This window comes from Cryptomeria japonica, chromosome 6, assembly GCF_030272615.1.
Source record: "Cryptomeria japonica chromosome 6, Sugi_1.0, whole genome shotgun sequence".
Lineage (NCBI taxonomy): Eukaryota > Viridiplantae > Streptophyta > Pinopsida > Cupressales > Cupressaceae > Cryptomeria > Cryptomeria japonica.
Genome location: NC_081410.1, coordinates 625,555,253 through 625,677,826, shown reverse-complemented (window position 1 = coordinate 625,677,826; position 122,574 = coordinate 625,555,253). Strand labels below are relative to the sequence as shown.

The following is a 122,574-nucleotide window of genomic DNA, read 5'->3' as shown; positions in this document are numbered from 1 at the left end:
AATAATTGTTGGAACATAGAGGAATGCACAATCTACAAAAAGTTAGATTGATTATGGATGGATTGATGGATTCAAATGGAGAAAGGTAATGAATATGTTTAGAAGGAATCTTAAAATATACAGAAATTGATACAATTCGACACAATTGAATTTTTATTCAATCAGATTGATTACAAACACTTCTTGATCATATGATCAAGGATCAACTAATCTCAGGAGATCAGAGACAAAGAATTCATTACATAATGATTCTTTATATAGAGGTCTTAGACATAGCAAAACACTTTTTGCAACTCCATGCAAATAACAATCTCATACAAAATCTATATTTAGAACATTTTGTTTAACTCAGATAGAGAACTGCAGTTTTTTCCATGTGGTTGGGAGAAATTATAGTTCCAGTATTCTCTCCTTTAATTTTGACCACTAATTGCTTCAACAAAAAACAATTATATCGGTGACCATGAGATCTTCTCTCAACAACATCTATGGCTTCAACAAGATCTATTATCTTCAACTTCCTACAACTTACTCTTACAAATCAAGGGCTTCATCTTTCTTAAAGGTGGCTTCAATTAAACTCTATGACTTATTCATTTTAGAATCTTCAATCTCCTACTTTGAGGGTCAGCTTCACTTGCTATTATGAAGACTGCAAATTCCCTTCTTTCTACAATAATAACAATTTTCTAAATTCTTCAAGCTTCTTGTAATGCTTGAATCCTTTTTTTAATAGCGGTCGTGATCTCCTTTATTATTAGTCCACACAACCTTTCAAATTAATCAAGCTTTTTGTAATGCTTGAATCCTTTTTTTAATAGTGGTCATGATCTCCTTTATCATTATTTCACACAACCTTTCAATGGCTTTGAAAATGCTTCTCCCTTTCAACTTGGGTAATTTCTCTTTGCAATTTTTTTATTGTAACTGGACTATAAACTCTTCTTCTAGAAATGCAATCCAATAACTAGGCAGTGCTTTCTACATGAAGTGGCTCTTAACATATGCCACAACTCACACTTACCATAAATATAGATTTTGCATGTTTTTCCTTTGGTGCTCTAAATCCTCTCCAATATACTCTCCCCTTGTATCTTTACAGACCTCTTTTAAAAACAATCAACACCATTTTAAATATTAATTTACCTTCTTCGACGGCTTCCTTTGACCTTCTTCTATGATGGTTTATCTAAGCTAACAAGGTCTTCTCTTTATTTGAATTTTTCTTTAGCTAATTTAGGTGACCTTCACCTTTCTTTGTCTGCAGTCTCCTTTGCAGGTAAGAATTTTAATGGTCTAGGCCTTCATTTAAACATATTTAATTGCAATTAGTGTATTGATTAATGTAACCTTTCGTATTTCAACTCCAGAGGATCTAGAGGGTGTTCAACATGTTGAGGTTGAGGCTAGACAAAATGACTTTGAAGATGAACTGGCCCCATCAGGTAAAGAGCGTCACGGTTATGTTCTTTAAATTAATAAAATACTTGTAACAAAAATAAAAAATGATTTGAATTTAACCCATTTCTTTGTTATTGCAAAGGACCCCCCTTTGCATTGGTGTCCTCATCCTCAGAAGAGGACTAGGCATACATAGAGATCACGAGCAGATGGCAGAACAACTGAAGAGGGGGGAAGTGATGAAGAAAATGATGGTCCACTTAGACTTTTCATAGCTTCAAAAAATAAAAAAAATAAAAAAATTATTGTAATCTACATTATTTGATAATGATTGATTTTTATGTGTTAATGAATGTAATTATGTGCTAATGAATGTTCATGAATGATATGTGCTAATTAATATTGATGAATGTTGCGTGTTAATGAGTGTTAATGAGTGTTATGTGTTATTGAACGTTATGTGATAATGAATGAATGTTATATTTTATTAAAGGATCAAACAATGAATGGATGTTAAATGTTAATGAGGAATTTAGAGTGATGTTAGGGGGGGTGAGGGGCCAAATGAGCTTCCACCTTCACATGGTTGGCCCTGTTAAGTAGAGAATATTAAACTATTCTCGAAACAAAGCGAAGCTCAATAAGATATCACAATTTTCACTATTTCATTATGTTGCACAGTTAATCTTATTGAATAATGTATATTGAATCTTAATTGTAGGGTCCAACAGAGCCAACACGAACAACGACACCACAAGTAAGTGGTTTGTTTCTTAAGTTTTTTTTTCATGATAATCTAGGAAGGTTCATCTATAGTGCTATGTGTAACTGTGAAGGTGAGAAATTTATATTTTTTGTGATTATGACATTTATTTTTTGTTCCAGGTGGATGACTTGGAAGAGGTCAGTGATTACTATCAAAACAGGGGTCACTTTGATGAACTCATATCCATGTTTATGATGAGCAACAACACTGGAAGGAACTTACATATTTATATATTCAAGATGATGAATATGATAAAGTTGTCACTACTATCATGAACCATTCTCCAAAGACATGGGATCATATGCAATTGAAAGATGTTGTAGTTAAAGTGGCCAAGGTTGAATTTTACTACAAAGCTATACACTTTTATTTGCAAGAACACCCAGATCATATTAATGACCTCTTGAATGTCCTTGCCCTTAGGTTAGACCACACACTAGTGGTTGACATCATGTGTAAGGTATGGCTCTAAACTCTCTTTTTTTGTTACTGTTTTTAGGATTATCGAGATGTCTTTCACTTGGGTATTAAGTTTTTTTAGATGTTCTCTTTAGCAGCTATTTGGTTTGGAAAAATTTCATGACTAACTTTTATTCTGTTGTATTTGTTATCCACACTAGACATCTATGTCTTGTGAAGTCATACATGGTTGCAGTACATAGCAACAATGTAGTTTTTGGTTTTTTTTTATAAAAGTGGACAAGCCACTAAACTTATATTAATTATAAATATGTTTATTTACATCGGGTTCAAAAAGACATATCGGCAAGAAAGAACCCACAAGAAAACCTTTGGTTGTAGCCTTTAAAAAATAAAAAATAAACACTAGCCTTACATCATTTGTTACTATCTAGTAAGAACACCCAACCCCCTACCTCTGACATTACAAGGTCCCATAGGACATTTACAAAAAAACCAATATGCTACCAAATAAAGGGCTGAACAAAATTCCATCAAAATATCATGACAGGCCCCCAAGGAGATAATAGAGATGTAGTAACTATCAATTCCACATTGAAACCGAATAAACCTCCTCGAAGAAAAGATAGTGCTAGAAACACTCTAGCATAACAACAGCCAAAAAGCCTCTGAATCTGCATCCAAAAAAACCATACCACCAACTCCAAAAAACAGTCAGATATACAAAAACCAGGAACTAGTGCTCTCCTCCAGAGGCTCATGGGCTGAAACCGGAGGAGGAATAACCCTCAGTGGAAGTGTCAAACGAGAAGGAGCAGAGAACAAAAAACCTAATGTGATCAATGAGTGCAAGGCCTCAAAAATGACCCAAGATTTATCCACATACTGATCAAGAACCAGATACAACAGAAAATCCATAGAAGCCCATGTATCTTCCATAGTGTCACATATCAATCCCATTCTTAATTCATACAATAATTGACCAAACCAACCATTAACCATGAGCTCATGGCGAGGAAGAAAACCACCATAATAAAAGGACCCCACATCAAAATGATAATCAACCAACGCAGAAGAAACCAAGTCCCAATTATATACTGACAAAAAAATAAACGTGGAAACCAAGAGGTAGACCAAATCAACATCAAGTAAAACATCATAACAGATTGTAACAAACTGAGACAAAAGCTCAACATAAGAAATATGAGGGCAAATTTCCAGCCATTGACACCCCAGTAGTTTGCAGAATTCAAAAGCCACCACAGGAGAAAATAAATTAAAGACCTTACCAAGCTTGTCGCAAATATCCACATTCTCATCCTTTGGTATCCCAGTTTCTAGAACCACTCTGCATATCCCAGAAGCTAGAGAAGATGACATTTGCAGGAAGAAGAAAACTCCAGAAAACCACAGAAGCATAAAACGTAAAATGTTGCTTATCTCATAATAAAACAAGATAACACATGAAAATAATAAAACCGCCATCAACTTACCATAATGACAAGAACAAATATGGAAAATATTCATTGTAAAATTCCATGACTAAAACATTTCACATGAGTTAACAACCCTGAAAAATGACAATCATAAATGAAAATCAAGAAGGAGAGGATGCCACTCCCAAACAATGATCATTGCATAATACCAAATATGCCATGGCGAAAAACTCACACAAGGCGAAACAGTGATGCAGTACCAATCCTTAATGAATAAAAATAGCCCAAGATCGTACCGTATATTTAAAAAATCACACACATGCCACAAGCCTATGAAGGACCGAAATCAAAAGACATACAAACACACATTTCGCCACCCTTGAATATATCATGATCAGCCACGTCCTCACCCTATAAATGGCATTATATGTGACTTGATACATATCCGATATAAGGCACATATAGAGTCATCCATAAAGTGAAAAAGAAGATGAACCTGACCAATCAAGGAAGGTGGGCAACCAATTAATCAAAAAAACAAAGAACTTTGAACACTTTCCCAAACTGTCGAAGGAATTTCAGATAAATCAACCAACTGGGAATGAGCTTTACTGTCAATGGCAAGATTTGCCAAGAAATCAGCATTTCAGTCCTTACTCCCAAAACCAAACATAAAACAACATGCAACCCAATGAATATCACCGTATCAAGACATAAGACATAAATACACCTCAATCATATGCACATGCATTGCCAATCTCACACATTCCCTGCCAACCTTACCTCCTCAAGGGATAATACAAGCAGGAACAAAGCATAACAAACACTTAAAAACCTTCAAATTAATCAGAGACAAGACATCCCATTTCCTTCCATGAAACCGTGAGGAATATCCCTTACCTCAATAATTTTAAATTAATCGCCAAAATAATTTGCCACAATCAAAAAAAATCTACATTTTCCTACTAACCTTACCTCATGGGATATGTACACCATCATCTAGTCCAAAAGCATATGCTAAGAGCACACCATATGTAAATAAGAAGATAATAGTGGCTACCATCCTCCCATCTACACATGTTGTGCAAATTAAATCTGATCAGAGTAAAGGATAACATGAATACCTCAAGAGATAATGGAAGCAGATAACAAAGACAAAAACACATACTATAATACCTTAGATTAGATCAAATACTCTTGAAGAATATCTTGAGGAATGTCACTTACCTCCACAATCTTAAATTGAGCACCAGAGTCAATTGCAACATTAGCCAAAAATCTGCAAGCTTATTAAGTTCTTTGTACCAATGTGATAACGAGAATGTATCAAAGAATGACAACTTCTCTAAAATATGATCCAATATATACTTCAAATGCCAACAATTGCTCTTATTGTTCAAAATACTCTAAATAATTACGATCGAATCCCCTTGAATTGATAGGTTTTTAATCCCTAAGGAGAAAGCCAAATCAATCCCTAGAGATAAAGCTTAGCACTCAGAAAATTGTTTGACCGGAACCAAGGGCATGACACTGGGCTGCTATCAAAACTGCCTTATGATAAAAAAAAATAGCCACACCAGCCCCAGCCAGCCCAAGATTTCCCCTTGAAGCTCCATCAAAATGAAGCTTGAAATGTCCCAAAGGAGGAGGATCCCATCTAGCAGCAAGTCTTTTATTAACAATGATAAGACTTTTTGCAACAGACCCATGAGAAGGAATAGTAGAGAGAGATTTCCAGGTCCTTGTAATCCTACCATCCCAATGAGAAAAGGATGTCAAATTCTCCAAGTTTTTATATATGTATGACAAAGCCACCTCCGAGATAGAAGCCTCAATCTTAGTTAAAATATCAGAGAGCGAAGATGATTACTTTCTAAAAATCCTATTATTTCACTCTAACCATATGTTCCAAATGATAATCGAAGGAGAGATGAGCCAAAGACAAGCATAAAAGGATGAAAAAAACAAGATAGGCCAAGCTCTAAAATGAGAGAGAAGATCATATCCAATAACAAAGTACAGGCCTAGTTTCTCAAATAACCATTGCCAACACCCAAAAGCAAATTCACAATGAAGGAACAGATGAGATAAAGATTCCAAATTCTTATTGCACAAAACACAAGGGAAAACAACAGTCAACCCCATTCTGTCCAATCTCATTCCTGTAAGAACCTTGTCTTGTATAGCAAGCCAAGCAAATGCACCTACCTTAGGAAGGCAAGCCGAATGCCAGAACAATTTATAGGGCCAGGAAGACAAATCCTTAGTAGGCATAAGGGAATTATACCCATCTTTCATAGAGTATTTGCCTGAAACACTCTTAGTCCAAATAAGCTCATCTTCACTCTCAGATAAGATGACAACTCTGTTCTTAAGGATATTACAAAATTCTTCTTTCAAACTTAAGTCAACATTTAGATAATCAATTGATTTCCATTTAGCCAACTCCACATGACCACATTGTTCAATATCAAAATAGTCAGCCAAAAAAACTCCCCACGTGACAGAAAGAATTGACTTCAATTGGGACCAATCCCTAATGGAGTCCAAAGGACAATGCCCATTCCAAGCATCATCCAAAAATCTAACTTTGCTACCATTATGCACAACCCAAGAAAGGTGAGGTAACAAGACACTTCTATATTTAACCAAAAAGTTCCAAATAGCCGACCCATGGGGCAAACTCGAAGCACAAAAAACACTCTCTCATGCCCCATTGTTTAAATACTTAGCAAACATAATCTTAGCCCAGAGGGAATCTGGCTTATCATACATATTCCAAACTAACTTAGCCCCCCAAGGCCAGATTTTGATTCTCCAAGCTCCTAATCCCTGACCCACCAAGCTCTTTTGGAAGGCAAACTTTATCCCAAGCTAGTAAGGGAATCCTACTTTTCCCATCCTTACTATTATTCCAAAGAAATGATCTTAGAGCATCCTTCAAACTAACAAGAACAGACTTCGGAGCTTTGAGAATTGACATTAAGTAAATTGGCACCGCATTCAACACAGACTTCATCAGAACAATTTTCCCTGCCATATTAAGCCATTTGTGGTTCCAGGACAGAATTTTCTTTGATATCCCTGAAATTACTTTATCCCAAAAACCCACCTTATCCTTTTTAACAAAAAAGGGGACCCCAAGGTAGCTACAAGGGAGATCCCCAAGTTGGAAACCCCAAAAATTCTAAAGCCTACCTTGAATCAAAGGATGAGTATTTAAGAAGAAAATCTTTGACTTATCCTTATTGACCTTCTAACTAGAAAATGAAGCATAATTCTTGATCACTTTATTAATAATTTTAGCCTCATTCAAAGATGCACTACCAACAATAGGGTGTCATCAGCAAAAAGGCAATGAGAAATCCTCTGATCAAAATTATGAATTTTAATCCCCCTCCATAAACCACTTAATCAAACTTCTCTAATTGCCCAACTCAAGGTTTCAGCTAGTAATATAAACAAAAAAGGGGATAGGGGATCCCCTTGCCTCAAACCCCTAGAAGAAAGAAAAAACCCACAACGAGACCCATTAACAAGAATTAAGAATCTAGTCGAGGAGATGCATGACATGATCCATTTAATCCAAGCCATCGAGAAACCGAACCTAGACAACACAACATTTAATGCATTCCATTCGACCCTATCATATGCCTTCATCATATCTAACTTTAGAATCATGGCAAGACATTTTTGAACTGAAATTGAATGAACAACCTCATGTGCAACTATTGCCCCCTTCGTTGTTTCCCTTTTGGGTACAAAACCCCCTTGCTCTAAAGAAATAACTTTCGGTAAAAGTTTAGCCAATCTCATAGAAATCACTTTCGTGAAGATTTTGTAGAGGGTATTACATAAAGCTATAGGACGAAAATCTACAAAAGTTTTAGGGTCCTCCTTCTTAGGTATAATGACTATCAAGGTAGTATTCATTTCCTTAAGAACCAACCTATTTCGTATTGCTTCCTCAAGGGCCAAAAGAACATCTGGTCCCACAAACTCCCAACATTACTGGAAGAATAATGGAGTGAACCCATTAGGCCCAAGTGCCTTGTCCGGATTCATAGCAAAAACAGCCCCTTGAACCTCCTCTAATGAAAAAGGAGACATTAACATTTTGTTTTCATCTAAAGAGATTAAAGAGGGAATATGAGATGTAATATTATTAGTAACATCATTATTTTCTGAGGAAAGTAAATTCTTAAAGAACTTAACTGCTTCATTAGCAATATCATTTGAATCAGAAAGAATATTCCCATGACAGTCTTGAATACAAGTAATCCTACTCCTATCCCTTTTAAATTTAGTGGAAGAATGGAAAAACTTTGTATTTTTATCCCCATTAGATAACCATAACTCCCTAGATTTTTGTCTCCAATATACTTCCTCTCTCGCCAAAATTTCTTCTAACTCACCCTTAAGAGACTTAATTTCCTCAAACACCCTAGGACCCATTCCATGCTAGATCACATGACTGTTCAAGACTTCAATCATATCCAAAATCCTTCTCTTTTCCACAAAGATATTCTTAAAATGCACAGAATTCCACTCCCTAATTTTTTTCTTTAAAAATTTGAGCTTATTAACAATCTGAAACATTCGAGAACCTCTTAAGAATGGTGCCTCACCCCCACCATTTCTGAAGCAGGGACAAGAAAGAAGGGTCCCTAAACCACATGGGTTTAAACTTAAAAGGTAACTTATGAGAAGATCTGTCTTCTATAATAGAGAGGGAGACAGGAAAGTGATCTGACCCCAAGATTGGAAGGATAGAAGAAAAAAAATCAATATCTGAATCAAACCAATTGTTAGAAAGTAAAAACCTATCCAATCTCTCCGCAATTTGAGAGAAATCCTTCCTCATATTTGTCCAAGTAAAAAGACCATTATTTGTCTTACAGTAAAAAAGAGTCATATCAGAGATAAAAGCATTAAAGTCATCCATAGATTTCTTATTAGGGAAAATACCCCCTGTCTTTTCTCCTGAATCCAAAATTGCATTAAAGTCCCCCCCAAAAAAATAACAAAAGAATGATCCCTTAGGGGGGAAGACACCCTTATAAGTTTTTTCCATAAACTACATTTAGCCAAGAACCCTGAGGGGGCATAAATATTGAAAAGCTAGAATTTGAACATGGAAGTTTTATTAGACACTAATGATAGCATCCAATTAGGAGCAGAAGCAAGCAGTTCTACATCTACCACAAAATCATTCCATAACAAAGCCAAACCCCCCGAAGCCCCAGAAGCTGGACAGGAAAAAAATTTCCACTTCTTCCAGGAGGAAAAAACAAAATCAAAATTCTCCAAAGAGAGCTTAGTCTCTTGAAGCATACCTATATCCCACTTAACCAAGTCCAACTGAGACCTGATCAAGCATCTCTTGTTAGGGGCATTTAAGCCCCTAACATTCTAGGAAATAATCCTCATTGCCCTTGATGGGAGGTCGACACTCCCCTCTTTCCATCCTTAGGGGAAGAAATATTCTCCCCAAAACTGTTATGTAAACTCCTCTTAACAACCACGGATCTAGTAACCAAAGGACTATTTAAGCATTTCTTTAATGGAACTCGAAAGATGCCTAATGTTTTTCCCCTTATCCAAAGACAAGGTTTTACCCTTCTCAACCCCAGGAGAAGCAGACAACACTTACTGAATACCTGTATCAATTTCTAATTGAGTTTTATGGTTTTTAGGAGGTCTACCCCTACCCGGTGAAACAATTGGGATAGGGAATTTCATCTCTTCTTGGGCAATAGGGGGACCTATAGGAGAGGATGGCATTTTACCTGAAGTAAATAGAGGGGAAGACACCATTCCCTGAGGTTTCACCTTATTTAAAACATCCTGAGAAACATCATTATTGAGAACCTCGAAAGGGTTAAAGGAAGGACAAATAGGAAAGCTCTTATTAACAAAATTCAAATCATTCTCAATAGAACCCACAACCCTATCCATAACCTCCTCATCTAACTGATCCTTACTACTATTGAGCAGATTCTCAGCTTGCTGCACAATATGTTCATCTGGAGAAATAATTGGAATCTCCTGAGATGTGCCATTACCCAGATTAGGCTTACTATTTGCTAATTCTTTAACCCTCTGAATTAAGAGAGCATCATCATGACTTAAAGAAATAGACTTAACAGGTAAATTATTCCCTTCAACCCCATTTTGCTCTCTAATGTTCACCTGAGCATCTGGCCCTTCTAAAGAAACAGAAACCTTTTCAACCACCTTACCATCTAGCCCACCCCCCTATAAAAAATTAAAAGTAATGGGAACCTAGGAGGAGGAAGGATTGACACCCTGACCCTGACTAACAGGATTAGAAATATTAGCCCCCTAAGAACCTGCCTGATTTAAGTTGTTCAAAACAACATCCACCTTATCAGAGGAAGTGTTAAGGATAAACTGGCCTGCATTGTTCCCATCAGGACCCCCCCTTGGTTGATAAAAAGAAACATGGAGAGAAAGCAGAAACAGGATTAAAAGGAACATAAATACCACCCTTATCTTTAGTAACAGTCTTGGAATCAATATGAAAATCCAAAAAAAAAGGGGCATCCACAACAATCGGATTATGAAGAAGATCATTATCTAACTTTCCAATAGATTGTCTCTAAATACCCTCATTTGACTTAATATTACATGAATTCGAGCACACAAAAGTAGGGTTAACCAACACACAGATGTTTACCAGAAACTTCCCTTCCACAAAATCAGATTTAGATGTCAAAAATGTCCCAAAATTATCTCCTATCGATTTCAAAACTTCTGGATCCATGAATTCAAAGGGACTTTTAGGCAACCCAAACCAAACCAGAATATTTTTAGATTTGGACCATTATGGGACAAAAGGGCTTCCAAGCAAATAACATAAGTAAATTATTGCCAAATCAATGAAATGGATTAGTAAGAACTTCATCCCTAAAATGTGGGGAGTTGAAAACAATTACAAGGGCATTTACAGATAATAACTGAAAATAAACCAATGCAGACCAACGTTTCCTCAATTTAGAATGCAACTTAGACAAATTAGTTTGAGGACCCCAGAACTCACCCAAGAGTGCAACAGAATGTAACCTAGAAGCTTTCTCGGCCACAAAAGATCCGCTAAAATCAAAACATGGAACAAGAACCCATACCTTTTTCTCCAGGGCTCCATCAACCCCCTTACCTTTTTCCAAACTTGAAACAGATTGAGTCAAATTACCATCATTCATCTTGACCTTGCCAAAGCTAGAAGCGTTCGAGTTCAGAATCTTCAATGCGCCCTCCGGGTTCAAAGAAACAGAAGCCCTAGTTGTTTTCATGCTTCCAGGGCCCACTACTTTAGCAAACGATCTCTTATCACCTCTGTAATTAGCCCACTGATTCTTGGATTTCAAATGATGATTATATTTTCCCAAACCATTACCACCATGATCTCGCAGATTAAACCTCCCAATGGGACGTTGTTGCTTGTGATGAAACATGAACTTCTTGAATTCTGGTTAAAGGCTTTTCTATAGCGAATTTTTGAGGAGGCAAATGATTCTTGAATTCTGTCTGGTTATATTTATTGCTTGCTGAAAATTATGAAATGCTTACTGTTGGTTAATAGATTTGCCTTTTCTTTGATATTTATGTTTTTAAAATAATGACTCGTGCATACCCTCCATGAAAAATAAAATACACCAATAGTTGGGTGAACCGAGTTTAGGTTTACCCTCTGCATAAGAGTGCAGCTCCTCATAAGATGTTCAATATTTTTTTATGTAGATTAATCAAAAAACAAACACACTTTTCACCAGAAAGAGAGAAAGGCTTTCACATTCATTTGTCAACACAAAAGGACGCTACAAAATATTTATTAATAAGTGTAAAGCTCACAGAATTTACTACTGCACATATCCATTAAATATAAAAATTATTCCACCCGAAATACTCAAAGTAGTGTAAATGCTGATCGATTCTCACTCATGCCTCACAGAACAAGGGGGATCATAGCCATTTAAATGACAATGAAGTGCCTTTTAAACAAAAGAAAATCAATGAATTCACAAACTAAGAAAGAATTGGTGATGAAATAGCATATTCCGCATATAAGCATACATCCCAGTAAAGATTGCTAATCTTTCAAACACAGAGATTTGAAGATCGTATCAACATATCATTTCATTCAAGTACCAGAAATATCTATACTGAAAATCCAAAGAAAATTAAGTCTATTCCTTTCAATCAAAATTGTTCGGACCTTTAAAAAGACTTTTAGAACCATATAAATAGCCACCAGGCTATGATAGTCTATTACAAATAAAACTAGATTTAAATGATTAACTCTATCCCAAAGTTAAAGAAGTTTAATTTCTTAAAACTAAAAAGCAATAACTAAACTAGAAAAGCAGCATGAGCCGCGAGCAACAGAGGCATGATCAGACTCCAGCAGATGATGTGGCTTCAACTTGTTTGTCTTGTGATGTGGGATTACTTCAAATGTTCTGCCATTTTAGGTGAGCTGAAGAGAAGTTTAGAATGAGTTGGTAATGTGGGAGACCTATATGTAGGATGTGTTGCTTCCATACTGATGGGGAGGTTACTCAAAGAGAGCTAATACCTTCTTTAAGGGAAGTCAGATTTTTTCCTAGTGGGCTTTATGCTTTATTCATATTTTTTTCTAATCAATTTGGACACCTAAGCTCCCTAGGAGTGCTCCCAATCCAGATGTGCTCACTGATTGCTCAAGCATGGTTGAGATTCACCAGGGTAAATCCAACCTTACACTCTAAAACTCCTAACAAGTGCTTGTAGAGGTTGTAGAAGATATTTGTGATGTTTTCCAAAGTCAATCAATTCATTTTTGAGTGAGGTTTTCATTCTTTTTCCCATCGCTCCTTCATTTTACTACTTTCTAGGCCTAGTAGCCCTAGAGCCCCAATTAGCCCTACCTAGCCATTTTTGTCGATTTTCTCCCAACTTATCTAAAGACCCACACAAAATCTTTGCTGATCAGGATACCCTTTTGGAAGTACTTTTCAACTTCTAAATTTAGGAATCTCGGTCTGACCGTATAGGTACGGAACTCTAGAAATACTTGTTTTAGGTGATTTTAGGCTTGTTTTGGTCTTTTTCCAAGGTTTAGGTGTCTTCCTTGATCTTCCACCCCTCCAAATTCACACATATTTTCTTCCACACATAACTTAATCATCTCAAATACTCTTCAACTCCAAACCTACTCATTCGTGCAAACACTTGCATAATCTCATTCATTTCCTAACTAGCTTATAACTGAGCTTGCCTAGGAAATGATGTTCATTGGCCTTTCAATGACCTCCAAAGTAAAATAAAAGTTATAAAAACTATACAAAGGTTCCATGGCTCGAGTCCCAAGGTTTATTGAGAAGAACTCCAAGGACTTCAAGCTGGAATCATGTCTGGGCCTCTCAAACCCTTACTCAGGCCGAGAGATTACAAAAATGAGAAACTCAGCTCAAACCTGCAAATAAACTAATCAAATTGGTTCCTGAGCACTAAAAGAACATGTACAAAACAATAAGCCAGTTACAACAATACAATCAATCCATTAAGTATGGATTGTTGCTCTAATTCTTGACAAAATGCAATGTAAAACTTCAAAATTGGTCTCAAAATGTATTCCAATCTATTCCAAGTGTTGAACCACCTCATTAAATTGATTCTCCAAGATTTTATATGTCATTTATGGCCTAACTAACTCTTCATCGGTTCCCTAACCAGCCTTTTGCACAAAAATGCAAAAAGTTGCTCAACGTTGTTAAGCAACTTTGACATTTTTTGCCAAAAAGTGCATTTTTTCTTTACATGCTTAATTTTCTCCTCCAAACCATCTAATATGACTAAAAACCATTACATTGACATGTCCTAATGCCAAACAAGTCTATTCAAGGAATTTTTCATCAAAATGCAAGATTTTGCCATTTCAGGCGTACAAGGGCTTACAAGCCAAAATTGAGAAAATGCATTGCCCTAAGAATATTCAACCTACAAAAGCACTAAAAAACCATAAATATACCTAAGAGAAGACTCTTATTCACCACTCCAAACCAAACTATGAACAAACACACCTAAATGTAGAAACTAGACTGAAAACTAGGTGCTCCTGCACCATACTCCTCCAAAGAAAAGAAGTCAAGTGACTCCTTGAGGCAGCAAAGAAAATGGAACTCCATTCTTAGAGAATTTTTCCTTAGGTATCCAAGTAGCCTCTGAGGCTGGAAGGTACTACCACTTGACCAAGTGCTCCATGTAGGTGGTATGCCTTGTTTTCTTCAAAATTCTTGAATCTAACACCTTCTCATCTTGTGGAATGGGTGTAGCTAGTAAGGGAAGGTCTGAGATTGCTTGAGAGACTTCTAAAACTCTACCATCTTTTGTTGGTAGTGTGCCCTTATACTACACCAAATCTGCTACATTGAAGATTGGTGACAAAGCCATATCAACGGGTAAGTCTACCTTGTATGCATTGTTGCCATACTTGGCCAAAACTTTGCAAGGACTACTCTCCTCATCTGAAGCTTACTAGGGAAACCTTTCTAAAGTCTTACCTTGTTCAAATAAACCATCACCATATCACCAACAACAAAATGGATATCTTTCCTTTTCTCAACCACCTTGCCTTTGATCTTTTGAGTAGTGTCCAATAGGTCTGTCCTAACCTGCTCATGAACCTCTTGCACTAATTGGGCCATGTCCAAGGCATGTCCACTCTGTTGTCCCATCTTTCCCACATCTCTGAGCTCCAAAACTCCTCTTGGATAAATGCCATATACCACCTCAAAAAGACTTTTACCGGTGGACCTATACACACTATCATTATAAGCAAATTTTGCTTGATGGATGATCTGATCCCAAGCTTGACCATACTCTTTTGTTAGGCATCTAAGTAGATTCTCAAGTGTTCTATTGACCACCTCAGTTTGATCATCCGTTTGGGGATGATAGGTTGAACGAAAGACAAATTAGTACCTAATCTTTGCCACAAAGTCTTCCAAAAATGACCAATAAACTTTGCATCCCTATCTGACACAATGCTGATAGGTAAAACATGAATCCTAATAACTTCTTTGAAAGACAAGTGAACAATGTGGCTGGCATCATGAGTGACCTTGCATGGAATAAAATGTGTCATCTTACTAAACCTACCTACCACAACATAAAGGCTATCAAAACCTGATTTGGTTTTTGGCAAACCAACCACAAAGTCCATACTTACACACTCCCATGGCCAGTTGGGAATAGGTAAAGGTTGATAAAGACCAGCATTGGAAGATGTACCCTTAGATCTTTGACAAACCACACATCACTCCATATATCTTTTGATATCTCTTTGCATCTTAGGCCAAAAGTAAAATCGTTGGACAAGTTCCAAAGTCTTGTTCAAACCAAAATGTCCACTCAAGCATACATTATGCTTTTCTTGCATCAAGTGTTCCCTCATAGACCCTCTAGGCACACATAGCTACCCTCCTTTGAATAAAAGACCATCTTGCAAGGTGTAATCTGCATACTCACTATGGAAATGGTTTCCAAATCCTCGACAAACCTTGTAGGCAGTAGCAAAATCCTCATCTTCTTCATACAAATTCTTGAAGCTATCCACTCCAATGCTTTTGAGTTGCACTTCTTGCACTGTTAGTAACCTCCTACTCAATGCATCAGCTACCTTATTACATTGTCCTTTCTTGTGCTTGATGGTAAAGGTATATGACTGCAAATACTCTACCCATTTAATGTGCCTATGGTTTAACTTTTCTTGTGAATTAAGAAAACTAAGAGCTTGATTATCAGTGTAAACCACAAATTCCTTAGGTAGCAAATAATTCCTCCACTTCCCAAGTGATTGGACAAGTGCATACAATTCCAAATCATAGGAGGAATACCTTTTCTTTGCATCATTGAGTTTCTCACTAAAGAAGGCAACCAGTATATTGTCTTGACTCAAAACTTCTCCAACTGCTATGTTTCTTGCATCACATTCAATTGTGAAGAGTTTGTCAAAACTTGGTAGGATAAGTACCAGTTGAGTAGCCACCTTTGTCTTCAAGAGATCAAAACCTCTTTGTGCTTCCTTTGTCCATACAAACTTGGTTCTTACACCTCCCTTGATCATCTCAAGCATGGGTGCACATATTTCACTAAACCCTCTGATGAACTTTCTATAAAATTGAGCCAAGTCATGGAAACTTCTCACTTCACTTGCTGTCCTAGGTGTAGGCCAATTGATTATGGCTTCCACCTTAGAGGTATCCATCTTCAAATCACCTCTTGAGACTACAAACCCAAGATACACCAATTCCTATTTTATAAACTCACATTTCTCCAGATTGATGGTTAGTTGTTCATCACAAAGTTTACTCAAGATAATTTCTATATGCGTAAGATGCTCATCTTTAAACCTGCTAAAAATTAAGATGTCATCTAAGTAAACAACAACAAATTTACCAATGTAGTCCTTGAGTACTTCATTCATGAGTCTCATGAATGTGCTAGGGGCATTTGTGAGTCCAAATGGCATAACAAGCCATCCATAGAGTCCTTTTGTAGTCTTGAAGGTTGTCTTCCATTCATCGCCCTCCTTTATTCTAATTTGGTGGCAACTACTCTTAAGATCTATCTTAGTGAAGTATTCAGCACCTCCCAAACAAGTCATCAAGTCTTCAATTCTTGGGATGGGAAATCTATATTTGATAGTAATCTGATTTATAACTCTAGAGTTAGTGCAAAGTTTCCAAGTACCTCCTTTTTTTGGAGTCAAAACGGTGGGTATTTCACATGGGCTGATGTTCTTCCTGATTAGACCATTATCTAGGAGTTCTTGTATTGATCCGGTGTCATCTTATAAGCTGCCTCATTGGGTAAAGAAGCTCTGGGTATAGTCTATTTGATGACTTATGACACGTTGAAGAGGCAATGTGGTTGGTGTTCCATCACTAATGATGTCTTCAAATTGGTCTAGAACCTGTTGCACTTCTTTAGGAATGCTCACCTTCTTCTCCTTGATGTCCTCTTTTGGCTTCATAACAATGGCAAACCCCACTCCTTCTCCCTCCTTGAGGGTGTTGATGAATTCCTTCTCACCAACCAATAACACATTAGGACTTTTGGATCTGCTCTCTACTTGGTGTCCTATGGACTGGATTTTGTAGGTGGTTCCATCTTTTTGGAAGGTATAGGAATTCTTCTCTCCATGGTGTATTGCCTTTCTGTCAAATTGCAATGGCCTACCTAGGAGTAGGTGGCAAGCATCCATGGGTAAGATATCACATAAAATTATTTGTAACCTCCAATGGTGAACTCAACCCAAGTTTGTTCATTTACAAGAACATGTTGCCCCTTGTTGAGCCATGTAACTCTATAGGGATCACTATGTGGGATTCTTGGCAAATTAAGCTTACTCACCGCTTCCTCTGACCTATGTTGTTTGTGGATCCTGAATCCACTACCACTCTGCATACCTTTCTCATGATCTTACATTTTATTCTTAACAAGGATCTCCTTTGGCTAGGTTCCTCCTTAACCGATTATTTGATCAAGACTCTCCTTATCATGAGGTTCTCTCCAACCTTTGAATCCAAACTTACTTCTGATGCTTTCATGTTTGCTGCATCCTATTGAGCATAATTTACTCTCCTCTCACCTCCTTGGTATGAAGAAGACTTCTCAAGGAATCTATAGGCTGGGTGTCCAAGTTGATGGCAGTTGTAGCACTTCACGGTGGCAAAATAGGACCCTCTTCCTGGTCCACTAGACCTTCCTCTACTAGAGTTGCTAGATCCCCTTCCTCTATAGCTACTCTTGCTATTGGAATCCCCACTTTTCTCAACCAACTTGGATTCCCCTTGGGATCTTTGATCTACACTTCTTCCACAAAAACTACCTCTTTGACCTTTTTCATCTCTTCCCCTTCCTCTTCCTCTGTTGCTTTGTTCTTGTTTCTTCTTTCTCTTTTCCTCCACTTTTAGTACCAACTGATATCACTTGTGTGCGGTGTTGGGCCATAGAAAGCTTAATTCCTCTTGAATATTCCATCTCAAGCCATTCGCGTATCTTGCTACAGTGATGTTCTCATCCTCTACTACCTTGGATCTCAGACACAACTTCTGAAATTTCTCAGTATAGCTACTCATGTCTAAGCCTCTTTGCCTCAAACTTTGTCTCCTCTTGTGCAACTAGATTTCATAATCTTCAGGGATGTATGCCTCTTTCACCTTGGCTAACATGCCCTTCCAAGTAGCTATGGAGTTCTTGCCCTCTTTTTGCCTCTCTTCTTGAATAAATTTCCACCCAGTCAATGTTGCCCCTCTCAATCTAGACTTGGCCACCTTCACCTTTTGTAAGTCATTGATTCCATCACATTCAAAGTGATTCTCCAATCCCTCTATCCATTCCAGGACTACCTCTGGCTCCATCTTTCCACAAAAAAGTGGCACTCCTTCTAAGGATTTTCCTCCTAAGGCTTTAATTGCTTTAAGAAAAGGTTCTTCAGGTAGAGTAGGGTCCGATTCAAGAGTCCTATCCTCTTCTACAACTTCTTTTCCCTTCCCTTCATTGACCTTGATTGTCACTTTCTCAATTTTATCTTCAACTACATCTAGTTTGCTCTCCAACTGTAGTAATATTTCTCTGAGGAGCCTATTTTCTTCTTCTTGGTCTTCTACCTTCTTTGCTAGCTCTGCATTGGTCACCATCCTTGAACTATTCTCTCCTACTGATTCAGTGTTTGTCATATGTTGGCTTCTTCCCAAATCTTGGTTGCTCTGATACCACTATGATGGGGAGGTTACTCAAAGAGAGTTAATACCTTGTTTAAGGGCAGCCAGATGTTGTCCTAGTGGGCTTCATGCTTTATTCATATTGTCTTCTAATCAATTTGGACACCTAAGCTCCCTAGGAGTGCTCCCAATCCAGATGTGCTCACTGATTGCTCGAGCATGGTTGAGATTCACCGGGGTAAATCCAACCTTACACTCTAAAACTCCCAAAAAGTGCTTCCAGAGGTTGTAGCAGGTGTTTGTGATGTTTTCCAAAGTCAATCAATTAGTTTTGAGTGAGGTTTTCATTCTTTTTCTCATCGCTCCTTCATTTTCCTACTTTCTAGGCCTAGTAGCCCTAGAGCCCCAATTAGCCCTACCTAACCGGTTTTTGTGGGTTTCTCCCAACTTCTCCAAAGACCCACACAAAATCTTTGCTGATCAGGATATCCTTTTGGAAGTAATTTCCAACTTTTGAATTTAGGAATCTCAGTCTGATCGTACAGGTACGAAACCCAAGAAATGCTTGTTTTAGGTGATTTTAGGCTTGTTTTGGTCTTTTTCCAAGGCTTAGGTATCTTCCTTGATCTGCCACACCTCCAAATTCACACATATGTTTTGCCACACATCACTTAATCATCTCAAACACTCTGCAACTCAAACCCTGCTCATTTCTGCAAACACTTGCATAATCTCATTGATTTCCTAATCGGGCTATGACTGAGCTCACCTAGGAAATGATGCTCATTGGCCTTTCAATGACCTCCAAAGAAAAATAAAAGTTATATAAACTGTACAAAGGTTCTATGGCTCGGGTCCCAAGGGTTATTGAGAAGAACTCCAAGGACTTCAAGTTGGAACCATGTCTGGGCCTCTCAAACCCTTACTCAGGCCGAGAGATTACAAAAATAAGAAACTCAATTCAAACCTACAAATAAACTAATCAAATTGTTTCCTGAGCACTAAAAGAATATGTACAAAAAAATAATACAGTTACAACAATGCAATCAATCCATTAAGTACGGATTGTTGCTCTAATTCTTGACAAAATGCAATGTAAAACTTCAAAATTGGTCTCAAAATGTATTCCAATCTATTTCAGGCATTGAACCACCTCATTAAATTGATTCTCCAAGATTTTATATGCATTTGTGGCCTAACTAACTCTTCATCAGTTCCCTAACCAACCCTTTGCACAAAAATGCAAAAAGTTGCTCAACGTTTTAAAAAGTTGTCAAGCAACTTTGACAATTTTTGCCAAAAAGTGCATTTTTGCCTTACATGCTTAATTTTATCCTCCAAACCATCTAAGATGACTAAAAACCATTACATTGACATGTCCCAATGCTAAAAAAGTCTATTCAAGGCATTTTTCATCAAAATGCAAGATTTTGCCATTTCAGGCTTACAAGGGCTTACAATCCAAAATTGAGAAAATGCATTGCCCTAAGGATATTCAACCTACCAAAGCACTACAAAAACATAAATATACCTAAGAGAATACTCTTATTCACCAATACAAACCAAACTATGAACAAACACACCAAAATGTAGAAACTGGACTAAAAACTAGGTGCTCCTGCACCACATACCTCTTTCTTTTTTCTTACCTGTAGGACCTTACCCTTATGCATTTCCAGATGATCGAAGCAGACAAACAACATAGGTTAAATTATTTCAACCTATTGGAAATCTTCAATTGTCAAGGACTTTGCTTCTTGAATCTATTGTATTCAATCTTTGAAAACTTGAATAATCTCTGATGAATCCTCAAGTGTTTTCTTATCCTCTTTTAGAAGTTGAAGGTCTATGCATTTCATGTATTTTTGCATAGTGTCAGTCAATTCCTTCAATTATTTGAGAAGTTTGAGGAATTCCTCATGTCCCTGCTGAATGATTGAGTTTCTCCACTCAATATTTTCTTTGCAAACGAAGAGTACATTATCATCAAGACCATGCATTGACTTCTTAGCGAGGAAGTTCATCACTCCATATCTCTGTGTATCTCTCATCTGCCTCAACAAAACCAAACATTTACTTTTCTCTTTCTCCCAAGCAACTATTTCTATTTCTAACTCTTTCCCAACAGACTCTGCATTCTTGAACACTTTGACCAAATTAGAAATATAGCTAGTTCCCTATTGTGCGACTGGTTCAAGCCATTCGCTAAAGACATATGTAATCATTCGGCTCCTTTGAACTTGATCAAGTAACTTCTAGTTCATGGGCGATTTCAGATTGAATGATAAAGAAACTTGGGAAAGAGGCTGGGGATTTGGATTATGGATAGCATTGATATATTGAGCCATCTGTATTATAATTTGCTTCATCTCATTCTTGTCTTTTTTATCCTTCCAAGTCCTAGTGAGGATCCTTTTGGTTGAAGACTCCAAATGTTTAACATCACCAACCCGAGAAGTTGCCCCTAGATCAATCTTTTCAATGATAAAATCTTTCTCAATGATATTCTCGACCTCCTTATTTGTCGGGGTTCTAGCCACTTCTGCAACCCAGTGTCTCGTTTGCTCATCCACATCGATCATGGTTTTTGTTTTGAGTCTTTTGGACTTTGAAGTCCTTCCCAGACATTTGCTAACCATATCCTCCATTGGGATTGAAATAGGAATTACATTCCTCTTTTTAGTAAGTGAGAAACTCAGCCACTTAGGAGTGGTGGATGTTTCCTTTGGTAATGGTGATTGTTGGTTAATGGTATAACAACCATGGTATTCTTGGAATCTTCAAGTTGCAGGATTTCCTTTCCTTTATCTGCAGCATCTGTGATGGGCTGGTCCTGCATCTAAGTATCCATTGCTTCTTGATTTTCTTCCTCAAAATCTAAGTCCACTACCAGTGAACTTGCCAGGATTTTCTGGTTACTTTTCCTACTATGTGATCCGGTAACACGAGCAGAGGCGGAACCCATAGAAGACTCTCATAGACTTGCAATTTTGGCCTTCTCCGTCCTCGGTTTCCTTTCACCTACAATATCAACAACAATGTTAGAAGAAGTAAGAGATGTTTGGGAAGCCACACAAGTTCAACCAACTTTCTTATCCTTAGGTGCAGGTATAAACTTTTGTCTGAAGCAATAATCTTTCAACTATTTTTATGTTCTTCTAATCACAGTAAAGGTTTTGGCCCGAATGCTATTGTCCCCTTTCCTATTCCAATCAATTTTTGGGATAGGTTGTCCCTGTATCCTTTCATCAAATTCAGGGTCAACTACTTCCTCATCTCCATCTTCTTGCACCCCATAAATATTCATAGATAAGCCCATTACGACAATTTGCTGAACCGTGAACCTTGACCACAACCTTCTTCTAACTTTGAACTCATCAACACAGTTCTCCCAATAATCCTCTAACTAAAGTTCATGTCGGAAATCACTATCAACCTCTAAATTCTCTATAGAAAATGCCTGACTATCGAATTTGTATTTGGAAACATACAATTACAACTTGAACTTTTTGAATTCAAGTTCAAGGTTCAATGCGTTTGAAATAGATGCACAACTATAGTGACCAATTTCTACAGGAAATACCACCTCGGACTTCCCTCCACTCTTTTTGTCAATGTATGCTAGTTGAAGATAGACTCCAATTAAAACATAACTATCCAAAACAAACTGGGATAACCTGAAAGGTTCACCTTGAAAACCGCCAACTCGAATATAAGTGAATTGAGGGAATTGGATAAAGTAACTACCATAAATGCCGATGAATTCCATGGCCTCCATTGTCAACCTCTTATTTGTGTTTCCCTGCAATTCGTAAACCAATCTTCCTACAAAAATGTCATTCCATCTCATAAAATTCTCTGCATATCTATGTTCATGCAAGTGAGGGTAATATTCGTATACCTTTATTCCATCAATCCAGGGTTCATGATACAGTCCATTCCAATCGTGGGTACATGCAAGCATATAAAACAAATATGAAGACATAAAGAAATCATTCATTCCTGCAAACCTGTTCAACATAATGACAATGTCCCGCACCTCTATTATGAAGTGTTCTCTAGTAAGCGGCCTTGGCAACCTGGACCCCCCCTTTTGAATCTTTCGTAACCAATTCTTGGCAATCACACTTTTATAAGTACTCTTATTCTTATAAAAGAATGAGTATGATGTGCCAATAGTCCAGTCCTCATATGGCTCCTTATGAGGTATACCCATGGCTACCATCACGGTCTCCCTGTCAATTTTTAACAACACTTCTCCATTGATGTTCTCGATACACCTGTGCTCTGCATCATACCTGTAGTCACATAAATCTGTCCACTTAATTAAATGAATACTTAGTATTTATTTGATTATTTAACCATCAATTAATGAATTAATTAAATTAATATTTAATTAATTCATCTTAACCCTCTTCTCCTATTAATTAAATAAATTATTCAATTTATTTGATTTAATTCACTTAACCAAATTCAAACCATTAATTAAATAAATAAATCATATTTGTTTAATTAAATCTTCTCTCACATTTAAATAAATTAATATTTATTTAAATCCCCCAAAATCCCACCTCTCACATTTAAATAAATTAACATTTATTTAAATCACCTTTATCCTCCACCCACTTGTATTTTCCTACCAAAGCAAGTTGCACAACTATTTTAAATAAATAATTTATTTAAATCACCTTTATCCTCCACCCACTTGTATTTTCCTACAAAAGCAAGTTGCACAACTATTTTAAATAAATTATTTATTTAAAATCCTATTTATCCTCACCCACTTGAAACCTTTAATGGTTTCCCTTAAAGTATTCAAACTTGATGGCTTTAAAGTCTTCAAACTTGATGGCTTCCTTCTATAGTCTTCTTAAGACTTTAATGGTTTTCCTTAAAGTCTTCAAGCCTTTAATGGTTTCCCTCAAAGTCTTCAAGCATTTTAATGCTTTATCTTCATTTTTCTCATTTAAATAAATTAATATTTATTTGAATATTTATCCAAATGCAAATTACACCATTTAATTGAAATAAATGATTTTATTTTAATTGAAAATACCAAAATTTCTCCCACTTGCATTTTCCTACAAAATCCACTTGCATGCCTAAACCCCTTCTAGAATTTTCTAATCACTTCTAAATAACCTAACCCCTTCTCTAAACTTTGTCACATTCCTAAGCAAAAGGGAAGTCACTTCTCAAACCCTCAAAGTCTTTGATAACCATTAAAGGCTTTCAACCTTCAACCACTAAATGGCTCAAAGTCTTTGATAACCATTGAAGGCTTTCAACCTTCAACCACTTAATCCCCAAAGTCTCCAATAACCATTAATGGTTACCTCAAACCCTCCCACATGGTTAAAACATTTGTTTTGACTCAACCTCTACCCAACCCAAAGGTCTCATCAGGCCATTAATGCTTTGACCATGATTATCTCTTAAACATTTGCACAAAGGTTTATCCTTGGATTAACTCTTAATCTAGTGGGTAATCTTAATTTGGACTTGACCCTTAGCCTCTAGATAACCATGAGGTCTTCTCAGGCCTTTAATGCCTCCAACCTCTTCTCTCAACCCAATCCTATGTTGACACTTGTCACCATTTTATTGGTGCCAATTGTGCACATGGATCCCCAACTTTCAAACTTGGCCCTTGATTAAACCATTCAATCTTAACCCTTCATTTCCCCATTTCTTCTATAAATAGAACCCTTCTCCTCAAGCAAAAAGAGAAGCATTAGAGTATTGTTGTTATACTGGCATTAGCATAGAGCTTTCTCATAAGCATCACTATCTACACTTGCATAGGATTTGCTTATCATATTCAACCATCTTGAATCTCCATATGGCATCCATGGCTAGTGCTAAAAGCTGAGAGCTACACTCATTTGGGACTTGGAGAGGAGAGGAACAAGGGAGGAGCAACTATGAGCATCTTGATTAGCTATTTTATTCTATGTTTATATGCTTTCTATTTCATGCTTAATATCTCTCTTGATATGCCTGTTTAGGATAATCTTTTGTTGCTAACACGAACGTTTGTTTCTTGTGCTCTTGTGTGTGTTGCCATCAAACAGATTTTCTAATCCTTTTTGCAGAGCATCAATACCTATTCATACATTCCAATACTAACTCCGGGCATGGTACAACAATGGGAAATGTGGCAGTCTCAATCAAACCACTCTTCACTATTCTCTCCATCATTGAATTCTAAACTGGGTTTTTGGCTCTCTCAAGAAAATCAGAGAGATCCGCCAAGGCTAATGAGGTATCTCCCATCTCTAGGAGTGAACTAACTAGGCAAGAAGTGCGGCCTAGTTTCGGTAGAGTGGGCCTCATAATGACCCCTCTTATTTTAAACAAACAATTACAGGAACGCAATGAATTTTATACACAACAAATGGGAACGAACAACAACTAGCTTCCAGAATAAGAAAATACATCAGAAGAGAGAATGACTGAAACTAACTTGATCTCAATAGAAAATTGTTAGAAAACTTTTGCGTGCAGATAAAATACCTCCAATTTTCCCCGCTTGCATTGCTACTAAGAAAATTCTAGAAACAATTGCTAGTTTTCGCAACAAAGATAGACAAAATCACACTCAAGACTTAGCTGGTTGTACTTAATTAAGTTCGTTCATGTGAGCTAACGCCTGATTTGACGTATAGCTGACATGCATTTAATTTCATATCAGTCCATCACATGACTCACAAATTATCATGATTGTTTGTCATAATTTTTTAATAACATTTTGAATCCCCTGGAATATTCTCTATGCGACAAGACAAATAACAATTAACGAGCAAAGACAAAACTGACGCATGACTAACTTTGAACCTTGAACCTTGAAACAAAAAAGGTTCAATAGTTCAAGTTCTATACAAATTGCAACAAAGCACTCGCCTTACTATAAAAAAAAGTCATGAAGAAAATTCTTTAAAGCGCGTTTTGAATTTTGAACCTTGAACTTTTAAAAGGTTCTGTAGCGTCCTAAAATTGCGACACTTGCAATTTCGACCGCATTTGGGTCTTCACGATGGTGGCGCAACACTGAACCTGAATGGAGACCCCGAAACTTGTTCATGACACCAAAAACTGCATTTTTCAGCACCCTGGCCTGATCCTCCTTGCACCCCGCTGTCCCTGGAGGTGGGACCATGGCGCCTAGTACCCTGGTCCTTCAAGACTAGGGTGCCTAGTGCCCTGGGCCCCCAGGACCATGGCGCCCAGTGCCCTGGTCCCTGGCCCTATTTTGGGCCCGGTCTCTTTTGGGGCTTCGGGTCTTTAAGTTTGCAAATTGGAAAATAATATTTCCTGGTCGGCCTAAGGTCGGGAAAATCAGTCTTTCAACCCTAATTGACAAGTATAAAAACTGCATTTCCTCTCTCATTTTGAGGAAGATGGATGAAAAAAAGGCGGAAACGATATTCAAACATTCAAGCATTCAAGCATTCAAGCATTCCTTCAAGTAATTAATCATTCTAAGTCTCCATTCAAGGCTAAGTGTTACATTGAAGACAAGGATTCAACCATTGAAGAGGAGATCACATACAACATACAACATACTACATACTTTACACCTTCGCATGTAAGAATACAAACATTCTTACAACAAGGTATCAGTACTTGTTTACATTACAAACATTTACATTTACAGCATTCTCATTTCTTGGTTAATTCAAAAACCGGGGTTTGACCTAAAGGCAAACCCCTCATCCCTAACCCCCCAATCGTCCTCTCTTTTCTGTGTGTAGGTTGCAGGTACGCGGCTGTAATTGAAGATCTGGAATCCTTGTGCAGAGACGAACAGATCCCCCTTCGTTTCGCGGATTTTTCGGAGGACCGTGTGCACGCCGGGCGCCATCGTCCCGTCAACTTTCGCTCAAATTTGCAGAACAGCACCGTCTCGACATTTTACTGCTAATTCCAGGTCCGCAGCTTCATCCCATATCCCTATCTCTGTTTATAAGTGAATCTTTCCTACTTTACATGCATTCCTAGTTCAATCTTTCTATCCACATTTCTTTACAAAAGAGGGTATCCTTGATGTCCTAACCCTTGAAACTCATTTAGAATCCAATCTTGCATTGCGTGGGATTGGATCTTGTGGGTTTCAACCCCTCTTTTGAATGTAAAGTCTCTCCTAAGTGAAAACCATCAACCCTAGTGACTCTCCCTTCTCTCTCCTTGGAGTTGGGGAGGGGAGAACAACTAGGGTTCGATTTTTCCGCTTTACATTTTGGTGAACCCGACGTGAACATCCTCATTCTGCTTATTCATGGTTAGATCTAAAATTTTGCTTTCCTAATTATATTTCCATGTTTGATCTTTTGCAAATTTTAGAGGTTGATTGCATAAAAACCCTAAAATTTTCTTTTTAGTAATTAAACTTGTGAAACATTTAATTGTTAATGCTTGTTTCAGATCTACCCTTCTATTGCAAATTGTCAATTCATATTTGTGCTTTAATTTTGAAAATTAAGTGGTTAAATGTCAAAACCCTAATTTTTAAGACCTTCTTGATTCAACCTTTGACTGATAATTTCACTGATCAAAACACTTCCAAATCGGCTGTAACTTTGGATTCCGCAATAAAATCACAATATCTTTCATCCTTGAAAATTTGGAAAAAAGTTGCGAGGACCGTGTACACCCCGAGCGCCATCGTCCCCGACATTTTTTCTGAAATTTCGGGAGCTAGATCTTATTGTATTTTTCTACTAGAATCCAGAATTGTGGCTGATTTTATCAATTTTAACACTTTAAAAATTAAAGTCAAAGTTGGTCTAGCGATTGCTTGGATTGAGGCTTCTAATCATTCAAAAAATTGTTGAAATTGAAATTTGTATCAAAATTGTGTTCCTTACTGTCCTAAATCTGAAAAGTGTGTTAGCATTCATTCGAAATTTCAGTGCTTTATTCAAATCTTTACAATTTGTGACTTTTGAAATTAAATGTTTAATTGGAACAACCTTGATTTCCACTTTCAAATTTGAATTTTGCATGAAATCGAGTCAACTTTTAAATTTCAAAGCCTGCATTGCTTTCAGTATTCCCTCTAAAATCATAAAATTCAAAATTTCAGTTTCCCCCTCTTTTTCAAAATTCAAATTTTACATTTTTCAACAATCTTGGTAGGGTTCAATTTTGAGATTGCAACTTTAATTTGGCCTATCTACAGATCGTAAAATCACTCAATTTTTTCAGATTAGCTTTAAAATCATCATAACTTTCATCCCTGAAAATTTCGAAAAAAGTTGCGAGGACCGTGTGCACTCCGTTCACCACGGTCCCGGACATTTTTTCCGAAATTTTGGGAGATTGTCCTGATTGCATTTAACAGCTTAAATCTAGGAGATTGGCTGATTTTATTGAAATTTGCTACCTCTAAAATTCAAAATCTTCTCTCTTTCTTTAGTGCATGAGTTTTACAACAATAAGCCCTACTTATACTATTCCCGTTAGACGAAGCCTTAGAATTAAGTCTTTCCAAGGTGTAATTACCGAGGAGATGGAACCTAATTTGAATGGCCTTTTTAACGAGGACATGGGTAATTCCTCTAATCCTCTTAATGATGAAGAAGCTCTCCATGAGGTTTCTGTAGAACAACTTTCAAAATTGGATAACCAATTTGATGATTTTCGACAATGGATGTCTCAAGAATACCCCGATAGTCAAGCTCTTTCATTAATTGAGGGTCTAAAACGTATGGTTCAAAGTGATAAGAATGGAATTGATATTTTGCGTGGTATTGCACACATTGTGGATTCGAATGTGATGCCTATGAAGAGTTGTACCAAAACTTTAAGTTATACACAACCTCCTACTCAAGTTAATCATTCTATTCCTTTGACAACTCCTATTGCTAATATACCTACTTTTACATCAAACATAATGACTACTTCAATACAAGACATTCCTCCTATGATCACTAGTCATGGGGGCAATCCTTCTTCTTCAATCAACCCTCTTCCTTCATTCAATCCGACTTCTTCATTCATTCCTTCTTCTTCATTCATTCCTTCAATGAGTGTCCCTATTATATCACCACAAATGAACATGACGCAAGGGGGCAATTCATTTAACTCTTCCATTCCTCCTTGTAGTGTTCCTCCTTTCCAATCATCTCCTATGACTAACTATCATAGTGTCCCACCACCTTACTCTTTACCTTCTTTCAATAACATAACACCTCCATCACAATCTAACACGTCTAATATGAACTCTTCGACTGAAGCGACCATTAACAATCTTGCACAAACTGTCTCTTCTTTACAGCAACAAATTGCCTCTATGAATCAATCTAAGTTTAGTGTGCCCACATTTGATGTTGCGAGCCCACTTTCTCTTGACATTGTTTGAGTTATCCCCCCTAAACATGTTGAAATCCCGCATTTGGAGCTTTATAATGGTAAGGGTGATCCTCTAACACATGTTAAGACCTTTCAAACAATATGCACTGATTTTGCTTATGACCAAAGGTTGCTTGCAAAACTGTTTACTAGAACATTAAGAGATAAAGCCCTACAATGGTATTGCTTGTTGCCTTCCTATTCTATTACTTCTTTCGAACAACTGGCAAATGCTTTTATTCAACAATTTCAAAACAATATAAGTCCTAAGGTTACTTTGATTGATTTAATGCATTGTAAACAAGGTGTTAAAGAAAAAGTGATTGATTTCATTGGTAGATATAAGCATTTGTATGCTCAAATTTCTTTTCCAGTGCCTGACAATGATATTCAAAGAATCTTTATTTCTAATTTACAAAAAGATATTAGAGAAAAACTCCTGTTTTCTGAGTTTACTTCTTTCCAATAGTTGTGCGCAACTCTTCACAATTATCAACTGACTGTGAGTCAAATGGAACAAGCAAATCCTATGGCTCCGAGTGATAAGGGTGATAGTAGTCAACAACCATTTGGGAAGTTTAAACCGAACAGAGAGTCCATTAAATTCAATGAAAACATCATCAACAACAATGTGAATGCGGCATCAGGTGTGCCTCCCATTTCTAAGTTTTTCAAGAAAGAAAGAAAGTTTACTCCTTTGAATGAATCATTGCATAGTATTATGAATAAGTTATTGGAACAAAATGTGCTTACTCTTCCTCCTATAAGGCAAATAGATCCTTCAAAGATTAATTCACCCTATTTTGATAACAAATCTTTTTGTCAATTTCATCGTCATCCTGGGCATGATACTGAAAAATGTTTTGCTTTAAGGGGTAAAATTCAAGATTTGATTGATAATAATACTATCTTTGTTTCTGGTGTGAATGATAAAGGCAATACATCTGTAGCTCCTCCTAACCAAAATCTTAAGATTTTTACTGATCCATTGCCTTCTCATACCTCTAATGCGATTGATACTACTGATTCCTCTGTCTCACCTGATGATCTTGTGTCCATGACTCCGAATGTGATTAACTTTGTAGAGCAGCAAAAAATCCCTAAAGAACCTTCCATCACCTTTGATTCTAGTGAAACTATCAAGGCACCTGATGGTCCTTTATATATAGTTGCAAAAGTCAAGAATACACCTTGTCGTGGAGTGCTTATTGATCCTTCTTGTATGGTTAATGTCATTACTGAAGAATTTCTTTTTACTTTGCAATTGAATCAAGTGATCTATGACGAAACAAATGTGGTTGTGGAATTATTTGATGCATTTTCTTCTCCTGCAATTGGTTCTATTACATTACCTATTGAGGTCCATAACAAATTCCTTGATGTGGACTTTGCTATTATTCCATCATCCGAACAATTTCGTGTGAAGCTAGGCTATCCTTGGCTATCTTCCATAAAAGCTATTGCTTCTCCTATTCACAAGTGTTTGAAATTTCCCCATAATGGTGAATTTGTTACTGTCAATCATAGTCTCTTTAAACCAGCTGAAAGAACTTCTAGCGTTCCTATTGATTACTTTTGGCCTAAACAATTCCAATCTCTTCCTCCGTGAAGTGATCATCTTTTTAAATCTTATCAAAAGTGGAAGAAAGATATGATCCTATCTCTAAGTGAACCTAGAACACCCAAACTTGACATTCCTATCGTTCTTGAGAAGGAAGTTCTTCCTTTGAAAGATAAAACTAATGTCTTTCCTCAAGAAGATTCCCAATCCATCCCTATGAATGTGACTATGCCTATATCTAATAAACTTCCTAAAAGTAGACCTATACCTCCTCGTCATGATGGACTTGGTCTCCTTCCTAAACCGAATATTCCTCCTTTGTATGGAGCAGTTCCTCCTCCTTCCTCTTATGGAGAGAAGAGACCTTCCTCTTCTCCTATTATTCAACCTAAGAGACCACAACCTAAACACCCAAGTGATAAGGATGAGAACATTCCTCCTCCTCAATCTTCTCAACTTCCTTCTAAGACTAGACGGAATCGTTCTGCACGAGAACGCCGACGAAAGCGTCGTCTTAGAGCTCAGGCAGCTACTTCTCAAACTTTGCAATCCCCAAAAACACCTTCAGCTAGCATTATTCCATTTTCTCCTCAGCCAGAAAATGAGCCAAAATCTCCTAAACATAAGATGCATGATGGTCTTGATCCTGTGCAAGTTAAAGATCCTATTTTTATAAATCTTGATGATGATATAGATGAAAATGTTATTCATGATGAAAATGCTACTCCTGTACATTCTGATAGTGAATATGAATATGTTGATGTTGATAACCATCTATCTAACGAATTTTCTAAAGCACTTATCCTAGCTCCTAGACAAGAACACCGTGGCTTGGGACATGAACATAGCCCTTGTTTGGATCTTGTGATAGCTCCATCTGCTGTGTTGGATGTTCCTCCTCTAGCATGTTTCCTACCTTCCCGAAATATTGATCAGCAAGATCGGGGGGTAGATGACGTGCTAGACTAGTTCATTAGCATAGCAGACTCTCTCCTCCTCTCTTTTGTTACTTCTTCTATGTGTTATTCTCATTCTTCTATTCGTTGTCCTTAGTGTTGTCTACTTGAGGATGATGCAAAACATTGAGATCTCTTTTGGTCTCTCTCATGTTGACTCAAAAGACACATGTGTTCCCTTCTTCTAGGTGACATTCCTTGATTGGGGAATGAAGAACAATTATGCATACATACATATGATATACATGAATTATCATACAGCATATTGACCCCGAGGAAAGCGAAGTCACCTTGTGCTTTGTGTTTTGTGTCTATTATCCTTGGGCTTATCTCACACTTGGGGGCTAAATCCTTGTGATAACGTGCTCCTTTCTCATTTCTTATATGTATCACTACCTTAAAGCAATCACCCCCGGTGAGGCATGTGCGATCGCTTTAACGTAGGGGGGCATACATCCCGTTCATATCTTTTCAAGATACTTGAAAATTTCTTGACAAATTTAGCTTTGCCTTGAAAATTTTTGATATCTTTCTTGCATGACTCATAGTGAGGGAACCTTACTACTGATAGTCATGGTTCTCCCTCGTGATCTTCCCTTTTACTTTGTCAATCGAAGTCGTAAGATCCTTAGTCCACTGGGGGCTTGGCGTATCTTGCCTCCTTGACGTGGTGAAAGTTTTTCAATGTTGTTTCCTTGTACTTTACCGAAAGTATGAGCATACACTTATACTCCCGCTAAAGTGGGGGCTAAATGTAGCGTCCTAAAATTGCGACACTTGCAATTTCGACTGCATTTGGGTCTTCACGATGGCGGCGCAACACTGAACCTGAATGGAGACCCCGAAACTTGTTCATGACACCAAAAACTGCATTTTTCAGCACCCTGGCCTGATCCTCCTTGCACCCCGCTGTCCCTGGAGGTGGGACCATGGCGCCCGGCGCCCTGGTCCCTGGCCCTATTTTGGGCCCGGTCTCTTTTGGGGCTTTGGGTCTTTAAGTTTGCAAATTGGAAAATAATATTTCCTGGTCGGCCTAAGGTCGGGAAAATCAGTCTTCCAACCCTAATTGACAAGTATAAAAACTGCATTTCCTCTCTCATTTTGAGGAAGATGGATGAAAAAAAGGCGGAAACGATATTCAAACATTCAAGCATTCAAGCATTCAAGCATTCCTTCAAGCAATTAATCATTCTAAGTCTCCATTCAAGGCTAAGTGTTGCATTGAAGACAAGGATTCAACCATTGAAGAGGAGATCACATACAACATACAACATACTACATACATTACACCTTCGCATGTAAGAATACAAACATTCTTACAACAAGGTATCAGTACTTGTTTACATTACAAACATTTACATTTACAGCATTCTCATTTCTTGGTTAATTCCAAAACCGGGGTTTGACCTAAAGGCAAACCCCTCATCCCTAACCCCCCAATCGTCCTCTCTTTTCTGTGTGTAGGTTGCAGGTACGTGGTTGTAATTGAAGATCTGGAATCCTTGTGCAGAGACGAACAGATCCCCCTTCATTTCGCGGATTTTTCGGAGGACTGTGTGCACGCCGAGCGCCATCGTCCCGTCAACTTTCGCTCAAATTTGCAGAACAGCACCGTCTCGACATTTTACTGCTAATTCCAGGTCCGCAGCTTCATCCCATATCCCTATCTCTGTTTATAAGCGAATCTTTCCTACTTTACATGCATTCCTAGTTCAATCTTTCTATCCACATTTCTTTACAAAAGAGGGTATCCTTGATGTCCTAACCCTTGAAACTCATTTAGAATCCAATCTTGCATTGCGTGGGATTGGATCTTGTGGGTTTCAACCCCTCTTTTGAATGTAAAGTCTCTCCTAAGTGAAAACCATCAACCCTAGTGACTCTCCCTTCTCTCTCCTTGGAGTTGGGGAGGGGAGAACAACTAGGGTTCGATTTTTCGGCTTTACAGGTTCAACACCTCGGGTTCAAAGAAAGGAAATATATGACCGAAAGAGGTAAGAAACACCAAAAGCCGACCTCCGAGTTTGAATTTTGTATGAAAATTGGGGAGGGGGGACTAACACTTACTTATAAAAGTTTATGTAGTTGTGCCCATATAAATTAAAAGTATGATTCCTTGATGACAATTGCTTCTTAAAATCCCTGATTTGATTATATCAGATCAACAACAGACCAGTGCCTTCATCCTGTACTGATTTCATACTATTTCAAATTGAAAGATCCTACGTATAACCATGGAGACAATTTTAATAACTTGTTTTCAAAACACGACCATCACATCAAAAGCATTTATATGGATTGTAACTGAAATATAAAATGTAGTTAGTCTTATTGAATTTTAACTCTGCTCTGAAAGACCAATAAGACAATTTGAAACTTGCCAACCAACCTTTCAAACTGATGCTCAAACTAGAAATTAGTCTCAATCACAATAGCATAAGATAGCACATTGACTCAATCTAATAAAATATATTTATCACATGTAATTAATCAATCAAATGAAAAGCATATACAATTCAGAATGAAGAACACTTGAAATTTATATTGAAAATAGATAATCAAACCAATTGATTTAAATATGTATCATCCATCAACTTTGATATTTCCAGAAAACAAACTGCATAAGTGTTGTATAAATTTGTCTTGATAAGATCATAAAACTTGAGGTTTCTCCCCCACTTGTTCTAAAAGATCCTCCATTTATAGATGATGATTCAGTTTGAAAGTGAAAGGGCATACCCTTTCATTAAAACTAACTAAAAACTAACTTCCTAAAAACTGTCTTTACAATATGAACATATTATAAAAACATAGAAAAACATGACTCTGGGCTCCAACTTAGACATCAGGTTTGGTCTCCCAACGTCTTGCTGCAATTTTGGATATGCTCCAAGTACTTCTCTGACTTATATGTGTCTACATCATGGATGATATCCCTTACAATGACTTCTAGCGTGACAAAGTTTTCCATCTGTTTCATAGTCTCTTTCAATTCAATTCCATCAATTTTGGCAATATCAAGGGCGACATTGAGCAGACTACGACATTCTGAGATCCATACATCTTTATCCTTTATCTCACCCTTCTGATCAGTTAACTGTGGGAAACCATGTTGAACAATCTCTTTGCATTCATCATATTCAAATTGTAATTGTTCATCAAATTTATTGTGTTTAGCCAGCAACCTCTTTATTTTTTTAATTTATTTTGTTTCCGTTTTGCCCATTGTTTTATCATGCAACCTTGTTCCTAATCTGTTTGAAATTTTGTTGTGTGAAACAGCATTGTCCATGTTCTTTTGAAACACTGTCTAGAATTATTTAAGAAAGCCTTGTAAAACCTCAAATCTTTTAGTTAGCAATACACCAGCAGTATCTACCCTCACACTTTACATCTGCTTTAATATCCTTTTATTTTCTTGCTTCAACTCCTCACATTTTTCTTCCATTGAGAGCTATCTGGAGTAAGAACCATTGGCACCTGTTGCCCACTTCTCCTTAGTATGTCTTCAAACAACACCTTGTACTGGTTCCTCTCCCTCACTACTCTAACCATCTGTGCTTTATTGAATTTTGAAATATCCACTTTGATATCAGCAAAAACAATTTGATCAATTTCACCAACTTTTAGTTTCATCATATGGCCAAAGGCCTTGTCAACATCAATGATCTTTGGTCTCTTGTGGGGAGGGTACAGAGCCCATAACCTCAAAGATTCCTCATCCTGATCAAATCTTGAACCAATAAATACATCATTTACACCTTGTATATCCAATTTGAATTCCTTGTTTTCTGAATGCAATAAACTATTAAAGATAAAAGAAGCATTGAGGTCCCATCTGGGAAACAAAATCACCCCAGCCTCTGTAAGCAGTTTTGTCCCCTTTTGAGGGGTCATTGCGGTTATCTCTACATCAATTTCCTATTTTAATTTCTTTATCAAATCAACCTCATTATCAGGCGTTATGTTGGGAATAGAGTCCCTCAATTTCTTCCCTTTAAAATTGTACAAGAATGTTTTAAATTCATTGGAATGAATAAAAACATCATCAACAACAAAAGCAAAAAACTTCTCTAACTGAGAGTCAACATGAACTTCTAATGTTGTCTCTATTTGGCCCTACATGTCTGGCTCTTCTTCCTTCTCTGGCACTTTCAATCTAGAGACAACTGCATTCTCATCAGATTCACTTTCTGCCTCCTCCTCGGTTTCAATTTCATCGAGTCTTCGTCTCTTTTCTGCCAGTTCATTATTCAGTTGATTAATTACCTCTTTGGCTCTGCATCCTCCATGTTCCTGAAGATATCTTTAGCCTCAATGGTGACATGCAAATAACCTCCCAAGTTATGGTTCTTCTTGCAAGACTGAATGTATCCTCCAGAATCATAGTTTTTCCTAGCATAATGCTCATACAAATTGTATTTTTCTATCGGCTTCTTATCAATTATTTCATAAGCTTTGGTTGACACTATGGTGAAATCACCAAAACTCGGTATCCTAGGCAGGAAGGCTTGCTTACGCATATTTGCATAATGTTTAGCATTGGACACACTCAATTTCCTCACAATCTCTAGATAATCTAATATGTTTGGTACTAGTTTTGGCAGCATGTAGGGGCTCCCCTCAAATCCATATACTATAAAACATGTAAAATCCTTATTCACAAACCAGTCCCCCTAGTTATGATCAACAATGTGTCTTTCATCATAATCCCTGGGTCTTAGGAACCTCTTGATCTTTTCAGAGATAGACCCTTCACATGAAATCATATACATTTGGTAAAATGGCATCACGATAAGTTATTCAAACTTAATATAGTTGGATCTCATATATCGCGAATCCCAAAGAGATGTCCACAATTGGACGGGCTGCTTCTCACCTTCCCTATTCTTGGCATTTAATTTTAGGCCCTCAAGCCAAAAACCCTTTACATATCCATAAAATAACACTAGATGCATCAATAGTGAATAAAATTTGAAATTGGGATGAGTATCATCCCTAAGGTTTAAAAAACTTTTGTGCAACCTCTCCACCAGATATGCTGCATATTCAAAAAGCCTAGGTTCATACATTTGTATATCAGAGGCTAACACGAGCGGCCCAGTGCTTTCCAGATCAGGCACCTCCACCCCTCCTACTTGCCCACGCAACATATATGTGTACTGCAAGTAGTGTCTGAACAAATCAGTGCTAAATGGTGGCCTGTCTTCCTCTGTTAATTTTCTTGCCTACCTCTTGTGAATGGAAAATTTCCAGTCGATATATGTAGTGTCCATTATGAGGCATTCTTCCTCCAACTCCCCAAAGGGCAAGGGCTTATCAGGATTGGGGTCTAAATTGAAAACCTCATTTATGGTACCTGCAAAAAATCTAATAAATGCTTCCCCATTTGGGAGTTGAATGCACCTCTTCACCGAATTATAATTCCTCACCAAAACCTCTAGCAATCTTATGTTTACAAAAACATTGGGGACTGTTAGCTTACCTAAATTTATCATCCAAGGATTGTAGAGAGACATCTCCTTGCTCCTTCTCAAATAGTGGAACATAAACAGTTCATGTCCCCTTACCTTAGTCTACACATCTGTAACCTTTATGTACTTGTCTTCTAATTGGTCTCTCCTCGGCAGGTGCAGCTTCGACCTTTTGGATTTTGGATCGGGTACCTGCATTTGATCTATCATTTCTTGGTTTAACTTCCTAACTGGAGGCACCTCTTGAGTTTTTCCTTTCTTCACCTTAGAGTTGGGGCTCTTAGTTTCCCTCTTCTTTCCTGTTGAACTCGAAGCTTCCATTTCTGCAATTACAATCCTTTGCTCTATTTTTCAAAGGCCCAATGTGTTCTATCTATGTATTCTTCTTTCACCAATACAATATTTAGACAAGGCAATTTCTAGTTCTATTGCATTCGTTTGCAATAATGAACTTCTCATAAAATTTTCCTCGTGCGAACCATCAATGCATATCTACTACAAGTATTAAATAGAAGACTTTTAAAAATTTTGGTTTTGAATTCTGATATGACAACGGCTCGTCAACATATGCATCCCCGATGAATATTTCCCTTTTGGCGCACTCTAAAGAGCCCTTTATCTGCTTTGACATCTTACTTTCTCTTATCGAGATACCTTAACCTGATGACTACTTTTCCTCATCGGTATATCTCAAACCGATATTCTCATCGGGCGTCGAGTGAGCTCATTTAGCGTTATCGCGACAGGCATTGTTTCCCCGATGGGATTCACCATCAACATAGATCTTCCCGATGCAACCGGCTTCATCGCCATGAGTCTTCTCGATAGTGTCTTCGCTCTGCTCAATCAGTCCACTCCTTCATCGGGTATTGGGGTAATCCGAAATGAAACATACCGATAAGCAAAGTCTTGCAAATAAAGTATGTTCCATCAGTATATGTTTCACGGATGATTTCTTCGAGCATTGGGGTGGCTCAAAGTAACACATACCGATCGCTTTGGCTATACCGATGCAACCAGATTCATCGCCATGAGTCTTCCCGATAGTGTCTTCGCTCCACTTAATTAGTCTGCTCCTTCATCGGGTATCGGGGTAATCCAAAATGAAACATACTAATAAGCAAAGTCTTCCCAATAGAGTATGTTCCATCGGTATATGTTTCACCGATGATTTCCTTGGACGTTGGGGTGGCTCAAAGTAACACATACTGATTGCTTTGGCCATACCGATGCAACCAACTTCATCGCCATGAGTCTTCCTGATAGTGTCTTCTCTCTACTCCTTCATCGGGTATCGGGGTAATCCAAAATGAAACATACCAATAAGCAAAGTCTTCCCGATAGAGTATGTTCCATCGGTATATCTTTCACCGATGATTTCTTCGGGCATCGAGGTGGCTCAAAGTAACACATACCAATCGCTTTAGCTATACCGATGCAACCAGCTTCATCACCATGAGTCTTCCTGATAGTGTCTTCACTCCACTCAATCAGTCTTCTTCTTCATTGAGTATTGGGGTAATCTGAAATGAAACATACCGATAAGCAAAGTCTTCCCGATAGAGTATGTTCCATTGGTATATGTTTCACTGATGATTTCTTCGGGCGTCGGGTTGGCTTAAATTAACACATACCAATCGCTTTAGCTATACCGATGGACTCTTCTTTTTGTCACTCTTATCGGTATAAGTCTTACCGATACCCTCATCGTCTATCGACAAGACAATTCTCCACTGCTGCCACTAGTGTTTACTATGTTGATGGGTCATATTGGTATAGTTTTTGCCGATGCATCAATTCTCCTCAACTTTGCTCCTTGATCGGTATAACTTATGTTGATGAGTACAACTCTGACTTGCTACAATCTCTCATCGGTATATGGTATCCCGATGCCTCCTCACCTCAATCGGGTGATCGTGAACTTGCAGAGGAATTGGTGGTGTATTTTGTGGAACAAGTATACAATTGGTAAAACATAAAGTTGGTTGTTCTCTCTCACAAGGTAAAGTATATTTTAAATTTCCATTTTGGATTGGGCCATTGAAATGGGGCTTACTTTTGCAATTTGGAACTGCAGGGCAAGAAAGAATGCTTTACTTCATGCTTATTCATATGCTATGACTTGATTAGATCAGATGTGCCTTTGGAACTTGTCTAGATGAATAATATGGTTGACTTTGTGTTTCCATACCTACTTCAGGTTCTTGATATACTCTGAGGGTTCTATGAATATTTTAAGTTTCTCTTTAATAAACATTTTAAATGTTCTACACAATTAAATAGCTAATATTCAAAGAATTTCTTTTTCAAAGTTCATTCGAGAATACATAACAAAAGTTGATGAGCTTGTTAAGGACAAGTTAGAGGTAGTCCAAGAAGAGAAATCCAAGGAGAAAGAAGAGAAGGATCTTGTTGTACAACAGGTATGCATTTTGCTTAATTGAGCCTCAAGGAGCACTTGTTCTACTTTACTGACGGTTTTTAAAAATTCAAATAAATATGCGCCTATTTTGTTTACAGAATATAGCATTTTAAGAGCATAATTAAGAAAATTATAGAAAATAGCATGCACATTTTTAAGAGCATAATTAAGGAAATTATAGAAAAATAGCATTTTTAAGGAAATTATAGAAAATTTATGTGCTAACATAGTGCATTGTCTAAAAAGGATAATCTTTACAAGGATGCAATGGAAACTAGTTCTCAATCGAGTGATCATGAACTTGCAGAGGAATTGCTGGTGTATTTTGTGGAACAAGTATTTTGTGGAACGAGTTAGAGGTTGTCCAAGAAGAGAAATCCAAGGAGAAAGAAGAGAAAGATATTGTTGCTCAACAAGTATGCATTTTACTTAATTGAGCCTCAAGGACGGTTTTTTAAAATTCAAATAAATGTGTGCCTATTTTGTTTACATAATATAGCATTTTAAGAGCATAATTAAGGAAGTTATAGAAAATAGCATGCGCATTTTTAAGAGCATAATTATGGAAATTGTAGACAAATAGCATTTTTAAGGAAATTATAGAAAAATTATGTGCTAAAATATTTCACCGTCTAAAAAGGATAATCTTTACAAGGATGCAATGGAAACTAGTTCTCAATCGGGTAATCATGAACTTGTAGAGGAATTGTTGGTGTATTTTATGGAACGGGTATTTTGTGGAATGAGTTAGAGGCTATCCAAGAAGAGATATCCAAGGAGAAATAAGAGAAAGATCTTGTTGCTCAACATGTATGCATTTTTCTTAATTGAGCCTCAAGAAACACTTGTTCAACTCTACTGATGGTTTTTAAAAATTCAAATAAATATGTGCCTATTTTGTTTATAGAATATAGCATTTTAAGAGCATAATTAAGGAAATTATAGAAAATAGCATGCACATTTTTAAGAGCATAATTAAGGAAATTATAGAAAAATAGCATTTTAAAGGAAATTATAGAAAAATTATGTGCTAACATATTGCACTATCTAAAAAGGATAATCTTTACAAGGATGCAATGGAAACTAGTCGGGTGATTGTGAACTTGCAGAGGAATTGTTGGTGTATTTTGTGGAACGAGTTAGAGGTTGTCCAAGAAGAGAAATCCAAGGAGAAAGAAGAGAAAGATCTTGTTGCTCAATAGGTATGCATTTTTCTTAATTGAGCCTCAAGGAGCACTTGTTCTACTCTACTAACGGTTTTTAAAAATTCAAATAAATAAGGATAATCTTTACAAGGATACAATGGAAACTAGTTCTCAATCGAGTGATCATGAACTTGTAGAGGAATTGTTGGTGTATTTTGTCAAACGAGTTAGAGGTTGTCCAAGAAGAGAAATCCAAGGAGAAAGAAGAGAAAGATCTTGTTGCTCAACAGGTATGCATTTTACTTAAGTGAGCCTGAAGGAGCACTTGTTCTACTCTACTGACGGTTTTTAAAATTTCAAATAAATATGTGCCTATTTTGTTTACAAAATATTGCATTTTAAGAGCATAATTAAGGAAATTATAGAAAATAGCATGCACATTTTTAAGAGCATAATTAAGGAAATTATAGAAAAATAGCATTTTTAAGGAAATTATAGAAAAATTATGTGCTAACATATTGCACTATCTAAAAAGGATAATCTTTACAAGGATGCAATGGAAACTAGTTCTCAATCGAGTGATAGTGAACTAAGAACTTGCAGAGGAATTGCTGGTGTATTTTGTGGAACGAGTTAGAGGTTGTCCAAGAAGAGAAATCCAAGAAGAAAGAAGAGAAAGATCTTGTTGCTCAACAAGTATGCATTTTGCTTAATTGAGCCTCAAGGATCACTTGTTCTACTCTACTGACGGTTTTTAAAAATTCAAATAAATATGTGCCTATATTGTTTACAAAATATAGCATTTTAAGAGCATAATTAAGGAAATTATAGAAAATAGCATGCACATTTTTAAGAGCATAATTAAGGAAATTATAGAAAAATAACATTTTTTTATGAAATTATAGAAAAATTATGTGCTAACATATTGCACTGTCTGAAAAGGATAATCTTTAGAAGGATGCAATGGAAACTAGTTCTCAATCGGGTGATTGTGAACTTGCAGAGGAATTGCTGATGTATTTTGTGGAACGAGTATTTTGTGGAACGAGTTAGAGGTTGTCCAAGAAGAGAAATCCAAGGAGAAAGAATAGAAATATCTTGTTGTTCAACATGTATGCATTTTGCTTAAGTGAGGCTCAAGGAGCACTTGTTCTACTCTACTGGCGGTTTTTAAAAATTCAAATAAATATGTGCCTATTTTGTTTACAGAATATTGCATTTTAAGAGCATTATTAAGGAAATTATAGAAAATAGCATGCGCATTTTTAAGAGCATAATTAAGCAAATTATAGAAAAATTATGTGCTAACATATTACACTGTCTAAAAAGGATAATCTTTACAAGGATGCAATGGAAACTAGTTCTCAATCAGGTGATCATGAACTTGCAGAGGAATTGCTGGTGTATTTTGTGGAACGAGTTAGAGGCTGTCCAAGAAGAGAAATCCAAGGAGAAAGAAGAGAAAGATCTTGTTGCTTAACAGGTATGCATTTTTCTTAATTTAGCGTCAAGGAGCACTTGTTCTACTCTACTGACGGTTTCTAAAAATTCAAATAAATATTTGCCTATTTTGCTTACAAAATATAGCATTTTAAGAGCATAATTAAGGAAATTATAGAAAATAGCATGCACATTTTTAAGAGCATAATTAAGGAAATTATAGAAAAAGAGCATTTTTTTCAGGAAATTATAGAAAAATTATGTTCTAGCATATTGCAATGTCTAAAAAGGATAATCTTTACAAGGATGCAATGGAAGCTAGCTCTCAATCGGGTGATCGTGAACTTGCAGAGGAATTGCTAGTGTATTTTGTGGAACAAATTAGAGGCTGTCCAAGAAGAGAAATCCAAGGAGAAAGAAGAGAAAGATCTTGTTGCTCAACAGGTATGCATTTTGTTGGCATATGGACACTCCAATGAGACATTGTGTGTGATTGAAGGTTTTGTCATTGATGGCAACCTTGCAATCCTATGGCACCGGCAAGACATCATACCGACAAAGCATTATTCAAGCAAGACAGTGCACTAGCATCAACAAGATCACTCTACACCGACACTGGCACTGACACATAAGAAAAGATGTATACCGGCATAGAGGCTGACATGATTTTTGATATGTAATATTTTGATCATTATTGCAAGCCGACTTGGCAAATTGTAAAATGACTCTTGTATATAAAAGAGATCATTGTAGACATTTGTAAGGGTAAGGAAGCGAACATAAGGAAAATTATTAGGCAAACCTAATGTGCGAATTATAGTTCAAGGGTATATGTAAAGAACAGAGTTAGAACTGGTACTAAATCTGGCATTAGAGATGCTATTATAAAGCAGTACATATCATTGGATTAGTATAGTCCTCATTTTAAGTCAGTGTGACTTCTCATTGAGCAGTGAGCTCTAGGCAATTGGCCTTCATGCATGTGTAGGCCCCTATTGTAAGTAATATTCTCTTATTGGCTAGTAAGTGAATATTGTGGGTCACAAATCCCACCAAGGTTTTTCCCACACTGGGTTTCCTCGTTAAACATCTTGTGTTATGGTGTTCTTTTCATGTGGATGTTTTTTATTATGTTTATTACATTAATTCTTGCATACCGGTACACTGCTACTTTATGTTCTGCATGTTTTAACTTAAGAAAATTTGAATACCGGTTAGATACTGATTCACCCCCCCCCCACCCCCCCCCCCCTCTCAGTATTTGTGGGAACTCTAACAATTGGTATCAAAGCCTGGTCCTCTATTTTCAGAAGCCTAACAACTTGAGGAAGATCTTGACACTGGTAAAGATGGAAAATCTGATGAAGCAACTTGAAGGAGCTCTTACTGACTATGATGCAGAGAAGTTGAAAAATATCAAATTAGAAGATGATTTAAGAGCAACTCAGGATATCATTCAGGCACTTCAAGAAAATCTTACTATTACAAGAAATAAGAGAAGAGAACTTTGTGAAAAAATGCAAAATGAGAATGATCAAAAGGAATCACTTAATAATATGATAAGCAAGTTGAAACAAGAGATCATGACAACAAAAAATGAAATACATGATATGACTATGAAATTTTGCAAAGAGATTGAGGACAGAAAGAAGAATGAAGAAGAATTGACCAGAAGACTAAGTGATGCAGCAAATGAGAACACAAGACTTAGCTATGAAAATGACATGTTGAAGACAGATCTGATGCATACTCAGAATGACTCAAATGAGCTAATGAGACAAAAAGAAATCTTGGAAAGGGAATTGGAAACTGCAAATCAACATAAAGAAAAATTCAAGAAAAGCTCAGAAGAACTTGGTACCTTATTGAAGAATCAAAAACCCAAAGGTGACACTTCTAGAATTGGATTTGAAGTTGGAGAAAGCTCTGGTACTGCAAATACTCAGGATCACAGCAAACCGGTAAGACCACTTAATACTTATAAATTCAATGGAAAATCCTTTAACTGTAATAAATATGGTCATAGGGCAAATGAATGTAGATCTAGGAACTATCAGGATATCAATCCACCCACCGGTCAATGCTCCAAATGCAACAAAGCTGGTCATAACTCTGAAAACTGCAAAATGAATGTAAGATGTTATGTTTGTGGAAGATTTGGACATCTATCAAACCAATGCAGAACACAAACTGGCATAGGTTATGGGAAAGTTATTCAGAAAAATAATGTAACTTGTTATGCATGTAACAAGATTGGGCATATTGCTAAATTTTGTAGAAGTAAAGGTACACCGGTAGACAACAAAAGTGCTATCTTGAAAGGTAAAGAAAAAGTTGAAGAGGTTAAGCAAGAATTCTCAAAGCAATGGATTAGAAAAGCTGATCTAAATATTGGGAATACTCCTCCACCGGTAGAACCAACAAATGCTCCACCAGCAGAACAGAGCAGTGCTTCACCGGCAGGAAGTTCTTCATCTAATTGAAGAAAATTGTCTTGAGGGTTTGGCAATCTAATGACACATGTGCTATTACTCCCTCTGTAAGAGAAAAGAAGTTGAAAATCACTTATTACCGGCAAATAAAGTTAAGTGAATACATAACCGACATGCAATTAATGTGGTAGGTAGCGAGAAGGACTTTATAAAATAAGGTTTTGGCTCCATTTCATTTCACCGTGATTTCAAACTTTCAGAGAGCGTGAAGATTTCTGAGCTAAGGCATTTCAAGCAAGAAGCAAGCACACTCCAAGCAATCATCCATCCAAGATAGAAAAAGGTATTTTATAATGGCATCCACCTCTGCAATTGAATACATAGCGAACCCTACTGTTGTGGAAGTAATTAAAAGACCTAGGCCCGTATTTCAGTTGGTCCCCGAAATAGCAAAGAAGGATGATACCTTAGGTGCATTTTCTCAAATCCCTAAAGGTGTTGTATATGCTGAAGACCCTAGAATGTATATTCACTGCAATATTGAAGAGTTAAGAGATGAGGAAATCAAAACCATGTACAAAACCGAGATATGTGATGATACCGGCAATGTCAAAGCTAAACACAAAATCATTGAAACCCTAGGATTCACATAAATCCTTAGCATTCCTGAATTTCCTAAGGATGTGATTAGGATAGTGTTAAGCAGAGTTCATGGATAATTTTTCTGGTTAGATGCAATTCATAAGATCACCAAGCAAGCGGTAAAGGCTGTCACAGGGTTACCGGCCACCGGTAAAAGACCAGACAAAAACAAGAAAGTTTCAAATGATTTAGTCATAGACCTAACAGGTGCAACATTTGATAAAAAATCTTTAAGGGTTAATGATGTAAATGATACAAATGTAAGATTCATAAGCATGATATTAGGTTACAAAGCCACTCATGCCAATAGACTTAACTCAGTTTCAAGTTTATGCATTAAGAGTGCTTATGACATGATAACAGACAATGCAAAAATTGACATCTGTGAATGGTTAAAGGATGAACTGATAGACGACCTTGGAAAGATAAAGAAGGATAAGAAAGGAACCTTCAGATTTGGAAATCTGTTAGTGTGTCTAATGCTTCATATAACAAAACAAGTTCCCGGTATAGGATATAAAGAACTTGGATATGACATACCGGTAGGAAAGCAACTGACAGAACTGTTCAATACCATGGGTTAGAATAAGGAAAACAACATTCATGACTTTTTCCAAGCACTAAAGACAAAAATGAAGAAAAGGACAAGGTTATCTCAGGAAATTGTAGATAAATACAAAGATGATATATGCTTTGTTATCAAAAAGGATGAAATATGGATGGAAGCAGTTATCCCAAGGACAATCTGGGTAACAAAAATGGGCTATGAGACAGATGACCACATAGTTGAAACTTATGCCAAAGCACTTCTGGAAGCCCCCAATGAACCTAAGGAGGAAGCATTTGGTAGTGTTGAAACAATAAAAAAAAAAAATACAGTCCAAGAAAAGAGTGAAGAAGGTAGAAGCATTTGTGAGAAAAGGATCCAGACAAGCAAAAGCCATTAAGGAAGATGTATTAAAGAAAACCGGCATAACTGAAGATGAGTTAGCAGCCCCACAACCTGAAGCTCATCTATCACTGGTAGGTACTTCTTCAGAAGGAGACAAGCCAGCAACCTTTAAAAGAGTTGTTAGGAAAAGAGACCCCTCATCGGCAACCACTCCTTCACCTAGAAGGACAAGGCAGAAGCAACAAGCTGTGAGATCTCCGGTCAGAAAGGTCACACCTAAAAAGGAGCTGACCCCTAAGAAAAAGAAAAAGGCAAAAACTGACTTGGCACCTCTAGACATTTTGTTAAATGAGATAACAGAGGAAGGAAAACTGAAGAACATAGGGAAAATTTATGACACCCTATCGACTGATGAGAGAGGGCAAGTTGAGGAGAGTGTAATATTACACATGGACATGTTCAAAAAGTTTTTGATGGAAGTCATAAATGAAATTCCTGATGACTTATACAAAAGACTTGAGGCCAGAAGGCAAGGAGTAATTGAACTGGACAATAAAATAAAAATAGAAAAACTACTTGTTGTATATCCGATAAACTCCCCAAAAGAAATTGATGATCTGATAGCTCAAGCTAACCGGACAGTTTTTTCCACTACACACCGACATATTTCACTGATGGCACGTAGAGTTACAGAAGTTTCAGAAGAAACAGAAGATGGTTGGGACATATTTCTGGTTGAAAAAGAGAAACAAGAAGAATATAGGAATCCCAAGCCTATTAAGGTATATCAAAAGGATAAGGACAAAGGGAAAGGGAAAATTGGTGGACCTCCAAGCATAAAGGTTAGAGATAACCTACCTCCATCTGTAAAAATTACAATTCCTGAAAACCAACCGGCAGCTGAAAGCATGGATGCAGAGGATAGCAATACAAATCCTGAAGTCCTATTCACTATAAATATTGATACCCAAAAGATCAACATAACAGTTGATAAAGACACGAGTGAAAAATCAGATATGGCTAAAGAGCCTCCAGTAACAGGAAATATAGAGCAACCGGCGGAGGATACAGGGAAAAAGATGGAATCTGAGGCACAAACAGAGAAACTGACAGAGCTAAAGGCTCCAGAATAGATGCCACCGGTAAGCAATTAAGAGGAAAACCAGTGCTAAAGGAAATGCAGACACAAATTGACCTGCCAGAGGTCAATACAAGCATGGTCACTTCCACCGGTACTCAGTTTGTTAGGTCACCATCAAAGTCAATAAATGTGACTGAGGTATTACTTGAATCCATCAAGAAAATAACTGACTATAGTTCACAAGCTTACAAAGCAATAGATGATTCAATACCAATTTTGAAAATAATTGCTCCTAATTGTAATATAGATAATAAAGATTCTTTAGGACAGTTGGATACATTATGTAAATACATTTCTGGAAATATTGAGAAAATAAAGGAAGAATCTGTAAAGGACATTGTAGAAAAGGAGAAACAGAAATTCTTTGAGGAAGAAATTAAGAAGTGTAATAGAGACTTTGACACACTTCTACTGGAACTGTGTAGTTTGTTAAAAGAGTATAAAAATCTGTATAAAGACACATGCAAAACAAACTTCCTGACTATAGATATTGACAAGAAAATAAGCAAGACACAGGAAGAGATAAACAAGCTTGCAGACCATTTTGTCAACTCACTGGATTTACTATCTGTTTTTGAAGATAAGTTAGCAAATTTTGAGGCAGAATTACTTAAATAGGAGAAAGAGAAAGAGACAATAATAAATAAGGCAAAACACTTGAGATCTAAACTGAGTCCAAGATTGGACTATCTAGCATCTCTACGAAAGGAAATCTCAAAGGCATTAACACCGAGAAGTAAAACACCGGCAGAACAATTGCAACATCTCACCGGTATTGTGAAGAGGACTGAAACAACAAAAAAGATAGCAAAAAGTTTATGGATAGTATAAACTTAATTTTGGGCGATCTTTTTCAGATAATAACTACCCAACTACAAGGTTGAGGATATGGACCGGTATAACTACAAACTCTACTAACATCTTGACAACCTTTGTCATTGATGCCAAAGGGGTAGTAGTAGGATGAGAAAGTTCAAAGACAGGAATCATATGCTCAGGGGGAGCCCTTCATATTTTTGGTAAATTTTTGGTCTACACATTTTGGACACCTTTTTGAAATTTCTCATGAGTGTTGCCATCAATGCCAAAGGGGGAGATTGTTGGCATATGGACACTCCAATGAGACATTGTGTGTGATTGAAGGTTTTGTCATTGATGGCAACCTTGCAATCCTATGGCATCGGCAATACATCATACCGACAAAGCATTATTCAAGCAAGATAGTGCACCGGCATCAACAAGATCACTCTACACCGACACCGACACCGGTACCGGCACAGAAGAAAAGATGTATACCGACACAGAGGCCAACAAGATTTTTGATATGTAATATTTTGATTATTATTGCAAGCCGACTTGGCGAATTGTAAAATGACTCTTGTATATAAAAGAGATTATTGTAGACATTTGTAAGGGTAAGGAAGCAAACATAAGGAAAATTATTAGGCAGACCTAATGTGCGAATTATAGGTCAAGCGTATATGTAAAGAACAGAGTTAGAACCGGTACTGAATCTGGCATTGGAGATGCTATTATAAAGCAGTATAGATCATTGGATTAGTATAATCCTCATTGTAAGTCAGTGTGACTTCTCATTGAGCAGTGAGCTCTAGGCAATTGGCCTTCCTGCATGTGCAGGCCCCTATTGTAAGTAATATTCTCTTATTGGCCAGTAAGTGAATATTGTGGGTCACAAATCCCACCGAGGTTTTTCCCACACCGGGTTTCCTCATTAAACATCTTGTGCTATGGTGTTCTTTTCATGTGGATGTTTTTGATTCTATTTATTACATTAATTCTTGCATACCGGTACACTGCTACTTTATGTTCTGCATGTTTTAACTTAAGAAAATTTGAATACCGGTTAGATACTGATTCACCCCCCCCTCTTAGTATCTGTGGGAACCCTAACACATTTTGCTTAATTGAGCCTCAAGGAGCACTTGTTCTACTCTACTAAGGGTTTTTAAAAATTCAAATAAATATGTGCCTATTTTGTTTACAAAATATAGCATTTTAAGAGCATAATTAAGAAAAATATAGAAAATAGCATGCGCATTTTTAAGAGCATAATTAAGGAAATTATAGACAAATAGCATTTTTTCAGGAAATTATGGAAAAATTATGTGCTAACATATTGCACTGTCTAAAAAGGATAATCTTTATAAGGATGCAATGGAAACTAGTTCTCAATCGAGTGATCGTGAACTTGTAGAGGAATTGCTGGTATATTTTGTGGAACAGGTATACAATTGGTAAAATATATAGTTGGTTGTTCTCTCTCACAGGCTAAAGTATATTTTGAATTTTCATTTTGGATTGGGGCATTGAAATGGGGCTTACTTTTGCATTTGGAACTGCAAGGCAAGAAAGTATGCTTTGCTTCATGCTTGTTCATATGCTATGACTTGATCAAACTAGATGTGGTTTTGGAACTTGCCTGGATGAATAATATGATTGACTTTTTGTTTCCATACCTACTTTAGGTTCTTGATATACTCTGATGATTCTGTGATTATTTTAAGTTTCTCTTTAATAAACATTTTAAATCTTTTGTAGAAATAAATGTGTCTATTTTGTTTACAGAATATGTATGCTCAACTTCTTCCCCTTTGCTTTGCCAACACCTCCAATGCCTGGCATGGGAGGTTGCTTTCAGCCAGGTATGAGTGGAATGGGAATGCCTCCCATGCCAGCTTATGGTATGCCACCTATGGGTGGCTATTGATGGGATTGAAGAACTTAACGTGGGACACAATTCTTCAATCATACATGGTTTTTTGAGGTTGATCTTCGAGTCGAAATATTAGATTGTCAAATTGTTTTTATTATCATTTGGTTGGTTGATACAAAATAATGAATCTTTAGTGTTATCGTATCGGTCAATCAGTTCAAATCTTTCCATCCACCAAGCATTAATTCGACGCCCGAACCGTTGCATGATTAGATTATCAAATTCTCGTTTGGTTGGCTGATACAAAATAATGAATCTTTAGTATTATCGTATTGGTTAATAAGTGCAAACCTTTCCATCCACCAAGCATCCGATGAGGATGTTGTATGTCCGACAACATCCTTGTCGGATAAGCAGTGAGAGGGCGTCAGAATTCTGACACCCACCCAATTTATTCTGACAACTATCGAGTTTTTCCAACGACTAAGTAGTGAGGGGGCGTCAGAATTTCGACGCCCACCCAATTTATTCCGACGACTATCAAGTTTTGTCGACGGCTAAGTAGTGAGGGGGCATTAGAATTACCCAATTTATTTTGACGACTTATCGAGTTTTGCCGACGCCCAGACCATCACACATACAACATCCTTGTTGGTGCGGATGCCCTCGTAGCCATTGGACGTCCAATGACTAAACCCTGATGGGGTGGATCGTCTGAATTCAGACGCTCGAACCATCACACATACAACATCCTCGTCGGTGCAAATGCCCCCGTTGCCATCAAAATTTTGACGGCTACATAGTGACGGGGCCGTCTAAATTCAAATGCCTGAACCATCACACATACAACATCCTCATCAATGTGGATGCCCTGGTTGCTATTGGAATTCTGATGACTTATAGAGTTTTATTGACGGCTAAGCAGTGAGGGGGCCGTCGGAATTCCAATTTATTCTGACACCTTAGCCGTCGGAACATTACTTGCAAGGCATTGGAATTCCAACGACTTATCGAGTTTTATCAACGGCTAAGCGCAGTCATGGCCGTCATTGGAAGAATCTTCGAATCCATCAAAATTCTGATGGTCTTGAGCACCATCAGAATGTCCAACTACAAGTTTTCAATGACATTGCTCATCGACAGTCCGATGAATTATAGTTGGAATAACGACGAATTACCATCGGAATTTGAGGCCAAATGTACTAGTGTACGTGGGACATATATACAACATCCTTGTTGCTTATTTTAATTAAATGTTGTGGATTTCCTTGCATACAATGCTTTGCTTGGTTATCCTTGATTCTTGTTTTGGATTTCCTTTCATACAACGCTTTTCTTGGTTATCCTTTTTCCAATTTATGATGTGGTTTTCCTTACATACAATGCTTTGTTTGGTTATCCTTATTACATTGTCCTAGTAAAACCTTTACAATTGCTCATCTTGTGATAAGAAAACTTCGCTTGGCAAAATATTTCCTTTCAAATTACACTGACCAATCATTTTACAATAAGAAAGCTTCATTTGGAATCCTCATTTTTAGGATGAGTTTACTAGCATAAAACAACCTGCTAGACTATTTGAATCTCCTTGCACCATACCCCAAGATGAGTGAAACAAGCATAACATAGCTTGCTAGACTATTTTGACTCTTCCTTTCTCTTTTCAAATGGATCACACAACATAACAGAACTTGTTGTCCGATGAGAATTGGTGCTTCCATGGATCATCTAGCATAATACAACTTGTTGTCCCATGGAATCCATGTTCCTTCCCTCTCTCTTCCATGGATCACCTAGGATAATGAAACTTGCTAGCTCATGAAATCCATGTTTCCTTTTTCCTTCCCTATGAACCCATAAGCATAACATACTTTGCTAGTTGTTGGATCACAGTTTATCATTTTATGCATTCTCTCACTCTTTCCATGTGACCACTTGTGCTCTTGCAATAACATTCTGAAAATGATATTAGGGGTTGAGACATTTTGATTATCGAGGTCTCTTCAACTTGTTGACTTGGAGCCTTTGTTTTTAGTACTAACCCATGTTGTGTGTCTTTTGTCTTTGTATTCTTTTCCTTTTATTTATTCTTGTCTTGCTTTGTGTGTCCTTGTATGTGATTGTGTTTGTTAAGATCCTAAGGTTGGGGGTTTGTTCCCTCAAATTCAGTGATGTATTATCTCCTCTCTCTCTCTCTCTCTCTCTCTCTCTCTCTCTCTCTCTCTCTCTCTCTCTCTCTCTCTCTGTGTGTGTGTGTGTGTGTGTGTGTGTGTGTGTGTGCATAAGATCATACTCATGGTAAAGTGGGAGCTAAATGTAGCATCAAAAATTGTAACCCTATACAATTTACACCAATGTTTTGTACCCCTACCTTTGTGTGACCCATTTTAGCTCTTGTCCAAGCCTATATATGACCTTTCACCTTGAAATTGATGTCATATGTTTACATGGTGGTCTGCACCTCTATTTTGGGCTATATGCACCCTATCTCTAGCCCATTCGTTGTATTTTGGGTGTGGACAATGGCACATGGGTCGTCATTGTCCTAGGACAGTGGCACTCAAAGTGCCCTTGTCCTTTTAATTCAGGCCCAATTTTGAATATCTCAGTGCTCGTTCCCCACCCATTAGTTTTGGATCACAATGTCTCAATTTTCCCGTTGGAGGCCAACCTAATTGGGGAAATACCTTAAGAACCCTACATAAGATCATTGTTGTAATTCATTTTCATATCCATCCACTATCATCCACAATTCATCACAATCAATCACATCGAGCATTTATTGAGCATCAAGATGACATGTTATCCCAACATATTCTTCAAGATCAAGACACCATGGAGCAACAAATTACTTCAATCATCATGCAAGAAAGTTTTTATGATTAGTTCATTCATGTTTTATCATGTTATTACATCAACATTTATGATCACATTCAAAGAGCATTGCATCATCAACCTAAAACCATCTACAATAGATATGAGGTATAACATTTAGCATTTACTTCAGTATTTCAATTCATTCCAAGGGTTAATTCCAAACCCGAGGTTTGACTTAGGAAAACCCCTATTCCCAACATCTTTCTCTCTTTTGCAGGTGTTGGTAACAAGTTCAAGAGCTATAAATATGAAAATAGGTAGAGTAGACATAGACAATTAGATATAGCTTTTATAGGTGCAAAAAGCGGAGGACACTCCATACTCTTTTGTCTAACGAATTTCCCGCAAAGCTTATGGGGTAGATTTTGAGAAACATTCTAATTTCAAAAAGATAAATTTCATCCACATCTGACATTATGAGGACAAGGTTGTTCATAGCTCTATTGACCTACTTTTTTAGGCTTAGATTCCAGTCACGGGTTCCATTCATCTTCCTCATCTCAAATCTATGATTACAACTTCATATCAAATCTACAACTACCTATTTATGTTCATTTATGTCAATTTTCTATCTTTAGCCCTAAATCTAGCTTTCAAATTTCATGTTTTCAATATAAAATTCAACCCTCACAAAGAGAGTCATCTAAGTCAAATAGCATCAACCCCTTGAAGGTGAATCTAATAACTTTCATTTCCCTTTAAATGCATGAAATAGGTTTATTCCTTGTTTACATAGATAAACTAGTGAATGCCTTATTTTACCACCTTACACAATGTATGTTGTTGAACCATTCTAGTATCAACAAGTTGATACAAATCACAATTTTCGATACCAACAATAATGGTTTTCTTAGATTCCTTGTAAACAATATAGAATTTGTGTTTGCTAAATATGACATTCAAATTGGGGTAATGGAACATATTTTGTCTTATTGAGAGAAAATTGAACCCCATTCCTAGCACATAATACACTAAGAAAAATGACATTTTGCACTCATGAAGTGATTTGCACGTTTCCTTTGTCAACAACTATGTACTCCTCATCACCATCAAAGATCATTGAATCTATGCAAGTCGTGTACTCCTTGGACCAATCTTTCTTGTGGGCAAAGTGTTGAGATGCTCCATGATCAATGTACCATTGAGAAGACTTTGATTGATCTAATGATCATTTGGCCATGAAAGCATAAAAGGTTTGCTCTGCTCAAAATGCTCTACAACATGAGCCTTTCATGGAGGCCCTCCCTAGTTGGATTTTTGTATAGCCAACCCTTTTTGCAATTCTTCATCATTTTGCCTAAGATTTTTGGAATTCATTTATTCCTCTCAAGAGTAGCTTTTTTGAGATTCAAGGCATTTCATGTAACGGGTTTGTATGGTCCTAGAATATGGGTATCTAATCCTTATGGACTAACTAGAAAAATACAACCTGTATATCCGACATGGGGAGTTGAAGGTTTTGATCCTTTTCTTCTAGAAGGAATAGCTTCTCATCATATTGCAACAAGTATACTGGGTATATTAGCAAGTCTATTCCATCCCATTGTTTGTCCTCCCAAAAAATTATACAAATGATTACATATCTAAGGAATATTGAAATTGTCCTCTCCAGTAGTATTGTTGTTATGTTTTTTGCAACTTTCATTATGTTTGAAACAATATGGTATGTTTCTGCAACCACTTTGATTGAATTATTTGGTCCTACATTCATTCATGAAGGTACCCCTAATGAATTTAATACCATGTCCACTAGTGTTTCATTTTGTAAATAAGGCATATCTTGCCTAGGCAATTTTTTTGAAATAACACCTTTATTACCAAGCCTTCCAGCTACTTTATCACCCATTTGAATTTTACGTTTTTGTAAAAAATATCACACGAAATTTTTCTACAATATTGTTGAGATAATCATCTTCCTTGAACCGCTAAAAGAATCTCACATCAATAACTCAACCTTTTACACCTTTAGGGATTGTAAAAAAATTTATTTTCCAGTAGGTGCCTTAATATCAAATAAAGCTTGTAATAATTTTCCTTTTGGAGTATTTAATAGTGAGTATTCTTATACTTCCAATATCAACTTACCTACTAATACATCACATGTTTCTATCCGAGATCCTATCATTACAAGGTTGGATGATCAAGTTTACCACAATAATGACATGCGATACTTTTTATATTCTTATAAATATCTTAATTATTCTTGATCTTTCTTTTGAGACCACTTTCCTTTGCCCTTGTCCTTAGCTACAAAGGCTTGTTCCATAATCGATGTAACATTATTACTACTACCAATTGTCCTACTACAAGATTATGCTGAGAAGAGTGGTGAATCAGTATAATAACAAAATTCTACTTTTTGAAACATAATTAGTCACAATAGCAATATTTCAAAGCTTAACCACAAATGCAATATCTATCAAGTAGGAACACATGATTTACATGGAAACCCTTGTGGGAGAAAACCATGACACAATATTGCTTTGTATTAGAAACTTCTAATACAACATTTGTAGGCACTAACCTACAAGAGACACCAATCCCCTTTAAACAATTCATAGGCACCAACCCACTAGAGACACCAATCACCACAATTGAGCACCAACTTAGTAGGAGACACCAATCCCCACAACTAAGCACCGAGTCAGCAGGATCTCCAAAAGCCTAAAGTAATAAATGTTTGATCTTCCTTTGGAATTATATCTAACCCTCCTCCACAAATTTTCTAGAAAATATTATTGAAATCTACTTATAAACTTCAATAAGTTCTGCATATAGGTTTGCAATAATTCACCTCAGAATCTACCCATATTATTCAGTAATTTATGCTTATAGAGCCTAAAAAAATCTGCTCATAAGGTCTTCTTAAATCTGCTTTGAATATGAATGATATTCAATAAATTGCTTAATAGAATGATTTCCAAATTACCTCTTATTTATACCAACTGTTGCTCCCCTTCACCAACCAATACACCTCTTCTTTTTAGGTGTTGTAATTCTTGCCAAAAACGTTGACTGTCTTCCAACATGGTGTTGGGCAACAAAAAAATCCCTCTCACAAGTTGTATTCAAGTCAAATAAAGAAACCCAAGTTTCTAAATACATAGAAAAATCCTACTAACAAAATATGAAAAAAAAAAATCACAATAAAACCCTTAGCCAACAAATAGAAATTCCTTTCCCTAGCCATTGCAAACCCTAGGCAATGAAAAATAGCAGAAAACTGCACAATTTGATGAAAAATCATCAAAACACAAGTTTGAAATATGTTAGAAACATATTTCAAACTACTCAAAAAATTTAATGATTTTGTCCAAAACATCATAGAAGACTCATAATTTTTCAAAAAACATGCAAAACCCATTCACATGTCAAAAACCCTAGGCATCATGATCTTCAAGTCAAAAAAATAAAGTTTAAAAAATAATTGTAGATTCATTCAAAATAAAAATAAAATGATGCATAAAAAATTGCCAAAAATGACACAATTTTTCTCTTATAAAAATTTGGCCACAACTCACAAATTTCAAAAACTAGCCACGATTTTGACCATTAGTAAACTACAATTTTTAGATGAAAAAGGTCATTAATTTTGGGGGAAAAAAAAATGATACAATTTTCAAACAAAAATAATCCATAATTTTGAACAAAAAAAACCCAATGTGATTTTTAGCTAAAAGATTCATGATTTTGCATGCAAACCCTACAACTTGTATGAATTTGTTCAAGTTCATACAACACTCCTTTGGCACTTTTGTGTCACGAGAGTGAGTAGTCATTGCTGACAATAGTTTGTAGAACTCCACCATTCTCAAATTTCAAAAGTTGACTTGGGCTATGATACCATAGACCAAAAAGTTGGAACGCACAATGATTACCATATTACGAAAAGTTGAAACACATAATGATTACCAAGATATCATTTTAATATGTCCACTAGGAAAATTGGAGACATGCCCCTTCTTTAAATTAATATGTGTACTCATTTTTTTTTTAAGTGCTTGGGGGACCCACACACCTTCTCACACCCCTTATGCAACCCTAAACACACCCTATATGGAACCCAGATTGCCACTCACAATTACCACATTCATTTTTGCACTCACAACTACGAACTTGACGAGGATATAAATAAGAGGAGTATGCATAGTTTGTGATTAGTCATCCATGAATATTCACATTGCTCATGCAAATGAAACTTGTGACTTGAAAACATGAAATTTAAAACACACCTTACTCTATGCCAAATGAGATCACATTCTACAAAATATTTTAAGTGCCCCCCTAAGGTAATTTACGCTTGATACATTTTGATGCTCTCCAAAACAATTTCCTATTGTGATCACATTATGAAAAGATAAAAACAATCACACTGAAATGAAAAATCATTTAATAGTTGATAAGAAGTCTTAACTGTTATATCAAAAGTCTTTTTTTTTAGAAATTATTTTTCTCCAGTATAATTGGCTAAAAAATGGATCCACTACCTAAAAAAGGCAAAGTTTTAGGTGCAAAATTTTTAGTACGTTTAAATTTTTATGTTTGAGAAGTATAAATTCTTACAATTTGCAGAAAAGAGACAACCTCTTCTTTCTTCAATATAATTAATAATAGTTATGTTAATAAAATATAGTTTGTGGTGTTTAAAAACCAACACATTGGATATATATACTTTCTATATTTTCATTCTAATAGTATAATTTTTTCATTAATAACACTATATTAATTATTATTATTACTATTTTGAATTTACCTAACCCTAATAACATGAAGTTAATAGTATTAACATTATTGTTGGATACAATTATATATATATTTTTGTTTTCTTTAATATGACTACATCAATTCACTATTCAACAAACAAAATCTATCATCTTTTAACCTTAAATACCTTAGAGATACCAACCTTATTACTCACATTTTAATAGTTTTTTTTAATCATTTTAATTGTGACAATATCCTTAACTTTTTTGGTTGCTAATGCAGCAGTTAAATTTTAACCCTAATTGGTAGAAACAATTAAGTCAGATATAAAATCAAAAAAATGAAAAACAACATAACAAAAAAAAAAATCGGCAGCATTTTCTAGCACAAATGAATAGGAAATATTCTACATACAATGACACAAGGGAACTATATTCGTCAAACAGAAACGTTTGCCAATCTGTGCTAGGAATTATTCGACTTTCAAGCCTCAACGATTGAAGGCTTTTTCACAACTGCATTTGCATCCTGTTCCTAGATCTGATCTAACAGGTATGTAAACGTAGTATGAAGGATGAACAAGCACTCTTCTTTTGGACGTTGTCACTATCTGAATTCCCTTCGCTTAAAATTTTATCAATATACTTGTCTTGGCCATCATATGTAAACGTTACATTATATCACAGTGAAGAAAGGCTTTGCTAACTTACATTGGCCCCGTTTTCTCTATTTAATATTTTCATTCCTTCTTATTTGTTACATGAATCATCGACTGCTTTGTAGCAGGGAAGTTCATCAACTGAAGAAATCCGAACCTCCATCTGAGGAGGGAGAGGCGGGCAATCTTTAGTATGCTTATTATGTTTCGTTGTAAAGAAGTTCACAGTAAGATTTAAACTGCAAAATATTAAATACAATGTGTAAGTGGTCTTCTGGAGTTAATTCTGGCATTCTCATATTCACCAAGGAAAATGTCATCTAAATTCTTCAAGGAAGATAAGTACCAGCAAAGATGATCCTTCCACTATTTAAAATGTCATTAGCATATTTTATAACTGCAAAGTAATTCATATAATAAAGTTTACAAACCCTTACCTATTCCATTTTTTAAGAGTTAACATGGTATAAAGGAGTTTTATTTTCCTCCTAATTCCTTGTGATGGCTTTATGCTTGCAGCTGCATTCTTCAATACCACAGACCGTGTTGGATGCTGCCAGGCCCACTCAAACTGCAGCCAAGGAAAAGTAGGATTTGATCATTCTTGTGAATATTACCAATTATACATTGATTTTTTCTCTTTTTTGGGTGAAGGCATATCCTCATATTAATTTTTAAGAAAAGCATATTTGCTATTTGTATACACAGAATTGAAGTAAACTTTGCACAAATAGACTATATAGTGGAAAACTTTGAAGATCTCAAAATCAAAATTCGTGCTTAAGGAATTAGACTGCATGGAAAATAACAAATTAACCATTCTTATTTTCTAATGTATGAAACCATAATTAAACATGCAATGAAATTATTCAGTCGATAGAATGAAATTTTTTAATCAAGATTCACATATCCACATGCACACTTTTACATCAACAAGACAAATAAATACATTGCAATTTTTCACAAATAATGAGCTTATTTGTATGGCTTTCTCATACAATCTTGATAGCAATTCAATATCCTAGCGAGAGAGAGAGAGGGAGGGAGGGAGAGAGAGAGAGAATGTCATTAAACATCTTTCAGGCCAAATTGTTCTGCAAGACATTGAAATGTATATCCTTGTTTAGAAAATTGTTTCTGTGTCCAAACTTATCTTTTTAAAAACCAAGATTTCTAAATCAAAATCAAACTTTTCAACTAATTCATAACCAGTTCAGAATACATGCATAATGCATGCGAATACCAAAGTATACAACATGAAAAGAAAGGAGGATCCGAATAACAAAATGATATGAGACTTCTCAAACAAGATTAAAACATAAATCATTAGCTTCCAAATGATATTTAGAGAAATAAGTCTACTAGAGCTAGTGTTAGAAACCATATACTTGTTTGATCCTTAATTACTCAAATCCACTAGGTAGAAATAGTAGAACATGAATAATACTGCTTTGTTACTCGTTTGAATTTTTAAACAAATGAGAGCACTTGAGGAATGAAATATTGCTCAAAACAGAGAAAATTAATTCCTGGAAATGAAAAAAGTCACCAACTCAAAATTTATCTTGGAAAACCCCCAAAGAGGGAAAACCGGCTTGTAGAAGCAATTGCATGTCTATCTTAATGTTATTGATCACCAACAACTAGTATAAAAAGTGGATACAACTGAAGATTGCTCCTAAGCTCACTTTCAAGCTCAAGAATGACAGCAATCAACTCAATTTCTACTATTTTCATCACTACAATGCTCACACAAGCCTGCAATGATAAAATCCGTACTCTCCATTCCCCTAAATAGATGTTGGAAGTTCGAACAACCACCTTATGCACTAGAAGGATCCAGGAATAGAATTGAAAGTGAAAGAGTCAAACTATTGGCTTCAAATTCTGGATTCCACTAATCATGAAAAGACCACCAGTTGTCATCAAACAATAGTTTCATTTGCAACATGGTGGTTTTGCTTCTACTGTGGCAGCTTCAGTTTTGCCTCAACAGTTTTGTAACCACCTTGTGTCATAAAGCAACAGCTTTGTCATGTAGACAAAACTGAGATTTCTGCTCCTAGTAGATTTTGGAAAATTTCATATCGATGATCTTAAACCTTTTCCAAATCCTTGGATCAAAACTCCCTTCTCAAAGAGGCGTTTTGTCCCACAACATCCAAATGAGACAACAAGTGAGGGAAAATTTCTCCCACTTTCTCCTAGGACTAACACTTTACTTGCCTTACCATTTCCCTTGAGTTCCAGTTTGCAAGACTCAATTCAAGTCTCACTTGTCTTCCTTGTCGCACTACATCCTCTGCAAGTATTGATTGTTTATCAACACCCAATCCCCCCAAAGGTGGTCATGCTTGTTTCCTCCTTCTTCATCCAACATGGAAAGTTCATAAAGATGTAGGTATTCACATTTGCCTTATCCACTCAACAAATTTTAAAGCTTTAGTGACCTCCAAGTCTTGCCCTTGCTCTTTTTGTCACTCCAATGGTGGTAGATCAAGTCTGAAAAATTCTCGCCAATAGCCTCCAAGATATAAAATGGCCAATATCTAAGAGCTTTGATCTTCTTTGCTTGTTCATGAAGAGACAGCCACACCTTATCTCCCATCTAGAGTTTGTGCTCCTCTTATGATGCTCATGTCTTATCTTTGCACATAGTTTGTCTTCTCTAGCTGTTTCTTCACTTTGAGCAGAATTTGCCTTATCCACTCAACAAATTTTAAAGCTTTAGTGACTTCCAAGTCTTTCCCTTGCTCTTTTTGTCACTCTAATGCAACACCAACTGGATTTGGGTGTTAGTACTCTATTGTACCCATACAAAAAAATTCATATGGTGTCATCTTTCAAGTTAAATGTTATAACTCCTAGTGACTCATTGCCAAATTCTTACCTCCTATGTTCATGAAGGTCATGTTTCTGATCTCTAATTAGGTCCCTTATGAATCCAATACAGGAAGCTTTCCAACGCATCAAACAAGGCAAAGTATAGAGCTTGGATGTGAGGGAAAGGGTAAAAAGTGTTCAAGGCATGAAAACGGACATCTCAGTGCATTAAAGTGTGTCAATGCATTAAGAGGGTTCAAAGTTTCAAAAGTTTCAAAATGGAGATACCTAGTCCACAGGAGTGCATCATGATGAAAGCAGGCCAAAATTGATGAAAATTCAAAAGTGGCAAACATTCTTATGGAGTGTGCCAACAGACTAGAAGGGATATTTTTTGAAACATAAAAAGTGTTTCTTTTCTCTTCCAAGTGCAGGAGTTGTTCAAATTTTGAAAAAGTAATAACAGACCCAGAAAAGCAGGCCACAATGAATAGAGTTTTCAAAATGTGAAAAGTGGGATCAGATGGGTCAGGCACGTGCTATAAAAAGGTTTGGGCAGAGGACTAAAAACATGAAAAACAAAAATAATGCCAAAAGACTCCAAGAGCGCACTTGTATGAGGATAGGAAAAGTTGTTTTAAATATCAAAAGTGGTAGAGGACTGCTGAGAGCACACCATGATAAAGAGCAGTCAAAGGTTTTCAAAATGCATAAAACAGGATCAGTTACAGAAAGCATGCACCATAATACTGGTTGTCCAAAAAGTGAAAAAAAGGAAGAAGATACAAGATCAGAAGGAAGCTCCATGACATCAGCAGACTAGAAAATGTCAAAAGTAAAGAGGTGGCAAAGGAAGCTCCATGACATCAGCAGACTAGAGAATTTCAAAAGTCAAGAGGTGGCAGGAGACTGTAAGGGGTGCACCATGATGAAGAACCTCTTTGTTTCTGCAAATTCAAAACACTGTTGCAGGTTTACAGACATTAGTGATCTCAGTTGGTTTCTTCACATTCAAAAGAGGTTGGAGGGTTGTACTCTGTCATTAGCTATGTTCCACAGCATTTAGGGGACAGGGACGCATTTCAGGGACAGCAGTCCAAGGGGCAGTTATTCGGGATAGCGGGGGGACGACACAACACACACACACACACATATAGATAAGAGAGTGAGAGAGAGTCAAATTTCCTACAAGTCGATGAACAACAATATAACAGTAGTAATATAATATTAAAATGTTAAAATGATGTTGAACAATGTCTACAGAAGTCTGCAAACCAACCACATTCTGAAAAGAAATTGTTTGTTTGTACTTCTCACTAAACACCACACTATACCAGAGTATGGCAAATACACCCATAATATCATATCAAGAATTTTGAAGTTTGCAGTTTTTTTGAACAATGAATTTAGAAATCGAAATTATTGCCGTTAGTGTTAACTATTATATAACTTAGATCATCAACTATGACTTTGAATCGTGATATGTGTATTGCTGTTAGACTACAATTGTTGTTGTCACTGCTGTAATGATTAATTTAATTTTTGTTATAATGCTGTCTTGATATTTTTATTGCTGCTGTGATAAATGCTATCGTGTTATACTGCTGTTATAATGTTGTCATAATATATTTAACAGTCTTTTTAATTGTATGAACTATTTTTTTAAAACATTATAAAATAATTCTTCTTTGTAGGGGATGCCTAGCCATCCCCAGGATGGTCCAGGGACAACTGAGATGTCCCCAACTGCCTCAGGGACAGCTAGGAATTCCCTACATGTTTCTTGCTGTCTCCAATTTTGGGAACATGTTTCGACACGTTTTTTAATTTTCTCATATTGGGCAGAATTGTTGAACCCAAGGTAGGACTGAGAGGTGGGGGAGAGGGGGTGAATAAGTCCAAACAAACAATTACAACAACATATAAACAATTTATGAACAACACATAGCCAACACAACAACACTAAGATTTATATGTGGAAAACCCAAACAGGGAAAAACCATGGTGAGCACCTGCCCACAAGAACATATCCACTATATATGAAATGATTACAAAGATAGAGCTAACTGCTCCGAACTTGTACACCAAGGCTAACTGCTCATGGGACCAGATACAAAGAAGACTTGCAAAACCTGAAGCTAACTGCAGTCAGGGCAAGATACATAAAAACGATCTGAAAAGAAGGATATCCTAATCATGAAGCTGTCCTTGAACGCTGCATTAAGCGACCAACATCAACACACACAACTCTCCTCTCAACTGCCAACACTCTATATCAACTCTATGTCACAGTCACGGCGCAACTTGCGTATCATTCGAATACAACTCTTCTTTGCTGCTCACACTTCCTCTGATCTTTGCACTTCACCACATCATCTACACTCTCATTTCGATTTCTCTAACTCAAACATCCAAATGCCTTATATACAAGATAGATCATCCAAGCTTAAAACAAGTTGGCTTGAATCAAAATATACTTTTGAACCAAAAAAACACATGCCAATCCACTCTACGAGAAAGAGAGGACCAAAACACATCTTCCAAAGATTAATTCACCGATCCGCAATCACCGGAACCTAACCAACAACATATCCACACGCTACACAACCATATAAGCAATTACTAATCAAAACATACTCTCCAAAGCAAATAACTCAAATCTGGATCTCAACACGCTACAGTGAGACTGTCATGTCCCCTAAGTAAATAATAAATATTTGTCAACGCATAAAGATATTAATTTCTTTATATTAAGTCCTCATTCGCTTATATAAAATAATTAATATTCACAATAGTTAATTTTAACTATTACTAACTATTACGAGAATTCTTATGGGAATTCTCAAACCGATTAATGTCAATAAAATATGGACATCCGGAAGGAAGCGGGCATCAGGAAATAGAACTTGTTTTGGAGGAAGCATTTGATAGTTTGCGAGACATCAAATATATAAAACTATTCCTTTCGTCAACCTACGATTGGCCTATTGGAATTTTGAGACATTGTGACTCGGGTTGAAACATTACGGAGAAGCTTGTAGCAAGTCTGGTGCGCTCTTCAGATTTTCGGCGAGAAGGATCACGACATAGGTGCAGTGCTGCCATTATTAGGAACCCGAACGTAAGAGCATCATGCTACGCGAAACTCCCATTGAGGATATTGGGCACAAGCAACTAATAAGTAAGTTTGTCATCAAACAATACCAGTGAGGTGGATGATGGAGGAGGGACACGCAGGGAGATCACCAACATTTTTCCTTCCTTCATGTGCGGATGCCGAAGACGGTGTAAGGTTTCGTTCATTTCCGGGAGACCCGATATCGGGTGTGACGTATTCAACAACCCCCCCCTCTATTCGCATGGAATCAATAATCCTGGTCGAATCCTTTTGGAACTAATAAACCTTCGGAAGCATTGTGTATATGGAGCGAACACAATTCACTGGAAATGTTTAGCGGAAGCCATAATAGAGAGATAATGTGTAGAAGGTATGCCATGGAGCATATTGCATATTGTATTCGTCAGAGAGTCATCTACAGTTACAGAGAGTTCACAGGGAATATATGGAGGTTGTCCAAGTAGTCAGTAGTCACAGGAGTAGCGCAAACAGCCACAACAATTAGCAGGCGCACCCTAAAATTCTCAATTGTATGTTATTTATTGACAGTCAGAAAATATTATAAACGTTCATTCTGGAATGTCAGAAGCTATTTAATTCCTAGACAATCTGTTAACTCGATGAGGGTTAATTCTGGAAAGAGAAGTGATGCATTCAAGTCTTAGGCAATTTGTTAAATTGAATGAAACACCTTAGGCAATCTGGGCAATACATATATACAGGATCAATCCTATTAGGGAATTTTACAGAGACCCATAAAACATCAAATACGCATCCACAAATCATATTCGAACTAAAAGATAGGTCAAACATAGAATCTCACAATCAGCAACGAACAATGCCACAACACTTAGAGAACACAAAGATGTTTCCAGACCTCAAAACCAACATAACCATGATACCGAAACTATATCCAATGAAGATAACAATAATATTCAACACCAACAACAAATTCTGGACCCAAGCACTTCTGGAACAACCAACACAACAACTACCCCAACAACACAACAAGATAACTCTACACCACAAACATTCCAAACCAAACCGGAACAACAAGTTTGACATAAATGACAACCACAACAACACATCAACTCAAATTTCCAACAAGAATGACTAGGGAACATCCCCTAACATCCCCCTGTCCCCGAAATGCCTTAGGGGATTTTGTGCCTACCACTGCCTTCTAGAGACTTGAAACGGCATCACTTTGGTCCTTTTGTGCTGTGATTGTATTTTTCATCTAGTCGAATGGCACGTCCTTTGTTGGCTCTGCAAGCCGCTAAGATGTCCTCCTTTACCATCACTTAATTATCTGCGCTCTAGACTTGAAAAGACAAAGAAAACTCTTTGATTATCATCATGAGTTGATCTTAGACATATGAATGTTAATAAAATCAGATTTTCTCTTTATTGATCTAGAAATGTTCTTTGGGGTCCAGAAAGGCGAAATCTAGTATTATCATCGAGAATGATAGGAGGTTCAAAACACATTGATTTCGCCCTTTTTGATCCTTACGATATAAGAAAAGGCCCAAATTGTTAATTTTAAGATCAGACAGATAAGCAGAAAATAACAAAGGAAACACACATAACACAACAGTACCCTGGGAAAACCTCCCTCTTGGAGGTGAAAAAACCCAGCAACAAGTCTCAGATCTTTATTAGGCAATAATCAGAAGTGATTTTACAATATGCTTCAGCACTTGAAGCTGTCAGCACATAATGGACAGTAATAGCTTCAACCTAGGGAGTGAACTTATCTGCAACTCGGATGCTGCTGTCCCAAAGATGAAGTTCGCTGCCCTTTAAATGGAATTCGCTGACCTCCCAAGGTGATAGCAGTGCTTCAGATAAGGTTCGCCGTGCTTCCAATAATAGTCGCTGTCTTCTAATAGTGTTTGCTGTCTCCTGATTGTGTTCGCTGTGCACTCATTGATGATCGCTGCCTTTAGATGATGTTTGCTGATCTCTGATCATAATATGCTGATCACTGAAGTAATTCGCTTATGACATATAGGAATGTATTTTCTGAATGTATATGTGATGCTTGTAAATGACTTTGTATATATATGTGACAAACTAACCTAGAAGCCTTAGGTCGGCCTTGCTAATTGAATTCATAATAATCTAAGGTTGGTGTCCAATATAGGGTCAGACCAATATTCATTTACAAGTTACATTTATATATAGGTCTTGTCCTATCCCCAAGTTACATTATATATAGGTCTTGCCCAATATTCATAGCAAGATATGATTACAAGTTACATGTAATCCAAACTTAGCTATTATTTCATCATGAGTTGATCTTAGACATATGAATGTTAATAAAATCAGATTTTCTCTTTATTGATCTAGAAATGTTCTTTGAGGTCCAAAAAGGCGAAATGGTAAAAGTTATTCATCATTGTGAGCCCGAACTTTACATCTTTGCTTAGACTTTTCGCAGATCCAAATTTTATGTTGCTAAACAGATTTTGACAGCTTTCAATGTTTTCTATGGGTTGGGAGGAGGTTTTAAAAAAAATGATTTCATTTTGCAGCCTTTTCCTTTATCACTTTGAAGAATATCGAATTTGAGATCCCTCACGATACTTTCATTGGCATTGCAAGAAGCAATAGCAAAAGCATTGTTTGAACATTTCATTTTGTTCTTACTTTGCCTTGGCATCTTAATAATTGCTTTGAGCCTCTCATTGGCCTTTTCATCAGCGAACTAACAAAAGCATTTATTTGAAGGATTCCACCCCTTTTTTGTAATGTTCCCTTCTGAGATTTATCATGTTTTATTTGTGAGACAACAATTCTACCTTAGATGAGAGTTGTAATATATTGATAAATATAATATTATCAAAATTGAATACATTCATTATAACATTTAACTGAAAATTCTAAGAATAGCTTGGAAGATAGAACTTATCTTGATAGCTTCCTCTGACTTATGCTGACCATAAACCTCCCATAAATGGATTACCATTCTTTACAAATCTACTATAGAACTTCTTACAACCTCTTCATCAGTCTGTCATAAAATTCTTCATTGTCTTTTATATAATCTATTCATACAATCCTCCATAGATCTACAATAGTCTTCTCAGTTCTGTACACTTATCTTCATTGGATCTGCAATCTTACTTTTCATCCATGTCCTTGGTGCCTATGTATCCACAACTTGCGATCTCCCTTAAGTATCCACAATGAGAGAAGATGTGAAAAGTTGTGTCTTACTTTCCCATCCTTTAAATAATTAACTGATTCGTGCCTCTTCATTATGATTTAGTTTCTTATTAGTTACTTAACAAATACAAATCATGCTTCTTATTTGAACAGCAATAATGATAATCGACTTATAGCAATTCCTTGTCATGCGATTATGTAGGAGACTCCTTTACTGGTTCATGTGATCTGTATTGTCCCTTCTGTTTTTTTTGACAGCAGTTATGGTGTGAGATGATCCACGCCTGGAGTTAATTGGTTTGTTTCCTTGATAGCATTTTATGTCCTGTTTGCTGATTACAATGAAAGTGGCCTAGGCCTGCCACCCCTGGACCATACAAAATTCTCTATGCTTGTTTTGTGTTAGAACTTGGACAGGGATATTCCAGGTCAGATCTCCAACTGTTTCAGAGCTTCCCACAATGACTATTGCTACCTGTGTAATTTGCAGCAAATCTATGCAAGTCACAACAATCCCATCTTTCCCAACTATGTGTTGGTGTGAAAGCTTCCCTTCGTGCACTATGCAAAACATCAACTCTCATTATATCAATCCTTATTGATAACCTCTCAGTATCTACATTACCTCGTTAATAATATAGAATTTGTCTTCTTATCACTATAGATAATCTAGTCATGGTGAATTCTATCTGCTGCTCATAATGGAGTCCATGCATTATCTTAATCTTCTTTCCAATTCCTTCATAATTGTATTTTGTGTCTCTTAATCTGGCAGATATTTTTTTCATGTCTACAATGCTTCATTGTTGCCTAATGAATTGTAAGCTATCCTCAAAGATAATACAAGGAGCTTTCTTAATATTAACAATACATGACGGAGCCTTATTTGGAGACATCACATTTTTAGGTCATAGCATATAAATACGTTTTAGCTTTTCGGTCTAAATTTCGGTATTGTGAGGGGCGATCTATCAAAGCATTTTACTCTTTAAAAACATTCGAACTTGATTTTAGTTGGCTCTATTTCTTGTTATTTCGCCTGTGTCTTTACCATTTCGGGGTTTGATTCAGGATAATCTTCGGTGTTTGCAGGACCTCCTTTCACTTTAATGCCTAAGGATTATTTCATGCATTCCTACTTAGTAGCTTTGGCGATTTCGATATTTTGTTCAGCGTTTGGAGGCATGATGATAAAAGTGCTCTTTAAGACATACAAATCTCATTTAATCAACCCCCCTTTTATTACTTTGTTTGTGTTTTGGGGATTTAGGTGTATTTCTCGGGGTTTATTTCGGGAAAATAAAAAGGTCCTTTTCACTTTACATCTAAGTGCATTTTATGCACTTCTGCTGACTAGTGGCCTTTCATCAGTATTTTTCTCTGTGATTTTGAAAGGTGATGTTAATAAAAATGTCTTGGCTTTAATCTCAAGGCACACAAACTTTACTTCAAGTGCTTTGATCTTAGATTTGACCTTTCAGTTTAAACTTCGGTGTCTTTTTCGGTTGTTTGGGAAGACAAAACAATGGAACACATTCTTAGCTCACGCGGGCAAGCTACAGGCAAAGGGGTGTCCCCATCAAAGAATACGAGGAGGCGATGTGCAACGCACAACAGTATGCATGTGGATGTGCTTAATATGTATGCTTAATATATGACGCCTGATAATATTCTTATGCAGAATGTAATAGCAATATTAATATAGACTGCAATGTGTATGATCCTGTAATAATGCTTTTCTATCACTAATTGTTCATATGACAATTAAGTAAATTATATGATGGAGTCTGTAATACCTTTCAATCTCACCATCCAATTATGGAGGGAGAATACAAGGAAGCAAGAGCACTAGGCTCTAGTAGGTACGCCAACCCCGAGTGTGGCCAAAAGGCCAAGTTGATGAGGTCCTTGGTGCTCTTGGGCTTGTTGGAGAGGGATAGACTCGAGGCACCTTGTGTGATTCTCCTTGAGCTCCATATGAGGACAAGTGTAGGGAGAGAAAGGGTTGTTGAATCCTTCATATACACTTTGCAATATATTAAGAATGATGGCTGTATGTTCAATCATGACATAATGGAAATGTTGTCTAATTTGTTGTCCAGGTTCCAAACCAAGCTTTAGTTGACATTAGTGTCCTTCTATTGTTCTCTCTATGCACTAAAGTTGTGAATCTAGGACAGAATACAAGAGGGTCCCATTAGGGGACATTACACCAGCAGCACCTATTGTTAGTAGTGTTTGGGTATTATTTTAAGTAGAGTTTGGGTGCTATTTTTAACAGATTTTTGTGGCACCTCTTTTGTTTATCTTTAGGAACTTTTGTTTTATATTTAGGGCACATAGTTTAGATAGGTTTTAGGCATATGCTTTAGATAAAGTTATTTATTAATTTATTTATTCTGGGTAGTATTTTGGACAGCCAATATTATTATTAGGGCAGATATTTTTGTGAATAAAAAATCTAAAGATAAGCCACCTTTTGAGAGCACCTAATTTTTTGGTTTAATTATTAACCCTTAGTGTGACTATTTTTTGTAGACTCAGAATAATATAAAAAAAAAATCAGAATTGCAAACTCAATTCTAATTTCAATTTATTGTTTTAGGTTTTCATACTTCCAATTTTCTATGTATACAGGTTAAGGCACTACAACTGCAAGTTTGTTTAAAGGCTGAGACAATTTAATTTTATTCAGACTAGAGTGTTGAATTTGCATACGATGTGTTAAATTTTAACTTAGGAACAAACCGTTGCCATTGAAATTTTTTAGATTAGTGAATGAAATTTGCTGCGACTTGTGATAAAAAGTTGCAAGTAGTTTGGTGAATGGAACTTTCTGCTGCTTGTGATAGAAAGTTGCAAGAAGATTCGATGCCTTCAGTGATTTAAAATTTAAGTACACATGACCTATGAAAGTGTGAGGTCCCCTTCTAGTTGACATCACTTGTCAGAGGAGATTAGCCTATTATTTTGACCCTCGTAGGCTAATGAGGATGGTTAGAGGGTCTTTTGAGGCTTGTATCATCTCCACTGTTCAATGACTAGCAGTTTTGGCTTTCGTTTGAGGTCGCCAGGACTCCGTATGCATTAATTACTATTTATAGTAAGTCAGAGTTACATAGAAGGGTACCCTTACTATTTTTAGTAAGGCGTATGGTCATATGCAGATACCTCAACTTAGCACCCAGTTCAGACGACATTCAGAGATATTGAGTATTTATGGAGTTATTAATTATGCCGAGAGGCATCTACAATGACATCAAAATGTCCATAAACAAAAATCCATTTTTGAAACAATTTGACATGCAAATGACAGGTAAATGCATGAAATATGCCATGTTTCAGCTTTTGTGGAGGTGTTATTTTATTACTCTAAATAAAATAGAACCCTCGCCACTTGTCTCCAAAGCTTTTTGCATGATTTTTATTTTTGGTGTTTACTATTTTAGAAGAACATTTATTTTACAAATGATTCTCTTCTATTATAAGATATCTCTCGGCATATTTTACATATATTTTTTAAATATAGATATACTAGTGTTTATTTGGCTCAAATTAACATAAATTAATTAGAAGGGATATTATATTAAGTTATAACTTAACTTAATATTGAGGGTCTAGACTCTAGGCATCATGAGAGAGGAGCTACTTATCTAATTAATACTTGGGTGTTCACTTTAATGAATTAAATGAAATATTAAAAGTGAATGCAAGTTATACATTTAATTCATGTAATGGAGCTTTTTGGAGAAATCGACCCCTCAAGTAGAGCTGTATATATATTACATTGGAGTTTGTGTTATTCATTCTATTGATCATTTTTGACTTCATGTTTTCTCTGAGAGTGAAGCCAAGGGTTTCGGTTTTCAATCAGCATTGGAGAACGATACTTCTTCATTGTTGCAGCTATCTGAGGTAGTGAGATACCTACTGAAGTTGGCAATCTGAGAACTTCATCCAGAAGTTCCATTTGGGCATATTGAGGTGTTTATTCAGAGGGTTTCAGTGCCTCGGTCATTCAGAGGAATTCAGAGATAAGTGCAGATCATTCTCAGATGGTTTTAATAATTGTTTGCACACTTTCGTGAGGGGGATGACTTGCTTTATTAGCAGCCATAACAGCAGCCAAGGCGGCCAGCACTTTTAGGGGCAATTCTTGTCAAGGAGGCATTCAGAAATTTCTAGAATATTCTAGAAGGGACGCCCAACTTTGGAGAAGCCAGCCATCCTTTTATTTCCGTTAAATCTTCAACAATCTTGCTGGTTTGAACTGTTCATTGGATGCTTTTTAGCCAAGATTTCAAGCAGCCATTGTTATCTTTATTTCCAGGTATGGTAGTAATATCTTTACCTATGTAATTAGCCAATAAAATAAAGGAAATTAAGAGCTGCTATTTCCAATAGCTATTTGTATTATTTGCATTCAATTTCATGTATTTCACATTGTTCTTCATAATAACCAAAAAAAGCATAAAACCTCAAAACACAAAAAAAATAAAAATTGCAAGAATACAAAACAAAACAAACCTTCAGCAGTTGGACAGATAAGGGGATCTTATAGAAAGTCTGTAGAGTGAGATTCCCTAGTTTCTCTAGCGATTGAAGTGTTGATATGCACCTATGATAGGTTGTTGTCTGATTTGATCAGTTTCAGAATCTTAGAACAGCTGCAATCATGACTAGTCTTGGTCTTGGAGAATGTGACCATCCAGAGGGTGCTTCAAAACTTCAAATTTTACTATTTGGAATTGTCAGTTCCAATGTTGTTGGAAGAAGCTGATCTTTGTGTCTTTGAAGAAACCATGTTGATACTTCCAACCTAAGTCACAGAATACTGCGATTTTCATGGATGAGGTTTGAATTTAATCGAATTTCAAACTTTTTTTAAATAAACGTTCAAATTCGGCCATAAAAAAACTCTGCTAAAAAGTGGGCAAACGGCAGAATAATTTTTACAAAAACTACAAATGTGAAATAAAGTAATCCAATACAATGACACTTTTGTATATAAAAGAAATGGCAAGTTCCTAGAATAAGAGGGTGGTTTCCTGCATGCTAAGATTCAATTCACCATGGTCTCCGGCTGTGGCTATATAAAGGCCAGACAGAAAATGATAACTTGCAAACCCATATTGAATTATCACCTAGTAAAAATTTTCTTAGAGAAATGCAGGTGTCAAGTGCACTTCCTTCTACAGGTTCAAAAGGGATTCCGCTGTACATTGTATTAGGCATATCATATATGATCACTAGCATTACTGAAATTCCTATGTTTCTTATGGTTTATATTTTATAAATGTGCCTTCTTTTTATAATGACTTCAAATCTATTTAGCAATGTTAAGCTATTTTGATAATTTATTAGAAGTATACATATATTTAAAAATAAACAAAATTATATAAGGCGAATTTTATCTGATTTTTTTTTTTTTCAAAATTTTCCTTTGTCAAATTTCATCCGAATTTCATGACTGTCGAATTTGAACTCGAATTCGAACTTTGTGACTTAGCTTCCAACTCATCTTGCTTAGTTGACTAAGCATAGCAAGAAGATGGCCAAGGCAAAAGCATATCATCTTAGATTTTGTGAAGAACCATTTTATTTCTCACATCACTGAGGAAAAAGCAACAAAGGAAATTTATGATGCCTTAACCACTCTTTATCAAGTGTGAACATCCCGTATACGATGCCAATAAAGAACAAACTTGGTGCCACACAAGAGTAACACAAACACAATAGCAACCTACTTGATGAAGATCACAGAACTTCATGATCAACTTGCAGCAATTCAGGTTAAGAATAAGGATAAAGAGATGGTCACCAAAATCTTAAATGGGTTCTCTCCATCCTGGGAACAATTTGTTTGCGGTGTTTATGGTCATGAGAAGCTTACCACCTTTAGGAAGCTTTGAGATGATTTTATTCAAGAGGAAACCAAACTTGAAGCTACCTTACTCAAGTTGAGAGATAGTCAAAACCAAGCTCTCATCAGGAAGATGAAAAAAATGGCTAGGACTTGCAAAGGATCACAAAGAAAAGCACTGATATACAACTTATTTTTAGCAAGGGAACAAAAATATAAGCCATATCAAGCCCTTTAAGTGCCAAAAGTTTGGCCACTATGCTTCTTAGTGTCTTGAGAAGAAAGGGAGGAGCAAGAAGTAGAAGCAAATTGTAGGGAGTGCAGAAGCTACAACAATGGATGAGCTTTCATCCAAGCTTGAGACTACCTTTTCCATGGTTTCATATTTATCCACTGGCATCATTTCTAATGTAGGATGGTATGTGGTTTGCGAAGCATCTAGACACATGCCCTTCAATAAGAAGGCTTTCAAAAAACTTCAAGAATAAAAAATTGGCATACAAATTGAACTTACTGATGATGCTACTTAACCTGTTGCAGAAACTGGAACTATGTCTTTCCACATGCCTTCTAGTGATATTCTCAACCTTCACGATATTCATTAAATTCTAAAACTGACAAAGAATTTACTTTCAGTTTCAGCTATGAAAAACTTAAGTTGTGTGTCTAAATTTGATGATCAATAAGTTATCATTGGAAATTGCAGCCAAGATTTGAGTCAAATATTGGTCAAAGGTGTTCATGAAGAAGGCCTTTTCAGGCTGATTGCTGATTCAATTAAGCAAGTTGCCTTGATAAATGACAGTGACAAATTGTATGAGCTTTGGCACGAGTATGGAGCTCTACCTCTTTTGAAGAATGTGATGTATGGATTGTCTAATTTTAAGGTAGGAAAGACCATATATGCAAGGGATGTGTATTTGGAAAGCACATAAAGATTGTTTTTCCTAGCACATCAAGAAAGTTTTTCTGAGCACTAAAAATAGAAAACTGAACATTTTTTTTTAATTTAAATCCGCTATGTTAAGGCATGAATGAAGTGCACCCAACAGCGCGCCTATTGTTAGTAGAGTTTGGCTGCTATTTTTAGCAATTTTTGTAGTGCCTCTTTTGCTTATCTTTAGGCACTTTTGTATTATTTTTAGGCCATAGAATTTAGATAGGTTTAAGTGCAGACTTTAGATAAAGTTATTGTGTGCATGTGTGTGTCCTAGGCAGTATTTTGGGTGGCCGGTATTATTTTTAGGAACAGAATTTTTTGTGATTAAAAATCTAAAAATAAGCCAGCCTTTTGTGAGCGCTTAGTTATTGAGTTATTTATTAAGCATCACTATTTTTTGTACAGTTATATTTTTAAAATAGTTTAAAAAATTCTAGAATTGCAATCTTATTCTAATTTTATGTTATTGTTTTCATTTTTCATATTTTCAGTTTTTTGTGTATGCAGGTCAAGGCACTCCTGCTACAGATTTGATTGAAACCTAACACAGTTCAATTTTGTTTAAACCCTAGTGTGCAGAACCTACATGGAGGCTAAATGAGGAATGGCACTTTGCACGGTTTAGTACCCCCAACTAGCTGGGTAGATTATCAATATACGTTTTATCTTATTTTTCTGGCCAAAAAACAAAGCAATGTTGGATTATTGTCATTGATATCAAAGGCAAGTCAAGGTGAATTATTGATATATAGAGTGTGCCAAATCTATGGCACCATTTTCGAGATATCATTTGACAAAGATAGGAAGAAAATTCTATATTTTAAGGAGACAAATTTAAATGTAAAAAATGCAAAAATAGCATACAAAAAGGGACGACCTCCTAATGAAGCCGCCCTATTTTTTAGGGGAATTAAAATGCATTTAAATATTTGTTTTTAAAAGATGGATGACCCTCTTGAGAGGTGCGCTCTACCTTGGGGTTGCAAATAAAATAAATAAAATAATTTATCTGTGCCTTGGTCAACTTGGTTTGGAGGGTTGCATCGGTTGGATAAAGAGATGTTTTAGCATGTATAAATAGAAGATCATTTGAGATTTATTTTGCAAGCAATTAACGTGTATCTTTCCTATTCATAGCAGATTTAAGAGCAGATGTAAAAGAGTTTATACGCAGATCCTTGAAGCATATTAGAGCAGATCTTTGAAGCACATTATAGCAACCTTTAAGCATATTTAAGACCAGAATGACATCAGACTTTATGAGCAGACATATAGGAAATTTGTGAGCAGATTTAAGGAGATTTACAGTAGAACTTTTGAGGAAACTTATAGCAGACTTAGAGAAGTTATAGAGGCAAATCATACCAGCATATAGAGGCAATATATATCTGTCTATTGAGGTGATTCATATCAGCATTTCAGCAGAGATACGAGGCATTCTCAGAGTAGTCATTATTGCAGATTTATAGCAGATTTAGAGCAAAGATTAAGGCAGAATTCGGATCAGAAATTGCATCATTTTGGAGCAGACTTTATTGCAGACCTTGAGCAGAGCTATAAGGCAGATTTGGAGTACAGATGTAAGGTGAACTTAAGCAGAGGTATAAGGCAGATTTGGAGTACAGATGTAAGGTGAACTTAAGCAGAGGTATAAGGCAGATTTAGAGCAAAGATTAAGGTAGAATTGGAGCAGAAATAATTGAAGTTTTGGAGCAGATATTGGAAAGGTTGGTGCCTTATAATTTATAAGAGATTGGTGTCTCTTGCTGAGTCGGTGCTCAATTGTGGGGGTTGGTTCCTCCAGTAGGTTGGTGCCTATGAATTGTGGGAATTGGTGTCTCTAGTAGGTAGGTGCCTACAAATTGAGGGGATTGGTGTCTCCTGTGGGTTGGTGCCTACAAAGTTTGTAAAAGATTTTATATAGTAAATATTTGCCCCAGTTTTCTCCCCCAAGGGTTTCCATGTAAATTGTGTGTTTGTCTTGTGTTCCTTATTGCTAGATCTTGCATGTGTGTTATAGTTGTGGATGATTAAGTTTTTAAATATTATTGTCGTGGTTAATTAAGTTTTGAAAAAGTAAAAGATTGTTGTTTTGATGTCTAATGTGGTTTGTTGTCTGCAAAGTTCGTTAAAAAATTCATTTAGTAATATTTTGTTGTGGTTTTGTCCCCGAAGGGTTTCCACGTAAATCATGTGTTTGTCTTGTGTTCCTTATTGCTAGATCTTGCATGTGTGTCATTTTTGTGGAGGACTAAGTTTTGAAATATTATTGTTGTGGTTAATTAAGTTTTGAGAAAGTAAAAGATTGTTGTTATACTAATTCACCTCTCCCCCCAAACACCTGCACCCCCACCCCACCTCTGAGTATAGCTGAGCTCTCTTCAAACAAATACTAACATAAAAGGTTGAATGGAGAAAATTATAAATGTATGCATACTAAATCCAAATTACCTGAAGTGCAGAAACTTCAGATGGGAAACCATAAACAAAAAGAATCATTTCCCAAGGCCGTTTCTTTTTGGTTCGATCTGCTCCACGCTTTATTTCACCATTGTGCTGTCTTAATCGGCGCTGTGGATCAGATGTATACCTATTTCCATACAAGAAAAGCATATAAGATGGCAATATTTGTTTTAAATATTAAAAAAGTATATTCATTTTTGTAAAATGATAGAACATAATTACAACTTTATTGACATAAAAAAAATGATATTTTAATGGGGAACAACATGATTTATGTGATGTCCCCATCCTAGGAGCGCATGAGCAACTTCGTGATGTCTCTAGGAAGAGATGAAGTTGTGACAGAAACAGCACCCATATTTGCATTACTCTGATAATGTCTTGTTCACCGTAGGCATGATCACCATTGATCAGTTCAGATCAGAACTGTTATTAAGTTACAGGTGGTAACATCCTTGATCATGGTAGAAGGACACAGAGGGTGTCATATCTTCGATCAGAACCGGAAGACACTGAGAGCTAATAAATCACCACCAAAGATTCATCCGATGAAAACCGTCACATACACGACTGGAGGAAGTCTGCTAAGCGTCAATTGTCATACATATGTGAAGATCCAGATATCAGGTCAGCATTTATAAGGGACAGTGATCTTGGACGGATACATTGTAATCGCCCGAAGATCAATCAACATGGCACGATAGAAGGTTAACAACAATCCTAGCAACCCGTATACACTATCTAACCGACAAATAAACTCACCAATATAATGCAGCGTAATTATTGCTAAACATAAACTTGTTATGAAGAAACATGAGGTTAATGAAGGAAATGCGATTACCAAAGGACATGTCACATTCCAGTCAATGATTGCAACAGTCCGACAACAACTATATATAATGAGAACCGATTAGGGAGGGGAGGATATATGCAAAAGAAAGAAGAAAAACAAGACCCAGATTATTCCCAAGCAGAAGAAGAAGTCAGATTTAGGAAGATCAATAGCAGAATAACACCCATTCTTTGTTTACGTATTCTATGTTTCAAGGACATAATTCAGTCTCAGGACATACTGTATATATCAGAGAACTAGCCTATCCTCTGTATTAGCATACTGTGGATTAAGGATATATTCGCAATCCTAGACATAAATATATATAAATATCAAGAGATTAACCTACCCCTGCATAAATATCCTGTGTGAGAGAGATACAATGTCTGACTCAGAATAGTAATATATCTCAAAGAATTATCCTCTTTATTGAACATACATTCGATATATCAGAGATTCATTTTTAGTTTTGGGACATTAATGTGTAACAGGGGACTGCCTGATTCATTTGTATACCTACATTAAGTATATTTATTCTCTGAAATTCTCATAAATAACTCATACTAGGATCCATAACATTCCATTCTGGAACTCTTTCCTTCTCCATTTAACTGTCATTAATCAATCAAGGAAGGGAGTTTCTACTAGGGACATTACAATTTAGCTCTGTCTATGAATGACATTACCAAAGTATGTATCCTTGTGAACCTTCAAACTATGTAGGACACTATTGGCAAGCATGGAACTAAAAAACAAAATGGGACAAGCCGTAGTTATCACAGGTCTCAAGAAGTACATGTGGTAGCATCTAGCAATATGCAATAGCTTTTGACAGTGTATAAGGTGCAAAGACAAACAAAGGGACATGTTCCCACATCTTTATAAGCTATATTAGTATCCAGCTCTACAACACAAAGATAGGAAGATAATAAAAGGTAGATAAAGATGAGAATATATTGTAGGGATAAAATATATGTCACTTAAACATATGTGATGGAAATATCTATCCTTGTGTATGAATGCACACTGTATGCAAGAAGTTTACGATATGAATATATGAATGGAGCAATCTTTTGATATGTGAACATGTATGATCTTTCTTCTACGTATACATTATGTTGCTGCAACTATTCTAGTTTCATGCTTATTGTATCAACCTAGGATTAATTTTCAGGCATAATTTATCAAGACCTTGGATCTTTATTTATTATCAATATTTGGTTCCGTTGGTGGGACCCTAGTTTGTTGGTGCATATGAAGAAAACTGTGAAAATGAGAGAAGTTTGCAATAAGGAATATTGTAAGATAAAGAAGTATTATTGGCAAATATGATTGTAAGAGTGTGGGTAGTACATACTAGATGCTAACCCTTGGTGAGGGGTTAGACACTTGGGGATTGATGATGGAATGGGAGGAGATTTGAACAGATGTGACCATTATGACAAATTGATGTAGGAGCATCCAGATCCATGAGAAATCCTACATCAACCAAAACTATTTCCTTGCTTTCCCTTTTGTCAGTCTTCTTTGTTTTTGCTTGCAGGAGTTGATGATCAATTTCCGGAGAATTCCCATTGATTAATGTCTTGAAAGGGGAGAGAGAGCACCCCTGAATGACCTCTGAGAATCAATATGCACTATCAGTTTACTATGTTTCTTTAAATCAAATGTTCAACAACTTGATATTAGCACATACTACTATGCCTTAATGCAGAAATAGACAGATGATTTCCCATTACATTAACACTTCAAAGTATGAAAGAAGAAACAGACAGAAAAAAGAAACACCAATATAGGTGGGGAAAACCCTTTCAAGTGAAAAACCCCACACTCCAAAGCATCAAACCAATCTATTAATCTACAAAAAACAAGTTGCAATACACTTGCAGGATCACAGCCTTAACATGGAGATTTACATCTTGCTCTTCTTTGGAGGAAATTTGGCAGCATAACCCCTCTAATGAACAACTCTCCTCACAACTCAAGAAAACTCCTTGTATTTATAGAGCTTACAATGCATAATCAGAATTTTCTAAATTCAATGCCCAAGCATAAATATGCAACATGGAAGGCACCAAAAACACCAAACATGCAAAATGGTAACTTTCCAAATGTCATCACATGCAAACATGCAACTGCCAATTATTACCAAACTTACATATGCAACCTATACCTACCAAAAGGTAACTGCACTTCCAAAGATGCCCACATTCTATGCAATCTTAACTTGAAATAGAGACAGCCTTTATGCACAACTCCAACAACTTCCAAACTTGACTCCTCATCTGAAATAGAATTTTCCAATAGTAACTGACAATCCACTATGACTCCAATTAACTCATAAAAGTGGGATGCCTACCTCCTAAAAAATAGGAGCCATGTCACCCATGTCACTCCACACGTATGAAGACAATCAAGTTGCCACAGCTACAAATGACATCAACGAATGCACATAAATTAATTACATAGGCACATTATCAACATAATATCAACCTTAATAATAAATTATGCTGGAATTGATCCCTCAACCCCACACCTCCTCAAGATCACCTACAATCAAACACTTGTCACGAAACAAGAGAGAAGCAAAGATCTATGGAGGCCAAAAGGCAATCGATTCAGGAAGATGAATCATATTGATTATCTAATCACTAAATAATAATAATGTTACAAAGAATGCTTATAAAGAAAACCTATAAGATAAATAAAGCAACTTGTTGATGTGTTTTTTAGGCAAATGCAAACACAGAATAAAATACCCAAAAGTATCCTATCCTCTCTTGAATAAAGTCTCTCAAATGCTGAAGATTAGCTTAAGGATCACTTGAGAAGACTCCAAGGTTCATGAATGTAGGGTCAGTACGTGTGAATAAGCTTTGTTGGTCGTTGTGAATGCTGTTTCATCAAGGGGCATTTTTGGTTACGAAAGATTTCATGAAGTACTCTGTGAATTATATGCGGTGAAGTTCCTTCCTAGCACTATTGAATGTTTGTTAAAAAATGGCAAAGGATAAGGGTTTAGAGAGGTTCTAAGCTATCCTAATAATGAATGGATGAAGAACGACACAAATGAAACTCTACTAGTCTTAGCATCACCATACAAGAACAACTCCACTAGAACTAGTGCAATCTTCTAAGGATTTTTGGAGGTTTTCAAGTCATTACTAAGCATAGACACCATTACTTGAATGCATATCAATGGTTGAGCAATAATCGAACTTAAGCAATTTCAAAGATTCCAGTTGACCACACAAGGTGCACTTACAATCAGCAAGAGACTAGTGGTATGGATAATGAGTTTCACAATACATCAAGTACAACATTCCAGCATTCAGTCTAAATACTTAACTAAAATCAAAGATTGACTTGAGAAGATAAAGAACCATGTAATAGGCTTCAAAGATTGAATAGAAACACCATAACTTCAATGTTTTATTAATCCAATAGCTAAACAACAACAATTCTTCAAGTCCTTCTCTTATCACTCTTGACTTCTAATCAAAATCTCTATTTCTCTATTCACTATTCTAGCACAACTATTAACCTTTACAAATGAAATGAGTGGAGTTTATATAGGACTCCCAAATACAATGAAGGGCCAAGATCGAATGAAGATCAAGGGCCAAGATTTTGCCGCCTAAACCCTAATTAGGGTTTGATACAAATGAAACCCTATCTAGATAATCATTATCATGAAACAACCAATGAGAAAATAGCATGTGCTGACATGAAAATCAAGGAAGCATCCTCCAATGAGAAAATAACATGTGTCGACACGGAAATCAAGGAAGCATCCTCCAATGAGAAAATGAACTGCCAAGTAGGATCATAACAAACTGTCTTCTAGAATCTTGTTTCCTTTCTCACATTCCTTTTTGGCATATTTAATGAATCTGGTCACTATACCATCTATCTTTGTCATCGGGATCTCAGGTAGAGACTTCAGCTGCTCTTCCATGTGCATGACTTCTTTGAAAGCTTTGACGATGGCATTATCCCATTCAGGTTCGAGTTCTTGAGTTTTACTTGCTAAAACCTCAAACTCAAGCATATCATTCAACTGTTCCCTGGTGATCATTCTATCAGTCCCATGGAAGAGGACACTTATCCTTTCCTCTAACTCTCTAGCTTCTATGATCGTTCCTGGATCAATCTTTCTGTCTAAAACAATTTGTGCTACTTCCACTATCTTATCATGAATTTGATGCATATCATCTTCAACTTGACTGCATCCTTTTCCAATTTCCTCAAAAATGACTCTCTTTGTTCGAAGTAGACTGCTCCATCGTAGAAAGCTAGGTGTAGATCCCTCTCTTGTTATCTTCTCTCTTGTCAAAACTTCTCGAGATGTTTTCCTTATTACTTGAAGCACTGGAATGATGGCATCTCTAGCATGAGCAAATGCTCCAAAGGCTTCTATGAGGACATGAGTTCTCCTAAGAACCTTTATGACTATATCTAGCGTCTTCATTGTGTCCTTCATGAACTTGCTAACTGTGGTGTATGCGTCCTCTATCCATGTATCTATCAACTATGCTGAATTTCTCATCTTCTCCTTATGATCAATTGGTTCTAGAGGAAGCAAAGGTGGCAGTGTGGCTGCTGGACTTTGATGTATCAATGGTTGCTGAAATTATTGGACATAATTTCTCCATGCACTTATCTCCTTTTCTAATCTTCTATTCTTTTCTATTTCAGCTCTCAACATATCATTAATTGCTTTCAATGAATCAATTGCATCACCTATAGCTTGCTCGGAGGTGAGTGGGCCCAAATCAATAGTCTCCATATCATACTCATCTGTTGTGATCTCTGTAAATGTATTTCAATTTTCAATTCAAGGTGCAAGTTATATTCAAGGTTATTTTTCTTTTCAAGTATATGTTAATTCACAATATAATAAATCTGATTATTATCTGGTATGTTGCAGATGGAGAAGGAGCATTTATCAATTTCGCTATTCTTCTCACAATCACCGATCGATATATATATATATATATATATATATATATGCCAATTGGTAATGCATTAGTAGCTTCTGCAAGATAAGATTTTCCTAACTAGTTAATCTCCTCTATTCTGTTTTGGTTTACTCATCTATACTATTAGATTATCTGATTTATGCTTTCCGAACTGAATATGTTTATCAGACTGTAACCTTTGATCTTGATTATGATATTGATATTGGATAAAAATAGATTAGATCGACGACCTGCTTAACACAGTTAAGCGTCGATCTAAATGCTATCGGGATAGTAACCCGATAGCATATTAATGTCGATTCATTTATGAATCGGCATTAATATACTATTGGGGTATTAACCCGATAGCATATAATGCTATTAGTTATTGTTATTTGCCTTGACACCGATTCATTATCGGGTGTGGTTATAATCAATTGTCATTTGCTTTGACACCGATTCATTATCAGGTGTGTTTATATTGATCTGTTAACATATACAAATGGCACCGATTAGTTATCATAAACACCGAAGTAAATCGGTAGAGAGTCACGACCAAGTGACATCTTGGTCGGACATGTCTAAAAGACATGTCCGATCAAGTTGCCACTTGATCGTGGCTGCCTTGCTATATATACATCATTCAAAAGAAAAGGAAGACATTGAAATTGATACATGTTCATCCTTCAAACCTGCAGAAAAGAAAGACGATAATATTATTGTCATAATAATAATACCAAAATTAGAAATACACTATCTAGCATATAACTTGTTTATTAAATTGGAAATTGCAATAACTTTTACACCAATAAGGAGGATCAAGCAATACCTTGATTGGTCATGTCTATTAGACATGACCGATCAAGATATTAATTGATCGCACCTCTTCAACCATAATCGCGTTTAACCGATACCAATCCGTGTGCAGATAATTAACAAGTTTAACTGATACCAATCGGTGTGCATATAATTAACAAGTAAAACCGATACCAATCGGTATTCTGTGCTTTACGATTTGCAACCGATATTAATCAGTAGTTAGGCATTGGTTAAGAACCCAATGTTGATCGGAATTTGCATGCAAGGTTATATATATATAAATCGAAGAATAATCATCAAATAAAGGAATGATAACTGAAGTCTTATCATAGTCTATCGATGAGAGACTTCATTTATCTCTCATTCAATCATTTATCTTACCGAGGCTATCATGTATCAACAATCTCAGCAACCCTTGGAGTAGCTATTTGCAACTTCCTTGATCCCGAATCATCTCTAATCACCTTAGACATTTTCGTAGCTTTCCTCTTCTCAGTGACTTCTCAAGTTTGGCTTAGAAGATTCGCTATATCATATGTTTTCTCTTCCTCAACTGCTATCACTTCTTGAGCTAGTCTTTCTTTTAGCCATTCCGGAATAGAGGATCTTCCTTCTTGAATTTGTGCTTCTTCATGCATCTGCTGATCTCTAGGTGGTGAGGTAGTCTCATCATTATCCTCTTCTTCGCCTCAAATCCTCTTCTTTGCCTCCTTCAATCTCTTGAATGAGATGGGTGAGATCTTCTTGTCCTTGAGACAATTTCTCCTTGCCTTTATCATTGTGAACTGTAGGTTCCGCTGATTCATTAGCTCCTTGACTCAACTCTTTTTCTATCATTTGTTCTTCATGTCTGGAGGAAGGTTGACTTGTACTTAATTTATGCTTCTTTCTTGAGGGCTCCTTTTCTCCACGATCATCCTTTCTCTTAGAACCTCTTGAGTGAGATGGTTGAGGAGCACTCCCACTTGCGCTCGTCTCATTTTCATCATCTGCTCTTTCTTCTGAGTGGAATGTTAGTGCTATATTTTGTTCTTTCAACTTCTGGTGCTGTATGTCTATCCATATGCGGATGTATTCTAAAATTGGTTTCATCAATTCTTTCAAGTCATCAACCTCTATGTCGACCCACTTGATTTTAATCTCTTTGTCTTCTTTGGCGTAGGCTGCTTGGAGATATTTGCCACTATCTTGAACTTGATCGGCAACATGAAACAACTTGCATTTCCTGATGAGAAGTCTAGAGATAGCCTAGAATACATCTTCTTCTTCACTTCCACATCATTTTTAACGTTCATCCAATAGTCCTCAAGCTGCCACTGGTGTCCATATTTCTTTCCCAGAACTGCTTTTACATTATCATATGGGTCGAAACAATCTCTAGGCGTAAATAGCTTGAGTGAATGGAATACCAATTCTCTCTCGACATCTTCTACTGCATGAATGGATGGGCATACTTTAATAGAATCTCCAAGTGTGATAGGGAAAGAAACACGGGCTCCACGCTTATGCCTATATGCTTTGACATAAGCTATCAATTGTCTCACCACCTCAAGTAACACCACTCTATTTGTTGGGTAGCGCAGCAACATGTAGGGAGGAGAAGGACATCCTTGAACTCTGATATGTGAATCTCGGAAACTGGATGAACCATGCACCATGTTCTTCTACCAATGCTTGTGCTTCTAGAGAGAGTCTTCATTGCAATCCACCTCGAAGTGTCCTCGTGATATGCATAGTGAATGCATCATTCACCCTCCTCTAGTGTTGTTTTGGTGGATGCTTAAGCTGTGGATAACAATCATATACCTTAATCTCTCTAGGTCTCCTTCCAACTACACCTGTGTACATAAGTCCTGGATATTCATAATTTCTTGCAATGGAGTATATGACGTAGGAGCTCATATTAAATGTTCTGGTGCGTATCAGCCTCCTTAACTGTAGATCAATTGATGAGCCTCGCCCAATTGATTGCATTCTTTCCATGAGTAACAGTCTCAATGAAGTAGAACATCCAGTCCTCAAGGTATGAAGCCTCAGGTGCACCAACTAATTGATGGAGTAAGGTGATGAAGTTTCTGAATTCATCATTGAAGTCTATCCTATGTAGTCTATCAAGCCATGTGCTCCTACCACCTCTACTCTTCTTCAACCAAAACTTGTCAATGATCTTCGCACAAGCATCTGGATCATCATCATAGGCGGACTTAGCTCCTTCCATGCTTATGTAGACCATGTCCTTAGGCTTGGGTAGGTGAAATGTTTCGTTGATTGCTGTCTCCGAGAGATATGCGAGCACTGTTCCATCCTTCGCCACAATTCTTCTTGAGGTAGAGTCATGGTGTTAAGCACATTCCACAATCAGCTCGTAGCATTGCACTACGGGAGGAAAACCAGCTGCATTTATGATCCTACTTTCAATCATCTTCTTGGCTGTAGCAGTAGGTTCACTTGCGTATGATGGGTGTCGGAACTTCTTGGTGTCGAACTTCCTGAGATTGGTGTCTCCTACTTTGCTCCAATGCAAAGTGATCTTTCTTTCGAATGCACCACTCTTTGAGTCTTCTTTAATGATCACCTGGCAGGAGAGGGTCGTGTTTGGTTTATGAGCCGCCATCTTTCACCTATGAGAGATATGCAAGTTAGAGTAGTGGTCAAATATTGATGTACTAAAGCCTATTTACTCAAGTATGAAATGAATCATGCATCTAAATAAATGTGAGATCAGTTGCTAAATAAGACTGATTTGCTTCTTTAGATGAATTAGGGAGGGTCTAATTCGCCTTAACTAAATCACTATTAGACCCAAATCAGACATGTTCCTGACTTTATATCAGTCCAAATGATGCACTTACTTCTGATTTCTGAAATTTAACTTCAAAATCTAATCAATGATATGAATGTTGATGTTCAAAGATTCATTCTCTTTCAAATTCGCCTTGATTCCTTGCTATTGGAGAATTAAATTTGCTCTTCAATTCTGCTAAAATTCGCCCTTGTAATGATGAAATCACTGTTCTCTCTAGGGTGAATTCGCTGTAGAAGATGATTAATTCGCCCTCTTACTGCTAAAATTCGCCAATCTGTTCTTAAAGTTTGCTAATTAGAGAGATAAACTTGTTTTGATTGATGTTGAAATGATTGTTTTGACCTTTCTCATATAGGCGACTTAGGGTAAAGGATATGTCTTTTAGGTGCAAGGCCGACTTGTTCTAATTAAATTAAACAATAAATTTCAAAGCAGGCCAACTTATCCTTTTGGATTCAAATTTTGACACTTGCTGATGTTTGGTTAGTGTATTAAGAAAATTCGCTCATCTCCCTTGAAACATGAAGTTCGCTCATTTAGCGGAGTTCATGAAGTTCACTCATCTAAGTCAGTATGTGAAGATCGCTCATCCTTTTGAGATCATGAAGTTCGCTCATGTGCATCAATTTCTGAAGTTCGCTCATCTCCCTTGGTTTGTAAAGTTGAAATTAGCTCTTGAAGCTCCCTACATGAAGTTCGCTCATCTCATTGAGTCCATAAAGTTCGCTCATGTAGACTTGATCATGAAGATTGCTGATGTAGCTTTGAAGATGAAGATTGCTCTAAGTGGTGTGCACATGAAGTTTAACATGAAATTCGCTCCTCTTGTCTAATTCATGAAGTTCACTTTTGATCTCTAACTCATGAAGTTCACTTGTCTTCCTTAACTCATGAAGTTCGCTTGTCTTCCTTAACTCATGAAATTCACTCTTGATCTCTAACTCATGAAGTTCGCTCCATATCTCCAAGTCATGAAGTTCACTCCATATCTCCAAGTCATGAAGTTCGCTCCATTTTTTCAAGTCATGAAGTTTGCTCCATATCTCCAAGTCATGAAGTTCACTTCCCTTGTTGAGTTCATGAAAATCGTTTCAAATTGAATCCGTTCAAGGAAAATGCTATCAAACATCCTTCGTTCCTCTTCTTCCAATTTTGCTCATGAAGGCTTGAAGGTGAAATTCTCTCATGTGTGCTCATCCTTGAAGTTCGCTCCACTTCCTCAAGTCATGAAGTTCGCTCCATTTTCTCAACTCATGAAGTTCGCTCCACATGCTCAACTCATGAAGTTCGCTCCATTTGCTCAATTCATGAAATTCGCTCCATTTGCTCAACTCATGAAGTTCGCTCCATTCCCCTTGAAGGTGAAGTTAAGGTTTTGGGAGCTTGGAGAATGAGGTGAATTGAAATTGAATATTGCCTTCTTGTACATCACCTTGATTCATTTTCTCCCTTCAAACTTGCGAGATGAGGTCTCTTGGAAACAACTTTCGACCAAGGGTATTTAAAGTGAGTTTTGCTTCTTCTGAGAAGCAATTTGAGTTTTACCTTGAACTCGAACTCTTGGAGTGTCACTAACTAGCAACTTCTTTAGACTCTTTAGCTGAGCTCCTGATTGACTCACATGACATCTAGAAAACTTACTCATTTCACTTGCGAAAAGGGGAGAGACTAGACTAAGAGGCTAGGACTTGAAAAAAAAGGGAGGTCCCCATCTTGATGAGGCGATGTGAGAAGTAGTCACAACACAACCCTAGAGAAACCTTGGCTGAGGATAACACTAGATCATGACACGTGTCCTCATCACATGACTCAACACTAGGAAATCAAAGATTGAACAACTTATTCCTAACACACCATAAAGAAGAACCAAATCGGTGCTCACATTTCAAATTTGGGGAAGGTATGAGCAAAATTGAGGAAGTTATGCAATTGCAAAACTTTTGCTTCTTATTAAATATTGCAAAACTTTCCTAGTGTCCAGAATCACATTTTGGATTTGGGAAAGATCCAAGCAAAATTGAGGAAGTTATGTAATTGCTAAACTTTTGCCAATTATTGGATATTGCGAGACTTTCCTAGTGTCTAGGATGTCACATTTCAAATTTGAGGAAGATCCAAGCAAAATTGAAGAAGTTATGCAATTGAAAACATTTTGCCTGTTATTAGATATTGCAAAACTTTCCTAATGACCTGGATGTCACATTTCAAATTTAGTGAAGATTTGAGAAAACTTGAAAAGGTTATGTAATTGTGGAACTTTTGCTTGTACCAGATATTGGGAAATTTCTTATGCATTATGATATATGTAATGTCCCTAGATTGAAATAGAAAATAAGTGTAAATAATAATAATAAAATTAAAATTCAAAAGAATAAAAATAAAATTTAAGTTAAAATGTAAAAGAATATAATTAAATTTAATTAAGTTAATGAATAGTCAAAAGACATGGAATGAAAAGTTGTGACTCCCTCAAACATGAGATATAAAAGGGAGAAGAAAACCTCATTTGGGAGGGGGATAATTTGGGAATCAGAAGTGCAGATCTGATTTAAGTAAGAAGTGCAGATCTGACTGTGAAAGGTTGTGTGCCTTTCAAAGGGCAGAAATAATGAAGAGTTGCACTCTTTCAAAGGGTGTGTCTCTTGCCAAAGGGCACACATGATGAAGAGATGTGACCTCTCCCTCACATTGCGAGATATAAAGGAAAGGAAAATAAGAAGCATACACAAAAGAGATTATCGAATCAGAATATCATCAAGCATTCAATCAGACAAAAGGATCAAAAGAGGGGAAAATTCTGAGAAAGGGAAAATAACGAGGAAACTCCAATCTGAAAACAGTTTGAACCATAAAAAGATTTTAGTTTGAATCATAGCAGAAAGCAGAAAGCAATCTACAGCAGATCAAAGGCCACACTTATACCGGCAACCAAGTATCAACATGAATTATATTAGTTAAGTCTGCAGAAGCAAGGACTAAGGTATAAACTAACCTCATGTGACAAGGTGTTTAAAACAAATCTGCAAATAAATATATATCTGGATATGTTTGTAAATATAGTAGCAATATTTATATAGAATTAGTCCATGTAAGATGGATGCACTTGAAGAAGTGGTCCAATCTGTTTGTTGCATCTTGTGGGAAGAGGATAGAAGTGTAATCCAGTGGTGACGAGGGGCTCACAAGTAGTCATAAGAACCCTTGGAGTAAAGGAACCAGTTAGACTCTCTACGCCAGACTCACAAGATGATGTGTGTATAGGTAATGGGCTTGAAGGGACAGCAACATGGGCTGCCAAGTCTAGCGAGGAGGTTGGAAGCAAACATCCTTGGACTTGGTAGACAACGGACCCAAGCAACCCTTTCATGTTTCATATACCCACTCTTTCTGTTGTTACATTAGAGTACTTTATACTCTTTCTGTTCTTACATTAGAGTAGATTATAATAGATTAAGAATAAGGGAATAGTATGCCAACCCCGAGTGTGGGCCAAGAGGCCAAGTTGACGAGGTCCTTGGTGCTCCTGGGCTTGTTGGAGAGAGAGACTCAAGGCACCTTGTATGATTCTCTTTGAGCTCCATAATGGGAACTGGTGTAGGGAGGAAAAGGGTTGTTGGATCCTTCATATAACTGTGCAATATATAAGAATGTTGAATATATAATCTATTAAAGCATAGTGGAAATGTTGACTAAACTGTTGTGCAGATCCCAGACCAAGCTTAGTTGACAATAGTATCCCTCTATTGTGTTTATTATGCACTAAAATTGTGATTCTAGGTCAGAATATAAGAGGGTCCCATTAGGGGACATTACAATATATCCTGTTTACCCCTGATTTTCCACCAAAATGACAAAAGGAGGAAAAACCAACAATATGATGGTTATAATGGCCTAAAAAGTGGGTCAAGAACGCGAGTAAGTGCCCAACACATGTCCTATCATGCCAGAATGTGGGGTGGTTGTGCCATATCCCCCGTGCTTTCTATTTAAGTGAAGTTCTCTTCATTTTTTGAGTCTTTTGGAGAGAGCTGTCAAAATTGAATGTTTAAATGTTGTACAGCTTGAGAGCCAAGACATTTATGAAGGCATGTCAGAATAGGGAGCTTTAATATCATTGTATCATTCTTTAACTCTTGTTGTAACAAGTTTATTGCATGCTAACAAGAGAATACTTCATCATTATGTTTTTTTAGTTCAATTTTGTTGCATGCTTCAGTAGTCAGTCAAACTTCCTAGACTTGAACGTGCATTAAGTGGTATCAGAGCAGGTTGAATTTTGAAGAATATGGAAGGTTGAGTTAAAACTCCTAAAGAGATTGTAGGGAATGTGAAGAGTGAACTTGAACTGTAGAGGATCTTAGGAAACATGGCACAGATTGGAAGAGGTAGAAGGGCATCCCCACGATCTAGAGACATGGCACTTGTGGAATGTTGAGGGGAATCACAACAAGATTGGATGCTATGGAAAGTACACAACGTAGAAGAGTACCTATAGAATGCAGAAGAAGAAAAAGGAGGAGATGATCAAGAACGAAGGTTTTTAAGCACAAAGTCTAGAATTGCTAGCAAACCCTGTGTAGTTCCACCACTTCACAGTGATAATTTGAATCTAGAGGAGTTGATAGACTAGGTTTTAAAAATCGATAAGTATTTCGATTGGAATCCATTAAGGACCTTAAAAGGGTAAGCTTGCAGCTACAAGGTTGAAGGGACATGCATCTCTATGCTGGGGTCATGTGCAAGTTGAAAGATAGAGAAAAGGAAAGGAGAAAATTAAAACCTAGGAGAGGATAGTAATTAAGTTGAAGGCAAAGTTCTTACCAACAAGCCATCAAAACACCATATTTAAGAAGTTGTAGAACCTCAAACAGAAGGAGAAGAGTGTGCAAGAGTATATAGAGGAATTTTACAAACTGAACATAAAACTTGGACACATTAAGGATGACATTGAGAAGGTGGACTTATATCTTTTAATATCTTTAATTCAAAAACTTTTCTCACTTGCAAACTGAAAGAGATGCAACCACAAAAGCACTCAACACAAGATGTTTACGTGGAAACCCAATGTGGGAAAACCACGGTGAGAAATGCCGCTAGGATCTACCGTCCTAATCCGACCTCACAATTTAAATGCTTTACAAAATTTAAGGGCTCCAACCCTAAGGAGTCACCAAACCCGTCCCTTTCTCTGAGCACCAACTCATACAATATTCAGGGCACCAACCCTATCAACTTTCAAGAATTTAAACTTCTTCAAGAAAGAATACAATGAAATGATAATCAATTTTGAAATACTAAATCACCAAGTTCATATGTTCATTTATAGAACAATCAGACAGATCAAGATTATATGATATTATTCAAATGACCCAATTCTATCAACAAAAAACTTCTGTATATCTTCCAGAATACCAGCAATGTCTGTGTGTCAGAATGAATCTGCAATCATCTTCACATGAATTTTCTGAACAATATCAGCAAAACTCATAATACTGTAGATTACGTATCTGAGAATATTTATTTTGTGTCTGAAAGTAATATAACTTCTGATAATGACTATTACTTTGTTCCAAAATCTGAAATTTCAAAAATACAATGAAGCGTGCATCTATATCTGAAAGTATAAATGTTTCTGAAAACACTTATTAAGGAATAAACTTCTAAAACAAAGATACTGTTACTGACTTTCAAAACACAGATTTCTGAAAAAGATTTTTACCCAATATCATCCTTGTCACATGATGATATAATACTTGTTCTGACAAAACCTTGTAGGAAGTCTACATCGCCATTTTCTGCACTGATCTTCCTGACATTTCACGTCCTTACATTTCAATCTTCACACTGAAACCTTTTTAGTTCATACGTATATTTTCTCCTTCTCGCCATATGTTAAAAAAACAGTAATGTCCCTTTTTAGCAGACATGGATTTTTGGAGGATTAGCCTATTATATGACCCTCGTAGGCTAATGAGGTTGGTTAGAGGGTCTCCTGAGGATTGCTTCATCTCCAACATTCAGAGATTTATGGATTTGGCCTTCGTTCAATATCATTTCGACTCCGTTTGCCATACTTATAGTAAGTCAGAAGTAATAGAGATATTTTTAGACTATTTTTAGAAAGTGTATTTGGTCACATGGGGAATTATGAGGAGAGAGTACTACTTCAGACGGCACATTAATATGTTGTGTATTTAGGGAGATATTATTAGTATTGTGACCAAATTAATATTAATTCATTAAATGGTTAATTATAAAGTTATAAATTAACTTTATAAAAAAATCACTTAAGTTGAGGGTCTAATCATCATAAAGAGGGGGCCAAATTATATAATTAATTCATGAGCACATTTTCCTAAGTTGGGGGCGGATTATTAAATAAAGTGAAAGATATAATATTTTTAAGAGTATTAAATGTGCTTTATGAAGAAAATCGAACTTTCTTGAAGAAGTATTTATTTGGCATTGGAGTTCGAACTTGGCATTCGATTGGCATTTGTTAAACAACTTGAACTCAATTTGGAAAGCACAGAGACAAGGGTTTCTGAGTTTCAGCAAGATAGGGCATTGGAGAACGAACAAATCTTCAGTGTTACAGCCTTATGAATTGGTGGAATACCCAGTGAGTTTGGCTAAAAGGGTAAGCTTCATCCAAAGGTTTCAATTGTGCATATTGAAGGCCATATTTTCCAGAATTTCAATCAGGTTTGAATCAGTTTAGTGAAGAAGAAGAACAGCAAGGAATTAATATACATTGCCAGTCAAGGGGTTCCTGTATGTCAGCTGCAAATTAGCTCCAGCCTGCTGTAAGTGGTGCCATTCCCTAGGTGGGGCGATTTTGGATTTAGAGCCCACAATAAATTCTGTAAAAAAATCATTGAAAGGGTACTGGGGTGTTTAAAGGACAGACACATCATTAGAGTGCAGTAAGCTCTCCTTCCCAGGCAATTGCAACACTCCCTTTGCTGGCCGTACAGTTGCATTTTGCTGCTGCAACATATCAAGGGCTTCAAGCAACAAAGATATCAATTATCCGGGTATGATTGTAATGTGCGAATATTTTGTAAGGATTAATAAATTTATAATTCTATTACAGCTGTCTTAAGCTGGGAGTTTCAAATCAGCATTCTGATCATTAGTGTTCTTGGTATGCGTGTCAATTGTTCGACAAAATGTCCATTGGCTGTAGGAGTGCATTTTGCTTGTAAAACTCATCTATATGCTGTTGGAAAGTCTAAGGAAAGTACCCCTTGCATTCAGCTTGTTGCTCAGTCATTATAGGGTTAATTTCAAGCATTCAAATTGAATTCCATTTCCATTTAAGCATACAAATCAGACTGAAATCACAGACCAGCAAGCACTGAATGTGTATGAAAAGTGTTTGACAATATCCCTTGAAACTCTCCCAAAACAATCTCCAAAAGGACATTTATAAGAAAGCATATAGTTCGAATTAGTTGGTAGTTACTGGTTATTTTCTTTAACAAAAACTAACCATATTTCAGTTCGAACTACTTAACTAACTTATTTGTTTATAAAACAAAAAAGACTAATCATTTCCAGTTCGAACTACTTGGAAGATCTTTCATAAATTATTTTAACTTAAACAAACTGAAGACAGTTCGAATTTACAACCAACTCCAACTAATTTCACATCACATAAATCGTTCTGCCACCAATGCTATGTGTTTCAAGCAGACACCAAATACTACTCAGAATAATATGTGGTAATTCTGAAACAATTTGAAGCCATAAACTAAACCTGAGCGAACATGAGACAAATGAAGATACTGCTGGAGATACAATTTTACAAACCACATTCTCATTGCTTCTGATAACCAAATCTGAAAATGATTGAAATAAGGTATAGCAAAAAAGACTTCAATTTGATTTATATAAAGTCTGGAGTAGTAAAATATATTTGACATCAATGGCAATTCTGTTATTGGATTTCGCTAACAGATATCTTAGTGTTTGGTAAAACCAAGGAGAAGCATTTGGGGCATATTATGGAAGTGTTTCAAAGATTGAAAGGAAAGAAGCTATTTGTGAATTTGAAGAAGTGCAGTTTTATGAAGAGAGAACTAGTATGCCTAGGCCTTGCAATATCTGAAGAGGGGTTGAAGATGGACCCAAAGAAGGTCAAAGCAATAGTGGATTGGCCTTCACCCAAGAGCATGTTTGAGGTTAGAAGTTTTCATGGCTTGGCAAGCTTCTATGAGAAGTTCATAAGAAATTTCAACGAAATATGTGCACCTATCATGGAGACAATGAAGGGTGGTAGGAAAGAATTTCAGTGGACTGCTGCAGCAGGAAAGAGCTTTCAATTGTTGAAGAAGGAGGTAACAAAACAACCAGTGTTGCCATTGCCAGACTTTGGCAAATTATTTCAAGTGGACTACGATGCCAATGGTAGTGCAATTGAGAGAGTATTAAGTCAAGAAGGAAGACCCGTTGCCTACTTTAGTGAGAAGTTAAATGAAGCAAAGAGGAAATACTCTGTCTATGACCAAGAGTTCTACACTATAGTGCAGGCCTTGAAGAAGTGGAGGCATCATCTGTTGTCTAATGAATTTGTACTGTACACAAACCACCATGCCTTGCAATTTATCAACGAACAAGGTAAGTTGAACCAAAGATATATGAAATTGGTGGAATTCTTGTGAAGCTACTCTTTTGTCTTCAAACATAGAAGTGGTAAGTCAAATAGGGTAGCAGATGCACTTAGTAGAAGAGAATTTTTTATGAATTGAGTTAAGAGTCAATTTTGTTGGCTTTATTGCAATGGAGTTGTATCCACATGAGACAGATTTTAAGGAGACATGGATAGATAGTCAAATTCTAGTAGAAAAGGACAAAACTTCATGGGTGGAGTATTTCATTCAAGATGGCTTGTTGTTCAAGGGACAAAAATTATGTATACCTAGAGGTTCAATGAGGGAACCTGATCAAAGAAAAACAAGTGAATGCTCAAATGGACATTTTGGAATGGATAAGACATTGGCACAATTGAATGAAGGGCATCTTTGGCCTAAAATAAGTGGAGATGTGAAGAGGATGGTACAAGGTTATAAAACTTGTCAACATGCCAAAGGTATAAGACAAGATACTGGGTTATATTGGCCATTGCCTATACCAAAGAGACCACCGGAGCACAAAAACTTGGATTTTCTTTTAGGGTTTCCTCAAACACAAAGAGGTAATGATTCATTTTTTGTTCTAGGGGATATGTTTTCAAATATGGTTCATTTCATACCATGCCAAAAGACTAATGATGCATCCAACATAGCTACATTATTTTTCAAGGAGGTAGTTAGGCTACATAGATTGCCCAAAAGCATTGTCTCAAATAGGGACGCCAAGTTTGTTGGCCATTTTTGGTAAACATTGTGGAAGAAAATGGGCACCGAGGTAGGGTTCGACTCAACCTATACTCCCCATATTGATGGGAAGACAGAAGTTGTGAACAGAGTTTTTGAAACTTATTGAGATGTTTGGTGGGAGACAAACCACAAAATGGGACCTTACCTTTGCTAACGTATTAGCGGCAGGAGACTATTTGATTTATGATCGCCGACCAAGTATCTTTTGTAGGCCGACTTAATTAAGTTGTCTCTCTTCGAAATTGAAGAGTCATCCCCATTGAGATGGAGGACGACTCATATGAAAAGACACAATGCACATATAAAGGGAAAAAGGCAAACCTCATTGTTGGACATCAAATAGACACAAAAATCAGATCGCTCTCCTCCACTCAGCATTCAGACTTCAGCAAGTTCGATACTTACATCAAAGAGGTCAATATATACAGTATAAATTGGCGCTATTGTTATAGTTGCAGATCGGCCTTGTGTTGTGACGTATTCACATATCGCCCCATTGCAAATGGGGACCCCTACTTTTTGCTTTCTGGGGTTTGTTTTCTAGGTCTTTTAGGTTCTTGTCTATTAGCCTTTGGATTGGAGAGTTGTTAGAGGGATCATTAAGATAGCAGGCTCTTCTTGAGCCAGGGTGAGTCAGCAGATGGTCTAGGTCAAGGTTTCTTTAAGGCCTTCCTTAGGTCAAGTTTTGCTTTTGTGTCTGGTCTAAGTTCGAAGAAATCAGTGAAGTTTCCTGAGTCAATATCATCTGTGAGGGTTTAAGATTGATCCAATAGACGAATGATGAAGTCCTAGGCATGATTTGATGTGAAGATGATCTGGGAACGCCTTAGACAAGGCCAGACTTGGTGAGATGATCAGAATAGGTCAAGAAACTTGAGCTAATCAGGAATTTCGCTCCTGACCCTTCCAAAGGGTCCAGAGCAAATTCCTCTATAAGACACTCCACCTTGACCAAGACTATGAGCTAACCCATTCCCAAGCTTGAGTGAAGGAAAAACACTTGTTTGAGTGAAGAAATGTGAAAAATGAAGTCAGGATTACAGCCTAAGGTGAATTTCGCTCTTGACCCTTCCAAAGGGTCCAGAGCGAAATTCTTGTAGACCCTATTTCTTCACAAAATCTTGCAGTAAATGCCAATTTGAGTTTGATGATGATTAAAGAAGTCTTGAGAAGTTATGTCCAAAGCATGAGAAGGAGAAAGGAAGTGAGAAATTAGCTCAAGGAAGAATTTCGCTCTTGACCCTTCCAAAGGGTCCAGAGCGAAATTCACATAAAACTCATTTTCTTCCTTGTTATGGCCAAGTTTTGGATTTCTAAGGCATGGTTTCAAGTGATGTTGATGCATATTTGCCTTTGAAGGAGGTTTGAGGCGATGAAATGGTGAAAATCAACCTAGAATGAGAATTTCGCTCCTGACCCTTCCAAAGGGTCCAAAGCGAAATCCTCATTTCACCCTCTATTTTGCCTAAGGCATTGAAAAGTGAAGATTTTGAGCTAAGTAGGTGCCAAATAGACTTGATGGTGATAAGGAGAGGTGAATTTGATCAAGTTTGAAGGTGGATTGGATGAAGGAAGTGTGAAACCAACCTAGAACATGGATTTCGCTCCTGATCCTTCCAAAGGGTCCAGAGCGAAATTCTTGAAAACACCTATTTCCCCCTTAGATGAGGTCAAATCCTTGGTTCCTATGGCGTGGATGCAAGCGGAGTGGTGTATATTTGCCTTGCAAAGAAGATTGGAGTTGAAGAGATGAAGAGTCAAGCCTAGAATGTGAATTTCGCTCCTGACCCTTCCAAAGGGTCCAGAGCGAAATTCCCAAAATCTACCTTTTTCTCTCAATTTTGTGTCAAGCCAAGTGTGGATCAGGGTAAATTAAGATTGAAGATGTCCTTAAGAATGGCTTTGAGCTGCTTGTGATCACCAAATGTGAAGGAATTTCGCTTCGACTTGAATTTCGCTTCTGACCCTTCCAAAGGGTCCAGAGCGAAATTCTTGAAGAATACCTATTTTTCCCTTGGAGAAGGTCAAATCCTTGGTTTTTATGGCGTGGATGGGAGTGGAGTGATGTGTCCTTGCCTTTTGAGGTGGATTGGAGTTGAAAAAATGAAGAAATGAGCTCAAAATGCAAATTTTGCTTCTGACCCTTCCAAAGGGTCCAGAGCGAAATTCCTAAAACCTATTCTTTCTTCCAAATTTTGTGTCAAGACAAACCTTGATCAAGGTGAAATAAGTTTGGAGATACCCCTAGGCATGCCTTTGAAGGGCTTGTGGCCACCAATGATGAAGATTTTGAGCTTAAACTAGAATTTCGCTCCTGACCCTTCCAAAGGGTCCAGAGCGAAATCCTAAATAGGTCATGTACCTGGCCATGTTTTTGAGCGAATTGAGCGAATTTCTCCTATCAAGCCATTTTGAGGGTCAAACAAGTGTTGCATACATGGGAGAGGGATCCAAAGATGTGAGTCTAGGTATAGAAAGTGAGAAGGATAGATCTAGGTGAAGGAAAACAAGCAAATCAAGAACTTCGCTCCTAACCCTTCCAAAGGGTCTAGAGCAAAATTCCCCAAATCATCTAGTTTGCCTATGATTGAGATTAAGAGATGGATTCCTAGGCCTTGGTGGAGAGAAGACTAGTGTATGCTTGCCTTGGGAGGCATTTTGGAGTAGAGAAATGATAGAATTTGAGCGGAGGCATTTTGGAGTAGAGAAATGATAGAATTTGAGCCTAAGGAAGAATTTCGCTTCTGACCCTTCCAAAGGGTCCAGAGCAAAATTCTTAAAACCTCTATTTTGCTCCAACTTTGCATCAAACCTAGTGTTGATTGAGATTAGAGGCATCCTTAGACATGCATTTGAGCAAGTTGTGGTCACAAAATGTGAAGAATTTGAGCCAAGAATGCAAATTTCGCTCTTGACCCTTCCAAAGGGTCCAGAGCGAAATTCCTTATAGGTCCTGTCCTTGGCCAAGGTCCAAAGCGAAATCCTCTTTTTTGGTCTTTTGGGGGGTCAAATCAATGATGTCTTCAGGAGAAAGCAATTCAAAGGTCAAGAGAAGTTCAAGGCAAAGTGATGATGAAGTTTGAGCTAAATTGCAAATTTTGCTCCTGACCCTTCCAAAGGGTCCAAAGCAAAATTCTCTATAGGTCCTGTCCTTGGCCTAGGTCCAGAGCAAAATCATTTGAAACTCCTATTTTTCACCTTGTTTGAGCTAGGCAAAGGGCTAGTTTTGAGATTACGACGAGAAGAGGTTTGAAGACTAGGCCTAAGATTATGAAATGATGAAATGAGGTCTAAATTGAGCAAAATAGCAAATTTTGCTCCTGACCCTTCCAAAGGGTCCAGAGTGAAAGTCTTATAGGGCATGTCCCTAGAGAGGATCCTAAGCAAATTCCATTTTGATGCCTTCTTGTTGATGATTTAAGGTAAGAAATCTTATGTTAAGATAGATATATCATGCATACTTAATCATCTTTTGGTTTGTTTTGCAGATGGAAGAAAATCAGGCCAGGACGAGGACGACCTATTCTAAGCCCATCATCATCAAGGATGTTCCAAATGCATAAGGAGGACTCAAGGTGTTTTGAAGCGTTGGAAGACTGCAAGTGTTCGAGGAGTTGCCAGCTATCTTCAAAACCTTCACTTGGCCACACAAAGGAACCACATGATGACAGAGAAGAATGACCTCACCAACACTTCAAGGCGAGGTATGCTACTAGAGAAAGAAAACTTGACAGTGAGGAGGCCTCATCAAGTACATGGAAGTCAAAGAGGTACATCATTCTTCGCATCAAGGACAAAGTAGGATTGACCAAGATACAAACGTCAGACAAAGTGGCATCCCAGTCACTTTTCCTCCAATCAGATTGGTCCACCTCAGCATGTCTAGATTCAATGAACCTAATTTATCAGGGACGGCACAAACTTCGATGTACCTACCCCTGCTTCCTATTGGTTCTCACTCCTGGAATGTAATTTTCTCATTGGCTAAGGAAGTTTGTTATAACAAACCCTAATTAGGGTTTCTATCTTGTAATCCTAGCCATTGATTCTAAGTCAATCAAAGCCATCAATTTGTAAAGGGGTTCTATATATAAAGTCCTGGCTCTTTATTTGTAAAGGTTAATAGTCAGAGATTAGTTAATACTTAGGAGTTAACAAAAGAGAGATAGTCAATAATTAGTAGCTCAATAGTAGATAGCATTTTAGAGTAGAGTATAAAGAGAAGGCAAAGATTGTTGCCAAGACATTGTTGCAAAAGACATGTAAACTTCATTGAAGGAATGATGAATTCTATGTGTCGATTCTACAATTTGCATGGTCTCTATACTTCTCAAATTTAATTTCATGTTATTAGATGAATGGAAGAAATTTGTATGATCAATGGTGAAATTTGTATATCCATACTACTAGAGATTTGTTGATTGCAAACTTGACTTGCATAGTAAACTAGAATCATTCATTGATATGCATCAACCTGACGGTGTTTATGCTTGTAGCGGTGATCTGAACATCATAAAGCTTTCCTTAGAAGATCGCACTAACCTTGTGGAGATGATTCTAGCATGTCAAAGTAAGACTTAGTTAAAGTTTCATCAAAGGTCATCCATTGCTCCTACATTCTTAGTGTTAGAATTAGATCCTTCTCCAACCCTTATCCTTTTCCCTTTTTTAAAAATCAAGGATCGGTAAAGACTCACATTCCAGTGATATCCAAAGCAAATCAGACGCTCAGGTTATCGAATGTAAGTCCCCTTGTGATTCCAGCAAAATCACATCATACCGCAAAGAGCTTATCCACACGTGGAGAACCTATAATCAAAACCTTGGAGCTACTCTGATTGATCCTTCTGCGAGATCTTCAGCATTCAGGGAAGCTTTATTCAAGAGAGGATAAGGTACCTTTATGTATTTTATTCTGTGTTTGGTTGTGTACAAAAGACACATCAACACCTTGTTAGTGGCCTCATAATTGGCTGTGTTGGCCATATTGTAATCAAATTACTTCAACATATAAGAGATATTGTTGCTGGGTTTTTCTCCCTCAAGTAGGAGGGTTTTCCTAGGATATGTGTTGTGTCCTATTTTGCTCATGTGTTGTATTTTTGTGTTTCTGCATATTGCAAATCTGATCATAAAAATCAACAACCTTGACACAAGAAGGATTTTCTTACAAAAATTTGGTAAACATGAGTGCAGGAAGAAGCCCATTCCAAATAGTCTATGGGTAGAAGATTTTTTTGAATACATTCATGAGTTACATGAGGAGGTTATAAACAATTTTGAGCAAAAATATAGAAGCATAGAACAATTTTGCACACAAAATAATAGGCTTCAATATCTCACATTCGTTCAATGGATTACATATTTATAGGAGTTTGGGTTCCTACATTATAGAAACAACTCACTAATTAATTGAGTTGTTTTAACAACTCAAACAAACATACACCCGTACAACAATATAATTTTACATATGATTAACAAGCCTGACAGATAATTTAATATTACTAACAAACATAATTACTATGTGAGTTATTACTTTACCTCACACACTCTATCCCATGTGAACACTAACATGAATTCCTAACACCCCCCTTAGTGTGAACATGGTAGAACTCACAACCTTCATCTGCAGTAAGCCCAACTCTCATGATCTTGATTTAAAATGAAAGGCACCCCTATCAACCTTTCATGGTTTTCATACAGGCTTACCACAAACTTGGACATGAAAAGGAACCCACCAATTGTCCACTTCGTGTGGTTTTCTAGATCCTCCCACAAACCCATTCAAGATCCATGAACTGACTAACTTTGGTGCTGTTGTTCGCCACTATGCTTGTACATCAGGGAAGTTATATAGAAATCAACATACATATCACAAATGGGAATTGAACATTGGTTATATTCCCCCCCCCAATGTGAAATTCCACTTATTCACACAACTAGGAACACTGAAAAACAAATCATATCATGTTGCATACATTAAAATAAAATGCCACCAGAGCTGATAAGCGACCCTGTCATTGGTGACTGACGAGAGGACGTTGATTGTCCTCCAACCTCCTGTGCCTCCATCCTCCAATAGATTTGCTACTAACTTAGCAAATTTGGCTTTTGAGGATCATTTTTAAAATATCCCCCCTCAATATGGACGTCGCATACAAGCGATAATGCATCCATTTACAATTGGAACAATTTATAAAATTCTGTGTCACTTTTGATGACTATTAAAGACTTGCGAAAATGGAGCCTATTCACAACTTGACTTTTAAACAACAAATAAAATATTTTTATAAGAACTAATACAAATTTTTGAAACACTCAATCTACAGGCATAGGCTTTAAGAGACTAAACAAAAGACAAAACATGTCCTCATATTAAGATATGAGAGAACTTGACTTGCTTGAACACAACAAGATGACCAAAACAACTTAAAATTCCACCACCAGCTCTTCATCAATACCTATTTGCTTCCAATGCTCACTCAACAATAAATCTAAACACATATATGCACTCCTCTTAACTTGTGCTGCTACATACTCTAATGTGCATCTCCAAAGGGTGCAATGTGAGCATCGAGAGGAGGGTAGGATGTCATTAAAGAATGCATCTAGAAGATATCGGGCTGACTAATGGAGATGAATCAATATCAAATCCTCTCCTTGATATCAGACTCACATACAAGTGATTTACCACGACACTATCCACTGGTTCAAAACTAATGGGTACACCAAATCTCTTTATAACTCCCTTTTCTGTGTCCTCAGTTTTTCCTCAATTGAACAGAGGTCGAACCTAGGGTAATGTCTGGACAGATGCGTAGAAATATGAGCAAGTGACTATAAATTGCAACGAACAATTGTATCAGCAAACATACAAGTATGATCTCGACTGTTTCTAAAATCAGACCCTCCTCTCTACAAAATTGTCACAGTAATGGAGTTCAATCAATAGCGCCTCTTCAAAGCCCTAGTCAAGAGGATGTTTCTACAAAAAATTGATGCTTCACAATTTGAGGGATACGAACCAATGACATAAATGCTGCCAATCACACAAGACAAAGAGCAGTGACTAGGGGATACATAGCAGGTAGATGCACTGACTAGACAAAGAACCTCAGTCACAAATCAGTATACGAGTCCTCTACAACAAATCACCAGTGCACTACACAATACATAATGCTCTCACATGAGATATGAGCTTTCAAGATTTGGCACGAGATAACCAATTACAATATAGAACAATGAGCCAAAGATAGCATCCACTGATCTAATATAGAAGCTCCGACAAATACAAATGGTACACAAGTCTACAGACAGAGGCAGATCCCAATTGGAGAAATGACCTCTCCAAACAAAGCTGACTTAACATTAAAACCCAACTTGCAGGCCAATGACAGTGAACACGATCGAAGTATGGGTAAATCTTCTCACCAATACAAAAGAGCTCACGAGGCCTGCAATTAAGTTCAGCCAATCTAGCCAAGGATCTCAAATGGGCTCTGATACCATATAAACAATTTTGAGCAAAAATATAGAAGCATAGAACAATTTTGCAACCAAACTAATAGGCTTCAATATCTCACATTCGTTCAATGGATTACATATTTATAGGAGTTTGGGTTCCTACATTATAGGAGCAACTCACTAATTAATTGAGTTGTTTTAACAACTCAAACAAACATACACCCATACAACAATATAATTCTACATATGATTAACAAGCCTAACAGATAATTTAATATTAGTAACAAACATAATTACTACGTGAGTTATTACTTTACCTCACACACCCTATCCCATGTGAACACTAACATGAATTCCTAACAGAGGTGAAGGAAAAGTTCGAGAGAAGTGTCATTAAATGAAAGGAACGTATTGATATGCACAGAAGGGAACACAAATTTCAGGTAGGTGACTTAGTTTTAGCACATGTAAGAAAAGAAAGGTTCCCACAAGGAACATGCGATAAGTTAAAATGGATGAAAATAGGCACATGCAACGTGCTAAGAACTTTTTCCTCTAATGCCTATGAGATTGAGCTTCTAGCAAGGATAGACATATCTCTCATTTTCAATGTTGCTGATCTATAAAAGTTTAACAAAGGGGAGAGAAGTTTACAAGGGGATTTGCACTCAAGTTTGCAAGATGGACAAAAATAGATATTTCAATTTCCTAAGAAGAAGATTGAAGATGTAGAAAGAGTGATTGATTCGCATGTGGTTAAGAGAGCTAGGGAAAAGGAATATATAGAATACTTTAGTGGAAGAACAAAGCTGCAAATGAAACTTCTTGGCTAAGTGTTGCAAAGCTAGCCAAGTATGGAATTCTGATTCCACAAATTTCCAAAATATTCATGATTTTCCAACTCATGGAACATTTCACTAACCCGGCATGTCTGATGCAAGAGCATCTAGGTCCACAAGCAAAACTACATCAACCAAAAACATTTTTCTTGCTTTCTTGTTTGTCTAATTTCTTGTTTGTTTTTCTTGTAGAAGTTGGTAATCAATTTTCAAAGAATTCCAATTGGTTTATTGTCAAGTGATAATTTAACCTTGGAGAAAAGCCAAATGGGTGGCCACATTTCAATCGAATTTGAGGAAGATCCAGGCAAAATTGAGGAAGTTATGCAATTGCAGAACTTTTGTCTGTTATTGGATATTGCAGAACATTCCTAGTGTTTGGGATGTCACAATTCAAATTTGGGGAGGATACAAGAAAAATTGAGGAAGTTATGCAATTGTGTAACTTCTTCCTATTACTAGATATTGTGGGACTTTCCTAGTGTCCTAGATGTCACATTTCAAATTTGGTGAAAATCCGAGCAAATTTGAATAAGTCATGCAATTGCAATACTTTTGCTTGTATTGGATATTGCGGAACTTCCTTATGCATCAAGATATATCTTGTTTACCCTTGGATTTCTACTGGAATAATAGGAGGCAAAATGATGGTTATAAGTGGATAAGTGTGCACTCAGACATAGCACTCTACAGATCTCAATATTCTAAAATACACAAAGTTCTTAATGGAGCTTGATTACACACCATTACCAGCACTTGGTCTATAACACCAAATCGTCGCTTGAGCTAATCTCGACCTTCTCTGTTGACTGCATGGAATAGTTCTAAGGTTGGATGCCTTGTCAAATAATTGAGATCGCTCCTCCTTGTGTGTCCAGCAGTCTTGCTTTGCTGATGTTGATAGACATACAACAAAGGAGGAGATTTATATTTGCAAGAGTTACTACGATCTGAAGCTTGAGGGACTATTAAATCATCTACAGCAACCGCCAACTGCTTCTACCTCTGCCCTTCTTCACCTCCTAATGGTGATCAAACCTGTAATAACAATTGACTCAGGAAGGGCAGAAAGCTGAGTGTAAAAGCATAGATAATGGACAGGGGTATCATCCCACCCGATTAGAATCTTTTAAGGGTTTCATCTTAGAATACTGACATTTATTTAATGCATTCACAAATGAGATTCTTTGATGCCAGAAAGAGCCCAAAACACCTCTATATATATCCACCCAGCTAAGTCGGCCAAAATAGAAACCGCCACAAAAAACACATGCCTATAGAGGCAACTTTATAAAATGTATTAATAATTAACATTTATTATAAATTTTATTTATTTATTATTTAATATTTTATTAATTTGTTTAATCATTGGGCTAGTCGACCCAAGCAGAAATCAAGGACATTACAAACTTGGTTTGATTCTACCTTCTTGAGGATGAAAACTCTCTAGGAGAAGATTGGCTTCGGTGGTGGAAGATCTACACTAGTAAATGCAGTGAGATTCGTGTGGAGTCTTAGCTTGGATGAAAAGAAGTTGCAGATTTCAAGGTCAAAAACTTGAACAGTGGTTCAATTCTATCAGGTTTGCAGTTCAGTTTGTGAAGTTCATTGAGTTGCATGTCTATTTGCTAAATGGAGTGGAACATTGTAGATTTATTAATTATGGAGTTGGACAAGGGTGTTCCCTAATTGATCAAATTAATTCTCTATTGTTGGGCGTAACAGAAATGTTGATTGACTTCATTGTTTAGAACCTGGAAAATTAATTGAATATTTTATTGATAGTTGGAGAATAAGTAAGCTGTAGGGATTTGACTTGATGGTTTGGGTACTAAAAGACGAGATTATTAAACAAAACATTAAGCTTTTGGTTGGGCATTGATTTGTCTAAAAGTTCTGTCGTATTATATTTGATTTGCTTAACGCAAGTTGCCAAAGGGATATTGACAGCTAATAAGGTATTTGTGGGATTGCAAGAGCTGGCATAGCAAGGATTTCCTCTATTTGAGTTGGCTTAAGAATTTTGAACATTCATAAGAAAAATTTCAAAACGAACAACTCAAAGAAAAAACGAGCAAACGTAAGGGTGTGGAATTCTTTTCTTTACTATCGTATTCTCCTTCCTATGGTTGCTGCTTCATGATTTGGTTGGCTCATATGAAATGATAGGAGTTGTGGGAAACAAGAAATCGTTGCTGAAGATCGTGGGTTGCATGTAGTTGTAGCTTTCTAAAAATCAATTGAAAGTATTAGATTCTTCCTCCACATCGACTTGTTTTGGAGGCTAGTGCTAAATAACAAAAATGACAGCAAGAATTATATTTGAATAATGGGAGGTTGAGTGAGGACCCTGTTGATGTGTTTTTTATGACACCTTCAAACATAGAATAAAATACTAAGTATCTTATCCTCTCTTGAGCAAAGACCTCTCAGATGCTAAACTATGTGATCAAACAAGACAACTCCAATGTTTCGATAGTCAATTCTTGACCTTATACATGGATAGACTCAGTGATTGTGATGTGATTTGCTGGAATCACAAGGGGGACTTACATTGAACCTGAATGTTTGAATGCTGCTGGAACATGGAATTTTACTTGATTTTAAATAAAAAGGAAAAAGAGATAAAGGATTTAGAGTGATCTAATCTATTCCTAAGATCAATGACAATAATGGATCACGCTTGGATGGACACATTCCTTCAACCAAGCTTTGCTTCACCATGTTACCAACAGCTACACAAAACGAAAGGTTTTCATAATATGAAACATTCATCCAAATACCCAATACACTGGTGCAACTTGAATAAACACATCCACAATTGAACTAGCACATTTAATGTTCAAGCTAACTATGCACTACAATTGAAAATCATCCAATCACAAATAGTATGAACAAGGAATTATCAACATCCATGCATTACTCCATACGATCAATGAACTTCATCTAGGATTAGGATCTAACAAGAAACCATGCAATATGTACAAGAAACAACACATTCCGCCATGTTAATTTACCAGCTTGGCAACAATTTCTACCTTCTCCTATTCTACTTCTAACAACGAGCTGCTCGCTATCTAAAGTCTATTCACTATTGACTTTTACAAATGAGGAGAGCAAACCCTATATAGTGCTCTCAATATATTTGAATGGCCATGATCAAATCCACATCAATGGCCGAGATTGAAAGATAGAAACCCTAATTAGGGTTTCTTGCACCCATTACATAGCATTGAATGCTTGACCAATGATAAAATTACATTTTTAGGACACATGTCCTTCTTTGAATGATTGACCAATAAATGAGATTATGTACATCAAACTTTGTGCCCGCATGTGGTAATTATCCTCTTTGACGGATTAGTCAAATACATTGAATCTAGATGCTTTGACTTGGAGTGATGCGTGAAGGTGATTTGATGATGACTGGGCACCACCTCAACTACTTTCTCCTTGTAACTCATCATAAGAGTTTGTGATGAGGCAATATCTCTTGATATTCAACATTTCCAAGCGCCTTTAGTAATTGAGGTGGTGGTGGGAGAATATTCCCAAATTGCATCATCTCTCTAACTTGATCACCTTCACTCAAAGCCTTTGTCTTGGATTTACTCTTTTGCTATACTGGCAATAATTTCTTGGATTTTTAGAGGAAATTCAAGATAGTCATAACATTTCCTTCATCATCAATATGATGTCCTTGAATATCTTAGCTCTTGATCTTGCATGCTCATTGCTGTCTTTTCATCCTTCATTCAATGGCGTCCTTGAAGGTGTGTTGATTATTTATCCTTGGAACATGATTCCTTCACTTGTGTTTTCTCTCTCCTTCTTTGTAGTGTGTTCCCTGCCTTAATGTTGTATCTTTCCTGAATGCTGATCCACCTTTGCCTTATGAAGGCCTTTGTCTTGATCTTGTATCTTTCTTGAATGCTGATCCACCTTTGCCTTATGATGTTGAAACGCATCCAACCTTGAACCTGAAAAGCAAACATAAATTAATTAAGACTTCAATCTTTGAGAACAATACCCTTTGAGCTCTGATTTCTGATCTCATCCTTCCCTGGTCTGATATAATTCCTTGTTCTCAGTCTGAGAATTCACTTCTTCTTGAGCTCCTTGTATCAAACCTGAAAGACTGGTCACAATAACCAAACATCAAGAGAAACACCTAAATAATCAAGTGCTTAATCTAGAAATGGTATTGACATGAGGACAGATTTCTGATTTCAGGTTCTCTTAAGTTCTGATTTTTTTTTATTTTTAAGGTTTGATCTTAACTGATATTTGAAGTCTGATTGTTCATGATTTTAGTCTGAGACTTCACTCTTTGAGGTCTGATTTTTTTCAATCTGCCCTTGGCCGTGGATTCAAGGGATCATTGGAAGTAATTCCAAAGGTGGTCCGGTTTTCGACCCCCTACTAGGAGTGCTATATGCTTGGTTGGGCTTCTTGATAGGTACTAGCAAGTAAAACATGATTGGCCGGGCTTTTGGGGCCACACTGGAAATGTTGTATGCTGGTCGTGGATTTGGACCCCAAGTGGAAGTGGTCATCAGCTGGTAGTGGAATTGGACCCCAAGTGGAAGTAGTAACTTCCTCTCTTGCCTCATGAAAGGGATCTTCATCTTCATTAAGGTGATAAGCCTGCAACATATTCTTCATTGTCTCTCCTCAGGCCGGACCTTTAGAGTCCAAGTGGAAATGCCTTAAAGCTGGCCAGGGTTTTGGGCATGTATTTGGAAATCACAGCAAGGTGATCGGGTTTTTTAGGGGTCACTAACAATAACCTTAAGTTAGTCATGGATTTTGGGTGTTACTGACAATGACCATGAGGTGGTTGTGGATTTTGAGTGTCACTGACAATGACCATGAGGTGGTCATGGATTTTGACCCCTACTGGAAGTGACAACTTCCTCCCTTAACCATTTGCATCCATCTCTTCATCGTTTTTTATCACTTGCATGTTTAAACATTGAAATCATTCTCATCTTAGCAGCACAAACATCATTCACGAAGGCAACTAGCAATGCAATCACCTCTTTATGTCCTTAGGCTGGGTTTTTGAGTGTCAAGTGGAAGTGGCCTAGAGCTGGTCGTGCTTCTAGAGGGTAAATGGAAGTCATCTCAGCTGGTCGTGGATTTTGCTAGCAAGTGGAAATGTTCATCAGCTCGTCATGGACTTGGGGGGTCACTGGAAACGACTTCAAGATATCAATACAACTTGCTCAATGAACCATTCAATGTGTTTCCACTCTAACTTAGCTGACTTAACCAATCTCAAGCAACATTATCCTTCAAATCATTAAGTGTTCAACTTCACCAAGCATTGATCTCAGAAAAATGGAGGGCATCTACATCCTAGTTGGGATTTTGATAGCCAAGTGGCAGGACTCCAAGACAGGCCGGGCTTTTTGGGTGCCATAGGAAGTTGGTTCAAGTAGGTCATGGATTTCACTAGCAAGTGGAAGTCCGGGGATTTCAGCATGAAGTGGAAGTGAGGATATCTTCTCCAAGTTATTGATCTTATAAATACTTATTTATGACCTCCCTCATGTAAGTGCCACCTTGGAAGAATCAAAATGTTTTTTAAAGTAAATTAAAATGGTTTTATTAAGGAAGGCCAACCTCTTGGACAGACGCATCTCTTGGAGGAATCACCTCTTTTAAAGAGGAATGAAATGGCATATAAAGGAGATTGTCCATGAGAAGAAAAGTGTGAAAATAATAGATAAATCACTCAAACACAGGCAGACTTATGAAGAGGATTTGAGCAGACTCAAAGCAAATTCAAGAAGATTTAGGAGCAAATCTATGAGCAGATTTAAAGAAGATTCATAGCAGATTTCTGAGCAAATCTATGAGCAGATTTAAAGAAGATTCGTAGCAGATTTCTGAGCAAATCTATGAGCAGATTTAAAGAAGTTTCATAGCAGATTTCTGAGCAAATCTATGAGTAGATTTTAAAAAGATTCATACGAATTTGAGCAGACAGAGAAGATAGTGTGGAATGAAGTGAGCAATGTGTGAAGAGTAAAAAAGATCTATTAAGAGAGAAGCATGTAGAAATGAAGAAGCAATAAAAGATATTTCAAGTAATAGAGAAAGAAGAGTGAGTGAGATATGTGAAGTTTAAAAATAAGTAGAAGAAAAAAAAGAGTGAGTGAGATATGTGAAAATTGATAAACAAGTAGAGGAGAAAGAAGTGTGTGAGATACAAAGATACATCATTCATCACAAGGAGAGTATGTGCATGAAAAAGATATATCATATATACACAAGCAGATTTGGAGTTGATAATGGAGCAGATATTGGTACAGTTTTGGAAGTTGGCACTTCCTAATAGGAAAGATTGGTGTCTCTCACTAAGTTGGTGCTTAGACAAGGGGGCTGGTGCCTCTAGTAGGTCGGTGCCTAAAAATTGAGGGGATTGGTGTCTCCTATGGGTCAGTGCCTACAAAGTTGTAAGAAGATTTTATATATAAGCAATATTGTGTTGTGGTTTTCTCCCATAAGCGTTTACATGTAAATTGTGTGTTGTACTTGTCTTGAGTATGTTAGCAAATGAATTTGTCACTGTGTTTTCTTTATCAATTCGCCCAATGGACAGCAACAAAACCTTGCAACATTGGATAAACCATCATGGTAAAGATGATCTTCCTCTGCTTTCAAAGAGGGGCAGCTCCCTCAAATGTTGAATTTTTATATTTAAAATAATCCCTCCTCTCCAAGAAATAAGCAATTGCAATCAAAATGAAATATGGAGATTTACTAATAGCACAAAGTCTAATCATTAAGTTGTTAAGCCTCATGGCTTGAGTTGCGGACATCACATCATTCTTGAGCCTAAATTGGCTCATTTCATATGGTGCATTCTTTACCAAGATCTTACACTTGGTTCTTGTTTGTCTCATTTAGGAGTTCTCATCCCATTATCCTTTTTGTGGACAACTAGAAACTCTCAAGCATCTATTTTGGTTCTACACTTGAGCTCAAGAAGCTTGGAGTTGGATACATGACTTTTTCAATCCTTTTCGGCCCAACCCTTTCTCATGCCATATGGTTTTGTTGGGTGATTAGCCCTATCTCCCATTTAAATTGTCTAGGTTTAGGATGCCTTTGGGGTGAAAATTCTCTTTAGTATTTGGAAAGATAGTAATTCAACTCTTTTTTCAAGTTATTCAACTAATGTTCACTTTTCTCTATACACTAAAGCTACAATTTTCTCTAATGTGCTTATGTAAATTTAGGTCAACCTCGCAAGGTTGCGTTGGAAGTTGCACATCTACAAGAGCTCCTTGATCACTGGGGTAATGCTCCTTGTGCAATTGCCAAAGTTGTAGATCCTGCCTACTCTCCATCTTATGGGAATAGGCATGGTTGTGTTCAATCTGCCAAATGAGATCAAGGATCCCAATCTCAAGGCTCTAGGGATCATGATGCTCACAAGTGATCTCAACTCTCTTAGCCATGTTTCACCTCTTCTCATGGGTGTGATACTCCCGATTGGTTGGATTTTGCCAAGTTCTTTGCTTGGAACGAGCAATTTTCACTTGAAATTATGGAAAATGGGGTACTAGCCTAGAGATATAAACTTAGACCCCAAATCAATATCATTCATTGGAGGAAATAGCCACCAAGATCCAACTTCAGTCCAAAATGAGAGCTAGATGTTGTGTATGATTATTTCCTCTTTTTGATTTCATTTGATTTGATGTGAATATGTAATGACTAGGTAAAATGGTGCAAAATTGATAATAATCGACATAAACAGACAAGTACAAAATTGAAAGGCAAAATATAAACTAAAATCTGGAATTGAGATGCAAAAAGGAACTTGTCACTCAAATTTGAGCCTGAAAATGCCAGACTATGAACTAGGCGCCTTAGTCTTGAAGATGTCTTTGTCAACTAAGGCCTTGGATATCGGATTAGGATGCTCCATAGATCACTCCCTCTGAAATTCAGTAAAAATGCATTAGACTATGGTGCTAACTGGATTAGTCTAGGGTTTTCACATGTTCAAAATCTAGAATTGTGTGTCTCAGTTTTCTCTATACAAATATGCAACTTCTGTTGTTGGATTTGTAACTTGCGCATACACCGAGGAAAAATGTAATGTTCTATAGTGGCTTGCCTAAGCCAAACCCCAAGTAGGTAATAACCTCTACTATAACAATGCTTGATTAGAAAAGAGAGCTTAACTGGTAGGACAGAGGTTAAATCTAAAATGAAATGCTAAATTGAAATTATATTACACTGGACTTGATAATGGTGGTGATGCAATGCCCTTTGGATAAGTCCTTCAAGTGTTGATGCAACATGTGAATCATAACAAAATCCATCATGAAAACATACTTGACCATAAGTTGTTGTACCTTGATGCTCCTTGTACTCAAATTCGCTCTTAATGAAGGAATACTTGCTCTTGAATGAAATAGATAGATTATGAATTGATGATCAAATGAATTAGAGATGATGCCTTCTTAGGGTTTTCAAAGTATTTCCACATTTAGGCTGACTTCCAATGGTCATATACAAAAATTGAGACCGGAATTGAAAAGGAGAAGGCTGACACTAATAATGGCTCAAATTTTAGGAAATTTTGGCAGGACACCCATTCAAACTATGGTGCCCAAAAGGAACTATGGCACCCAAAAGGGACCATGGTGCCCAAAAGGGTCCATGGCACCAAGAGGGGCTATGGTGCCCAAAAAGGACTATGTGCAAGTTTGAACATAATCTAACCAAAAAAAGGCCTCCAAAAGGGGAGTGATGAGTGTTGGGCCTTATTGTGCCAAATCAGGTCCTAATTTGAGTACTTGACAACAGTAGGACATGATAGGGCCAAATAGGCTTGAAATGACATAATATAAGGCACACTAAAGGAAGGGCCCAAAAACGAATATGAAATTGTAAAAGGGTTACATTTTACAACATTACACCACTATTCGTGCTCAACAACCTATAAATGACAACTTAGAGGAGAAGGGTGCTCCTACAAGTTGGGAGCCTATTTGACGATTCCAACCCCACCAATATATGGGGTAAAGCTAATGACCATGATCACCCTCGTGTTGCTCTTGCCACTTTGCAGCTTTATTTATTTTTACTGATATTCAGTCTTAGCCTTGCTTTATATGTTTTCATCTTTTGTTTGGACTTGATCCTACCTAGACTTTGAGGGCGTGCCTTTCTATTACCCACCTTTTGTTGTGGATAGTGTGTTATTATCTTTTTAGTTAATACAATTTGTTAAAGGCCTATTCATCAAAAAAAAAAAGGGAAGAAGAACAAAAAGCAAACCAAGTGGCACCTCTTACCTAAGAGTGAAGAAACTGCTGATGGGAACAGTTGGAGAGGCAAAACAAATAACCCTTTATCACCTGTCACCCCTATTCTCAATGTCTATTTTCACATTGTGTTCATATATGTGTTTAAGTGCCTGAGGCATTGAAAAGACTTATTTTGTGTATTCTGGGACCGATATTTTTTGAGATTGTGAAGCACCCTAAGGCTTTTCTTAAGATATAGATTGACATGATACTGGGGAATAATGCCTCTCCCTGTTTTCTGTACCATAAGCTGTAATATTATACTCTAAATATAAACACAACTTTTTGCAAAAAAAAATTTGAAAATCAATAATGTAGAATTCAATTAAGTTTCCACGAAATTTCCACATGTTGAATCAAGCTTTGAATATGCCTCTAAAGGAAATCCCAAGAGTATATGTTACTATGCAGTGACAAAGGTATTAAAAATAGGGGCAGTAAATCTTGTTTCTTCTATCAGCACAGGTCACTGTAGCACAAATGTAGCTGAGGTAAACCGTAAAAGGGCCTTGATTGCAGCCACGTGTATTAGATACAAACTACCTTGATTAGGGATCGTTCAAAAGTTATTGCTTGTTCATGAATAACTATAGTGATAAGGTAGAAAATTAGTTGTTAGATGTATAATCAAGGAGGCCCACAGTTAGGTTGAGTGTTTTATTCAACCGTGTTAAGAGATAGTAGAGTCCCCAAACCAATAACAAGATGGATTTCCTTACCAAAAGAAGTGCTTATTACAACAAATTTGGAGTATAAAGGCAGTCATGAGATGAGATGGCCACAGTAAATGCAGCATGTTTGAACAGAAACAAATGCAATTACAAGTTACCATAGTTGGAAAACTCGGACTCAGCAAAAACTTGACAAGCCCAAAAAATACAACTCAGCAACTTAAAAAATTGCTTGATATCATTCAAAACACTCTATTTTTTTGCAAAATTCAATGACAAGGTGTATCCAATGAGTCCATTAATGAGTACAAAAGTGTTTTCTATTAAATTTGATTGATTTGAAATTTATATTTCTTATTTACTGATTGGTTATGTGCCGTAATAATGAGAATCGAGATAGAGAGGCAGTTGTGATCAAGGTGATCTGAAACCTAGGAAATTCAGGGAGCCAAAACACTATAAATGTAGAATTAGGTGTGTTGCAAAGGAAGCAAATGTACAACAATAATTCTATAAGGAGAAAAAGATCACATTCATTCACACCTGAAAAATAATTTTGGCCATAATATGTAACCAAAATTGTATTGATCTGAAAGTAACTACATGGAAAATATTTGCAGAATACAAATAATTGTTGTTCCTCCACTCCCTAAAGGAATGTACAAATAATAACTTATGTGTTATAAGCAAGGAAAATGAACAATCATGGAGATTGTTTATCAGCACATCAAACCTTGATGATTAAACAGAAATCTGTTCCTGGTGATGTTGGGGTGGAGATGTTTCCATCCCTTAACAGAAGCAAGGAAACAATGAATTATTTGGACGCTGTCAACACACAGTGAAGATTTTCAGTGTAGCGCATCCTGAATTGGTCTGGACCGGATGTGGGGTAGATGATGATGATGTTTAGAATTCCACGATGATCTACCACATATAACACAAGGGGATAGAATTGCGATGGGAGGAAGTTACAGAAGGTTCAAATTTGGCAAAGTAACTGCTCTAGCCATGACACAAGACATAGAAGATAAGAATTAGGCAGCCCAAGAATATAATAAATTATTTGTGCCAGAGTAGACATAGATGACAACAGTGGAGATACTGAAAATATACCCTCAAAATCTTAGTAATATGAGAGAGCATGGTAATTGTTTTACTTTTTCAGGAGGGTGAGATTCAGGTATGCAGGGTTCCGTAACACAAGTCTCAAGAAGATAAAAGTAAATAGAAAAAATTGTGGCTACAGTTGGAACGGGAGAAACATGCCAGTTTCTCATGGCCTATATCAAGCAATTTAAGCCCCTATTATGATCCTCATGTTGAACAAAAATGTGACTCACTTGAGAACAATTCGAAAGAGATCCATTAATTTCTGAAGTGTCAATTTCGAGTAGATAAAATTGAACATAGACATCAAGGATGCGAAAGCTACACTTGACCAGAGAGGGACATCCATAGAAGTTTCAGTCTCCCATGTTCTGGATTTAACAGCAAGTCACCAAAATGGCAGCTTGTGAGAGAACCACTTTGAGGAGATCCACAAAGGCACCAAGTAGCTCCATGATACAAAATTGAAAACAGTTGCAGAGCAGTACAATTGAAGGAGAGGTATCAAGTGAAATGCCGTCCTCTCGAGTCCACGATCGAGCAAATGAAGTGATAATAAGGTCCAAATGCAAAAAATTGGCTAGCTTGAGAACCAATTGAGGTCTAGAAATTCATCAAGTTATTGTTCTAGCGGATTGATCTTGAACTTAGTTACAGAGAAGGAGAAATACGTCAATATAGACAGGGATGCAATGAATAGAGAGCTAGATACTAGACCGGGGATCACGTATGCTTGAGCCAACATCAACAAGCAACATGTAAAAAGGAAAACGTTTATGAGCTAATTCTAATCAAAGGGCTAATTTTCATCACATATCAAAATGTAGATTCATCAATTAGCCAATTTTCAGAAATAAATTTTCCATCTCATCTAATTTACCAATTCAGGAGATGTCATCCTACACGCTTAGTTTTTCATCAAATTCGGAAAATGGATTCATCAATTATCCAATTTTTTAAATAATTTAAATCCTACCATTTAATTTTTTTAAGTCCAGGAGATGTCCATGAATCCTCGAGAGTTGAGTGTCGTGCATCTCATGTCTACTCGCAAGTCACTCGATAATTTCGGATATCTGACCCACAAACTACATGGCATCAACTTTGCAAAATTGCTCCATACATATAGGAATGCATTGGCACAATAGATGCGATGCAGATTTGAGCAGGGCATCTGACTGAAAGCATGAATAAACATATATCTTCTAAAGTTGGATGTAAATTAAGTATGGGATTCTGTTATTGCATCCAATATTTATGAATTGGATCCATTTCTCGTGCTTCAATGGTCACAGTGTATTTGGATAAGTTTAGCTAAATTCTAATATAAATTCATTCCTTTCATAATTGTGAAATTCTCCGGCATGGCCTTTGCCAACCATTTATAAAAAATGACTTACTAGGAACAAACAGATGAAATGACCAAAAACATTATGTCAAACCATAATCGAAAATTACCCTATATAGCTGGTTCCTCTGAAACCGGGGCAGAGGGAGCAGAGCAAATAGCATCCAAAGAAAGTGGGCTTCTTGCTGCTACAGTTTTCCTCCTCCCTCTGAATGCAGGCTGTTTCTTGTTTTTCCATTTTTGTAATTCTAATTATGATATTGGGATGTGGATCCAAGATTATTGCCTGCAACAAATACAGGCCTCTAATTTGCGCATCCTCTCGATTTTCTTGCTTGATTACAGGTATCAAAACTCTGTGAAAACTACCTATCGGAAGCTCCTAAAAACGATGATTTTATAAAATGCTTATAATGAGGATTTGCTCCTAACCGTATGGGTTCCAAGCCGGCTGAGCTTTCTGCGTGTACACAATTGGTCAGGAACTCTCGACTATACAGGTGTAAAGGTCAAACTAACTCTTCATTACCAAGTCTAAAGATCAAAATAACTCTGGATAATACAGGTGTAAAGGTTAAAAAAATATCTCGATTAGATTAAGGAAATTATCACCTATTGGATAATGGTGGATAATGATTTTTTAAAATTCCTTTAATGAATATATTTAATTTGTATTAATTCAAAGGAAATAGTAATATATTGATTAATAAAAAAAATGGAGTGGTAGAAAAGCACATTGATCAGTTTGAATAAAAAGGATCTAGTTTTGAACATAAAAATGCAAGCACGAGTCTAACATAAATTAAGTAGTCATCGTTATGTCAGGCATAGGAGAATCATTATCATCTAACTTCCCCCAAACATCATCAAGGGTAGAGTTATCAATGGGCTCTCAACTAGTGAATACATTGTCTTCAACATTACCCTTTAAGGGCAGCTGAGTGTGAATCAAAGATATGGCAAGTGGCATACAAGGAAATTTGTTGGTGTTTGGATAGCCAATGTCCCTCTAAGGAGAAAGTAGATGTTAAGGCTAAGACCATCCTCCATGAGTAGCAAAGTGCTTGGAATTCTGAGGTATCGAACCATGAGAGTGAGACTCATGCAGTTGTCATCTCTATCCCATCCTGAAGAGTGGGTACGTCCATGTTGACACCCACGTGGAGAGGTGGAGTCAAGAGGGACTTGGACAACAGTGCAAGGTTTGTTTCCCTATTGGTCCAACAACTCCTAGAGATGTGTTACTTGAAGTGAAATTTTACTAGCTTGCACATGAATCTGCATAAGCACATTAGAGAAAATCACACTTTAGAAAATAAGGAAAGACGTTTATCAACAAAAATATGATTAAATAATTCACCATTTCTATCTTTCCATATGTTGAATGAGATTCCACCCTAAAAGTGTGTTAGATCCAAGTAAACTTGTGAGGGGGTGTAGGTCAATCTCTTAGTAAATCATGTGCCATGAGAAAAGCTTAGGCTTGAAGGGCCTAAAAAAGTCATGGATCTAATTCAAGCCTTCTTGAACTCGAGGGAAATTTTTTTTTTTAAAAATGCTTGTCTCAATCTAGTAACAAAAAGGGCAATTTAGAGTGGGAATGCTCATGTGGGTGAGACAAGTCCCCAAAGGAAGACCTTGGTATAACAAACACCAAGAAAAGTGAGCCAATTTAGGCTAGAACAATATCCCAAACTCCTTGCAACCTCTTTTGCTAAATCTTGTGAGAAGAATGAAGGTGCCAATGGAAATTGAGTTGATCCAGCATTTGTAGATGAGGTGCTAGGAATGGCCCTTAAAGGGCGTGTAACTCTAAAAGGAGTAACTAAAAACCATTTTCAATCCTTCCACTAAGGTTTGAAGCAACACACTCCATTTTATGCAATGAGTCCAAGGGGATTGAATAAAGAACTAGTTGGTAAGACTCCCTGTCATGATTGGAGAGTCGATACTTTAGCTTGAAGTATAGCCAAGGGAGAAAGTTCTTGGTAGTTAAATGAATGAAATCCAACAAAATTATGACTCCTCTTTTAAATAATCTCAAAGCTTTGTTCCAAGTTGAGAGAGCAAGTGACCTCCCTTGAGAATTGAAAATTTGAGACCACCAAAGGGAGTATTGATTAATGGATAGGCCATTGCGAAAATCATCTCTAGCCCAATGGATCCATGGCTTGATATCTTCCTAGGCTTTCCAAATTCTTTTGATAGCAAAAATGCCCTAGATGTGAACCAATTCATTCATGGTAAGGAGAGTGCTAATATCCAAGCCTTTCCAAGTCGAATGACCATGAGGAAAGCTAGAGAAAATGCAATGGCAAACAAGAATTTCCAAGGGTTCATTGTTGGTGAGAACCCTAATTATCCACTTAGCACACAAGGCAATGCCCTATCGACAAATCGAGCAAGCCCAGGTCACCAACTTCCCATGGAAAACAACATAATTCCTAAGCCACTCAGCAAAAGTTGTGATGTATGCCACTAGAGGCCTAGAGGAAATCTTTGAGCTTTCTACCTTCAAATACAAGGCTTTGGAAGGAACCTAGCATGAGGAGTAGTAGACATGTGTGACTGTAGCGTCCTAAAATTGCGACACTTGCAATTTCGACTGCATTTGGGTCTTCACGATGGCGACGCAATGTTGAACTTGAATGGAGACCCCGAAACCTGCTTGTGACACCAAAAACTGCATTTTTCTGCACCTTGGCCTAATCCCTCCTTGCACCCTGCTGCCCCGGGAGGTGGGACCATGGCGCCCAATGCCCTGGTCCTTCAGGACTAGGGCGCCCAGCACCCTGGTCGCCCAGCGCCCTGGTCCCTGGCCCTATTTTGGGCCCGGTCTCTTTTGGGCATCGGGTCTTTAAGTTTGAAATTCGGGAAATAATGTTTCCTGGTTGGCCTAAGGTCGGAAAAATCAGTCTATCAACCCTAATTGACAAGTATATAAACTACTTTTCCTCTCCTAGAAAGGGAGGAAGAAAATAAGCAAGAGCAAGACGCGGAAGCAATATTCAAACATACAAACATTCAAGCATTCAAGTATTCCTTCAAGCAATTGAGCATTCTAAGTCTCCATTCAAGGCTAGGTGTTGCATTCAAGACAAGGATTCAACCATTGAAGAGGAGATCACATACAACATACAACATACATTACACCTTCGCATGTAAGAATACAAACATTCTTACAACAAGGTATCAGTACTTGTTTACATTACAAACATTTACATTTACAACATTCTCATTTCTTGGTTAATTCCAAAACCAGGGTTTGACCTAAAGGCAAACCCCTAATCCCTAACCCCCCAATCGTCCTCTCTTTTCTGTGTGTAGGTTGCAGGTACGCGGCTGTAATTGAAGATCTGGGATCCTTGTGCAGGGACGAACAGGTCCCCCTTCGTTTCGCGGATTTTTCGGAGGACTGTGTGCACGTCGGGCGCCATCATCCCGTCAACTTTCGCTCAAATTTGCAGAACAGCACCGTCTCGACATTTTACTGCTAATTCCAGGTTCCTAGCTTCATCCCATATCCCTATCTCTGTTTACAAGCGAATATTTCTTACTTTACATACATTCCTAGTTCAATCATTCTATCTATATTCTTTACAAAAGAGGGTATCCTTGATGTCTTAACCCTTGAAACTCATTTAGAATCCAATCTTGCATTGCGTGGGATTGGATCTTGTGGATTTCAACCCCTCTTTTGAATGTAAAGTCTCTCCTAAGTGAAAACCATCAACCCTAGTGACTCTCCCTTCTCTCTCCTTGGAGTTGGGGAGGGGAGAACAACTAGGGTTTGATTTTTCCGCTTTACATTTTGGTGAACCCGACGTGAACATCCTAATTTTGATTATTCATGGTTAGATCTGAAAAATTTTGTTTCCTTAATTACATTTCCATGTTTGATCTTTTGCAAATTTTAGAGGTTAATTGCATAAAAACCCTAAAATTTTCTTTTTAGTAATTAAACTTGTGGAATGTTTAATTGTTAATGCTTGTTTCAGATCTACCCTTCTATTACAAATTGTCAATTCATATTTGTGCTTTAATTCTGAAAATTAAGTGGTTAAATGTCAAAACCCTAATTTTTAAAACCCTCTTGATTCAACCTTTGACCGATAATTTCACTAATCAAAACACCTCCAAATCGGCTGTAATTTTGGATTCCGCAATAAAATCACAATATCTCTCATCCCTGAAAATTTGGAAAAAAGTTGCGAGGACCGTGTGCAACCCGAGCGCCATCGTCCTTGACATTTTTTCCGAAATATCGGGAGCTAGATCTTACTGTATTTTTCTGCTAAAATCCATAATTTTGGCTGATTTTATCAATTTTAACACTTTCAAAATTAAAGTCAAAGTTGGTCTAGTGATTGCTCGGATAAAGGCTTATAATCATTCAAAATTTGTTGAAATTAAAATTCATATCAAAATTGTGTTTCTTACAGTCCTAAATCTGAAAAGTGTGTTGGCATTCATTCGAAATTTCAATGCTTTATTCAAATTTTTGCAGTTTGTGACTTTTGAAATTAAATGTTTAATTGCAACAACCTTGATTTCCATTTTCAAAATTGAATTTTGCATGAAATTGAGTCAACTTTTAAATTTCAAAGCCTGCATTGCTTTCAGCATTCCCTCTAAAATCATAAAATTCAAAATTTCAGTTTCCCTCTCTTTTTCAAAATTCAAATTTTACATTTTTCAACAATCTTGGTAGGGTTCAATTTTGAGATTGCAACTTTAATTTGGCCTATCTACAGATTGTAAAATCACTCAATTTTTTCAGATTAACTTTAAAATCATCATAACTTTCATCCCTGAAAATTTCGAAATAAGTTGCAAGGACCATGTGCACTCCGTTCGCCACGGTCCCTGACATTTTTTCTGAAATTTCGGGAGATTGTCCTGATTGTATTTAATAGCTTAAATCTAGGATATTAGCTGATTTTATTGAAATTTGCTACCTCTAAAATTCAAAATCTTCTCTCTCTCTTTAGTGCATGAGTTTTATAACAATAAGCCCTACTTACACTATTCCCGTTAGACGAAGCCTTAGAATTAAGTCTTTCCAAGGTTTAATTACTGAGGAGATGGAACCTAATTTGAATGGTCTTTTTAACGAGGACATGGGTAATTCCTCTAATCCTCTTAATAATGAAGAAGCTCTCCATGAGGTTTCTGTAGAACAACTTTCGAAATTGGATAACCAATTTGATGATTTTCGACAATGGATGTCTCAAGAATACCCCGATAGTGAAGCTCTTTCATTAATTGAGGGTCTAAAACGTCTGGTTCAAAATGATAAGAATGGAATTGATATTTTGCGTGGTATTGCACACATTGTGGATTCGAATGTGATGCCTATGAAGAGTTGTGCTCAAACTTTGGGTTATACACAACCTCCTACTCAAGTCAATCATTCTATTCCTTTGACAACTCCTATTGCTAGTATACCTACTTTTACATCAAACATAATGACTACTTCAATACAAGGCATTCCGCCTATGATCACCAATCATGGGGGTAATCCCTCTTCTTCAATCAACCCTCTTCCTTCATTCATTCCTTCAATGAGTGTTCCTATTATATCTCCACAAATAAACATGACGCAAGGGGGCAATTCATTTAACCATTCCATTCCTCCTTGTAGTGTTCCTCCTTTCCAATCATCTCCTATGACTAACTATCATAGTGTCCCACCACCTTACTCTCAATCAATACCTTCTTTCAATAACATAATACCTCCATCACAATCTAACACGTCTAATATGAACTCTTTGACTGAAGTGACCATTAACAATCTTGCACAAACTGTCTCTTCTTTACAGCAACAAATTGCCTCTATGAATCAATCTAAGTCTAGTGTGCCCACATTTGATGTTGCGAGCCCACTTTCTCTTGACATTGTTCGAGCTATCCCCCCTAAACATGTTGAAATTCCGCATTTGGAGCTTTATAATGGTAAGGGTGATCCTCTAACACATGTTAAGACCTTTCAAACAATATGTACCGATTTTGCTTATGACCAAAGGTTGCTTGCAAAACTGTTTACTAGAACATTAAGAGATAAAGCCCTACAATGGTATTGCTCGTTGCCTTCTTATTCTATTACTTCTTTCGAACAACTTGCAAATGCTTTTATTCAACAATTTCAAAACAATATAAGTCCTAAAGTTACTTTGATTGATTTAATGCATTGTAAACAAGGTGTTAAAGAAAAAGTGACTGATTTCATTGGTAGATATAAGCATTTGTATTCTCAAATTTCTTTTCCAGTACCTGACAATGATATTCAAAGAATCTTTATTTCTAATTTACAAAAAGATATTAGAGAAAAACTTCTGTTTTCTGAGTTTACTTCTTTCCAACAGTTGTGCGCAACTCTTCACAATTATCAACTGACTGTGAGCCAAATGGAACGAGCAAATCCTATGGCTCCGAGTGATAAGGGTGATAGTAGTCAACAACCATTTGGGAAGTTTAAACCGAACAGAGAGTCCAT

The 122,574-nt window shown here is 36.8% G+C and overlaps 1 protein-coding gene and 1 long non-coding RNA gene across 3 annotated transcripts; one reads left to right on the top strand and one right to left on the bottom strand.

The window, feature by feature from the left end:
• Positions 1–57,829: 57,829 nt before the first annotated feature.
• On the bottom strand, positions 57,830–116,579 carry LOC131068695 (uncharacterized). The gene is made up of 4 exons (XM_058003946.2): positions 116,189–116,579; positions 76,499–76,637; positions 58,567–58,700; positions 57,830–58,368 (listed from the first exon to the last, which is right to left on the bottom strand). Exons 1-4 carry the CDS (start codon positions 116,314–116,316, stop codon positions 58,221–58,223), a joined length of 549 nt encoding a protein of 182 aa, XP_057859929.2. The 5' UTR covers positions 116,317–116,579; the 3' UTR covers positions 57,830–58,220.
• On the top strand, positions 57,902–75,992 carry LOC131068696 (uncharacterized). 2 transcript variants are annotated; one of them, XR_009112055.2, is made up of 4 exons: positions 57,902–58,023; positions 58,258–58,391; positions 58,649–58,716; positions 74,555–75,180. It is a non-coding gene; the product is annotated as an uncharacterized LOC131068696 (long non-coding RNA). The 2 variants fall into 2 exon arrangements; XR_009358283.1 differs by lacking the exons at positions 57,902–58,023; positions 58,258–58,391 and adding an exon at positions 75,188–75,992 and having other exon boundaries at positions 58,630–58,716; positions 74,555–74,689.
• Positions 116,580–122,574: the final 5,995 nt, after the last annotated feature.

Coding starts and splice junctions, on each gene's coding strand:
- LOC131068695 (XM_058003946.2), bottom strand. CDS start 116,316: ATGGAAAAACAAGAAACAGCCTGCATTCAGAGGGAGGAGGAAAACTGT. Junction 58,701..76,498: donor CTGAAGTTTCTGCACTTCAG/GTAATTTGGATT, acceptor CCTTGGCTGCAG/TTTGAGTGGGCCTGGCAGCA. Junction 58,369..58,566: donor ACTCTTAAAAAATGGAATAG/GTAAGGGTTTGT, acceptor AATATTTTGCAG/TTTAAATCTTACTGTGAACT.